At 41.9% G+C, this 143,313-nt stretch overlaps 5 protein-coding genes and 2 long non-coding RNA genes across 17 annotated transcripts; 3 read left to right on the forward strand and 4 right to left on the reverse strand.

The window, feature by feature from the left end:
* Positions 1-14,310: 14,310 nt before the first annotated feature.
* Positions 14,311-30,162, reverse strand: RRAGC (Ras related GTP binding C). The gene is made up of 7 exons (XM_082687009.1): positions 29,806-30,162; positions 27,870-28,073; positions 26,699-26,898; positions 24,070-24,184; positions 22,891-23,033; positions 20,207-20,355; positions 14,311-15,856 (listed from the first exon to the last, which is right to left on the reverse strand). The coding sequence occupies exons 1-7, from the start codon at positions 30,040-30,042 to the stop codon at positions 15,705-15,707; spliced, it is 1,200 nt and encodes a 399-aa protein (XP_082543135.1). The 5' UTR covers positions 30,043-30,162; the 3' UTR covers positions 14,311-15,704.
* Positions 30,163-30,280: 118 nt separating this feature from the next.
* LOC309842602 lies at positions 30,281-32,745 on the forward strand. Its single transcript, XR_014299687.1, has 2 exons — positions 30,281-30,625; positions 32,335-32,745. It is a non-coding gene; the product is annotated as an uncharacterized lncRNA (long non-coding RNA).
* Positions 32,746-33,281: 536 nt separating this feature from the next.
* Positions 33,282-40,113, reverse strand: MYCBP (MYC binding protein). Of its 2 annotated transcripts, none has more exons than XM_082687020.1 (5): positions 39,972-40,113; positions 39,704-39,776; positions 36,260-36,308; positions 35,886-36,015; positions 33,282-34,521 (listed from the first exon to the last, which is right to left on the reverse strand). In XM_082687020.1, the coding sequence occupies exons 1-5, from the start codon at positions 40,053-40,055 to the stop codon at positions 34,477-34,479; spliced, it is 381 nt and encodes a 126-aa protein (XP_082543146.1). In that variant the 5' UTR covers positions 40,056-40,113; the 3' UTR covers positions 33,282-34,476. The 2 variants fall into 2 exon arrangements, with proteins under 2 accessions (XP_082543146.1, XP_082543147.1); XM_082687021.1 differs by lacking the exon at positions 33,282-34,521 and adding an exon at positions 35,063-35,187 and having other exon boundaries at positions 39,972-40,089.
* Positions 40,114-40,218: 105 nt separating this feature from the next.
* LOC309842603 lies at positions 40,219-109,332 on the forward strand. Of its 4 annotated transcripts, none has more exons than XR_014299688.1 (3): positions 40,219-40,455; positions 85,329-85,472; positions 97,303-98,213. It is a non-coding gene; the product is annotated as an uncharacterized lncRNA (long non-coding RNA). The 4 variants fall into 4 exon arrangements; XR_014299689.1 differs by lacking the exon at positions 97,303-98,213 and adding an exon at positions 109,241-109,332 and having other exon boundaries at positions 40,220-40,455; XR_014299690.1 differs by lacking the exon at positions 97,303-98,213 and adding an exon at positions 86,801-87,486 and having other exon boundaries at positions 40,220-40,455.
* On the reverse strand, positions 40,787-42,954 carry GJA9 (gap junction protein alpha 9). Its single transcript, XM_082687008.1, has one exon. The coding sequence runs from the start codon at positions 42,827-42,829 to the stop codon at positions 41,285-41,287; it is 1,545 nt and encodes a 514-aa protein (XP_082543134.1). The 5' UTR covers positions 42,830-42,954; the 3' UTR covers positions 40,787-41,284.
* RHBDL2 (rhomboid like 2) lies at positions 48,899-99,385 on the reverse strand. 7 transcript variants are annotated; one of them, XM_082687015.1, is made up of 9 exons: positions 99,119-99,248; positions 83,612-83,949; positions 76,533-76,796; positions 73,684-73,832; positions 69,929-70,041; positions 57,854-57,954; positions 54,872-54,932; positions 50,195-50,256; positions 48,899-49,286 (listed from the first exon to the last, which is right to left on the reverse strand). In XM_082687015.1, the coding sequence occupies exons 2-9, from the start codon at positions 83,657-83,659 to the stop codon at positions 49,260-49,262; spliced, it is 825 nt and encodes a 274-aa protein (XP_082543141.1). In that variant the 5' UTR covers positions 83,660-83,949; positions 99,119-99,248; the 3' UTR covers positions 48,899-49,259. The 7 variants fall into 7 exon arrangements, with proteins under 7 accessions (XP_082543141.1, XP_082543136.1, XP_082543138.1 ...); XM_082687010.1 differs by having other exon boundaries at positions 48,899-49,458; XM_082687012.1 differs by lacking the exon at positions 83,612-83,949 and having other exon boundaries at positions 48,899-49,458; positions 99,119-99,385.
* Positions 109,333-129,292: 19,960 nt separating the features above from the next.
* Positions 129,293-141,693, forward strand: AKIRIN1 (akirin 1). The gene is made up of 5 exons (XM_082687017.1): positions 129,293-129,654; positions 134,494-134,634; positions 138,076-138,210; positions 139,493-139,564; positions 140,172-141,693. Exons 1-5 carry the CDS (start codon positions 129,435-129,437, stop codon positions 140,180-140,182), a joined length of 579 nt encoding a protein of 192 aa, XP_082543143.1. The 5' UTR covers positions 129,293-129,434; the 3' UTR covers positions 140,183-141,693.
* Positions 141,694-143,313: the final 1,620 nt, after the last annotated feature.

The following is a 143,313-nucleotide window of genomic DNA, read 5'->3' on the forward strand; positions in this document are numbered from 1 at the left end:
CCATCCTACTATACCCAGCCTGGCCTTCCCCTCTGTCAGTTTCAGCTATTATGATTATGAATATTCATAAATAAATACCCACCACGGGGGGGGGGGGGTGTCATGGTGAGGTTCGAATGAAGTAATAGTAATGACAGTAATAATAATAACGGCCACCATTATTGAGTTCATTGTGTGCCGGCTATGAGCCTGAGGGTTTCACATTTTGTCTCATGCTGCCCTCACCACGACCATGGAAGTTAAAAAGCATTGATCTCCAGGGGTGCCTGGGTGGCTCAGTGGGTTAAGCCTCTGCCTTCTGCTCAGGTCATGATCCCAGAGTCCTGGGATTAAGCCCCGCATGGGGCTTTCTGCTCAGCAGGGAGTCTGCTTCCCCACCCCCCACCTGCCTCTCTGCCTACTTGTGATCTCTGTCTGTCCAATAAATAAATAAAATCTTTACAAAAAAAAAAAAAGCATTGATCTCCATTTCATACAAGAGGAAGCAGAGGTTGAGAGAAGTTAGGTAACTACCCAACCCAAGTCAACTCATAAGTGGGAGCTAGAGTTTGAGCCCAAATCTCCTCTACCCCCCGCCTCCCCCCACCCTGTTGTCCAAGCTCTTGGCCATTTTGTAAGCTCTGATGCACTGAGCACAGGATCCCCAGGCAGAAGGCCGGGGTGCTCATCCTGGCTCCCTCCGCCTCACAGCTGTGTGGCCGTGGGTTTGTTGCTTTGCCTCTCTGGGTTGCAGTTTCTCTGACTGCCTCACTGAGAGGCAGTGATGCTCTTATGGGAAGAAGGCTGAGCCTGACTGCTCTTCTTAGTGGGTTAATGGGTAAAGCCCTGCTCAGCTGAAATGAGATTCCCTCTGAAGAGCAGCGTGGCTCAGCCATAAACGGTGGAAAGTGGCTGCAGCGAAGAGGAGTGGCTTTAGAGAAACCCCAGGGAAGGATGCTCTGCGTGAGCTCAGGGGCCCGGGGCAGCCAGAGAGCAAAAGGACCATTTCCAGAGAGGAACCAAGGACCAGAGAAGATGCCGCTTGGGCCACAGGCTAAGGACAGGCTGCTGGCTCCACACTAGCCTACCTGGGGACAATCACACCATCAGAACCAGGGACCTGAGTACCGGTAAGAGGATCATCATTACCCTTCACAGCGGCTGCAGCATCTTTCATCCTGAGACATGACCGTGACCGGCTGCCGGCAGCACTCAGAACAGCTCCCACATGCCCTGTCCCGGTGAACGTGATCATGGGATGAGAGAGGAAGCTCTTCTCTACACTCACTGTCAATCCTTTTGGGAAAGAGACAGGACTCAATAAATTCAAATAATTTTTTCGACGTGAGCTTCCCAGCATCAGAAGCATCCATACGTAGCTGGCCAGTGATGTCCCAGGAGGAATTCCCACATAGAGAGGGAAGCCTTTCAGCGCTAGAACTTTGGTTCTGTAGCCGCCCTTTGTACTCATCCCTCACAAAGCCTCCTCACAGGAGACAAGGACGTGCTTGGAGAGGGGACAACACTCTGCTCTGGGAGAACGGAAGTCTTTGACTCCAGTTCAGCACTATCCGAGCTCTCGTGTCCCCAGTGATAACAGCGAATGTTTCCCGTCCCGCCTCTCACTCCCTGTGTGTCCCCCGGGGGGGCTGATGCTGTGGACCCTCGCCAAGGGGCTAGAACAGGGTAGGGTGAGAAGCCGGGACAGAGCTGGGGTTCTCTGGTGTGGGAAAGCAGAAGGCACTACTGTCGGAAGGGGGCGAAGTCAGAATGTAGTGCAAGGAGTCCAGAGCAAGGAGACAAGTCCCCCATGGCCGGCCAGGATCTAATGGGAAATCTACATAATTGCATCAAATACCAGCCAGCATTTCGAGCTCGTCTTTGCGGCCAGTGAGGACGTGACTCACGGCTTGGTTTGTCCTGTTCAAAAAATGACCTGGGGAGAGTGGGTGCTTGGAGTGATTAGGAGCAGCTCCAGCCAGCAAGCCCCCTAGACTGCCCACAGAAACCTCTGAAAATCTCAGGCACATCTCTAACTCCAGGCTAATATCACAACCTTGGAAAAGGGAACTTTTCCCTTTTCTACTTTTCCCTAATGCATTCAGGCAGAAGGGCCATTAAAATACTTAACAAAGAACGAAAAATCAAAGGAGGAAGACAATTTTTTTACTCTATTTTTTAAACATTTGGGTATGAAAAGTCAGATGTCAAAAAAAATTCCCCATTTACATCTTTTAAAATGTGAGCAATTAATATTTTCCATGGAGGTTCATGCTCCCTCTCTTCATTCTGTTTGCAGGGTATTGTTAAGCCGTGCTTTGTAATTTGTTGCATGTTTAAATATTCAGTCTGTATTTCATTTGGGCTACACATTTAATTCAGCCAACATGTTCATTTTAAGATCAATACTGTCATAACTATGTTGAAAAATTAAATTATTGTAACTTTATTTACATTTCTTAAAAGTACTGTGAAAATTATTCTTAACCAGGACCTAATCAATGTTAGAGTCTAAAAATATGCCACTCTGCATGAAGCTATAAAAAGATTAATGTACATTTTTTTACAAGAAATTAGTAGCTTAATGAAGTGGATAAAAACGCTGTCACAATTTTTATTGGATCTAAATTGCATAGTAGTGGAGGTACAGTAAGTGCCTTCCCCATAATGACATAATGAGTCATGACTGGTGCTGGAAGGCTAATTTGCCCTTAACTGACACAAAACCAGGGAATTAACATCCCAGTCGCTCTACGCCAATAGCAGATGCATTATTTCATTGCACAGCAGGGTTTTTAACTAAACTCTTAACTGTAGAAATATTGATCTATTCTTCTGTGAAATGATGAAATTGAAATTTTTTAAAAGGACGTCTTAAATTATGGCTGTTGCGGTGACATTTGCTTTCACAGTACCATGCCTGTCGACCAAGCAGATGCAACGGGAGAAATTTGGGGAGGCTCATACCTGGGTTTTAGAGTCTTTCATCGGAGCAGCGAGGAAGGGGGAATTTGGTAGGAGAGCAAGTGCTGGCATCTGGGAAACTGATAGATCATCTACAGGTGCCCAGGTTCTGGAGTGAATGCTCTAGAATATTGCCCTAGCCCCTAGGTTGGTTTACTTTAACAATGATCTAGGGCGAGCTGTTCCGAGCAACCCACTCACCAAAAACGGTGGTATTCAACTTAAGTTCCAAAGACAAATGTAGTGGTGAAAAGTAGGATAAGTAGTACTTGGAGGAGTTAGAAACCCTTAAAGAGATAAATATGAGTTTAGAGACACTATACTCTCCTGGCTTCGGTTTTGTCATTCATTCATTCAGCCATTCACTCATTCATTCATTCATTCATCTTATATTTATTGGGCACCTATCAAGCGCCAGAGATGAATAAATACAGTAACACATCCTTTGGTGGCACACTGTTGCTTCTGTCACACAGTGCAATGACGCATACTCCTTTGTTAAACTAAATGAATCAAAATTCATCTTGCTTTGAAATTTTCACAATAAACCTGGAACTAAGGGCACCTGGGTGGCTCCGTCCTTAAGCGTCTGCCTTTGGCTCCTGTCATGATCCTGGGGTCCTGGGATCGAGCCCCACATGGGGCGCCCTGCCCAGGGGGAGGGGTCTCCCTCTCCCTCTGCTGCTCCCCGTACTTGTGCTCGTTCTCTCTCTCTCTCTCTCTCCCTGTCAGATAAATAAATACAATCTTTAAAAACACACACACAATAATTTATTTAAAAAAAAAAAAAAAGGCAACCTGGAAGGAACTGCAGGTGCTTTGAGCTATAACAACCCAGGAATTGAAATTTTGAAAGAACGGTGTGCTGACTCACATAGAGATCTGACATCTTTTATGCGTCTCTGTTTGTCACCTTGAGTTACCATCCAAAAAAAAAAAAAAAAAAAAACCAAACACACACACACACAGAAGCAGCAAAATCAGAATTCTTGATGCTGGAAGGCCTGGGAAACCACACCTATTTAACTCAACTCAACAAGCCTATATTCTACCACATGACCTAGACCCAGGCACAAAGAATAACTAGACGTGCGTCACCGGATCCAGCCTACAGGCTCCTGGTTCTCAACAATACTAACATGAAATCACAGACAGCCTTAGTGAAGTGGTTGGGGATGGACCTGGTATGACTATTTTTCAAATCACTCCAGGTGGTTCTGGAGTGTAGCCAGGGCTGCGAACCACCTCGGTAAAGGCAGTCGACACAGCAAGCAGAGAAACCACACAGACCTCTCGCAGGGAACTGGAGCACTTAGTGAGGGGGCTCTGCCCAAGAGCAGGGAGGAAGGCAGCCACAGACCGGCCAGGTGAGGACGCAAGCAGATACATTGGAAACTGCCGACAATGAATTTGCTCCTCTACTCTGAAGCTAGGACCATGCTCGGCTGCATGTAAAAAACCAATAAAATCTCCTCCTCATCTTCTCTTCAATATTTATAGAATTTTTTAAAATGCATATATGTATATTGTTAATTATAGAAAAGGATACATATTCATTGTAGGGAAAAAATTGGAAAACACTCTTTGAAAGGTAGGAAGAAAAAAGAGGCTTTTCAAAATCTCTGTTATTTTAAAGAGGTAGAGGAATCCATCAGTTTGAAAACATCCTAAAATTGATCGCTAAAGCTGGAATGAAAGATCCTGTTCTTGTATCCCCATCAACACTGAGTATCATCCCTTAAAGAAATGCCCATTTGATAAAGAGAAAGGGAAGCCCATTGCTATTTTAATATGCATTTTTTCTCTTCCTTGCGAGGTTTTCTCGTTTTTCATGTTTCTGGCTTCTTTGTGTGTATGTGTCACATACTAATATCTTTTCCTCACTTTCTTTTGGAATGTGTTTCTTACTGATTTATAAAACTGTATGAAGAATGTTAACTTTGGGGGGGGTGCCTGGCTGGCTCAGTTGGAAGAGCTCACGAGTCTTATCTCAGGGTCGTGAGTTCAAGCCTCACTTTAGGTGCAGAGATTATTTAAATAAATTCATAAATAAGTAAACTGAAAAAAAAAGAATGCTAACTTTATGTATTCCTCGTCAGCCAACATTTTTTCCTAGTTCTCTTGTTTTGTGTATAGTAGTATGTTTTGACATAAAGAAGTTTTTCATTCCCATGTAAAGAAGACACAGAAGAACAATAAACAGAACTTTTCTGTAAACTGTCTCTATCTTTCATTTCTCTTTTCCCTTCCCCCCCTGCTGGGTTGACAAGCCCCTGGGACACAGAGTCAGATCAACACTCACCCCCTAGCTGTGTGATCTAAGGCACGCCCTTCACCTCTCTTAGCCTCTACTTTCCCCCATCTGCACCCTAACTTTGGTCAGGATGAAATTCATTCACCACTCTCATGGGGAGAAATTTGCTATCTTATTCACTGATATAGCCCCAGAACCTAGAACAGATCCCTGCACCCCATAGGTGCTCAATAAATATTTGTCGATCGAATGAGTAAGTATCTGGCTTGGACCCTCGCCCAGGGCAGGCAATCAGTAAATGTCGGCCACCAGCAACAATCCCAGGCTGCACTGTTCCTAAGAGGTCTTTAAGGATCAGGAATTGTATCTCCCAGTCTGGTTGTTTGTGTTTTTCCTCTGATGCCCCCTCCACAGACAAGTGCGGACAGAGTGTGTCGCGTGAGGCCAGTCCTCTCCCGAGCATCCCTGGTGAATACAAAAGAGGCCTAATGCACAGACCTGGTCCTTCTCTTGGTGATGGCTCCTGTGGGAGTTCATTGTACATATAGAATAATTAAATGAGACGATGAGATGGGCCAGGAGATTAAGAAGGGAAAAGCAGGATCAGGGAAGGTATGTTGGAGAAGGAGGTGCCCACAAGGCACTTGAAGGGCGAAGACACTTCCAAAACACAGCAGTGTTTTTCTTTCCTCGGTTTTTCTTTCCTCGGCTTTTCTTTCTGGGGGTTCAGCTGCCCAGGGTCAGCTGTAGTCGAGAAGCAGGCGATCTTCCTTTCACTGTAGACCAACGCTATGTCACAAGGCCTGTCATTCCCCCCAATTCATCTCATCACACAGGCCTTTTACCATCTCGCATCATCACGTGAAGGGAGAGTACAGGCCAGTAAGATATATAGTTTTTATTTTATTTTTTTTAAAGATTTTTAAAATGTATTTATTTGACAGAGAGCTCACGAACAGGCAGAGAGGCAGGCAGAGAGAGAGAGAGAGGAGGAAGCAGGCTCCCCACTGGGCAGGGACCCCGATGCAGGACTCGATCCCAGGACCCCGAGATCATGACCTGAGCCGAAGGCAGAGGCTTTAACCCATTGAGCCACCCAGGCGTCCCAATATATAGTTTTTAAAGATCTGTTTATTTATTTAAGAAAGAGAGAGAGAGAGAGAGAGCACATGAGTGGGGGGGCAGTGAGAGAGAGAAAAAAGCAGACTCCCCACTGAGCTCAGAGCCCCCCACTGCAGGATTCATGCTCACGACCCTGAGATCATGACCTGAGCCAAAATCGAGAGTCAGACACTTAACCCCGTGAGTGCCCCAGGAGCCCCAGGACGGTCATGTATTTTGAGATAGAGACCACATTCATATTACTTTTACTACATTATATTGTTAGAGTTGTTCTGTTCTATTACTAATCTCCTGCTGTGCCTAATTTATAAATCAAACTTGATCAGAGGTATGTATGTATAAGAAAAAACACAGTATGTGTAGGGTTGAGTATTATCTGCGATTTCAGACACCCACTGGGAGTCTTGGAGCATGTCCCCTGTGGATAAGGGGGACTGCTTGTACAGAGGAGAGAAAGCTGGTAGGCCGGATGGTAAACAGCGATCGAGGCTCACTTTTAGTCCTGTGACTATTAGCCTAATGCGCTGTTCGGCCGCAGGACAAGTACATGTTATATTCGTGACTTCCTTCACCTGGACAAGTTCACTTGCTTGTTGACACTTGTACTATCTGCTAATGTATTGGGTTTAAGAAAAGCTCTCCTTTTATAGTTTTACAATGTACAAGCGGTGTTGGGGGGGAAGGTGGAAATCCCAAGGAAAAAAATGCAAAATCCAGAACATTCAGCCAAGTTGGGTTTTTCATTTATGTTCTAAATAAGCCTCCTACACAGTTTGTGTTGAGCTTACAACTGGGGTTCTTTACTTTTTTGAGTGCATACCCCTTGGGGAATTTGGGAAAGGCCAGGTTCCCTTGGTCAAGTTGGTCTGTGTGATTTTGCACACGAATTCAGGACTCTCCAGAATTTTCCACTGATTCCCAAAGTCATATGGTGAGTTCCTTGCATTAGAAGTTTGCATGAGAGGAAGACTATCCAGCAAACCCCAGACTTGAAGTTCTGTAATCATTAGCCTCTCGTTGGCCTGAAAATCATTATTTCTTGTCATTTTGCAACTGGCCACAAAACCCAGATCTTCCTTGTTCACTTCTTCCTGAGATGACTTGCCTTCCCCCTCACTACCTGACTGCGCTCCGAGCCAAGAATCAGGACCTCCATAGTGTGTGGGTGTATTAAGTTAGGACAACACCGACTGCTCTAACAAATAAAGCTCACCATCTCAAAGACGGCCCAGCAGAGATGTTTACTCGCTGGTATGGAGGACTCCAATGCAAGTGCTTTTGGTCATCAGATGACCCTTCCAGCAGGTGATCCGGGATTCAGGTTCCTTCCACGTCAAGGCTCTGTGTTTCCAGCAGTGTCACTGTGCTCAAAGGCAGCTATCTGGTGGAAGGGGAGAGGACCGAGCATAGAGGATCACACATGAGGGGATTTTATGGCCAAGCCCGGAAGTGGCGTACATCACTTCCAACTTGGCGTTCTGTTAGCCAGAATGCAGTCACATAACCATCCCCAACCGAATTGCAAGGGAGGCTGGAAATGTTATTCCTGGGCCTGAGAGAGAAAGCTTGCTTGTGGAACAGGTACCCTGCCTCTGCCTACCTGGTGTCTACAGCTATCCTCAAAGAACTCTGGGGCAAGCTGCTCAGAGTCCCCATGTAGCCATTTTCCTTCCTCCTTTTGTAGACTCAGCTTCTAAGGCACTCTACTACTACCAAGAGGGCAGGCCTTTTCTCTGGCATCAGACAGATGGGACTTCAAGTCCAAGCTCTGCCAATACCTGGCAATAGGTTCCTGAAAGTTTCTTCGCCCCTCTGTGCCTCAGTTTACTCATCTGTAAAATGGACCACAAAAATAGCTCTAACCTCATGACATTGGATAGATTATAGGAGAAGGCATTAAGTGAAGTTTAAGCGCTCAGATATTATGTGTGCTACTGCTAATAATTACGAATTATATATTTTATATTTATATTAATATATATTGTATATAATATAATATTTTATATATAATAAATATATTAGATATATTATATCTATTAGATATTAGATTAGATATGTCTAATATAGATATATAAATGTAGATGTAGATCTATATATTAGATATTAGATTAGATATATAGCTATTATAGTATATTATTATGAATTATATATATAATTATGAATTAATATTATGAATGCTACTGCTAATAATTATTACAAAAATAGTACTACTAGGGCACCTAGGTGGCTCAGTTGGTTAAACTTCTGCCTCTGGCTCAGGTCATGATCCCAGGGTCCTGGGATTGAGTCCTGCATTGGGCACCCTATGCGGTGGGAAGCCTGCTTCTCCCTCTGCCACTCCCCCTGCTTGCTCTCTCTCTGCCTGTCTGTCAAATAAATAAAATCTAAAAACAAACAAAACAGTATTATTATTATTATAGGCTAGTCCGGTCTCTGAAAATGAAGAAAAAAATCCAAGAGACAAACTGAGATTCTTGTAAGAACTGAGATAAAATGTGGCAAGAGGCTGGCCTGGAGTAAAATTAGAAAGAATACCAGTTGAACAAGAACTTTGATAACCTTTCTCTTGAATCTGAAAGAAATCAAGAATAAATAATTTGAGGATCTAATAAATACATTGGGAGAGGACAGTCGAGGACCTACAGAAGTATAAAGTGGCCCAAATCCCCACTTCGGAGGTTTTTCAAAGTCACCAATCCCCCTCCACAAAATTAAGGTCTCTTCTTCATTCTCATCCTCCTGTCACTTGGCAGCATTTCGCACTGTGCAGTCTCCCCGGTATTTGTTTGTTTTTTAAGATTTTATCCATGCATTTAACAGACAGAGATCACAGGTAGGCAGAGAGGCAGGCAGAGAGATGGGGGGAAGCAGGCTTCCTGCTAAGCAGAGAGCCCAATGCGGGGCTCGATCCCAGGAGCCTGGGATCATGACTTGAGCCGAAGGCAGAGGCTTTAACCCACTGGGCCACCCAGGTGCCCCACTACCCAGTGTTCTTGCTGTGAGGATCGTTCTGACTTCTTTTCCAGCCATCCTCCTTCTGCTGATTGACCGAGGCCTTCCCCAAGTTCTGCCCAGGCCCGCTCAGTGTGCCGGCTCAGTCTTCATTCAACTCACCTTTCTTCCCCTCCACCCTGCTCCCAGGAACACTGCCCCTGAGATCCTGGGCCCCCTGACACCTAAATGAGCTCCTTATTGCCAAATAGCCTGCTTTTCTCAATTATCCCATTTCCATCAGGAGATGGCCCCCAGGGGTCATAGAGTGAGGAAACAGAGCCCAAAGAACCCAAAGATATCTTAGATATTGAACCAGGAGCTACAGAGCAGCAAACAATTCCATTTCCCAAGTCAAGGCAGGTGTTAGGGAAATGGCCTGTAGGACTATAAGCTTCCTTCTCAGCTCAGCTTCCAGTGCTGCAAAGCCAGTGCCATATTCTGAGAAAAAAGCCCCATCCAGAAAGTTCCAGCACTGCTTTTTCAGAATAAGATAGGCCCAGTCTGTTCAAATAAATTAACACTTGGTTCTCAGCTGCCCCATTACCTGCAACACAAAGTTCACATGCCTATTTGAATAGAGATGGGAGAGAAAACATGGAAAGAAAGGAGGAATATTTATCATTTACCAAAATGAGTATACCCAGCACCTCTCTTTAAAAGAAGGAAGAAAAGCTAATAAAAGGAGAAGAGAGGAAAGGAGAAAAGAGGATAGAAGGAAGGAAGGAAAGGAGAGAAGACATTGTCTGAGATTAATATTCCATTTTCATGGCCCAGGCTTTTGTTCTCCAGGTTATATTGTCTGACACCAAATTAATCGTCTGCCCAGTGCCTTCTGATGTTTGATCACTTTAACCCAAAAGACACTTTTTACAGTGTAAGGGTCTTCATGTGGAAGTTGTAACACTTTCACAACACATTGGGAGTAACAGGTGCTTTGAAGCAGGGGCCGGGGGGCACCAACTAGTTTCCTTCCACTCAGTTCCTCATTATAACTGTCCTTCTGCAGTGTTCTCAATTATATTTTAAACAGCTCTGAAGGTGCATTGATGTAGCTCATTCTTTTTACATTAAAATCTGTCTTTGCAGAACAGAGTCACAGCTGGGGATTGGGGAGAGTTGCTATGGCCCCAGAAGAAAGAAAAGCAAGTGCCCGTGGAAGGATAATGTATCCCAGCCTTTTCCTTTGCAGCTTTAGCTCTCAAGAGTGAAATAATTACAACAGACCTCATTTGAGGCAAAGGAAACTGATGAAAGCAGATATTTTAATTCAAAGATGTGGCTTTTCCTTCCATGGGAGTCTTTAAGAGCACACACACCCACAACAGATGGCTCAGGGAGCAAGTAGTCCTGTCTGTTATAGAACTGTGGATAGAGCTGTCTTCTTAAGGCCCCTTTGGAGCCCATAATCCATGAAGCAAATGATGTTATGACCTTTGTCCTATGCCACCCCTTGTTAAAAAGCTGATAAGATACAAAAAGTGAAAATCACAAACTGCTCCCCTTCTAAAATGTCTCCAATCAGTCTTGAATATTATTTCAGGGGAAGTAACTTCAGCAGTTCTTTGGATCTCTAAGTTGGGTATACACTTGGGTGATAAACAGGCAATTTAAACTTTAGCAGCAGGCCAAAAATGCCGGCGCCCGGAAAGCTAAAGGCTGTGTTAAAACAGTACAACACCGCCACCTAGAGGTCAAACAGCAAAGCATCGGCCACTACAGTCAAACCAGATGAAGAGGCTAGGCAGGTTGCTGCCCAGACCAGAAGGGCATCCCCTTCTTCCCATCAAAGCTGAGACGAAAGGCAATTTATTTTTTTAATAAAGATTTTATTTATTTATTTGACAGAGTGAGAGACAGCAGCGAGAGAGGGAACACAAGCAAGGGAAGTGGGAGAGGGAGATGCAGGCTACCAGCTGGGCAGGGAGCCCCGGGACTCCATCCCAGGACCCTGGGATCATGACCTGAGCCAAAGGTAGGCACTTAACTGACTGAGCCATCCAGGAGACCCATGAAAGGGAATTTAAATGAGCACTGGTTTTTCTTAACATGTGGGATACTGAGGATATGCCTCCCCCATCCCTACCAACAAGGTCAAGTGCTGAGCAAGTTACCAATAAAGCAGAGAACAGACCCACCCAGGTCCAAGGTGCAGAGGTAGGGGAGTAGATGGGGGAAACCGGAGTGGGTGGAGGGCTTTTAGAGAGGATTTGGCATTTAAGCTGAGCTTAGGATGAATAGGATGTCTATAGGGCAAAGGAAGCAGATTTCAGGCTGAAAGAACAGATCAAGCTACCAGGCTCAACTGTGAAAATACACAGTCTTTACTCTGTGACACAACCAGGTCACTGAAGGTTGAATTGAAACACTTAGAAAATGTGGGCGCCTGGATAGCTCTGTTGGTTAAGCCGCTGATGCTGGATTTCAGCTCAGGTCCTGATCTCAGGGTCCTGGGATGGAGCCCTGGATATTGGGATTGAGCCCTGAGTCAAGCCCTGTGTGGCCTCTGAGCTCAGCAGGGAGTCTGCTTGGGATTCTTTCTTCCTCTCCTTCTGCCCCTCCTGTTCACGCACTCTGTCTCCAATAAATAAAGCTTAAAAAAAAAAAAAAAAAAAGACACTTGGAAGATGGAATCGTAGTTCCAATACCACGTAAAACATTTCAGTGAAATGTCCTTCGGTGTGTTTATACACGGCTGGAATAGGCATTTCTTAGTGTCACACTGACGCTGAACATGTGATACAAACCAAGGCAAAACGGCTTCTCTACTGCGGTCTTCTCAGAACCTTTAATACTGGACTGAAAACAATAAATTTCCAAGAGACTACAGAAGGCAATTTCTAAAATTTGACTATGGAATTTTTTCTACAAAACATCTCATAAGCAAACCCCTCCTCCCTACTTAGGGAAGCAAGGTCAAGTGGTGGTTTAAGGATACAAGTTCTAGGGGCACCTGGGTGGCTCAGTGGGTTAAGACTCTGCCTTTGGCTCAGGTCATGATGCATCGGGCTCCCCGCTCAGCAGAGAGCCTGCTTCTCTCTCTCTCTCTCCCTCTCTGCCTGCCTCTCTGCCTACTGGTCATCTGTCAAATAAATAAAATCTTAACCAAAAAAAAAAAAAAAAAAGATACAAATTCTAGAATCAAGCTGCATGGTTTCCAGTTTTAACTCCACCATTCACAATTGAATCTTTATGCCTCGGTTTTCCCATCCTCAGAATAGGAATATAATCCCTACAACATAAGGTACTGTTAAGATTATGTGAGGTAATAATATAAACCACCTAAAATAATGCTAGTAGCTGCTACCAAATCACATCTCTTCTGGCTGCTCTTAGATCCACAGGCTCCCCAGCTTTGCAGGAGCAGTTCAGAGAAAATGCTGTTAATAGAAACACACTCCAGCCACACCAAACTGCCACCCACATTCCCTTTAAAGACTATGTTCCTTCAGGGCCTCTAGGGGGAAAAGGGGAGTGTTACTTTATAGCTTAGATGGAAAATAGTAACAATATTCACTAATAATCTCTTTTGGATATAATCAGAAAAGCTTTCGGCATTTGCAAACCGAAACAGGCCAAATTCACACACATTGCTTTCCCCAAAAACAAAGCTTGTAACTATCTTAATTTTATCTTTAAAATCATTTCTCTGTAAAAGCACAGAGCTCAAAATGTAGAGGTGAAATTAACTCACAAATACCTTCGGCATTCTATATTGGGACTTCACTGTGAGTGTGTTTGTGTGTATATATGTGTGTCTGTGTTGAGACTGGTATGAGTGAATGGGAGAGGAAGTGAAACGGCTGTAATTGCTCATGGCAGCAGATTATAAAGGTTTTATTTAATCGTCTGGCGCAGTGCTCTCCAAGGTAGCCTGGAACCAATGAACAGGCAAACCCCCTTAATAGTTTTATAGGATTCTTCCATTTCCGTTAATCCCAAATTGCTTCCCTCATTCACTTGCTGTACTTCACCACTTTTCAAGTTTTCTCCTACATCACCCCCTGAATTTATAATTTTCCACAGCAATAGGGGAAAGAATTCTTGGGCACCCATGTGCCATGGTTATATTCATCTTGGGACATTATCTCCATTGAAACAACAGCAGCGTGAGACTGAAGATACAGGCAGGCCTTACTGGGCAGCCACAGCCAGCGCACAGGCCCCATCCCGCACAAGCTACATCCAGGACTAGGTTGGCCAACATTGATTTACCAGGACAGCACCGGGGCTCACCGGTCGTTCTGGCATCACTATGAATGGCATCCTTTCCACTCTCAACGGTATCCTGGTGAATTTATATGGTCATCCTATCTGTAACTCTAGACAAGCTTCTCTACTTCTCCAGACTTCAGCTTCCCTAAATTTGGAAAAGGATATGGGATTAGATAGTATTTTAAGAGGTTCTATCTTTTAATCTGCTTCTGTGATTTCCATTTCAAAGTTTTAAAATTGAATTCTAAAGTAATCTGATGATGAAAAAAATTGTAAGATCTTTCAACCTCTAAATACCTTCCCTCCCTTCTATGAACTAATGCATACTTTACCCCAATCAATTTAGTTCCCACCTAACTGACATTTAAGGGTCAATAATCATTATCCCAGGAACTGGAAGAACAAACAGGCTGGCACTGGTAGAAATTTTAACATGGTGTCCTACTTAATTCATCTCCTTACCCCTTCCTGGCTTGGCTATAACACATCAGTTACACCAGGCCCTGCATATTCCTCACCACGAGACAGATCTGTTGGTATGAAACACCGCAACCAAAAAACCACTTTCACCTAGGCCTGGACCACCTACCCTAAGCAGAAATGGGCCAGGAGAGATGTCTGGACAGGGGGCATGAAATTCTGCATCGAGACAGAGCTTGAAGTCCTAACACATATAACATGTTAACCATATGAAGCAGCAAAAGAAATGGATAGAATGATAAAGTGAGACAACCCAAGGTCCCAACACCCCACCCTCCTCATACTGGAGGCAAATAAAAAACTGATTTTGGAGTAAATACATTTATTGATACCCATTTTATATAGTTCAGTGAAATAATCTATAAATATAAAAGCATTTTCTTTTGGATATCACCATGGTCCATGTAAATACTCAACAGTCAGAATCATCTGCAGGAAGCACTCCAAGTCACACTGTTAGGTTTACAGACCTGAATATACATATTTCATTAAACAGTGGCACTTATGTACTCAAGTGGTCCAGTGGCTTTGGAACATAGGACTACTGGGCATGTTGAGTAAAAATAATGGGTCACTTTAAATCAATGGATAGGGTATCAACCATCAACAAAAAGAAACAATTATGAATTAATATCCTAGGTGAAGAAAGTACCACAGTTGACACTCGGTGTCAGAATACTGGAGACAAAGTCTATTTAATGTCACATGCTGTGGTGCCATGTGCTCTCTCCAACTCCCAGTGGACAGCCCACCAGTGCCTTAGGGTCATTCATGGCCAACGAAACAGCAATCTGTAAAGAATCTAGATAGCTTAGAATAAAAGGTACATAGTGGCTGGTACCACGTCTAAAGAAAAGTGAGCTAAATATTTCAATGACATAATGAGTTTCTCCCCTAAGAGAAGATTGTGGGGAAAACAAATTTTTTTAATTCCCTTCATTACACTGATCATGATCACTTATCTAATGGAGGAGAAAGAACCCAGATATCTGGTACCCAAAACAAGGTACAAACATTTTCTTCTGTTTTAAAAAGTTTCTTCAACACTTCCGAGAGAGTTAACGCAGCAGCCACTGATGAGCCTTGCTCTTGACCTGATGCAGCATAAAACTTTCTCGTTTCTTCAGTAACAAATACAGGAATGTCCTTTGCTGCGGTCAGACCATGTGTCTTCTGAGTTAGCAAGCAAATGCATTTAAAACGTCTTAGGGTGTGCAATGTCCAAAATTGAAATCTGAGAGGCAGTGTTAGAACTTAAGCAAGGCAGGATTTTGAGAGACTACTCAAATGAAAACCTAAGTGAAGCATATAAAAATTCAGTTCTTTCTATTATTTCCAACTGGTAATTGGCAGCAACATTCTCTGGTAAGGATGGGTAAGTGGTGTTATCTCCAGGTCCAAAATATCCCAACTACTTAAAATAGGACCCTAAAGAGGAGAAAGACACACTGAGTTCTGTGGTCTCTAGAATTCTTTTTTTTTTTTTTTTTGCCATTTTTAAAAAAAAAGAAATAGTAGCTTCAGTTGCACACCACTGGTTGAAGGGGTTTTCATCCAAACGAGAAACTCTCCCCCTTGTCTCTAGTGGGACAGGCACCAGGATTCCCACAAGCGGCAGCTCCCCTGTCCTGTAGCACGTGGCATCTGACCCTGGAGTGAAGAGTAAGCTGGCACAGAGCCCCGACAGCTGGAATTCAGGCTAGATGGCATTTCGCGGCGTGCCATTGTGTGTCAGCGCTTTCAGGCTGGGGGCGCTGGTCTGGTGACCACAGCTCCTGTGAGAAGTCACACCCACCTCAAAAACCTCATGAATAGCTTTCCGGAAACAGTGGAAGTTGTAGTCTATTAAACCTGCAAGAGACAAAAAGAAGATCAGACCCCTTGAATGTCAACTGTGAAATTATCTACTAGGAAATATTTGGTGACAGAAGAAAATTGGTTATGTATTAAAAAACAAACATCCAACTGAGGAATTTTCTCTGCTAGAAACATGATAAAGCATATACCCCCAACTGTTAACACTGGTTACCACTGGGGCCTGGGAATGAGCGGAGTAAATAAATAAATCCATCAGGGAGGTAAATTTGCCAAGAAAATCTACAATAAAATCTGAAGGGAAAGTAAAATACTTTTCAAATTACCAAGCTTTTTCCTTTCGTAAGTCTTTCGGGCAGCCCGTGAAGAGCTGAAGGAACAGCAGGAGCAGGAGTTTGGCACCCCGCCCAGGGGAGTCTGGAGGTAGCAGAGAGGCCCACCAGCGAGAGCCTCAGGCAGCCTACACCTGCTCTCTCCAGGCAATGCAGCTCCTTCGATGTTTCATGAACTGGCTTCCAAATAAGATTTTGGTCAAACAGTTCTGTTTTGTGATAGAAATAGCCAGTTGCCAACCAAAAATCTACTTTTCTCCCTTCTTCTGTAGTAATGGAAACCCAATTTCTTTTTTTTTTTTTAATATTTTATTTATTTACTGGACAGAGAGAGAGAGAGATCACAAGTAGGCAGAGAGGCAGGCAGAGAGAGAGAGGAAGGGAAGGCAGAGACTTAACCACTGAGCCACCCAGGCGTCCCGGAAACCCAATTTCTGATGAGCGCAATGATACTCAGCTAAAACATTGTACTTCCCAACCTTCCTTGTAACTATGTACAGCTACAGGACCAATTCTGGCCACTGGGATAGGTGGAAGCACGTGGGACCTCTGCAAAATTTCCTTAAAAGCAAAAGGATGTATTCTTTCCCCAGCCTTGTTCCTCCTTACTGTCTGGAACACAAAGCCATTCTGGACCACGAGGTCTGCCTTAAGAACAGACACAATTAGAAGAATGGCAGATCAGAAAGATAAGCATAAATGCCCTTGAGTACTAGAACATGAAGACAACCACACACACACACAAAAAAAACCAGATCAAAACAATATGGTATCAAAATGACTAAAAATGTCACAGAAGTCTATAGGAAGGAGAGCCCAGTGCAGGGCAAAGGCAGCCTTTGGGGATATAGGCAAGGTTTAATTAGGCCAGAAAGCGAACAATATCACAAAAAAGAACAGCAGGGAGCTGGCAATGAGAACACAGCACAGGTAAAGACAGGAAAGAAACTGGAGTGACTGGAGATAGGGGCAGAGAATTCTTGCTGGGAAGTACTGGGAATCGAGTCTGACTAAGGAGATTAGAGTCAAATTCTGGAGGTCCTTCAGACTCAGGAAGAAAAAAAAGCTATAAAAGTTTTGGTAAGGGGGCACCTGGGTGGCTCAGTGGGTTATGCATCTGCTTTAGGCTCAGGTCATGATCCCAGGGTTCTGGGATCAAGCCCCATGTTGGGCTCTCTCTTCTCAGCAGGCAGCCTGCTTCTCCTTCTCCCTCACTATTCCCCCCTGCTTGTGCTCTCTGTCTCTGTCAAATAAATAAGTAAATAAAATCTTTAAAAAAAAAAAAAAACCTTTGGTAAGTTCAACTACATTAAAAATGACTTCTGTGAAAATGGTAAAATAAAATTGACCACCAGGGAAACCCAAACACTAGCCAGAGATCTGACAATATTACAAAATCATTGTTCATTTTTTTGTTTATTATTGGCATCGTTATGTTTTAAGAAAGAATGCTATCTTGTGAGACACGTGCTGAAATCTGTAGAGACAAAATTATTTGATCACATCAGAGATTTGTTGTAGAATAACCCAGCAGAGAAAGAGGTACAGAAAGAAGAAAGATTGGCTATGATTTTTATAATTATCCAATCTGGGAGATAAAAGGGGTTCATTCTGTTATCTTCTCTACTTTTTTATGTCTGACAGTAAAAAATAATAACTTTGCAGGTAGGGTAAACAGAACACGAGACTGACCATATGCTGGGAACTGCTGATGTAGGACGATGGCTATATGGGCACTCACTATGTTGCTCTACCTTTGTATACATTCGAAAACTTCTGTAACCAAAAACGGTTTTGTTTTTAACTTTTTTTATTTTTAGATTTTTATTTATTTACCTTTAAGAGAGTGAGAGAGAGAGCACAGAGGGAGCGGGAGAAGCAGACTCCCTGCTGAGCAGAGAGCCCGACAAGGGGCTCCATCCCAGGACCCTGAGATCGTGACCCAAGCCAAAGGCAGATGTTTAATGGACTGAGCCACCCCAGTGCCCGTTTTTAACTTTTAAGACTAGAATGGAGAAAAATAACTAAGAAGCACAAAAGGAATAAAAGTATATGAACAGGTAAATTACCAAAGAACAATCTTGAACTGGCATAAAAGGTACCTGCCACAAGGAAAACGCCTGTTCTAACTAGTGATTAAAGAAGTAAAAATTGGAACCAAATGAGATACCATATTACACCTACCAGACCGACAAGCATTATCAAGGACATGAAGTGACAAGAACTCCCACACAGTGCTACTGGGGCCGAAAATGGGAAAGCCAGATTGGAGAGCAATGTTTAATAAGGCTGAAGATGTATGAACACATCTCTATAAATTCCACTACTAAACATATTCTAAGAGAAACTCTGCACATGTGCGAAGGCAAACATGTTCATTTGCTGCATCTGAGTATTTGCTGCAAAGCTCTCTGTGATTTTAAAAATAACCTAAATGTCCAGCAGAAAGAAAATAAATTGTGGTATATTCGATCCACATAATATGGTGTAGAATTAAAATGAACGAACTAAAGCTACATGTTAACAACACAAATAAATCTTAAAAAAAGACCTTAAGTGAGGAGAGCAAGTTGCAGAAGACTGCTTACATTTTTACAGCGTTTACACAGAGATACACAATACAAAACTCTATATTGGTTAAGGAAGATATGAAGTAAAATACATCATACATGGGAAAATTAGATACTACATTCAACACAGCACCAAAAAAGACTTCCAGTGCGACACATACATGAATGACAACCATGTCTCTGCCGTGTTTTAGTTCTGAAGCTCAAAGGTGAATACGCACATCCTTGTTTATCCAAAAATTTTGTGTACTGGATATAGTTCATTAATATTAACATTAGTAAAATATTAAACCGTACAACATTAAATTTAAAAAAGCAGACCGCAGAGCAGGCACTTGTAGCACTGAACAACAGAGAGCTGTGTGAGATTCCTGAGTATTTAAATAATATGATGAAAGCAACTTTCTGAAAGCTAATAAAAGACAATACATACAGTAGCCCCTCAAAACATGTGCTGAGAGCGTCACCTCAAGCAGGACATTAGTGCCCAACCATGGGCCTGCAGGGATGAGGGCCTGGACTGACAGTGGGAACGAACGGAAAGGAAAGCCAAGAAACAAGATTTGGTGAAGCATCAACGTAAACAATATAGGAAAAGAATGGGAAAAGGGGAACACAGAATGCCTTCTGGGAAATGACCTGCAACGGCCCCTTCACAGTGCCACCACACAATCACCTGACTACAAGGTACCCAAGCTTGGACGCCAGGCGATGTTGTAACAGGTAACACCACCAGGGTAGCCAAGAGGATCAGGAAACAGAGGGGGAACAGTCATCAGTTCTGACACCACGTACATGATGATAATCAAATATTTAAGAGAAAATGTCTTACTATCAGCTCCAAACATGGGACTGGAATATGGGCCCAAGTCACAACTGGGGAGGTCAATTTTTCAATCAACCACAGAGAGAATATTAAGTGACCATGGCTTGGAAGAGCTGAGCAGGAGAGTAAGTGAAGAAGCAAGCATAAAGACGTGGCTCTGAAAAACACTCAGAACTGAGAAAAACAAAAGAAACTGAAGAGATCAGAGAAACAAATACATGAAATAACTTGGAGAGCTCAGCTTTAGGGAAGCAAAGGGAGAAGGAAACGTCAAGCAAAGAGAGACTGGCCGGGTCACATGCTGGGGAAGGCTGAAGAGGCTACAGAATGAGGAAAGGCCACTGCATGTAGCAAGAACGTGAGCTGGCAACATGCCCAAGAATCGTCTCTGTAAGCAGGTGTGGGTAGAAGCCCAACCGCAGGCGTTTAGACATGTATTAAAATGACTCAAAATAATAAAGTTTGGAATTAAATACCTACCTTAACATAAAAGATCAAAAGAAGGACAAAGTGTGGACTATATATGGAAAGGAAGGGACAAGAGCAGTTTGAGCTGATAAGCATTTAACACTGCAATATTAGTTTATCTGATTTTCAAGAACCTAATACATTTTTACAAAGAATTTAATATAAAAACAGCCTTTTAAAATGCCATTACCTTTTCGTTCAAAACTTTCTTCCCTAAGAATGCAGACCAGTGCCAAAAATTTAGTCACTTCCTTTAAATAAAGGACAGTCGTATTATTCAGCTTGATAATTGCCATAGATTCTTTGTCGTAAGCACTTCCACTTCCATCTTCCTTTAACCTGTTTGAAAAGAAAGTATTCATTACAGGTTTCCCAATGAGGTATTCTGTCACATTTAATTTGCACAATGACAACTCTTTCCACTCAGTTTCCAAAGTGTCTTTAAGAAAAAATAATGGGGGGACGCCTGGGTGGTTCAGTTGGTTAAGCAGCTGCCTTCGGCTCAGGTCATGATCCCAGCATCCTGGGATCGAGTCCCACATCGGGCTCCTTGCTCGGCAGGGAGCCTGCTTCTCTCTCTGCCTCTGCCTGCCTCTCTGTCTGTCTGTGCTCGCTCACTCTCTCTCCCTCTGTCCCTGACAAACAAATAAATAAAATCTTAAAAAAAAAAAAAAAATACTGGGGGCACCTGGATGGCTCAGTGGGTTAAAACCTCTGCCTTCAGCTCAGGTCATGATCTCAGGGTCCTGGAATCAAGTCCCACTTTGGGCTCTCAGCTCAGCAGGGAGCCTGCTTGCCCCCTGCCCTCTCTGCCTACTTGTGATCTCTGTCTGTCAAATAAATAAATAAATAATCTTTAGGGGGGGGGGGGACAGAAAAAATACTGGCTTAAATATATGGCAACAGAAGTTCTCATTTAAGAAATAAGGTTCCCAGGGACGCCTGGGTGGCTCAGTTGGTTGGACGACTGCCTTCTGCTCAGGTCGTGATCCCGGAGTCCCGGCATCGAGTTCTGCATCAGGCTCCCAGCTCCATGGGGAGTCTGCTTCTCTCTCTGACCTTCTCCTCGCATATGCTCCTGTCTCCTCTCAAATAAATAAATAAAATCTTTTAAAAAAAAAAAAGAAATAAGGTTCCCGGGGTGCCTGGAACTCAGTTGGTTAGGAGTGTGATGCTTGATCTAAGCTCAGGGCTTGATCTCAGAGTCATGAGTTCAAGCCCAACATTGGGCTCTACAGTGAAGCCTACTTTAAAAAAACAAAAAAAGAAAGAAATAGGGTTCCCAGACGAGGATGCAGTATTCTATACATGCACGCCTTCATCTTGTTTACCCAGGATACAGGGAACACAGGTTTCAAACCTTCCCTCACCTTAATCTGTACTGACAGAGTATACAAATAAAAAAGGACCTAATGTAAGAAAACTGCCATTAGTGAAAAAGGAGTTAAGTATATAAACTAAAATTAATACAGTCTATCAAAGATATTGTGGAATCCTGATGCTTACAAAGTGAGCCTTCAGGGTCTGAAAGCTATTGTTTTTACTAGAATTGTCAGAATTATAGGTAGTTCTCCTTCAAAAGATGTAAATCAAGAGCTGAGTAAGAAGCAAATATAATAAAATACGCCATACTGCCAGCACGGACTGTGTTACGAATGAGATAATGGATACTTTTTCTTCTCTTTTATAATGTAGCATATAACACAAAATGTATTATACAATGTACCTTACACTGAAAAAAATTTTGCAGCTAATTTTGATTTTTAAATTATAAAAAAGCAGTTATGAAATTTTGATTTCTTTTAAAGAAAAAACAAGTGTTCTATTCATACATTTTTAAAATGAGGAATGGGAACATGAAGCTGTACTGAGTAATATAACAAAAAAAAAAAAAATTAACATTTTCATTACGGAAAAAGAGCAAAGGAGAGCATGTAACCACAAAAGTGAGAAACAAATAGAAGACAGAAACAGACAGGTAAAGAACATGTGAGAGAAATGCATTCTCCTACTGAGTCAGCTGGAGAAAGACACCATCATATCAGGCTAAGAGACCAAGGTGAAGGGCAAGAACAGAGAGATGAAAGAAGAGTTCAGACCAGGTGGAAAAGGGAACAGATAAAGGACACAGAAAGCAAAGGTCATGTTAGAGCATCAGAAAGTGCCTTGGGAGTGCTGATGTTAACACACTGGGGGGATTAAGGCTATTAGAATCAACAGAGGTTGTTGGCTTTTGAAATACCAGTAATTCTCCAAAGTTTTCATTTGTCCTCTGGACTATTCCACAAAATCACACCTTTGCTGGCATTTATAAATCTCTGTATGAAGCTTGGTGAATTTACATAAAGAAAGAGTTTACATTTTAGAAATTTATTTTGGAAACTCACATATGGGTCAAATTTTTCTATGTTTAAGTCCTTCTGACACCCAAAATTCCGATTTCCTTGTCTCTTGGCTCTCTGAAAGATTAGGATCCCTCATTTCCATAAAGCCTGAAGTTAAATTAGGAACCAGTACTTACTCTGTTATTCAAAATTCATTAATCTACTTTTTTGATCTAGCAGAGTCCCTAAGGGAAAAGACATAGTGCAAGCCCCCCAAATAATGGTAGGAGAAACTTTCAGTGATAATTAAATCTGGCACTAGCAGTTTTCCGACTGCTCTTACCCATCCTCTGAAGCAGTATAACCTAGCAGTCCATCTACAGAGAAATCAAGCTCCAAGTGGAAGCACTATGGTCAGAACAATTCCACTCTATACAGTACCTGCTAGAGGCTTCAAAAATTAATCCCTCTGACAAACTGAACTGGTAGTCTTCAATATGTCTGATATCTTGCAAATACACACACACACACACACATATACATAACTTACCCATATATACAAGACACATCAATTACGACATCAATCATGTCACAACAAAGTTCATAAGATTGCATATCCACAGGAGAACTGTCTGTTGCAATGTAGATTTTGCTGACAACGTCGAAGAGGAAAGCTTTTTCAATACCTGAATTCTAGGAAAAACAAAATTGGAGAAGTATTCAGTTTCAAGAATCAAAATTTGTAATTTAAGATCCTGAAATTATGGATTAATATACAAAGACAAATTATGGATTAATACACAAAGACAATTTAATTGTATAACTCAGTACCAAAGAATCAAACAGTATGTGGTTGAGAGACACTTCTGTTATCCAAAGAATAAAAGTGGAATCATGTGTCTGCTCTGATTTACTGATTGACTTAATTGCATTAAATTTGATTTTTCTTCCTCCTCAAATTAAATGAATTACTTGGTAAGACACCATCAGAAAAGTTAACAACGAAAAAAAATTCCTCCAAAAATCAAGCCATGCTACATTTTCAATAATCCTTGTCACAATAATCAACCTCTGATTTAAATGACCTTGCCACCAGAAAGGCATTCTGTGGCAACTAGCAAAACATAAAAGAATTAGTCTGATGTCAACATCTAGCATAACCCAAAAGCCCAAAAGAAATGGGGACCCCTACACCCTGAGCTCTTGAAAGTAATGTCTAGAAAATATAATAGTTGAATGTTATATTTATTGAAGGAATATCCTCTTTTATTAAGCTGAATCCTCAAAATAAGAAAAGTGAAATATGATACTAAGATTATAGTTAGCAAGGAAAGGAAAAGATCAATTTTTCAATGTGACCTCCTATAAAGCAGAGATTAAGCAGGAGTCAAATTCCCAAAACCCAGATTTTTCCAGTTACTACTCTCCATTCAGGAAACAGATGTCATGAAGATTTTTCCTTTTTATCATGGAGGTTTTTATTAATTAAGAAAGTACGAAGAAATTTTTCACTTCATTTTAAGATCAGAAGGGTGAGCACTAAGGAAAGAACTCAGAAAATAACTCAGGCCATTTTTAAAGTATTCTTATGATTTATTTTACGTGTTAAGTGCGTCATTAGCCTTTCGGCCTGATTCAGACTAAGGCAAGACATTTTTTTGGAGAATTTGATAACACAAATATATTCAAGAAAATGAAATTAGAAACTACAGTGAATTAGCTCACTTACTGATATAAAGATATTTAATAGGTTTTCCAAGGTCGGCAGTTGTGGGATGAGTTTCTGTACCACCTTACTAAAGGCTTCAAATATTGAATGGTCATAGATACTAGTCAAATAAAAGCTGAAAAACACAACACAATTTGATTAATTTGAAACATATCTCAAGTTCAGTGACAATTATAAAATATAAAATTTTATGTTGCTTAACATTTGATTTCACTAAGTTCAAATAAAGCCTTTTTACCTCGCCTGTCATCCCCACTGTTCAAGAAAACAAATGCAGCTCCCCAACCTGGCTTGTAACCATCCATCTCTTTACAGCATTTACAAAACAGGGCAATTTCCTAGTACCCAGGAAAGCATTTTCAGATGCAGGAACCTGAATATTCACCTAAGTCTTTGCAACCTGATCCAAACAACCTGGTTTCTTAAGCCCATAACTGACAAAGACCAAGAGGGAGCATAAAGAGGGGTGACACTTATTCAGTAAGAATGTAATTCAGGTTTCTAGGAAAATGCCATCTCTTCAGAAAGCTCTTTCTTGACCTTCCTACCTAAAACAGCAGCCCTTTTCCGTAATTTCTCCTCATAACACTGATAAGTACCTAAAATTATACTATATGTTTATTTGTAAGTGCTTTTGAGCTGTCTCATTCATCAGAATATAAAATCCATGAGGACAGAGACTTCGGTGGTCTTGCTCATAGCTACAACCCCACTGACCTGAACAGTGCTCATAAATATTTGTTCAATAAACAAATGAACACAGCTGATGCTCAGAATTTATGCAAATGACATAATTAGAAGAACAGGAGCCGGGGCCCTATTAAGCATAGGAATGGAACAGGAATCTGCCTAAAAGGACATAGAGTGGAGAAACAACAGCCATAGATTTAACAAAACACATACGAAAAAGAGAGACCTTTCACATTTTAATACAATTTTACATGCTATTTTTAGCTCAGAGAGTATACTCCTCATCATGTAGTTGTTCTACTTATTTATTTGTAAGTACGTATTACAAAGTCAGAAACACAGAACTGTAGCTATGACACTTGGCAGGCAATTTAAAAACACTCTCAGGAAGCAGGCCTAGGAACCTAACCCTATACAAGATGCGGCTCGACTCTAGATGTTTGAGCAACAAAACAAGTGAGGCCAAGATGACCCCTCTCCTAAAGGCACCAGGGACAAGCACTAGGAACAACGGAGTATTTTATTGTTTCCTTTAGGCAAAAAGGTTAGCAATGTGGGAAGGTCCTTCAGACACTCTGAAGCTTGGAAGTAGATGGGGACATGGAGAACCCTACAAGACAAAGGGCATTTTAGTAAATGGGATTTCTGGAAACCAGAAATCGAACAGAGCCTAATCCACAGGCATGCTAGTAATTAATAAAAGCTCGATGCAAAGATTCTTCAGAGGTTAACAAGGCCTAGGGTCCTATAAGAAACTAGAAAAAGGAATGGCATGTACCTCTGCAGTGGGACGCCCCAAAAAGGAACAAGGAAGGGGATTAGGAGAATTCCCATATGTCTTAGGGAACACAGGACAATCATGGCCTAAAATCCATTGTTGAGTGTAGATTCCCAAAAAGTGAGACTGAGGAATTTCACAGGGAGGCACTTTCACTTTCTCTTACAAATATTGCTAAATTTTTTTTAAAGCATGAATTACAGATAAAGATTTTAAAATTTCAATCCAAAGTACAGATTAATGACACTTTTTCTACATGACTTCCCAGAATAACTGAAAGTCCCTGGCACCTGAGGCCCTAGGGAATATTAGGGGTAGGGATGTGGGGTGGCTTGAGCTTTTAAGGAAGTCACTGTAACAGACCAGGGATAAGGAAATAGCTACATGTGTGTCTCTCCCCTGCTTCCCCTTTAAGCTGGTTATATCAAGAGAACATTTTCTTGGGTACTTTTTATTACTCATATCTACCTATACCACCAAAAAAATACAAAACATAGAAAATATTCCTCACACACTTCCAGAACACAAGCACATAAATCATCAATCCTATCTAGTACTTGTTCTTTAATGATACTTTCTTCATAGTATTTAGTTATGAATCCGCAGTTCTTTAAACCTAACAGGAACCCTAAACAGATTTATAGAACAAACTCACCTAACTCAAACTTCAGAAATTATAAAAGCATAAACTGTTTTTAAAAACATACACAAGGTACATCAAAGTCCAGACTCGAACATGTGCCTCTTTAAAATGCTCTTCCTACTGAAAAAAAAAATACTGTGAAGACTCCAGCTAGAGTTCTACAACAACTGTGACAGAGTCCTTGAACTGAAGCAAAACGAAAATAAATAAATGATGAAATCAAGAGAGGGGAGTCCCAAAATAGATTTATGCCATGAGGAAAGAGGCTGATTCCAGTCTCCTGAGATGAATTTTTAAAAGCACCAATGAAAACCCTTCACATGACTTCAATCTCCAGGAAAGTAACTTCTCAAATACCATCAGGCTCCCAAAACTGAATTCAACAAAGAAGAGATCAAGAATATTACAGATTTGGGAAGGGCATACCAGTAACAGAAAGCCACGTGTTTGTAATGACAGAGATGGGAATACATTTAAACATTTTTGAGGGCTCTCATATCAAACACACATGTTGTTACCTAAGGTGGAGTTTTTCTAGCCCAGCATCTGCAAGGTCATCATTGGCCCTTTGATGAATGTCCCTCTGTGTTTCTATTTTGTGATCATCAGACAGACCATCAACTTTGTGAATAAAAACCTCAAAATTCATGTCTGGGTTAACTTTGTAGGCTTTAGAAACAGTAATGTGAAGTCTTGTTAAAGCCTCCATGTAGTCATCCTGTAAGTCAGAACAAAATATTTTTTAAAAAGAAATCTGGTAAAAGTCAGTAACGAATTAAGAAAGCCTCAAACCACCTCTTTCCCCAACCACAGAAAATATATTACACTAATTATTCACAAATACTCCAAACATTCAAATACATTAACCTCATCTCTCTAAATCTTTAATCTCTCCAGATAAAAAAATTCATTTACCAAGTTAATGCTTATAATTTTTATATTGCTAATATAAGAAAAGGAAAAAGGAAATGGACACTTCTTCCCAACAGAATTTTTTAAAAGTAATCCCAGCTCTGCCATTTATTAGATGTGTGACTTTAAGCAGGTTGCTTAAACTTGTGATCTCAGTTTACTCATCCATCAAATTGGAATTACCATACCTACCTCACAGTATTGTAAAGAATAAATTAAATTGGATCATGTATGTGAAAGCCTCCATTACAGAGCCTCCCAATCAGAAAGCACTCTTTACCAATGCTTAAGCTTCTTAAGGTCAAGGACATGTCCCATTCATCTCAGGGCTTGTCAAAAGCTAGGCCCTCAATAAACGCTTGTTGAGTCAAACTCAATTTGGACAACCAAGAAAACTATTCACTTTAATGTTTACTGACTTAGTTCTCCTATTCCTCATTAGATTATGGGCACTGAAAGGATCTTTCCAGTGAGTGACATCACTATTGTAATAGTTAATGAAGTATGGCAATATCCACTATTAACAAACAAAAGTGGAAAACTGCTCATTAACTAGAACTCAAAAGAAAATAAGCCACTATCTCCTAATCATCTCATATTCTGCACCGCACAACGGCATGCCTGCACACCTCTGCAGCTCCATCTCCCATACTGCTAGGAAACCTACCAGCAAAGAAATAAGCTGCACGAAGCACATGATAAAGAAGATAAACACCTTTCCTTTGTGTCTACATCTTTTGACAGCAGAGAAAAAGAAATAAACATTATTCCTACTACCTGTGCATCAATGACATATATCAATGCTCCTGTTCCTCTGAAGATCATCTCGTAGTCAAAAGTTGGGTCAAAAAAGTCCATTTGTCCAGGAAAATCCCATATCTGGAAATTCACAAAGGAGCTATTGGAAATGTCATCTTTATAAATCTTGTTGGTACTTTCCAAAAAGAGAGTCTCGTTGGGTGACATTTTATGAAACACCACCTGTTAAAACAAAGAAGATAATTTTATGACTATTCAACTTTGTACTTAAAGTTCAAAATTCAACCCTGAATTAACATATAAAGGATATGATCCTATAGCAAGAATTTTAAAAGAGATAAAAAGTGAATGGTGTATCATCAGTATTCACTATCCTTTTACTTCTGAGAAATGAGAAGGCACCAAATTACTTTCCAGCTGAAACTTTTCTGCTATTTTCTCTGCACATAGTAAATCCTAGTAGCAGCACTGTCTTTCATTGTCAATTCATTTTATTTTCTGTTAAACTGTATTAATTCTCCCAAAACCTACTTTAATATCGTAAAAGTTTAGAGCTAAAGTTTTAGAATTTTTGTTCACTGAAAACTTACCGAAATGCCTCTATCAGGCTCTGAAAATTACAAAGGTAACTGCCTAGAGTCTGCCTTCACTGAATTTGCAGTCTTGTGGAAGAAATAAAAGACAGTGATTATACCAAGTAGAAAATGATTGGGGGGTGGGGGAGTCAGGAGAGGAGTTGACAGGAAAATGACTGCTCCCATGAGAAAAGAAATGGTAAAAGTAACAGTTAAGAATCAGGATAATCACAATCCATACAACTCTAACATAAAGCTAATTTGTCTCTCATTCTTACTTTCTAGAAAAGGAAACTGGGTAGTTACTACCAAAGTTTAGTCAATGAGTAACAAGCGAGAAGAATTAAATTCAGTTTGCTAAAACCCTACCATGAATTTACTCAAAATTTGCTGTAGAGGTGAGAAAAAAAAAAAAAAAGCAGCAATCCAGTAAATTCAGAAGTTAATAAAACACAGTAATCCAGTTAACTTCATTAGAAGGCTACTTTTCAAAACCATCATGTTTACAAAATATCACACAGATTTATTTTAGATAGACCTCTGCAACGGAATGAAAGGGCAACAGACCAGGTATCTGGCGTCTTATTACCAGCTCACTTGTGTGTGAGGTGGGTGGCTAATGGAGGACGCCAACCTTGCCTCAGTTTCCCCCTTACTAAAAAAAGGGTCTAGCCCTCCCTTCGTTCCTGACAGACCCGAAGTGAAAGCAAATGGCCTGACAAAGATCTGCAAATATTCTCGAGGTCTCAGAAAATTTTTGCATCTGCACACATAACAGGAGGGACTATAACCAGCAATTACACTCGCCCGGCCCCAAATACTAAAACTGGTGGAGTAACAGCTCCCCAATCCCCAGCGATGTTAAATTCTCCTTCGTAGTAGGAAGCATTAAAACGGCCAGTGACTTAGTCACAGCTCTTCCTGATGCTGCTCCCTGGGGCTCACCTGGGAAGCCCCGCAAACTCAGGTCACCTGAAGTGAGAGAAATACACAAAATCGGGGCAGGGGAGGGAGTCGGACAAGTTCTCCAAGTTGGAACTACAGAGTACGTCTCAGTTTCGGAAAGGACTCTGGGGTTGGGTCCCAGGGGGCGGAGGTCCCGGGCGGTGCCACCAGCACCTGCCGCCCTCCAGCCAGTCTCGCCTTCGGGGACCCACCTGGCCTCGGCTGACTTGGGCGTGGACTCCGAGTCGGGGTCCTCCCCCGGGCCGCGCCTCTGGCCTCACTCCCCAGAGGACAGAAAAAGCGCGGTGGGACAGCCGGGCCAGCCAGCCCCGGCCGCCGCCCTCCTCTGGCCCCCCGCCTCAACGCGCCCGGCGGCCACCCAAGCCCCTAGGAGGGGGAGGAGGCGCTGGGGGATCCGGCGCGGTCGCACTCACCTTCTGGATGGAGGACTTGCCGCTGCGCCGGAGCCCCATGAGCAGAATCCTCGGCTTGGAGCTGTCAGCGCCCCCAGGGCCACAGCCTCCGCCGGCCCCCGCCCCAACCCCGCCGCCCGCTGCTGCCGCCTCCTCTTCCTCCTCCTCCACGCCGTAGCCGAAGTCCTTCGGAAAGGAATCCGCCGCGCCGTAACTGCCGGCCAGGGGCGTCTCCTCCGCCCCGTACTGCAGGGACATGGTGCTGGAGCCGCCGCCGCCCGCACCCTGACAGGCCAGGCCAGGCCAAGCCAGGCCGCCGCCTCCCCAGTCCGCCGCCGCCGCCGCCGCCCCCGGCAGCCGCCACCGCCGCGCGGCCCGCCCCCTAGAGCCAGACTCTCATAGGCTCCGCGGCGAGACCCAGCCTCTCATTGGCCGCCCGAGCTGCCACTCGGGAGCAGCAGGGTAGGTGGTGCCCGTCACGTGCCCGGAATCACCTGACTTGGAGCCGTGGAGGGGGGAGGAGGAGTCACGAGGAGGGTGCCCCGGCCGGCCGAGCCCTCTGCCCTCCGCCCTACCGAGCGCCTCGGTCCTGCCCAGCCACGCGCCTTGCTCCTCGCCGCTCTTCTGCCTGCTTGGGAGCTCTGGAGGCCGTCGCAACGAGAGATGCTCTCTGGGCATTTGGGGGAAGAACTGATTGTGCTCCTACAATGGTACTCGCCCAACCAGTATTTACTGATGCCCGCGATGTCCTGGGGGGGGACAAGGGACACAAAAACTGAAACGGACTCGGACCCTGCCTGCCCTCATGTTGCTCGGAGATTAATAGAGCTCGGATCTCTGCGTAAGTAGCTTCGGTACGAGATACGAAGCGTAAAGGTCAAAGGTACAGGTAAAAATGCTCGGGAGTTGGGAGGGTGAGAAAGTCTGTAAGGAAGTGGCGTCTGAGCAGGTCTAGATGGATGGATGTGGTTGGGATATGCAGGGATAGGGAGGAGGAGCCAGCCTGAGTGAAGGTAAAGCCTCAACCAAAGGCAGAGTCAGGGTGTGATACAGTTCGATCTAGCATGTAGCAGGAAAGTAAATGCAGCCAAGCTAGAACAGCTTATGCTCCCCCTTCAGCAAATCAGACGGTGGTTACTACTACCACTTCAAAATCAGAAGGATTGTTTCCCCTTTTTCCACACCCAGTCTACTTTGCATGTAACTTACCCTTCCCTGGCCCCATAGAACATTACATCTGCTGTGACCTTCAGCTTACAGACCAAAGGAATGAATAATGAAAGCAAACCAAAATGTTTTCACTAGATTGGTTTGAGAAAGCTAGAGGAATTTTCACTCTTGACAATCAGGCTTTAGAATTGGAAATTTGACAGAACAAGAGCCTCCTCTTAAAATGGAGGTGATGGCGGTGGCGCTGATTTTCTAAAAACTTTAACTTATAGATTATGAAAGGAAAGCATGTTCTTGCCAAATCTGGGCCTTAGTTACATCTGAATATATACGTTGAAGGTAGGACACATCCTCAGAGGTCATCTAGTCCAATCTCTCTCCTAAACAGAGTCCACTCTGTAGCACCCCAGCTGATAGATAATGCAGCGTACACTTCAGTGCTCCAAGGGAAGAGAGGTCACTATTTCAAAAGGCAGGCACATCCACTGAGGTAAAACTTTGTTTGGAATTCTTCTGTTTAGACTAAAAATCACACTCACTGGAGCTTAAAATGGAGCAATACAGGAGTAGTCTTCCATCTTTTTCATGACAGCCCTTCAAATATTAGGTTGCAGTCTTCATTACCCACTAAGTCTTCTCTGTTCATGTTAAACATACTCCGTTCCTTTGAACATCCCTTCTATGCTGATGTACAGTGGACCTTTCTGTGATGATGGAAATGTTCTACAACCATACTGTTCAGTATAGTAGCCACTGTGAATTGAGCATTTGAAATGTTGCTACTGTGACTGAGGAGCTGAATTTTTTAAACTGTAGTTCAGATGTGGCTAGTGGTTACCGTATACAAGCCACAACCTTGTATTTTTAAATGCATTCTCCCTGTTGATCATTTGCTTTTTTACATGCATTTGAGCTTCCACCAAATGTCTAGCGCCTGCAATTCAATACTAACCAATACAGCCTTAGGGATGACTGTTTGCACCTGGACAGTATTTCTATTAATGCTTCCCAGATGGAATTTTTTTTTAAATATCCAGAGTATATGTGGTTCATAATGATAATCACTGGAACTAATATTTTGTCAGCAATCGTAGTGTCTAAACTTGTATCACTGCATTTTTTAACCTAAACATAAGACTTGACATTTCAGCTTTTTAGCTTAGGCCCAGAAGTTGGGGTACTCCAGTTTATCATTTTCAAACTGGTTTCAATATAATTTACCAACCAGCCAACTTTGTGTCATTTATAGATTTGACATTACACCATGTGACCCATACGTAGTCCTTTACAATTTACAAGGTACTTTTCATCTGTTATATTTAATTTGATCCTTACAACAACCTTGTGAGGTAGGTAAGATATGAAATCTACATTTTATAGATACGCAGCTGAATGAAGCATAGCAGGATCTGAATGGATGACGTCCTTTTTCTACTCCATTGAACATCTTCTTGTACATTCTCTTCAGCCATATCATTGATAGAAATGATGAAGAGGACCTCCAGAGGCCAGGCTGACTCTGAATTCTTAAATAGCACTGACTGATACAACAGTTTAAACAGGTCAGTTTCCTCTTAAAAATGCGGTTATCCAACCCACTGGTTGCCCTTCTGTCCAAAAAGATGGTGCAGGAGACAGTAACCTGACTTATGTAAACACTAATACTAGTCCCATAGTAGAGAAGCAAATGAGGGTCAGCAGGCAGAAAAAAAATTCTGCTTGTCTGTATTCCACAAAGGGACTGTCATACCAGCTGTTTAAAGAAACCAAGTCTCCCTCTCTTCAAAAATCCCCATGGGGCCACGTTTTATTGTTCTTATGGTTCTTAGCACTTCCTATCCCACACTGTTAATTGCTGATGTACATGTCTTATACCTAACTTCAAGCCATTCATCTCTGTAACACCCAGCACTCAGCCTACTGCTGAGCATGTAGGAGGCACTCAAACTGGTAAAAGATAAACCGATTCAAGTGAATGTTCTTCCAACAGTATCTGGCCCCCCTCCAAAAACAAACTTGTGACTAGAAGAGACACAGACCATTGCCACATTCTTGCCAACATGACTGATTAAAATGCCCTTACAATTAGCTCGGTCACAGTTTCCAGCAAGTGCTGAGGCTTTTGATAGTTAAATCAGCTTTCATTGATGTGTTCTGTTTTCTACGTGTGTTTTGATCAAAGAGTAAAAACAGGTTCTCTAACAATAGGGTTAGAATACATGAGACAGGATGACTCTTAATAATGTCAAGTCAGTCAGTAAGGAATATAAGTCACCAATAAAATGAAAACATCTGACTGTAGGTCTTCCAAAAGAAAGGAATAGGACTAACAAACAAGAATACAGTGCTTTACCATTTGCAGATCTTTCACATACATTCCATTTGACCCTCACAACAACCCTGTGAGGTAGGCAGCACTGATACTATTCTTCTCATTTAACAGATGAGGAAAGTGAATCTCAGAGCAGTTAACTGAAGTGCCCAACGTTCTATAGTTAGTAGATAATTTGTATTAATATCAGTCTTTGGCCTAAAAATTCAGCACCCAACCTCGCCTCATACTTGCTGTACCTACTTCACAGGGATAATGAAGATAAAATGAATTCAAGGCTAGAAAAATACTTTGAGGGAAAAAGCACTATATAATTATACCCGCAAACTATAATTTTCCACAATATATGGCTCATTCCCCTTCTCATCCCAGCTTGTGCATGAACCCAGAATTTTATATTGCCTCAGTTCTGTGCTCAGCTGAGCAACTAAGTAAGGCAGGGAAACAGTGTGATCCTGTTTGAAGTTATATAAATTACAATCAGGATAACTGCTAGTATAGCAAATTGAAAAACAACACAGGCCAATGTGCAGCTAGGACCCACTGAAGCACAAAGCAAAGCAAGGCAACATCATCAGATAGGGCATGATTGCATAGAAGGAAACGTGGTGTCAGAGTTCCAACTGGCACACACACAGTCATCTAAGGCAAAGTGGTGGCAAAGAAGAGTTACTTGTTCCATATTATATAAACATGAGCAGAAGATTCACGGGAACCCATGCAAAAGCATCTTCTGTCACACTGATCTCTCCAGCTGCCTTCAGAGGATATAAACAACAGTGTCATCTTCATTTTAACGGATGACTGTAGCTGTGCTCATATCCTGCACTGAACCAAGGAACAGCTCCATGCTGAACTTTCTTGGCTAAAATACAAGGAGTACCATCATTGCTAGTCAGACTAATAAACAGAATGTCTTTTAAGGTAATGAATTAGATGGCTGTGTTTAGACTTTTTTTTTTTTTTCAGGATTCACTTTGGATTCTCCTGCTTTTAAGACCCAAAGAAAGTTATATTGAGTTTTTATTGGTGATTCTAAGTATATGTGTTTATAACAGTTAAAGTGTGATAGGTGAATTCAACATATTAAAAGAGTTCTAGAGCATCTGTTCAGAAAAGGTTATATACTATACAAACTATTCAAGTCATACAAAACCATTTTTTCAGTGTCTTTTCAACTGAGAAGGATCCTATTCAGCACGCTTCTCCTCCTGAGGTGGTTCATACTGAGCAAGCTATAGGGCAAAGACAGAGGAGTTTAGGTGAATTTTATTCTAAATTGGGTAAAAAAAACTTAATAGTAACAAAATGAGTAGTTAACTATTCAATTACTGAATCAGGAACTTTATATGAATATCCTATCCATTTTTAAACCATTTAAGATTTATACAATTTAAGATTTAATACAATCAAATGTAATGAAAACTCTTTTCATATAAACCTTTAAAATTACTGGGAAACCAGTGCCGAATTTCAGTTCATGACTGCACTGCTCAAATACTTAATAATGCAATAATCTGTCTCTTTCTTCCCAAAGATGCTATGGCTTCTGGTAAAGGACTTAACTCTTTAACAAAAGTTTACTGAACTTTCTCTTAAAAAGCAGGAAAAAAGAATAATGTAACATATATTAATCTAGCCAGTCAGTGAAGAGGAGCTCATGTCTTTGACTTAAATGGTGCCAAAGAGTTAACTGATAATTTGTATTGTGGAATCTTGGATTATTTAAGAGGCTGTATTTTCTGTTATGCTAAGATTTAGGTTATTCCAATTAGTTGAGAGATTTGAGAAGATGATTAGACTTCACTGTGCTTTAGTTTTCTACCTATAAATCGTTTTGTGTACCTGTTTCGCTTATCTCGCAAGGTCGTTGAGCAGATAAATCACATTATAAGAAATGCCTAGAGTAATGTAAAATGCGTTACGTGATTCAGAATGTGGAAAAACCTCAAAGACTTAAGAGTTGACTAATTTGAAGTTTATGAAAAGTCTCACAGGAGTTTCAACAGAGAAAAAACTTGAGCACAGACAAAATTAAGTGCAAACAAATTTATAGAGATAAACACATTACAGCGCCAGCACATATGACTGTGCAGGTTACACACTGCACAACTCTGAGAGGTGCCATTCGCAAAGCATTGACCTTACAATGACCTACTTAGATCAAGTGCTTAGGACTCCCAGAACACTCCATTTACTCATAAGCAGCATTAACCAATGTACTCATCCTTTTTTTTTTTTTTTTTTTTTTAAAGTAGGCGCCATGCTCTGCGTGGAGCCCAATGCAGAGCTTGAATTTAAGACCCTAACATCCCAAGACCTAGGCTGGGATCAGGAGTTGGCGGCTTAACCAGCTGAGCCACCCAGGCGCCCCCCTCATCTTTTTCTTGATGCAGGTTCCCAAGAAGCTCTTCTTGACCACACATTGCTTGTCCTATTTACAATTTGTGGTTTTCTAGATAGAGCATCAGTTCAGCCTTGCAGTTAATCAAGATTTTTTATCCTCCTTCCTCCCCTACTATCCATTTTAGTGAGGTTTTGCTCTTTTAATCATTAAGGGTGAAATTATTTTTAACATGAATTCTTTTAAAACATTTACCTTTGTTTTCAGTTTTTTATTTTCTTCTACAATAGCTTCATATTTCTCTTTCATTTCTGCCAGTTCTAGGCGAAGCAGCTCTATTTCTGGATTTTCTGGAGTAGCAGCTCCTAAGTGATGCTTTAAAAAACTAATACCAAAGTTAAGAATTTACTTGAGCTGAATGAAACTAATGAAATAGCTCAGAGCAGTATCAGTATCTCTGATCATGGTCACCCCACCTTACCACCACCATTTACCCAGAGATCATCATCGCAAAACATAAAGGAAAGTAACTTTTTCAATCGTGAAAAATACTTTAAATATTTATCTATGTGAAAAAATAAGAGTTCAAAAATAAGTCCTTTTTCTGACTTGAAAGATGAAAAGGATACTCCAAAGCACTATTAGGTTTCTCTGGTTCTTCATATAAGGCTACCAATACTGCAAATCAAAAAGCAGAAAAAAGCAACAATTAAAGTCTTAAATTTGAATGCCTGAAAATTATATAGCCCAGTAAATGTTAAATGCCTGTTATACGCCAAGCACATTGCTAGGACTGCCATACCATGGTAAACAAGGCAGCTAAGGTCCCTGCTCTCAACAACTTTACAGTCTAGTGCAAAAGCAAAGAACTAGACCAAAAAAAAAAGGCATCAAGTGGCAATACAGGATGATGGATTATGGGAGCACTTTGGAAGAACACCTAACTCACCCTAATGAACCAGGGAAGGCTCCCTAACAAAGGGAAATAAGACCTGAGACTTGGTTATGAGGGTTTCAGATAAAATGGGAAGGTGAGGGGGTGGGTAGGGCAAGAGAACAACACATTGAGGAACCGAAAATTCAAGTATGGCTAGATGGAGCCGTGAACAATGTGGCAGGAAAGGAAGCTGGCAAGGTGGTCAGGACGCAGACCAGGGAGGATCCTGCAAGTTTGGTTAGACTTTGATCCTTAGAACAGGCATATAATTAAACAGTTTTTAGCAGGAGAGTGACAGGATCACTCTTTACTGTATGGAAGATCCTGAATGGGACAAGGATGAAGGCAGGAAGAGCAGTTAAGAGGCAGGTGTGGCAATCCAGCTGAAAAAGATAGCAACCTGCACTAGAGTGAGGGGGGGTGAAAATAAAGTAGATAAATTTGAGAAAAATTTTGGAGAGAATCAACAGGGCTATGGTAATTACTGAAAGAAGCTTTGAATTCAGAATGTGCTTCAAGAATAGTTTCATATACAACATGCTAAATAACCACCAACCAAAGACTTTACCAGTTATCTGCATGCTCAAATCAACATTAAAATAGATGTTTTAGTTTGTATCCAAAAGCTCATGTGAGCACTACCTTGCTCGTCTTCTACTGAACAAATTCCTCCTGGGATTTACTACTCAGATTAAAGTCTCTAGACCAGTGGTTAAATTTTTTGTGCATGGAACCCTTTGAAAAGTGACAAAAGCCCAAAAATGTAACTACACACAAATAACGTCCATCTCTAGACTCCAAGCTAAAAACTGTTGTAAAACAACTTACACACTTCCTTTTTTAGCTTTAATAAATCATCAAAATATATAGACAGTATGAAAAAATCAAATGGAGCCGTGACTTTTTAACACCCTGCACTGAGTTCTGATAGTTACTCTTCTAAGTATACATACAACCCTATTTTTTGAGAAATTGGTAGGTTTACATCACCACCACCCTCTCTCTTCAATATGTTTTTCTTTAAATAACACACTCAAACCTGTTTCTTCTTCCATTAATTTCCACTGATCTCTGCCAACTAACATTATAAGACATGAATACTCTTACCCTTTTCTACCTCTTCTTCCCCACCCCATTTCTTTCAGCTTCTAAATTTCTGTCTGTGGTACTATGAGGTTGATAATTACAGAACATAATGTAAATGTCAAGTTTCCTGTGCTTTTCTATAGATGAAATATACTTCCTTTTAATCAGATAAGAACTCAATAGCTGGTGTTCCCTTTTTGCCTTAGCAGGAGGGATTTTTAGAGGTTGATGTACTCAAAATAACTCAAATGCTTCTTTTTCCATATGACTTATCTTTATCTTTAGCCGTCCTTTAGTGTGTTAATGTTAGAAGCAGTTTCAGATCCTCTTGGAAATATGCTGTATTAAAATTAAATATGTATAAAGTACCCATGTTTGAAACTGAAAATCAAATTTTAAATAGGTCACATCAGTAGAGACATTATGCTAAATTCTCTGATATTATTTAGGAGACCGGAAATCCACAGAGATTGAGAAGTCAGATGCCAGTAGATGTGAGCAAGGGAAAAGGAGCCTTCAGGGGTTTCCAATCTCGCGAGGGAAGATCCATGTACGGCCACAAGGCTGTTACTTCCCACCAAGGTCATTTATCTGTCTTCTAACATTCTTTTACTCTGTCCAGCCACTCTGGCCTCCTTGCCTTCCTGGAATGCTTGACATCACATATCATCCAGATCTCTGCTCAAATGTTACTTCTTGAGACCTTCCCCCATCACACCTTATAAATGGCACACCCGTTGCTCTTTATCCCCTTTGCTGTGTTTTTATTCATAGAATTTCCCACTGGCTGGCACTATGTATTATCCGTCTCCTCCAAATAGAATATAAGGTCATTTAGAGCAGGGGCTTTCCCCCATCCCACTGCTGTATCCCCAGTGCCTGGAACAGAGACCTTAATAAAATGATGAAAGTTAATTAACTTACGGAGTGTTGTTGTTTTTTTTAAAGGGGAGGGGTCAATGAAATTGAACCTTCTGTGACACTTCAGGAGAGGACAGAGCACAGCACTTTCATAGAATACTCCTATCATGTTTGCTGAAATTTAATTGCAAAGAGATAAAGAAACTGGTACCTGAACCTAAGGTTGGTAGCAATTCAGAATTCTCAGCCCATACATGGGAATTAAAAGTCCTGCTTTCTGTTAAGACCCAGAGTTAATCTCCCAGAATTTTCTCCTAACCTTTGCTTCCGGCCAAGAGCAGTTACCAAATTAATTCCCACACACTTCTCATGTGGAGCCAGTCATCATCCCTGACAGCTCTTCTGTTCTACACCCTTGAAAGTCCTAGCCAATGAGCTGAATGATACATAGCTGACATTCACATTATTGCTGAGCTAATGAAGTAAGCAGTACCCCAGCTATCTCTTGGAACTCTCCAGTTTGAAGCTCCTTATTCATCTTAGGTCTTGAATCCCCTTGGAGAAAGAGATACAGTGTAATAGCTTCCATCTTAAAAAGTGTAAACAATATAACCATTTTCATGTGCCCTCAAGCTCTTTAAACTGTAATTCTACTTATGAAATCTGCACAGAGTAGGAATTGGTATAGCCTACGAAAGTGGGGGTTGAAAAACCGCAGCCAGACTATGAATCGCCTACTTTGGGGATTGAGTTCACTTAGTTATTTTATAAGCAACTTTGAAATCAGGTAATTTTCCCACTGGCCCTTTGTTCGAGGGGAAAATGCTTCTTTACATAATTTTGACTTCGCAAAAACTGTAAGGAGAGAGGAATTGGGATCTCAAGGTCTTTAGCAAACGTGCTCGCTGCGACCGCTCGAGGCAAGGCAACGGAAGTCGGAGGGACTTTGCAACAGCTGCAAGAGTTTCACTCCGCCCGGAGAGCGGTAGTGTGAGCGAGGCTACCCCAACTCCGGTGCCGTCCGACAGCCAGACGTGCGCCAATGCCTGCTGAACCCCGAGGCCCACCTAGCTGGACCCCAGACAGATCCCACCTGTTCCCCTTCTTTCCCTACGCCTTGGCCCGTCGGGGGCTCAGCGCCAAAGAGCACGGCGTGGACACGAAGAACCCTCTCCTAGCCCATGCTCACCCTTAGTCAGCGTGTCCAGCACCCCCGACTTCTCCAAGTACCTCCGGAACTGCTCGCGCTTCGAGTCGGCGGCCTGAGGAGACACGGCGGGTCAGTGGCCAAAGCCCAGGGGCCGGAGCAGGAAGAAGGCGCTGGGAGTCCGGCAACCCCGCCTCCGCCTCGCTACCTCAGGCCCCCAAAACCTGCGCGCGCGCCCCCATTCCCACCCTCAGCCGACCAGCGGCTGGCTACCGCCCGCACGCCCCCAGCCACGCCGCGCCCCCCTCACTTTGTAATGGGCCATAGTGACAGCGGCAGCGGCGTAGCTGGCGCCCGAGACCGTGGCTGGCGGGCTCTGAGCCGCACTGCTCATGCGCGGAAGGGCGCGCGCGCCTGCGTACTTGCGGACCACGGTCCGAGATCGCAGGGGTGTGGCCTGTTTTCATGACGACCAGGACGCTGTGAGTGCCCCATAGTGGGCTAAGCCGAGGGAGGCTGCGTACGCCCGCCTCTCTGCTCCCGGAGCAGCACCTCTCCTTCCTCTTCCGGTCCTTGCCGCGATTCGGTTGCTTAGCGAGAGGCGAGGTTTTGGTAACTCCGGACTGGTGTCCAGGTGGGGCCAAAGATGGGCGTGGCTTGCGGAGGCCGGTAGCGCTGGGACTGGAGCCGGGTGGGATCTTCGGACACCCGTCTGGAGCAGACCTGTCTCAGCTGGGACCTCATTAGGTGTGGCAACCTATACAAGCCGGTTTCTTGGCTCTCATGCTGAAAAGGTGCGCACGACCGACGCCGGGCAACCCTTGGGTATGCAATGTCTGGAAAGGAGTTCTTAGACTCGTGTGTTTCTGCTCCCGCTCTTACTTTTGGAGTTCGTTTTGTGGCGGGCTTGATAGGGGCCTCTGGAGGATGGATGAGCGGTAGCGTACTAAGCTTTTGAGCGCTTAATGTGTGCCAGGCACTGTACTAAACACGTTTCTTATTTTAATTCTCATGCTATCCTTGTAAGGTGGGCAGTGTTAATAGAGTGGTGAAGTTAGAGGACCAGGGAGTGTAGAGCTACGACTCCAGTCTGGGTACTGAATCAAAATGCTATAAAGCCATCAATCTTTTTAAAATTTTATTTACTAGACAGCAATATTATCACTATACTCAGGAGACATCAGGTTGCAGTCAATAAAGAAATTAAATTAAGTCCCAGGGACAAACAATTGAACCATTGTCCAGAAATAAAAGATTAGCAAGTAGAAAGGAGAATTATGTAGAACAAGGACAGTCTCCTAAAGCTGTACTCCCTTCAGGGAAATATCTGTTTCCAAACCAGTAAGCCTCGATTCTGAACATGTGACTTTCCCAGAATCAGTTTTCATGAATTTTAAAGGAAGTCTCTGAAAAAGTAATTCTGATTTGGTAACTATGTCTTTGGGTTTAAAACTGCCCCTTCACCATTCAGAATTAATCTCTTTTTCCTTTTTGAAATGGTTTTGCAGTTGTCTGCCTTAACAACGGGTCTTTAGGGCTACCCTTGTCTTGCCTGCACTCTACCACCACTAGGGTACTTCTGTGATAGCTTAATATGCAGAATGTCTAGAAGCCAACAGCTGTTCAGATCTGAAGGTCTGTGGGAGCCCGCCTACCAATGAGGTTGTTTGTCAGCAACCCCAAATGATTTGGAGGACAAGCAGTAGGATTATTGCAGCTTCTGACCAAATCAGATTCAAAGGACAATTGTCCCAAAGAAGCAGGAGTATCTGGAATGTCAAGTGACTGGCAGTCTCCCTGGGAAGGAGGAAGGGTGCTAATTGTGCCCTCTCTGAACTGGCCCTTCAGGTTTCCTTTAGGAGGTGACACCTGATTTTCATCTTCCTTAGAGGGACCCCACGTAGCACTAGGCCACAACTGTTCCCAGGCACAGTTAGCAGGTAGAGGGAAAGCTGTTTGGGATGACTGCCCCATGTGGTTGTCCAGATCTATAGCAACACCTGGAATAGAACAGTGACCTCTAGAGCAGTGGTTCCTTTTGCTGTCTTTGCAATCAATTTCTCTCTTTTCCCTTAATGGGTTACCCATTTCTTTTCTAAATATTTTATGAGTGTCTTCATTATTACATGAGCTGAAGTGTTGAAGATGACTACAGGTAGCGCTAAGTGTGTGCATCTCATCAGAAAGTACAATTTCTTGTTTATCCAAAACACATTTCTCATCATTTCCGCTGTGATTGTCAGGATCCACCTGAAATGCAGGTGAATTTAAACTAGGGCACACTGCTGTGTGTTTTTGCTTTTCCATTAACAGGTAATAATCAGGTGCAGAAGAGCGTCTCTTCAGTGAATTTGCAGATGCGCTCTGATACTTGGCAGGATTTTGTTTTGACTTGTTCGCAAAAAATTCATTATGCTCATCCTTCCATTTATATTGTCCCCAAAGCCCTCTTTTAATCTTTTTAAAACCTAGGTGGAAAATTTCTAGAACATTTAAGAGAAGCGAAACAGTGGCTATGGCTTGCATAAATAGTAGGAATATTGTCTTTTCTGTTGGTCTTGAGACAAAACAATCAATTATATTTGGACACGGGTGGCCATGGCATTTAAATAAAGGCTCTAAATGAAATCCATATAAAAGATACTGTCCAATCATGAACCCAACCTCAACCACGGAGCGAGTGAAAATGTGTACCACGTAAGTGCAAAGCAGTGTTCCTCTGAGTGGAGCTTTATTTAGTTTCCTTTGTTCCAGCTGACAAAGTTCTTGCTCCAGTCTTCTTCGGTCCCCAGGCATTTCAAACTCCACCCCCTCCAGTGCTCCTCTCAGTTGAGCTTTCTTCCTCTGCCTCTCTTTCTCCAGAACCCTCAGTCGGTATAAAGCATGGCCCATATAGACCAGGGATGGTGAAGACACAAATATCACTTGCAAAACCCAGTATCTAACAAGGGAGATAGGAAAGGCCTGGTCATAGCACACATTTCTGCAGCCAGGTTGTTCTGTATTACAGATGAAGCCAGACTGCTCGTCATTCCAGACATCCTCAGCTGCTACACCCAGAACAAGCATTCGAAATATGAACAGGATAGTGAGCCAGATCTTTCCAATTATGGTGGAGTGGATGTGAACTTCCTCCAGGATGCCTCCAAGGAAATTCCAGTTCCCCATGTTTATTTAGTCAGCCATCTTCACTCTGAACCCCATCAAATGGGAGACAGATAAATTCTTCCATTCTGAAGGACATGCTATTTCCTAAAGCAAACCTATGGCAAAAACATGAACAAAGCATCACTCTCTTCGTGTGCGGGTTACTCTCCTCTTTCCCTAGAGAACTGTGATAATCTTAGCAAGAATTTTTTAAGCTATCAGGAATTTTAAATCACTTATGTTTAGACATCATAATGCAATGAAGAAAAAAAAAAGATAGCTGGAGGAGGCGTTGTATATATTCTCTATGAAGAATAGAACTCTAGATGGGGTGCTTGGCTGGCTCAGTCAGAAGAGCATGTGACTCTTGAACTGGGGGTTGTGAGTTCGAGCCCCATGTTGGGTGTAGAGATAACTTAAAATAAGTAAATAAAATTTAAAAAAAAAAAAAAAACAAAACTCTAGGACTCCCTATAAGAAAAGAGTCTTGTTATTGTTAGTTGAAGTTTATTGCTGTTTTACTTTGTTTAACTGAGAACTTTTGGGCAGGTTCCTAAAACTACTGATGTGATCTTACAAATCTCTCTATTAAGATTATATAAAAATTGGGACGCCTGGGTGGCTCAGTTGGTTAAGCCTCTGCCTTCAGCTCAGGTCATGATCCTGGGTCCTGGGATGGAGTCCCACATCGGGCTCCTTGCTCGGCAGGGAGCCTGCTTCCTCCTCTCTCTGCCTGCCTCTCTGCCTATTTGTGTGTACTCTCTCTCTCTGACAAATAAAATCTTAAAAAAAAAATTATAACCAAAGTCAGTGATCTTAAAATCTCATTTATACACAAAGGAAAATGAAAGTGTTTCATTTGATAATTCAGTAGGATACAGCACTTAATGAAAATCAGAGGAAACAGATCTGGCTCTTGCTATCAGAATTTAGATTTGTTTTTTAATCCATGTTTAAATGTCTAAATTCTCTTGGCTTTCTGACAGTTGTTGAGCACTTTCAGAAATCAGAAATTTCAGTAATATTTATGAATATTCATAAAATTCTTAATTAGCTATGAACAATTGTGTACATTTTTATCATCTTAAAATGAACTCCAGTTAACTAAGTAAAACTTAAATTAAAAAAACAGAACTTCAAGATAAATACAAATAAAAAAAGAACTCCAGAAATTCTAAACTATTTTTGTTCTAGCAGAATGTTTTTAAATAGTTCTTGAAATAAACAGACGGCTGTGGTGATGGTGGTATTATAGATATTTTCATTGTAACAATATTTGACCTACTTAGGACACATAGCTTGCTTTTATGGAAGGAACAGTGTAATAACAGAGCAAGTTATACTTTAGATGCTTGGATTATCAAGCAGTACATTCCATATTAAGGTAGAGATTCTAGTGTATCTAAGAGGAAATATATCCTACAGGAAATATAAAAAGACAAGTGTTTTCATAACTTTCATTTAAAATATCCATGTGTGTACTATATCCCTTATATAAAGGGAAATGTTACACAGTTAAATACAATACTGGGATACTATAGCTAAACAATATATTCATCACAAAAACCTTATAAAAACCTTATGAGGTAGGAATATTGTTTCCCCAGTTTACAGATAAGGAGACTGAGGCACACCTAAATTATCCAAGGTTGGGGCAGCTGGGTGGCTCCGTTGGCTAAACATCCAACTCTCAATATTGGCTCAGGTCATGATCTCAGGGTTGTGGGTTCAAGCCTCACATCCAGCTCTACACTGAGCACAGCATCTGCCTGGTACTCTCTCTCTCCCTCACCCTCTGCCCTCCCCCAACCAAATGAATAAAATCTTTAAATTACCCAAGGTCACACAGCTGGAACTGGCATTGAAAATCAGTGTGGCTCTAAAGTCAGGTCCTGTTCTATTTTTCCTCTTTGGGTGCACTTAAGATTTGCATGAAAGAAACATGAAGAAATCATCTGTTTTCTCTTAAAGGTTTACTTAAATTAGGTATGTCAAATAGTGATAGTTTGGACTTTTTAAATAACTGATTTTAAAGTCTTTAGTTCCTTTTCTAAAGCTTCATACGATTGAAAAGATTTACAAAAGCATCAAACTTCTAAAAATTAGTTGTACTTCTGAGATAGAGAAAATTTCTATTTAACTTTATTATGTTAATAATAACATATTCTTTGATCCAACAATCCAAAACACTTTAAAGTATAAGCAATGGTATCATTCATGTTGTTCTTAATAATTGCAAATTGAATATGTCCAAAGTAATTATCACTACAAGAAAGGCAGTGTTCTACATAATAAATAATAGTGCATCTATAGTATGGTACTATGCAACCAGTAAAAATGATAAATATATACTAATATAAAAAGACATTTGATGGCGATTCACAGACCTGTACCCCTGGGGATAAAAATATATGTTTATAAAAAATTAAAAATTTTAAAAAAAGACATTTGATATATTGTTTCAGTTTATAAAATAGAACAGTATGACCCCATAATCATATATTTGTTTATATGTAGAAATGTGTAAGAAAAAGCCTAGAAGAAAATTCATCAAGGTATTAACTATGATTTAAAAAAAAAAAACTAAAGATATTAAGTATGATAATCTCTGGGTGGTATAATTACAATTGACATTTTTTTAAAATTACATGTATTTTAATTTGTTTTTACCATGAGCACTTTTATAATCACACACAGAAAAATTGTTTTTCCTTAAGATACAAAAGCATAGTATTTCCTGAAAGGAGCAGTAAATTAGCTACTAATCTTAAGTTCTGAAGCTTTCCTAAATGACATGAATACTAGTCTACAAAGACTCAATCCCACAGAATTCAGAAGCAAAGAATAAAAACATTTCAAACAACTCTTTGTTAATTTGCTAAAACAGAGATTAACACAAACCTGTTCAGATAAATCTGAGAAGCAAATCATGTTCTCTGAAGGTGTCCCTTCCCAGGTGTTGCAGGTATAGTGCAGTTCAATTCAATCTGAGTCAGCCATCTGCTAAAATTCATTTGTGCTCATTGTTCCTGCTCCTGAAACCACTCTGTCCAATAGAACTTTTGCAACAATGCTGAAACAGACTCCCTCTGCACTGTCCAATAAGGTAGTCACAAGCTACCATAGAGCCATTGGGCACTTGCATCATGACTTGTGTAACACAGGAACTGAGGGGTTTTTATCTTATTTAATTTTAATTAAAATTTAAGAGCTGCATGTGCCTTCTGGCTACTTTATTGGATGGGATAAATAAAGAATATTTCCAGTATTTCTAATAACATAGCAGTTTAGAAGACTAAAGTTCTGAGCCCCAAATTAAGCTGAATAGATGGTTCCTCTATAATTCAGAGACATCAAATTGAAAACACCAGATGTTCGTATGCTTTTTTTTTTTGTAGTAATTTTGCCCCCTGGGGAGCCCAATTAGATATCACTGTTTTGGGTAATGTGAACCATGTTTCTAGTACTGAAAACTCTTTCTGACTAAAAACAGTTTCTTTTTTATTTATTTGAGAGAGAGAGCATGATGGGGGGAGGGTCAGAGGGTGAAGCAAACTCCCTGCTGAGCAGGGAACCTGATGTGGGATTTGATCCCGGGACTCCAGGATCATGACTGGAGCTGAAGGCAGTCACTTAACCAACTGAGCCACCCAGGCACCCCTAAAAAAGTTTTCATAGTTAGATGAATTCTGTTTCTCTGTCTAGTTTTCTGTTAGGAACAATTAAATTTCCATTTAGGTCATTAAAGTTCTCTCTTCAGAGCTAGTGACCTGATGGGTTGGCCATGACCGATGACTATTTCTTCTCTGAGCTTTTGTTTTTTCCCCTTAAGATTTTTTATTTTTAAGTAATCTCTACTCCCCAACATGAGGCTTGAACTCAGAACTCTGAGATCAAGAATGGCAGGCTCTTCAGCCGGAGCCAGCCAGACACCCCTTCTCTGGGCTCTTTGCCAATTAACAGATACTTTTCAGATTAAATGCAACTATTTTACAGGGAAAAATTATACATTTATATTCATATATTTGTATATTATATGTTACATAGGTGTAATATATACATTATACATAAACTATTAATAAACTTGAAAAACACTAAGCCTCATTAGTAGTTAGATAAATACAAATTTAAAGGAAGTATTATTTTTTCACTATCAAAATGCAGATTTTTTTCAAAGATTTACAGTATCTGCTTTTGGTAAAAGTATAAGGAAACTTACTATCACCTGCTGTCAGTAAGAATGTAAGTGGATGCAGCTACTTAAAAGGCAGTTTAAATCTATCAAAATTAACAGCATTTCTGCTTCTGGATGCTTAAAATATTCATTGAGCAAACATACTCAAAGGTATCCTGCACCTAGGAAGTGCACATAACACTGTTGATAATAACACAAAATCAGCAACAGTGTCCAGTAGAGGGGTGGTTAAATAACCACAGTACATCTTTATCATCCCGCAACTCAGAGAATGGAAGTCTCTAACATCACATTGTAGAGCAAGTTACAGAGCCGCACCCCTAGTATAATCTCATTTATGCTGTTAAAATTTAACAGTTCATATGTATGAACTGTATACATATGTATGAACATATACATAATATGTATATTTAATTAGAACAGAGATTAACCCAGATCTTTCTAAGTCGGGGTAAATCATTCTTATAAGTTATACCAGTCACCTTCAACTTGTTCTCTGAACTTGTCCTTTGGGGATGCAGAGCAGGTTCAGTGCCATTTAGTACAGTGAGGGAGCCAGGCATCAACTCAAATCCATTTTCCTTTCTGCGCCTCGTGGGTAGAAAAAGATCTTCGAGAACATACCCCCAGCTGTTGACAGCAGTCATCACCAGGGAAAGGAGCAGGTTTGGGGTGGGAAGGTAAAAGAGACTCTTTCATTTAAGTTCTTGTTCAAATATTTGTTTAACCAAAAACATATGCATATTCTCATACTCAAAAAACTTTTTTTTTAACAAATCTCAGATCAGTTTTTCTCAAAATGCTGACATAATACTTGGCATATATCTAAGTAAGTATGTATGCTCCTTTCAGAAAACAGCAACATATAGGTGTTCAAAAATAAAACATGTCAATGATGAAAGAAAAACATTGTATTTCCTGTGTTCAGATAGCCCAAAACTACTATTTTGGATAAAGGGTGACCAAGGCACCTGGGTAGCTCCTTGGTTAAATGTCTGAGTCCATCATAGCTCAGGTCTTGATCTTAGGGTTGTTGAGTTCAAGCCCCATGTTGGGCTCCATGCTGCATGGAGCCTACTTTTTTTTTTTTCTTTTTTGAAAGGGGGAGAGAGAGAGTGCAAGGGGGGAGGAGGAGCAGAGGGACAGGGAGAGGGAGAATCCGGAGCAGGCTTCATGCTGAGCTCAGAGCCCGCTGCAGGGAGGGGGGAGGGGGAAGGGGGAGGGCACAATCCTGTGACCCTGAGATCATGACCTGAGCTAAAATCAAGAGTGAGCCACCCAGGTGCCCAGACATGGAGCCTACATTTAAAAAAAAAAAAAAAAAAAAAAGGCTAACAGTCTGGGTTCTATAATAAGAAAGGAGACAGGCTTCTCAGCTTTCAGATTTGACATTTTACCTTTTGTAAATAAATCCTACCCACTCCCAGGAGAGCCACTAGCCATGTAAAGGATGAGAATCCAGAGTCCGGGATTGCACCAGAAAGCTAGTTCTAGGTTCCTCAGGATCCTAGACACACTTCTTGAATCTTAAACTGGCAGTCCGGAAAATTTTCAGTCTCCTTTTATAAGATATTTCTAGCATCTATGATGCACTCACAGAAATGTTTGTTCTGTCCTCCTATGATACTCTCAGCTTTCAGTATTTGGGGAACATAGCCTCATTAGAGGAGGAGAGAGTGGGCTTTCGAGTCATTACCAACCTTTAAATCAGTGCCCTCTTAGACAAGTTACTTGATTTTTTTTTTTTTAATGATTTTCCATGTGGTCCTCTCTAGATAGAGTAATAGCCACCTCGCTGGGTTGCTGAAAAGATGAGCAATAATGTATATCAAGCACCTCAAACAGTGATCTGTCCACCCCCAACAGTGACAGAAAGTGATTATCAATAGTCTGGCACAGGTATGAAAAGTTTTTATTATCAGCACAGTACAGTATTTGTGAATTCTATCAAACAGTCTCTACAACATACCCTCTAAGGAGAGCAAGTCTCATTTAGATACATATGATGCACACCATGAGTCTGGAAAGAGCCAATCCCTGCTTTTTCTATCCCTTCCCTTTTCTCTCTTCCTTTTCCCTCCTCTGCGTTCAGAAGCCCCTTCCCTAAACCCTAACCCCTTTTGTAAACAGTCTTTGCAACTGAGGACATCGGTGGTGTTCTGACCTCTTTAAAAAAAATTGTTAGTATTTGCAAGGACTTCTTGGTCTCTTCATAGACTTCAGTTTTTTTCCAGATGGCTCTTTGCATTCCTTGGTTTATATATCATGAGGCAGTTCAGTTTGCTGGGGATAGGAAAATGTTGAAGAACACGGCAAATAAGACACAAGCGAAATAAGCTGCAATTGCTATCCAGAACCTTGGGTCCTTCAGCAGAGCCTTATCAAAGCAGCTAAACACAGTGTAACCTATGGACATTCCAGCGAATCCACCTGCAACATGGGCTGCAAAAGACACCTTGGGAGGAAAAGGGGAGACATGAAAATAAGCGAAGAAAATGCTAATTGCATATTTCAGTTGCGTCCCTCTTCCTAAAAGACACATACCATCAGAGTCAACAAGAGTCTTAAAAGCCTGAAGGACACGGAGGTACGCGAAAAAGAGACCCAGAACTCCCATGTGCACAGAGAGGAGATGTTCTGAAACCATGCTGAGCTTAAAAAATGTCATTTCATCCACACTCCGAATGCACAGGACCGAGACATTCTTTCTCACTCATTCTCTGTCACCATCACATTCAGGATGGTGCTGTATAATGTCAAGAGGAGGTGTTCCATGACCACGGGGGATCTCTGTAGGAGCCGCATCCAACCCCACAGAAATGGAATGTCAGAATGAAAACACGGATGACGGAGACGCACGTATGCCCGCAGAAACTACCCAATTCAAAGACTAATAAGAAAACTGGAAATCTCTGTCTTTTTGTTTTTGTTTTATCTTGCAAAATCATCTGGACCAAATTTTCATTGCTGTTTTCCAGGTGCAGAGAAGTAGAGTCAGCAATCAGGGCTCTGAGAGAGTTAAGTGAAAAGGATAATCCAAAAATCTGATTTCTTCAGGAATCTGTTCACCTTCCACTGAAAAGCGTGGCTGCCCTAAATCACAGAATTGTTGCCCCTATTTGATGACCCTTTTTGGCTACTGATATGATAGCTGAACAAGTTCTTATTAAAAAATAATAAATGAAACTCACCGGTGACCCATCCGCAGGGACAAAGAACCTTCTGTAGAGAGCAAATCCCATATCTGACCCAACTAGAAAGAAAAACAAACTGATGAAGACCCAGGACCACCAGAGCAATACACCAGATGTTTTGGGTTCTCTTCTAGTAATGGTAGCAGCTAACATTTATGGAGACTCACTCTGCCAGGTGCTATTATAAGAGCTTTAAGAGTATCAATTTGTGGGGATGCCTGGGTGGCTCAGTCCATTGGGCGGCTGCCTTCGGCTCGGGTCATGATCTCAGGGTCCTGAGATCGAGTGCCGCATCGGGGGGGGGGGTCCTTGCTCCGCAGGGGGCCTGCTTCTCCCTCTGCCTCTGCCTGCCATTCTGCCTGCCTGTACTCTATCTATCTGACAAATAAATAAAATCTAAAAAAACAAAAAGTATCAATTTGCTAATCCTCATAAGGACTCTATGAAATGAGTATACCATTATCCCATGTGACAAATTGATTCATCCCACCTGTATTTGGTGGTTATCCACTATGTGCCAGGCACTATTCTAGGGGGCAGAGATACTGCAGTGAACAGATGAGACAGCCCTGCCTCTGCCTCCTGGAGCTGATGGTCTAGTTCCGGGAGGCACACAAATTATTAAAACATAAAACGTGCAGTACACGGGCGCCTGGGTGGCTCAGTGGGTTGAGCCGCTGCCTTCGGCTCAGGTCATGATCTCAGAGTCCTGGGATCGAGTCCCGCATCAGGCTCTCTGCTCAGCGGAGAGCCTGCTTCCCTCTCTCTCTGCCTGCCTCTCCATCTACTTGTGATTTCTCTCTGTCAAATAAATAAATAAAATCTTTAAAAAAAAAAAACGTGCAGTACAGCAAATGGCACTGAGTGCTCCATCAAATGGGCAAAATGCAGAGAGGAAGGAGGATAAGGAATGCTGGGAGTAGGGTGTGGTTTTTTAATAGAGTCAAGGACAATCTCACTGAGAATATGACATGTGACAGAGATAAGAGAGCAAGCGATGCTGTCCTCTGAAGTAAGAGTCTTCCAGGCAGTGGGAAGAGCAAGTGCAAAGTCCCTGTGGCAGGAATGTGCCCGATGTGCTGGAGGAAGACCAGAGCAGCTGAGCTGGCTGAGTAGTTGGTTTTCAAAGTGTGGTTTCCTGCCCCTCCAAGAGCAGCAGCAAACATTCACCTGGAACTTATTATAAATTAAACTTCTCAGGCTCACCCTAGAATTATTGAAGCAGAAACCCTGAAGATGAGGCTCAGGAGTCTGTGTTTTAACAAGACCTCAGGTGATTATGGACTGCAGTTGGGGATAAAATGTTAGGCGAGGAGCAGGGGACAAATCACATAGGGGCTTTATGGGCCAGTGTAAAGACTTTGGCTCCAAGTGGTAGGAAACCTTTGAAAACTTTGGAGCACACGAGTGATATGATTCAACTTATGTTTTGGTGGTGGTGGTTGTTGTTGCTTTAAGATTTTATTTATTTGCTAGAGAAAGAGAGAGAGGACAAGCAGGGGGAGCAGCAGGCAGAGGGAGAAGCAGGGTCCCCCACTGAGCAAGGAGCCTGATGTGGGCCCTGGGACCCTGGACCCTGGGATCACAACCTGAGCCGAAGGCAGCCGCCTTAACAGACTGAGCCACCCAGGTGTGTACCTCGACATCTGTCTTTGAAAGATCATTCTGGCTGCTATACAGGAAGGAGAGTAAGAGACCAAGGACGAGAGCAGGAGACCAGCTAGATCACAGGTATGGTATCCATCCAAGTGAGGAATGATGGCAGCATCTTATCCATAAGGAAAACAAAACACAGGAGGTAAGTACTTGTCCAAGGCCACCCAGCTCAGAGGCAGGGACAGGATTTGAACCTTAAGAAGTCTGACCATGGAGGCTCCCCTCTCACCTACCACACTAACTGCCTCTAAGTACCACCAGAGCACTGATGACAGGCCAAGAAAAGAGATGAGTCCATACTTTCCAATGGAACATCAAGAGCCAGAACTCAGCCTTCTTCAAATAAGGCAGATCCATGATGCCAAAGGAGTTTCCAGGACTTCTTGGCCTAGAAGAACTCCACCTTCCATGTGGCCTGTACTTGGAAACATCTCGTGCAGCTGTCACATTCCACACCCATCCCTCAACTCCCTGTGCTCCACTTAGTGGAGCCTCCGTGTCCTCGGAGATGGAAAGACCTAGTCCTTGCCTTTGGGGAAACAGCATCAGGGCCATGTGCTGTGGCTGGTTTCCCTTTCAATACTGTATTGATTGATGTTCAAGTGACTAGACGGGAATTGAGGTCGAGGAAGTACTCAATTTAATTGTGAATGACTATTACACAACATGCTGGATAAATGCGCCTGAGTTGTATCTGCAGCCATCATTTGGATTTCCTAGTCCTGTGTAAATACACAACAGAGGTAGAACTAGGAAAGTTCTTACTGGAAAAAGTTATTCTGGCCTCGTCCACAGAACAAGGCCTCCTTTCAAAAAGTTCTTGTAACCCTTAGCACATCCATTCCTCCAACATCTTGCTCTCTTGTCATGCCCTTTCTATATCTCTCTGCCCGACTCCTCCTGCTTCCTGGGAGAGTTTGCTTCTCCATCTGCTGCAGTGTCTACACTGGGACATGTCTTCCCACCCAAAAAGAAGCTTCTTTTCCAATAAACCAAGTTATTGTCTTGCTAAAAATTTGACACTGACTTTTAAGAGAGTTGACTTTATAAGGTTTTTTTTTTTTTGGAAGGGTGAAAATGTGATTTCATCTTTCAAAAACTCAGCTGCTTTTTCAGTAGATGCATGGAACAATAATGCTTAGGAAGGAAGGTTCATCAGGCCAATTGTCCTTCACAGTTAAGAAGAATATTTTACCTGTTTAACCAGTTAAAAAAAAAAAAACTATACACTTTCCCAAGGAAATGTGTTTAAAATAAAAATATACTGTATTTTGTTAATGTGGCATGTGTTGTAATTTGCCTTTTCTTCAATAATAGGTAAACCACAAAGCCGAAGAACGTTTAGAAATGGTCCATGCCAGGGAGTGGGAAAGGTTAACATTAACAGGTCTTAGCTGCTCTGTAAAAATAAAGTGACTTTATTACTTACCTCGGGAATGACATAATGTTACATAAACTATTTTTGGAGACTCCCTGTGCATAAGGAAAGGGTTTTTACTCCAACACTGAAGAGTATTAAAACCATTTTCCCATCAAGGGTTTGAGACTCATTTTACAAAGTCATTCATAATTACCCTAAAAGAAACAGACTGAAAACCAAGAAACGTGTGTGTGGCAACATGTTTTGGTCACAGGATTTGTCCCTTGGTCCCAGTGTGACACTTAACAGCCCAGGTGGCAGCTCTGCTCCACAGTGACTCTCACAACAGACATTTGCTGTCCTTTCTGTGCTCACAACTTTTGCCTCACATTTTCAATTTCTTACGGACAAAAATATTACATTGAGTATGTGTAACGTATAAACAAGTCACTTACCTTCTCTCAAGATGAAACAGTGTTTTTACAGCTGAACTGTCCATAAACAGGATTTAGTCTCCTCAGAGGTAGTTGGCCCTATTCCCAGCAATGTGGATAACTGAACTCTGGATACCAATTAGCAGAACCATTTCTTCTTACCATGTGGATAGCCAAAATCTTAGGTTTTATCAAGCATTGCCTCCATCATGGCCTTCAAGAGGGACCCTACTGTCTCACCCCAGGGTCTGCCTTCTCCCCACACCCTCTATGTGGCTCCAGCTTCTGCAGAAGCAGATCAAAAAACACGAGTTACTAGCCCTGCCGTGGCTCTTTTTCTTCTACCCAGTGTGGCCTGCCACCACCCAAAATCTACCATGACGTTCAGACTCGGCTAAAGTTTCGCCTCCTCTCCAGACTAGGCATTCTTCCTAAACTCCTTCAGCATGTAATTCTCTGCTATCATTCTTGGAGATTTCAAAAGCCACACTGGCCATCCTCCAAGTTCCTTGACCTCTCCGTTCCCTCACCCTCCGCTCCTGTCTTCAAGCCTCAGCCACTGCTCCATGCTTAGATCCTAGATCAGATTTTTTTCCCTTCATCTGAAAATGTATAAAGTGAGGAAGAGAACAGATCATGTTTTTCAAGCTTTCCTGTTTCAGACAATATCACATACAGAGTCCAATGTATGAGAAAAATCCAGTATATAAAACATAAATGAAGCTGTTGTGGTTAAAGTAGACAGACTACCTAAAGCTCTATCCTCTTGACTTCCCCCACTACAGAAAGAAACAAAAAGCAGAAACTCATTACTAAGGCACCTCTAAACCCCCCCCCCCACAGGGGTGTGAAAACTCCTCCATTGACCTTTCTGCTTAGGGTTATGGAGCCAAAATTCTTTGTCACTCCCTGCCAGTATTTAGGAAAAGTGAGGCCCTCTGGAAGTCAAACTGATAAAGTTACAGGTGCAACTGATAAAGTTACAGGTGCGAAGTGTTCACAAAACAAATTGACTTATAATGGAACACCTGGGTGGCTCAGTGGCTCAGTGGGTTAAAGCCTCTACCTTCGGCTCGGGTCATTATCTCAGGGTCCTGGGATCGAGCCCCACATTGGGCCCTCTGCTCAGCAGGGAGCTTGCTTCCCCCTCTCTCTCTGCCTACCTGTGATCTCTGTCAGTCAAATAAATAAATAAAATCTTTAAAAACAAACAAACAAACTTACTTATAAGGATGATGATCAGTAGTCTGACAATTCCGAGGGCAGGAATCATTTCTCGAAAATTCTTGCAAAGAGATAAATAAAAATAATGTAAGCCATCTATTGGCAAATGAAACCTCCACTGTACTCTCTCTTCACCTGCTTTTTCATTTAAAGTTTGAGTGTCAAGGGGCGCCTGGGTGGCTCAGTGGGTTAAGCCGCTGCCTTCGGCTCAGGTCATGATCTCAGGGTCCTGGGATCGAGTCCCGCATCGGGCTCTCTGCTCAGCAGGGAGCCTGCTTCTGTCTCTCTCTCTCTGCCTGCCTCTCCAACTACTTGTGATTTCTCTCTGTCAAATAAATAAATAAAATCTTTAAAAAAAAAATAAATAAATAAATAAAGTTTGAGTGTCAAGTATTTACAAAATAAAGCAATGCTCTCGAAGCACAGCTTTCAAATGTATTTGGGAAGTATAATGCTGGTGTACTTGAGAGCAAAAGAAATAGTTAATTCCTTTTAATTCCTAGTTAACTAGACAGGACTGTATTAGCAGGAAAAAAATCAAAATATAGGTAATGTGGAAATCAATACTTAACATGTCATGGGTAGAGATATGATAAGATAAGATAGATAGATGCTGTCAAATGAAGTCTGATGAAATATTTCTAAGGATTTTTTGGTTAATATTCATTCAATACTTTATCCTCTTCCTTCCAAATAGGAGTTAGTTAAAATTTGAATATTATCTCAATTCTTTTAAAGAATTTCAAAAAAATTTAAAATATTGGGTAAAAAAAAAATAAAGTTTCATGTTAGCTTTGAAAAATCTCGGTCCAGGGGCACCTGGATGGCTCAGTCAGTTGAGTGTCCAACTCTTGCTTTCAGCTGAGGCCATGCATGATCTCGAGGTCATGAGATCAAGTTCCATGTGGGGCTCTGTGCTCAGCAGAGGAGTCTGCTTAAGATTCTCTCTCCTGCCCCTCTCTGTTCTCTCTCTCTCTCTCTCTCTCTCTCCAAAATAAATAAATAAATAAATCTTTTAAAAAGAAAATCTCAGTCCAGTTTACAGTATCCTCCCGTGTTACTAAAGAATTACTGAGTCAGGGGCACCTGGGTGGCTCAGTCGGTTAAGTGTCTGCCTTCAGTTCAGATCATGATCTTGGGATCCTGTGATCAAGCCCTCCATTGGGCTCCCTACTCAGTGAGGTGTCTGCTTCTTCCTCTCCCTCTCCCCCTCCCCTGGCTCATGCTCTCTCTCTCTCAAATAAATAAATTAAATCTTAAAAAAAAAAACTGAGTCAGACAGACATCTCTACTTTAATTTATTGAGTTACTTCTCCCTCCCCTTTCAATTTATTAATTCTCTTCCCAAAGAGTAAAGACACTGAAATATCCATGTTTACTTTAAATCAATTATTTTTAAACTGTTGGGGTCACAACCTATAATAAGAAACAATTTACATAAAAATCCAGTACACACATAAATCAAACAGTTTTACACGTAATACATACTGAATTTTTTTTTTAATTTTTAATTTTTAAAAAAAATTTTATTAGTTTAAGTCAGCTCCATGCCCAATATGGGGCTTGAACTCAAGACCCCAAGATTAAAAGTCACATGCTCTGCCTACTTAGCCTGCCAGGTGCCCCTCTTTTTGTTTAATTTTTTGTCACAATTCCTTAAACTGTGTTCACAACCCACTAATGGGCTGCAATCCAAAGCCTGAAAAACATTTTTCTAAATAACTTCTATTTTTAGAATAGTTTTATAATTGCTTCCTATTTTCCTCCTAGGGTATTTTTTTTTTTTTTTTAAGATTTGACTTATTTATTTGACAGAAAGAGACATAGCAAGAGAGAGAACACAAGTAGGGGGGATGGAGGAGGGAGAGGCAGGCTTCCCACTGAACAGGGAGCCCTATGCAGAAGGTTAATCCCAGGAGCCTGGGATCATGACATGAGCCAAAGGCAGACTCTTAATGACTAAGCCACCCAGGCAACCCCCCTCCTAGACTATTTATAAGTATACCATCGTGGGTCAAAGGGTTTCAGAGCTAGCCAGGATTTAACACTATAGTCTCTTTTAAAAAGTGGTTGACATTCTTATATACTAGACATTGACATATAAAATGGTATTTTGCATTTATCTATGAAAATTTAAAGCCTTGACCCAGTAAATCCACTTCTAGGAATTTATCCTACCAACATACACACACAAACACACACACACGCGCGCAAAAAGATAAATGTAAGAGAACAACATCCTTACAGTAAGAGAACAACATCCTTACAGCATTATCTACAAGTGTGAATAGGTAGAGTCACCCCACTTTTTTTCCATTGAAGGATTAAATCAGGATGCAGCTCTACAGTGTGCTGTGGGGCACTTGAAGAGACTGAAGTGGATTTCTTTTTTTTTTTTTTTTTTTATTTATTTATTTGACAGAGAGAAATCACAAGTAGATGGAGAGGCAGACAGAGAGAGAGGGAAGCAGGCTCCCTGCTGAGCAGAGAGCCCGATGCGGGACTTGATCCCAGGACCCTGAGATCATGACCTGAGCCGAAGGCAGCGGCTTAACCCACTGAGCCACCCAGGCGCCCCCTGAAGTGGATTTCTGTGTACTGATATGGGTAAGTGGAGTCAAGATAACTCTATGTTAAGACGAAGAACAGTATCTTTAAGAGCGGGTCCATTTTTGTAGTCAATTTTGGCAGGATTTCGAATACATCTAGAAAAAGATCTGAAAGGATGTATATCAAACTGTTAACAGATACTCTATTTGAGATTTTGACTATTATTCAGCTTAAAAAATTTTTTTAGTATTCATCACTTTTGAGATCAGAAAAAAAAAATAAAGATAAAATATGAAAGGAAAATCCTGGTTCCTAAAAGGAAGATGAATGCTCAGTAAATATGATGAAGATTCCCTGATCCAAATACCAGTTATTCTTTAAAAGGAAAAAAAAAAAAAAAAGATCTGTAGATTCCATTCCCAAAGTTCTTACCACCAGAACATTCATAAAATAGCCTCCCATCAGAGCATAGACTCCTCCTGAAGCACCCACAAGATATTTGAGTGGGTCGAAAATGGAGCTGGCAAGGGAACCTAAAGAAATAAAACACAAAGCATCGCACATAAGAATCATGAAAAGATAAATCTTTCTAACCTAAGGCAGAAGTTGGGAAGATTGGGCCATTATCATATTAATAAGCAGCAAGTTTATTTTGTTTGTCCCTTCTGTACTATAAAAGTATAGCTATGTCACATCAATTTTTCTGAAATTAATTAAATGTTCAATATGAGGACAGTATAACAGGGACAAAGAGCATAAACTTTAGAGCCAAAATTACCAGGTGTGTGACTTGAGCAAGTTTCTTAACCTCTCTATGCCCTAGTTTCCCTACGTAAAGAGAATATTAATAGAACTTACCTCAGTGCATTGTCAGAGGGAGTGAATGAGTGAATGAGTTGATATGTCCATCATGCTTAGAATGCTGCCTAACATGTATTATGTACTTAACTAACTATTGTTTCAAAATATTGCACATGTTTAGCCAAAACTATCAAAATACCTGAAACATTCCAACATCTTATGATCTAATGGCTGGCTTTCTCATGAAGTGAAGATGTGACCTCAAAACCCTTCTCAACATAGTATTCAATCAGATTCAAACAAGAGGAAATCTATTTGCCAACCCAATCTTAGATTGTCTGAACCAAAACAAGCCTTTAAAACCACCTTCTGCAAACTCTAAGATGATATCTCTGTACTGCTTTGTTCTACTACTTAGTTTTTTGCTTTTAAGGCTCTCCTTCATTCCTTAGGATACAATGTAATACCTGCTTTGTGCCAGAAAGACAAAGTGGCCTTAGGAATTTTATAAACAAATGAGTAAACAAGTATACGAAGCAGAATAAAACAACTACTATGATTTCTTAAATGTTATGAATTTGCTATGGAAGCACTTAGGAAGGAATTATTTTTTTCCCCCAGCAGAGAGGTGGAGGCCTTGCTCCACTGAGAAGGAGGATACAGCATTTTGATTAAACTCTAAAATATCTTTAAGATTTGGAAGGGAAGCAAAGGAGGAGAAAGTATTCAGGACTTAGGTAACTGGAAAAGTAAAGACACAGAGACAAGGTATATGGGTGACTAAATATCAGTGAGTAGTCCAACAGATTGAGGGGATGGTCCTCAAATGTCAACTTTCTGACTAGGGCTCAAGTGGCTGCATCTTAATCATATGAGTAATGTATTTTTAAAACACATATGTACATGTCCACTTCTAGCCATGATGGAGTAACAAGGATAAGATTTTCTCTCCTGCTTGAAACAGCTAAAACCACTGGACAAAATATATGAAACAGTGATTCCAAGATACTGGACATAAGATAACAAAGGACAGTGAAACCTGATGGACAAGAAAGAAATGAAGTGAGCTATCTGATTGCGCAGCTTACTGCCTTGAAAGAAATTACAGGGTTCCCCCCAGGTAGCTCTCAGTTAACTTTAAGTTGATGAGATAGAGTTTCAAGTCCAGATAGTCCTAGGCAGCTAGAGGTTGCAAGACAGTGCACCAGAGAGAAAGGAGCAACAGACAGAACTCCAGAGAGGAGCACATGAGGAAATTACCTAAGCTAAAGAAAAAAACACCAGAAATGAGTAGAGGGGAGAGCAAGTAGCTTTGCTCACCCAGCACAGATAGGCCAAGTAACTTTCCAAACCAGAAAACTTCATAATTCATGGGGCATTGCATGAAGTAAACAGAAGGGTCCTACCCAAGCAGTGGGTATTAGCACTAAACATGACTCAAAAACACAGTTTCACCTAGAAAATCTTACCAGAAATTTTCAAACTACTTCCAAATAACTGTGTTTCAGAAAAAATTTAAGGAATATTTATAGGAATACAGTAATAACCACCATCCAAAGTTTAAATGTCTAGCATCCAAACAAAAATGGTCAGACATGCAAAGAAACAGGAAAATAGGACCGATAATAAAAAAATAAGTAAAATTTTAAAAATCAATTAAACCCCGAACTGACACAACTCTAAATTTTAGCAGATAATAGCAATAAATAATTATTACAACTATATTCTATCTGTTCAAAAATTAAGTAGAGACACACAAGATAGAAAACCCTCAAATTTCTAGATGAAAACTGCGATGTCTTAAGATGAAAAAAAATACACTGGTTGAGCTTAATGGCACATTAGTGCAGAAAAAAAGATTAGTGAACAGGAAGACATGGCAGTAAAAGTATCCACATAGAATGAAACACATAGAGAAGAATATTTTTAAAAATAAATACCTTGGGGACACCTGGGTTCCTCAGTCAGTTAAGCCTCTGCCTTTGGCTCAGGTCATGATCCCAGGGTCCTAGAATCAAGTCCTGCATTGGACTGCTTGCTCAGTGGGGAGCCTGCTTCTCCCTCTACTTCAGCTGCTCCCCCTGCTTGTGCTCTTTCTCTTTCTTTTTCTCTGACAAATTTTTAAAAATAAATAAAGACAGCAGGGCACCTGTGTGCCTCAGTCAGTTAAGCATCTGTCTTCAGTTCAGTCGTGATCCCATGTCCTGGGATTGAGCCCCACATCAGGCTCCATGCTTAGTGGGGAGGCTTCTTCAAGATTCTCTCTCTCCCTCTGCCCCCTCCCCTTGCTTGCTTACACTCTCTCTAAAACAAATAAATAAATAAATCTTTAATTTTAAAATGCTAAAGAAAATTCTCAGGGAGAAGGAAAAAATATCAGATGAGAATATGGAATTACACAAAGGAGTGGAAGGCACTGGAAGTGGTGAGAACATGGACAAACCCACAAGATTTCGCTTATTACTTAAATTCCTATAGAAGATAAATATTTAACTACTTGAAATAATAAGTAAATTATGTTGGAGGATAGAAGATCAATGTACAAAAAAATCAACTTAATGTCCATGTCATAGCAGTGAAGAATCAGAAATAGAAAATTTTTAAATAGTACCATTTACAGAATATCAAAAATATGAAATATGGAGATAAATCTGACCCACACACACAAATACGCAAGAGCTGACACTGAAAGTATGGTTCCTAAAATTTACAAAGTGATAAATTATACTTCATCAAAACTTTAATCTCTGGGTTGTGACTTCAAGCCCTGTGTTGAATGTAGAAATTACTCAAAAATAAAATACTTTTTTAAAAGATTTTATTTATTTATTTGATAGAGAGACTGTGAAAGAGGGAACATAAGCAGGGGGAGTGGGAGAGGGGAAAGCAGGCTTCCCACAGAGCAGGGAGTCCATTGCCGGGCTCTATCTCAGGACCTTGGGATTGATTGTGACCCAAGCCAAAGGCAGATGCTTAATGACTGAGCTACCCAGAAGCCCCTAAAATACTTATTTTTAATTTTTTAAATTTTTAAAGTAGGCTCCACACCCAGCATGGGTCCCAACATGGGACTTGAGCTCACAATCCTGAGATCAAGACCTGAGCTGAGATCAAGAGTCAGCTGCTTAACCAACTGAGGCACCAAGGTGCCCCCAAAATAAAAATTTTTAAATATAAATAAACAAACAAACAAACCCAGTGAGATATCATCATACTGATGATAGCAAGTGTGGAGAATGTGGAGGAGCTGGAACTCCTGGTGAAGGTGTAAAATGGTACCACAGTTGACCCTTGAACAAATGGGTTTGAATTGCTCAGGGCCACCCTTATGCATATTTTTTCCCACTGAATACAGTACAATACTATAAACGTATTTTATCTTCCCTGTGATTTTCCTTAAAGTTTTATTTATTTTTTTAGTAATCTCCATACCCAACATGGGGCTCAAACTCATGACCCTGAGATCAAGAGTCACAGGCTCTTCTGACTGAGCCAGACAGAATGCCCCCTTTGGTTTTCTTAATAATTTTTTGCTCTAGCTTACTTTACTGTAAGAACACAGTACATAATAATGTATACAAAATATGTGTTCATCCACTGTGTTATCAGTAAGGCTTTAGGTCAATAGTGGGCTATTAATAATTAAGTTTTGGGAGAATCACACATTATATGTGGATTTTCAACTGTGTGAAGGATATCAGTGCCCCTAATCCCCACATTGTTCAAGGGTGAAGTGTATTTTGTACCGTATAACCTAACAATCCCATTTTCAGATATACATCCGAGAGATGAACACAAAAACATACACAAATATTCATAGCAACATTATTCATAATAGCCAAAAAGTGAAAGCAACCTAAATGTACATCAGCTGATGAATATGCAGAGGAAACGTGTAAAGCCACATAATGGAATATTGTCTAGCTATACAAAGGAATGATGCACTGACATAACAAACATTGATGAACAATGAAAACATTACATTTAAGTGAAAAATGCCAATCACGAAAGACCTTATATTGTATGATTCCACTTGTATAAAATGTCCAGAATGGGCAAATCTAAAGAGACAGAAAGTAGATTAGTGGTTGCTAAGTCTGGGGAAGGGAGAATGGGGTGGAGTGGGGAGGGATACAGGGTTTCTTTGGGAGACAAAAATGTCAAATTCAATTGTAATGATGGGCATATAACCCTGTGACTTAAGTAAAAAAAAAAAAAAAAAAAAACACAATTAGGAGCGCCTGAGTGGCTCAGTGGGTTACGCCCTGCCTTTGGCCCAGTTCAAGATCTCAGGGTCCTGGGGTAAAGCCCCATATAGGGCTCTCTGCTCAGCAGAGAGCCTGCTTCCCCCCTCCTGCCCCCCTCTCTGCCTGCCTCTCTGCCTACTTGTGATGTTTCTCTCTGTCAAATAAATAAAATAAAAATCTTTTTAAAAAACTGAATTAAATACTTAAATAAGTGAATTGTATGATATATGACTTAGCTCTCAGTAATCTTACTTTAAAATGTTGGTAGTTTCTTAAAAGTTAAACATACCCTCTGAAAGGATCCGGTCATTCCATTCCTAGGTATTTACCCAAGAAAACTGAAAACATCTGATTACACAAATACTTACACACAAATGTTCATAGACGCTTCATTTGCAATAACCCCAAACTGGAAACAACCCCTAATGTCCATCAACAAGGAGAATGGACAATTTGTCTATTCCCACAATGAAATACAACTTGGCAATAAAAAGGAGTCAACTATCGACACACACAGTAACATGGATAAATCTCAAAATAATTATGCTGACTGGCAGAAGCCAGACAAAAATAAGAATACATACTCCAAGATCCCACTTATATAAAATTCCAGAAATACAAATTAATCTATAATGATCAGTAGTTGCCAGGGAAAGGACAGGGAGGGGCAGTAGAGAGCAATTCTCAAGGGTCACAGAGAAACTTTCTGGGGAGTGATGGATACATTTCTTATCTTGATTGTGGTGATAGTTTGTTTCATGATTGTATACATGTATCAAAATTGTCATACACTTTAAATATGTGCAGCTTATTATATGTCAGTTATACCTCACCAAACAGAAAACAAAACAAAAACAGATGCGAGGGCATATCCTCTGAGCTTCTGAGTCAGTAGATCTGGGTGGGATCTAGATGGGTTTAGCTATGACAAACTCTCCACGTGACTGTGATGATCAGTCCCACTGGGGACACTGGGTAGGACTGCACACCAGCACTTCGATCTTTAATGTGCATACAAATCAATTTTGGATTTGTTCAAATGCAGATTCTGATTAGTGGGTCTGGTTGGGGCCCAATATTCTGCATTTTTAATGAGCTCCCAAGTGATACACATAAAACTAATCCATGGATCACACTTTGCCAGGAGCAAAGATGGGGAAACTAAAGTTATTTGACATATTAAGGAATCTAGAAAAAAAAAGCAAGAAAGACAGTGGACAAGAGGAAGCTTTTAGAAGTGATGGACATGTTTATGACATAGATTATAGTGAAGATTTCACAGATGTATACTTATCTCCAAAGTCATTAAGTCATATACATTAGATATATACAGATATTGGTATGCCCATCATAACTCGAGTTATTTAAAAAAACATTTTACATCAAGTTCCCCTTAAATTCTTTATGTATATATAATTTCTTTTTTTGAACATTAGTAAAGATTATGGTTCCAAGGAAAGAAAAGAAAGGCAATGGGGCCACGTAGTGGAGGTAATGAGCAATCTTGGATGTTTTGACTTTCTTCTGGACGTTGTCAGTTTTTTAGGAAGGATATAATATGATCTAATCTGTGCTTGAGGAAGGTGACCCAGGCAGCAGTGTGAAGACCAGAATAGCAAAAAGACACACACCTGCCAAGAAACTATTGCAAAAATAGCCAGACGATGTGAACAGGTTAATCACGTTCTCTCCTCTCTCTCCCCTGAAACTGGGGCAGGGCTGATTCCACAGGTCGAAATCAAGCTGCGGGGGGGCGGGGGGGGGAGACCCATGCAGATGCTAGAGCCCTGAGGGCCTCACCAGCACAAAGGCTTTCAGGGGCAGGAAAAACAGGCGTGTGCAGGACCAGAAGTAGAAAGTGGAAAAACAGATTCCACAAAAGCAGGATGGAAGCCCCTGGGGAGCTATGTCACTGAGCATTGCCAAGTCTGTCTCATGAAGGTTTCCTGCTCTCTGGCTCCACTGCTCTAGGAGGCTAGTATCAGTGAAAAAATTTCAAGCCCTGCAAAAGGTTGGCTTATGTCCCCTCTAAAAAGATGTGTTCACATTCTAATGCCCAGCACCTCACAATGTGCTATTGTGTGGGAAAAGGATTATTGCAGATATGATTAATTAAGATGAGGTCATGTTGGATAGAGTGATATGACTGTGTCCTTATTAGAGGAGACAGGCACATGTGAATGGTGAACTCCATGTGACAATGGAGGCAGAGCACGAAGGGCTACAGCTGCAAGTCAAGGAATGCCAAGGACTGATGGTCACCACCAGAAGCTAGGGAGAAGGGAGGAAGGAAGCATTCTTTCACACAGGATCAGAGGACAGAGCATGGTCCTATTGACACCTTGATTTCAGACCTCAAGCCTAACTGTGAGATAGTACAGTTCTGTTGTTCAAACTACCCAGTCTGTGGTTCTTTGTTAGAGGAGCCCTAGGAAACTGATACAACCAGCCACTTCAATATAAGTATATTAACTTATTTGTAGGTTGCATATAAAAGTACTACTAATGTGAGTGTTTTGATGGCAGGTACATTGTATTGGTTTTCTTTCATATACTAATATGTATTTTTAATATAAAATAGATTTTTTTTTAAGATTTTATTTATTTGGCAGAAAAAGAGGCAGAACAAGCAGGGAGAGCAGCAGAGGGAGAGGGAGAAGCTCTGCTGAGCAGGTTGCCGGAGGCAAGGCTCGATCCCAGGACCCTGAGATCAAGACCTGAGCCAAAGGCAGATTAGCTTAAACTACTAAGCCACCCGGGTGCCCCTAGAAATAGAATTTTTAAAGGATGAAACATTGATTACACAATATTTTTAAATCATTTTTACTTTATTATTGGTACAAAAACATGGTTTTTTTAAAGATTTATTTTAGAGAGAGAGCACACGCAGGGAGAAGAGCAGAGGGAGAGGGAGAATCCTCAAGCATTTTCCCCACTGAGCCTAACACAGGGCTTGATCTCACAAACCTGGTATCATGACCTGAGCAGAAATCAAGAGACAGCGGCTTAACTGAGCCACTCAGGCACCCCTGGTACAAAAAGTGTTTACCAAACCATGAAAAGACAAAAAAGAAATTTAAATGCATGTTTCTAAGTGAAAGAAGCCAATCGGAAAAGGCTATGTGCTATGTGATCCCAACTATATGACATTCTGGAAAAGCTAAAACTGTGGAGGCAGCGAAAGGATCAGTGGTTGCCAGGGGGTTGGGGTCAGAATGGGGGTAGGGATGAATAGGCAGAACACAGAGAATTTGGGGGACAGTGAAAATACTCCATATGATACTCTTAATGATGGATACAGGTCATTACACATTTGTCCCAAACCACAGAATGTACAATGCCAAGGATGAACTTCTTTATGGGCTTTGGGTCATTATGATGTGCCAGTGGAGAATCCGTCAGTTGTAACGAATACCCATCTGTAGGGGAATGTCAATAAAGGGGTGGGGGGAGGGGATTATGCATGTGTGGGGGCAGGGTTATGGGGAATCTCTGTGCCTTCCTCTCTATTTCTCTGTGAACCTAAAACTTCTCTAAAAAAACAAAGTCTTTAATTTAAAAAAAAATCAATGAGCAGATTTATAAAAATAAGCTTCATTATTTGTTTGAAAATCCTCATTAAATATCATAATTCTGAAGTACAATATATACTCCTAGATTGTTATTTTCTATAGAAATTTCCTCTTACTCATAGCCAAAATGTAAAATTTTAAAATGACATGTAGTTTCAAATGGGAGAATTATATCATTGACTTTGCTTACTCCAATTATGAAAAAAAAAAAGTGTTGTAATTTACCTGTTAATCTCCACCTTTCCCAGCATCAGTCCTCTGTTCATGCAACTCATCAGAAGGTGTTATAAAATAGGTTTAAAACCCACTAAAACTCTTAACTGAGAACTCTTGAAACTGATGAGAAAATTGTTTCCTGTGTTTTAAGTGTGAATTTCTAAGACTTGTTGCATCGTTCCCAGCAGCAAAGTCACCCAATGAGAGAACGATTTCCAATTATTAGTTTTTAAAATGCCCTTTCAGAGCATAAGTATTTTTGGAAAAGCAATTATGTTCTTTCTCCTTGTTTGAAAAATGCTATTATGTCATCAATGGAACATATTTTGCATTTGCTTTTTCAACACCTGTTCAGTAGCATCCTACTGAAAACCTTTTGTTAACACAGGGCAAAAAAAGTCAGCAAATTAGACACTCATCTTTTTGTACAAGAAAAATGCATAGTCTTTAAAATGAGCCAAAGAGGAGAGGACTCTCACTGATTTCAAGACTTACAGTGTGTACAGTAGTACGGACGACATGGTATCGGTGGAGGGTACCACATAGGTCAATGAAACAAACAGGAGAACTCAGAAACAATGCCCTACAAATACAGCCAACTGATTTTTGACAAAGGTGTAAAAAGAATTCAATGAAGGTAATAGAATTTTTAATAGATTGTTGTGAAAATATGAAGTCATTTCCAAAAATCCCCAGAAGAACCTCACTCTAAACCTCACAGCTTCCTCACTCAAAACAGAGGCCATATTCCAATGTAAAGCATAAAACTGTAACATAAAGGGTAGTGTAAGAGAAAATTTTCAGGACCTAGAGCTCAGTGAAGAGTTCTTAGACATCACCATGAAGACGATTCATAAAGGAAAAAATGGTAAATCAGATTTCATAAAAATTAAGAACTTTTGCTCCATGACTCTATTAAAACAGTGCAAAGGCAACTACACATTGAGAAAAATATACCAGTCAACTACTTATTCAATAAAAGACTAGGATCTAGAATATGTCAAGAACTCTTAGAACTCAATGGTCTAGAAAAACCTAATTAGGGGGAAAAAAAAAGGAAAGGAATACAATTAGGAAATGGGCAAAAGACATGAGCAGGCATCTCACTAAAGAGGTTAGGCACATCAACAAGTGTTCAGCATCATTAGCCATCGGATGGCAAATTAAGGACTAAGGCCATGATGAGATATGGCCTTAGTATCACATGCTTCTGAGCACAGCTGAAGTAAGAAATGGCAACAACACGAACACTGGTGAGGATGTGGACAACAGAATCCCCTCTACACTATTGGGGGGAATGTAAAATGGAGCAGCCATTCCAGAAAACATTTTGGCTGGTTCTTACAACAACTCAACAGGCACTACCATACAACTTCAGAACTGAGCGCTTGGACATTTATCCCAGAGAAACGAAAACTTCTGTTCACAAAACTTGGTACTTCTGTTCACAAAAACCTGTACACAAACAGCTTTTTTTTTTTTATTAACAGCTTTTTTTGTAATAGCCCCAAACTGGAAACAACCCAGATAGGCTCCAGGGAGTGAAGGGTTAAAAAAATGGTGGTCCATCCGCACCATGGAATACTACTCAGAGATAAAAATGAATGAAGTATTGATACATACAGCAGCCTACATGGGTCTCCCAGAGAATGATGCTGTGTGAAGACAGCCAACCCCAAAGGCAATATACTGTATCATTACGTTTATAGAACATGCTTGAATTGAATTACAGAAACAGAGAACAGATTAGTGGCTGTCAGGGGTGAAGGAGGGGTGGGGGATGGGGAAGAAGAGGCGATGGCTGTGAAAATACAATGTGAGGAATCTCTGTTTTGCACCTTGACAGTATCAAGGTGGATGTCCTGGTTTGGAAACTGTACTAGAATTTTGCAAGCTGTTACCATTGGGGGTAACTGGTGAAAGAATACTTGCAACTTCAATGTAAAAAAAAGTTTAATTTAAAAAAAATGTTTCCAGGGCCCTGGATGGCTCAGTGGGTTGAGCCGCTGCCTTGGGCTCAGGTCATGATCTTGGGGTCCTGCGATCAAGTCCCGCATCGGGCTCTCTGCTCAGCAGGGAGCCTGCTTCCTCCTCTCTCTCTCTCTCTCTCTCTCTCTCTGCCTGCCTCTCTGCTTACTTGTGGACAACAGAATCACCTCTCTGTCAAATGATTTCTCTCTGTCAAATAAATAAATAAAATCTTTAAAAAAAATAAAAAATATGTTTCCAATAGAAAGTTGAAGTAGGCTCAGGGGATTTGCTTAAAACCATAATTATATTGCTTTGATATTCATGTAACTCAGAAACTTTCTTTGACTTTGGAGTTTGAAAAAGTAATGGTTAACTTGAATCTTGAAGAAGGGAAAAGATGTTAAAATCTTGAGTCTGAAGAAACAGAAGGCAGTTCATGAGAAGAGAGGTGTTTCATCCCCATTATGCAGGTTAGAAACGGAAGCTCAGAAATGTCAGCAACATTCCCATGTTCACACAGCTAATAAACGATAAAGGTAGAATTCAGGATAAGGTTCTTCAAAAGACCATATTCATTTTAATATAGTACACTAGCTGCTAGAAATAAAAAGATTGTAGCTTTAGGGGTGCTTTATGGTTTTTTTTTTTTTTTTTTTCAGTGAGTTAAAGCCTCTGCCTTCAGCTCAGGTCATGATCTCAGGGTCCTGGGATCAACCCGGAATTGGGCTCTGCTCAGCGGGGAGCTTCCCTCTCTCACTCTCTCTGCCTGCTTGTGATCTCTGTCAAATAAATAAATAAATAAATAATCTTAAAAAAATGTTTCCAATAAATAAATGGATAGATGGGAATTCTCATACTTTCTCCTCCGACCAAAGTGGATCCTCTTAAGACACACCCCCTTTCAGAGATCACTGCGTATTTTGCCAGTTCCCTCTGAGCCCTGGGCCCCTGTAGCTCTTCTCTATGTTCCCTTCAAGCCATCTTTCTTAAATGCACATTGGCTCGTGTGACTTCCCAAGATCGCTAGTCTGACATGCTGGGCCTTCATGATCTGGCTTTTAAGTCTCTACCCAATATATATGCACCTGGGCACCAACATATACATAACTTCCAAATGTACAAAAGCCAGTCTGATTCTGAGATACCTAAGGACAGGCACAATGACCTATCTCTGTGTGCTTCTCTCAAATATTTTAACTGTTGTGGGGTTTTTTGGTTTTTTTATGGGTTTTTTTTTTTTCAGTTTACTTATTTATTAATTTATTTAAGTAATCTCTACACCCAATGTCAGGCTCAAACTCACCATCCTAACATCGTGAGTAGCATGGTCTTCTGACTGGTCCTCTAACTTTTCTTTCTTTCTTTTTTCCTTTCTCTTTCCTTTTTCCTTTCTTTTCCTTCCTTCCTTCCTTTCTGTACTTTCTCTCTCTCTCTCTCTCTCTCTTTTTTTTTTTTTAGCTTTATTTAAGTAATCTCTGCACCCAACGTGGGGCTTGAACTCATGACCCCAAGATCAAGAGTCCCAAGCTTTTCTGACAGAGCCAGCCAGCTGCCGCTGATTAACTGATTTCCAGTGCTTATCAGGTTCCCCAGCATGTATTAAGAATACAGGAAATCTTGACTTAAATGATTACTTTTGCCTTGTGCATTGTGCCCTCAGAGTGCAGAGGCATTGATTCTGTTACCCTCAGGATACTCACCTGCAATCACTCCTGCCAGGTACACCAGCCCTACTCGCAGGCCTTTGTGGACCATTTCCAAGGGAATACCCAAAGCGAGCTGCATAATGAGATTCCCCACGATGTGCTGAACTCTGCAGAGACAAACACAGTAGTCCCATATTACGACTAACCCATACTGTTGTTTCTTTGGGACATGAACAGGCATTGGTGTATTGTTTCTAGTTCAAATTCCATTTTCTAATTTTTTTAGGTGACTTTTTTTTCTTTAATAAAAATCTCAACACAGTGCCTCAATATGTAAAACCGATAAAAGGACATTTTGGAAGTATCATTTATTTTGTAAGTTCTGTCTTGAAACAGTGACTGACAACATCAAACGATCAGTGATAAGGATGGCTTAAGGAACATAAACTTGAAGTTAGGCTCAGATGACTATTGCCATGTTAGGTCAGCCCCCCGCATCTGATCCTGTTTCCGTAGCATGGTAATGAAAAAATCCTAATTCACACGTATCGAGTTTTAAGTTTCAATAGCTTTGTTGTTGTTGTTTTTCTTCTTTAAGGGAGGCTCCATACCCAACGTGGGGCTGGAACTCTCAACCCCGAGATCAAGAGTTGCATGTGCTACTGACTGAGCCAGCTGGGCACCCCAAATTTCAACCGTTTTTTAAACAACTGGTCTTGCAATCTTAGGATATACTTTTTTTTTTTTTTAAGATTTTATTGATTTATCTTACAGAAAGAGTGAGAGACAGAGACCGCGCATGAGCAGGGAGGAGGAGCCAGAGGGAGAGAGAGAAGCAGACTCCTAGCTGAGTAGGGAGCCCAATGTGGGGCTCAATCCCCGGACCCTGGAATCGTGACCTGAGCCAAAGGCAGATGTGTAACTGACTGAGCCACCCAGGCACCCCAGGGTATTTTTTTATAAAACAGAGATGGCGGGGCGCCTGGGTGGCTCAGTGGGTTAGGCCGCTGCCTTCGGCTCGGGTCATGATCTCAGGGTCCTGGGATCGAGTCCCGCGTCGGGTTCTCTGCTCAGCGGGGAGCCTGCTTCCTCCTCTCTCTCTCTGCCTGCCTCTCTGCCTACTTGTGATCTCTCTCTGTCAAATAAATAAATAAAATCTTTAAAAAAAAAAAAAACAGAGATGGCAAGAGAAACCGCATCCCCAGTTCTGTTTTAAAAAGTCCAGGGGTGAGCTGCTGAGCAAGGAGCCTGCTTCTCCCTCTCCTTCTGCCTGCTGCTCCCCCTGTTGTGCGCACTCGCACTCCCTCTCATTCTGCCAAATAAATAATTAAAATCTTAAAAAATAATAAAGTTGAAAAAACAGTTCCCCAGAACAAAAAAGAAAGTTTACACTAGCTGAAGTTAGTATCTCCCATGTACTACAGTTTGGCATATAACATATTTGAGTGCAGGTGGTTTTTATTTCAGTTCTGAAAGAGGTAAAAATATTTTTAAATAAAATTCATATTTTGCTTGTCAAAACCCACAGGCATCTCTGAAGAATCTCTGAATGTACCTTGGTACATTCCCACATTCTAGTCATCCTTAGTTTAGTTACTATGTAACACAAGAGTTTTTTTTTTTTTTTTAAGAGATTTCAGCTTAGGGGCGCCTGGGTCACTCAGTGGGTTGAGCCTCTGCCTTTGGCTCGGGTCATAATCTCAGGGTTCTGGGACTGAGCTCCACATCAGGCTCTCTGCTCAGCAGGGAGCCTGCTTCCCCCTCTCTCTCTGCCTGCCTCTCTGCCTACTTGTGATCCTTCTCTCTCTGTCAAATAAATAAATAAAATCTTTAAAAAAAAATAAGAAGACTATACAGTGAGAGGAGAAAAGGCATAAGGATGAGATCCCCCATCGTGGACCCGGAATAGAAATGCTGACTTTTTTCATCAAATTTTATCTACCCTTCCAGGTCTAGCTTGAATCCATGACATCTGGGAAACCACCCCCTCTCGGATCTTTCTGTCTTTCTGTTTCTGTTACAGTGACTAATCCCACATCCATCTCCTTACCACCTGTCTGCTTCCTTTAGTGAGGCTGGAAGAGCTCATGTTGACTTTGCCAGCCTCTCATAGTGAGGGGCAGCTGTGTCCATGGGTCTGGCCATTGAAATGCAGGACAGAGCAGCACCCGTGGGAGACTAGGAAGAGAGCTACTTTCTTCGCGAAAGGGATGAATATCCCCAGCACCTGGTCTACCCTTCCCCTTCCTGCTTTTAATGCCCAGCTATGCTGCCAACTTGCAACCATAAGAGAAAGGTCAAAGGAGAAGCAGATATGCCAGCACAGAACCAAGAGTCTTGGCCTTGTTAAACTGAGGAACTAAGCACATACCTCAGGGCTTCTTACATGACAAAGAATTAACCTCCATTTGTTTAGGGCCCATTAGATTTTTTTTTTTTTTTTTGTTACCTACAGCCAGAAGCATTCTGAACTCCTATACCCCACTATGTGACCTGTCCTACACAGCCTTGAGAATTCTTTTTGAGGGCCTTACTATGTGTCAAGCATTGCAAAAATTACATTATAACCACAGCCTCATTTAATCACAGCAACCTTATAAAATAGGTGCTGCTACCCCATTTTATAGATGTGGAAACTGAGGCACAAAGAAGTTAAATAACTACTGTATACTATAATACTATATGGCCTCCCATTACTATTTAACTGACCTGACCATTTGCCCTTATAATTTTCAAGTCCTTGAGTACAGGAACCACATTTGCTCAGAACATGTTAAATGAAAAAGCAAACAAAGTATCCACAGAAACTGGGCAATGAGCAATTTTGTCCTTATTTTTCAAGTCTCTGAGCCCTCTGTCCTGTCATGGATGCCTATTTAGCCACTGGCCACAGTCATCCTTCAAGATCCAAGGCTGGGTAGGTCATACAGACGAAGCTGGCCTCATCTGAACCCCCAGGCGAAGCGTCTACTGGAGAGGGGGGGCCACAGCAAGCTGCTCATGGTCTGCGGTGGGCATAGTGAATCTTGGGTTCTGAGCAAGGTCACAAAATACTATTAGCATATAAGATACTATAACTAGGGACTCTTGGGTGGCTCAGTCAGTTGGGCATCTGCCTTTGGCTCAGGTCATGATGTCAGGATCCTGGAATTGAGTCCTGCATCGGAATCCTTCCTCCTCAGGGAGTCTGCTTCTCCCTCTGCCTACCACTTCCCCTGCTGGTGCTCTGTTCCTCTCTTTCTCTTTCTGATAAATAAATAAAATCTATTTTTTTAAAAAAAAAGAAGCTGTAACTAAAAAGCACTGCATTGCCCATTGCTCATATCAGTCCAGATGGACCACAGTATTATACACTCCACAAAGCACTCGCAAATTAATTCTCCTTAAGTGTATGGCAGGGCAGGGACGGAGGGATTCCCCTAAAGGGAATATTTTCACAACATCAAACAACTAGGGGAACATACATGTGCTTTAGTAACGATGGGGTCTCTTCTCACTAATCTCCCCATATAAATGCCAGGATCAGGCAGTTACAATGCAATACAAAGTCCACTGGACTTGGAGTTAGCACGGATAGGTTGAGGTTCTAGCGCTGCAACTTAGCCAAGTGACACAGAGCAAGTAACCACATGCCTGAAGCCTCAGACACAAAGCGGCAGGAGTAATCCTTGCCTCCCGGGGCTGCTGAGGATCAAACAAGATTATGGACGTCTAAGTGCCTTATCAGTAATGAAGCACTGACCCGATGCTGGGAGCTACAAGTACTCGGCCGTCACCTTCGACATCAGTGACTTACGGTGGTGTCTTACCCAGCGTGGACCAGCATATAGGAGACAAACCTCCAGGCTTGTTCCCGCTTCTCGGGATTGTAGGTAAAGGGACTCTCCAGGATGCCTGTGTCCAGGGTGATCCACTGTTTCTGAGGCTTCCACACGGCATAGTAAATAAACACCGCCAGCTGCCAGGGAGGGGCAGACAAGAATGTTAACCACCTTCAGCAGAGGGTGGCCCCGGAAGAACCCACGGGCACTACTACTTTGCTCTCAAACACTCAGCTCTCAAGTGGGCCCCTCTGTTGCATGTGCTCAGGAGATGACAGGAATTGGGGCACCTGGGTGGCTCGGTGGGTTAAAGCCTCTGCCTTCAGCTCAGGCTATGATCCCAGGGTCCTGGGATTGAGCCCCTCACTGGGCTCTCTGCTCAGCGGGGAGCCTGCTTCCCCCTCTCTCTCTCTGCCTGCCTCTCTGCCTACTTGTGATCTCTCTCTGTCAAATAAATAAATAAAGTTTAAAAGAAAAAAAAAAAAAAGACAGGAATTCAATGTCCTCGCCGTATATCTGACCATGTCACTGGTCATATCCCACTTCTCCAGTGATGAGAAGCAGCCCTAGGCCAAATATAAAGGCTCTTTCCAAACCCCTCTACCCCTTACGTATCCTCCACCCCTATCTTCCCACACCCAACATTTTGTCTTTCACTTCCAAGTTATTATGAAATTAAGTCGCTGCTGGCCTCCAAGGAACAGAATAGGGAAAGGGAATGATAATGACTCTATAGCACAGAAGCCCAGCAAACACGACCTTAACGGAGTGAGGGAGGTTCAGGTTGCCAGGGATGTCATGGGGATGTCCCATACTCCCCAATGTGACATGAGGACAAAGGCACTTCGCTTCTGTATGTTCCTCCCCAAAACCTGTTAATTCCAATCTAATCAGAAGGAAAACCTCAGACAAGCCCAGACTGGGCAATTGTCTACAGAAATCTGGCCCGTACTCCTCAAGACTATCAAAGTCATGAAAAACAAAGACAGACTGAGACAACTGTCACAGATGAGAGGGCACTGGGGAGCCACAGGAACATACTACAAGGTGATACTCTGGGTTGGAGGGTACAGAAGGGACAGAAAAAAGACATTAATGGAAAAGCATATTAAAAACTCCAAAGGAAGCCTGCAGTTTAGTTAATAGTAGTATACACATGTCAGTCTCTTCATTTTGACAAATGTGCTATGGAAATGTAAGGTATTAACAGTGGGAGAAAGGAAGTGAGACCTACACAGGAACTCTCTGCACTATCTTTGTAACTTTTCTATAAAGCTAACATTAATCCAAAATAAAAAGTTTATCCCAAAAACTTTTATTTGAAAAACAGATCTTTCTGTGAGAGAACAGGCATCCCAGCACCCGCCCCACAACCCTTCTATAGAGAACTGCCCTCTCCACAGCACAGACCCCAGTGGTCATGTTCGGTATCATGTGACCTTATCCTATTCCCCAATTCCCACACTCACCAAGCACTCCCACACCTGACTGGACCATGGGTAGGCCCGCCAACCCATAGGCTGGCAGGATAACATGACAGAGTGTGCCAGAAATGTTGATACATTGGGCTTTTCTTTAACTGAGCCATAAGAGGCTAGGTCCCTATGCTGGTTAATGTTATGTGTCAACTTGGCGAGACCATGACACCCAGAGAGATTTGATCAAACATCATTCTGGATGTTTCTGTAAAGGTATTTTTTAGATGAGATCAACATTTAAATCAATAGCCTTTGAGTAAAGCAGATTACCCCCCATAACGTGGGGTCACATCAGTTGAAAGCCTCAGACTGACCTCGTCTGAGGGAAAGGGAATTCTGCCAGTATGACTACCTCTGAACTCCAATGGCAACTCTTGTTCCTAGGTCTCCATTCTGCTGGCCTACCCTAGATTTTTAACTTGCCAAGCTTCCATAATGGCACAAGCCAATTCCTTCAAATGAACCAATCTCCCTCTCAATATACATGTGTAGATAGGTAGATGGATGGATGGATAGATAGATATAGATGACAGATGATAGATAGATAGATAGATAATATGTGTGTGTTTGTGAATGTACACACCCTATTGGTTATGTTTTTCTTTAGAACCCTAATATAGTCCTTGATAAAGAAATTGAGACATTGGTGGGAATTAAGAGGATTACATTACATATGGACTTCCTAATGTCCCTGAAGTCACACCCACACATATCTATCCCCCACCCATTCTTTTATGAGACATCATGGTAGGTGCCATGAGGCTCAGAAGAAGCCCAGTCCCAGCCCAGTCACTAAATGTGACCTTGGGCAAGTCATTCCAGCTCTCTGGGCCTTGTACTCTTTTTCTGGACAACAAAAGGGCTGATGAGATCAGAGTCTGAAAACACACTACTTGCTGCCCACAGTAGGGGATCCCATTTTTTTTTTTTCCCTACTGAAACTGGAGGCAGCCCTAGAGCTCTTCTGGTTAGGTGTCTCTGTTGGCTCCACAAAAAGACCTTAACCAATCAATCTGAGTTGGTTCATAAAACCAAACCAATTTGTGACCCCAAGATTATTTGGTTTCTAAAGCCCCAGCAACTAAAATGAAATGAAGCCACTGAAAACTATAGTCACTGCTGGGCAGTGAAAAGTAAAACTCAACTCTTGGCTGAAAGCGACTGCAATCATAGGAAAGACCCAAGGGGGCTCCAGAGAGGGTGAGGTTGAGTTCCGTGTGTGCTGGACTTGCCACCACTAAGCTCTCTTCCTTCCAGTCTCTCCTCTTTCCTCCTGGTCTTGTTGCAATTCCCCCCTTTCCCCTAGTCTTGTTGCAATTCCCCAGTGGTACTTGCTCTAGTGCCCACCGCCCAACATACCTCAGCAAGGCTGACGGAGATGATAAACACAGGGGGTGGGAGGCAGTTAGCTCTCTCCAAGTATGTTCTTCGGACCTTTTCAGGAAGCATCCATTTTGAGACAACCCTATGGACCTTTTTACTCTTGAAGGCTTCACGTCCACCGTCCTCTCTCATTTCCTGCTCTTCTTCCAGCTCTCCTTCCATGTCTCTATCCATATTCAGATTCATATCCTCCATCTCCAAATCATGATCAGCAGCCATTGTCCTGGGTCCTCCCTCCACCTGAAAGGGCCATGGAAGTCAAGGAAAAATAGATAACCTGATAGTCCTTGGGACATGCTCTGTCCTGAGCTCTCTGGTATAACCATTGATGGTTTCTAAGGCCTTTCCTATATACTGATAGAAGGCAACTTAAGATCTGGAGCCCAGATACTTATACTATCCATTCCCTCATCATCTGGTTCAATTGTGGCAAAGTACTAGGGTCTCCCCAAATGAGGGAGAAGACCCCCAGGGATCATTTCTGGTATCATCTATTGCTACCACCTGAAGGATGGACTAGAGCCTTGGAATAGAAACTCTACCTTGTATACCCTTTCCTTCCCCTCTGCCACTGACTGTCAAGTCAGCCATCAGCATAAGAGATGCCTTTGTCATAATGTGATACATCTCAGAGCTTACACCATACACACTGCATAACTGAACCCAATCTTGTCCACCTGGAGTAAATGGTCTCCTTTCCATTTTTAGGTCTCCTTTCCCTTCTTAGTTTCATCTTGCTTCTACTCAAAGGCCAGACATAGGTCTCTGGTTCCTGATTCAGAATCAAAAACAATTTACTGAGCAACTACTGTATATCAGGAACTAAGCTGGGGCTTTCCCATCTATTGACTCATTGGACTTCCACAATAACCCCAGAAGGTAGGGTTTTGCAGTCCCATTTATAGTTTAAAAAAAAAAAAAAACTGAGCAGCTCAACCTGCACCCCTAAGAAAGATTCAAGCCTACACCTTTCTAAAATACCCACACTGCCCATTCTTTAGCACACTTGAGGAAGGAAAGCCATTCCTTACTGGTTCTCCAGGCACAAGGTCAATACCCTTGCTGAAACACATCTTCCCAACAACTCTCTGACATCTGGAGCTCTAATTTCCACATCCGGTATCCCCTTGAACTCAATCCTCAGCATTCAATTATTCAAGCATTTATTCAGTAAATATCTACAAACACCTACTATGTATCAGGCCATCATCTACCCCAAAGTGTTTATAATGTAATGGAGGAGACGGAGGTCGATAAAAATCATACAGATAACTGTATCATTACACCGTGATAGAGGACACCAAGCAGGTGGATAAGACACCAAGGGACACCTCACTGTAACAGTGAGGACAGATCCATATACTCTGTGCTTTCCCGGTGCCATGTTCTATCCATTTCCTGTTGGTCTGGTTCTGCTATTTTTTTTTACTCCTGGTTAAACTACTTAAATCACTCAAATGTTTCTGTGGTCAAGGGGGGTGGTGCTCAAAAATGAAGGGGAAAAAATAATAAAAATAATGTTGCAAAATAGTACATAGAGTACAATCCAATTTTTGTAAAAAGTAGTGTACTGATACACATACAGGAAAAAATCCAGAGAATGAACCATGCTTTTATCTGCATGGTGGGATTTCACTACATTTTTGCCCTCCATGGAGGAATGGATCCAGATTTTGTGGATCCTGAAGTGTAAACAATTTGGGGGGTTTTCTTTGGAAAAATAATATAAAATGAAAATTCCAAAATATAAAAATTACAAAAGTGGATACACGGCCTTTGAAGGAGCCCAAGCCAAGTGAGAGATCTGAAGGTTAAGCTTTATTAGCTTCAGAGAAAATCCACCTCTGTTTATATTTGCTTTTTTTTTTTATTTTATTTTTAAGTGATCTCTACATCTGATATGAATTTTGAAGTTACAACCCCAAGATCAAGAGTGACACATTCTACTGACTGAGCCAGCCAGGCACTCCTATTTTATTTTTTAAAGTATATATTACTATTTTAATTAAAAAATAATAATAAAGCCATATCTATGACACCTTTACCTGATCCTAACATCTCAACTACTGTACTGTTTCTCCCCTCCCCTTTGTGGCCCAATGTCTTGAAGAAAGAATCTATACCCTAACCAGCTGGTCATCTGCATGCCCCACTGAAACTGATCTCCTGAGTTACGCCCACCAAACAAATCCACTTCCGGAGCGATGTGAGTCCCAACCGTGAATGCAGAGTACTCTTGGCACTTCAGAATATATCCCCACTGCAAAATCTCACGTATTCCTCAGAATTACCTTAAGTAAAAAGAAGGCAATGATTATGTTCCCAATTCTTCTCATCTTCAACCTCCCTAACAGACTTTCCTGTTGAAATCTCTTCCTCCATCTTTCATCTCAATCATAATTCATTCACTGATTTCATTCTCCTGCTCCCCAGACACAGGCATTCCCTCTGCATGCTTCAATAACACTCTTTTCTTTTTAAGATTTTATTTATTTATTTGACAGGCAGAGATCAAAAGTAGGCAGAGAGGTGGTCAGAGAGAGAAAGGAAGGGAAGCAGGCTCCCTACTGAGCAGAGAGCCCTATGTGGGGCTCAATCCCAGGACCCTGGAATTGTGACCTGAGCCGAAGGCAGAGGCTTTAACCCACTGAGCCACCCAGGTGCCCCAACTCTCTTTTCTTGCAACTGGATTTCTCTAACTCGGTGAAGAGGAGTGAACTAGTGGCAAGGTCACTAGACGACAGAACATGGGTTTTGCACTACTCAGACCCTGGGGAATGGCCTTGTCTTGTTTTTCTTTGCAACCCTAGGCAATGACCCTGGGACTGGTACCATGAACAGTAGAACAGTGGTTTCTAGGGGTGGGGAAAGGGGGAAATGGGGAGTTGTGGGTTTAATGACTACAAAGATTCAGTTTAGGAAGACAAAAAAGTTCTGGAGATGGATGGTAGTGAGAGTTTCACAACAAGGTAATGTAGTTAATGCCACTGAACTGTACACTTAAAAATGATTAAAATGGTAAATTTTAAGTTATGTACATCACACACACCCACACACACACACACACAAACTAAATAATGCGAAACTTTCAAAGTCATTGTGAAGATCAGATCTAGTGTTTGTGTCACCAATATGGGCTTCACCAATGATATCTTATAATACTGATATTTTCAGTTTAGGTTAATGTAACTAATTTTCCTAAATGACCCCAAATAAAGTTTTTCACTATATATTTTTTTTTAAAAAACATAATGGAGCCAGATGTCTGGGATTAGAACACAGCTCTACTCCACACCAACTGTACATGTAGGTAAGTCACTTCAGTGTTCTGAGCCTCAAATTACATTTTTTAAAGATTTTATTTATTTATTTGACAGAGAGAAATCACAAGCAGGCAGAGAGGCAGGCAGAGAAGCAGGCAGAGAGAGAGAGGAGGAGGAAGGCTCCCTGCCAAGCAGAGAGCCCGATGCGGGACTCGATCCCAGGACCCTGAGCGATCATGACCTGAGCCGAAGGCAGAGGCTTAACCCACTTAGCCACCCAGATGCCCTCAAATTACATTTTTTTAAAATGTGGTAAAATACACATAACATAAAATTTACTACTTTAACCACTTTAAAGTGTACAATTCAGTGGCATTAAGTACATTTACAGTGTTCTGCACTCATCACCTCCATCTCATTCAGAAACTTTTTTTTTTTTTGGAAAGATCTCTTTTTCACTTTATTTTGTCAGAGAGAGAGCACAAGCAGAGGGAGAAGCAAACAGAGGGAGAAGCAGGCAGAGGGAGTAGCAGGCTCCCCCTGAGCAAAGAGCCCAACATGGGGCTCAATCCCAGGATCCTGGGACCATAACCTGAGCTGAAGGCAGACACCTAACTGACGGAGCCACTCAGGCATCCCTTGTTCAGGAACTTTTTCATTGCCCCAGGCAAAAACCCCGTACTCATTAAGCAATCTCTCTATAGCCACCTCGCTCCAGTCCATGGCAACCCCTAATCTACTTTCTGTCTCTATGGATTTACTTACTCTGGATATTTCATGGAAATGGAATCATACCATGTGAGGTCTTTCGAGTATGGCTTCTCTCTGTAGTAGTAATAAGTTTTCAAGGTTTATCTGGGTTTTGGCCTAGGTTAGTACTTCATTCCTTTTTTTTTTTTTTTTTTTTTTTTTTTTAAAGTAAGTGCCACATCCAGTGTGCAGCTTGAACTCACAACCCTGAGATCAAGAGTCTTGGGAAGGGGCACCTGGGTGGCTCAGTGGGTTAAAGCCGCTGCCTTCGGCTCAGGTCATGGTCTCAGGGTCCTGGGATCGAGTCCCACATCGGGCTCTCTGCTCAGCAGGGAGCCTGCTTCCCTCTCTCTCTCTCTCTGCCTGCCTCTCTGCCTGCCTCTCTGCCTGCTTGTGATTTCTCTCTGTCAAATAAATAAATAAAATCTTTACAAAAAAAAAAAAGAGTCTTGGGAAGGGACTTGTAGTCATGGGTGAAACAGGTGATGGGGATTAAGGAGGGCACTTGTGATGAGCAGCATCCGGTGTCCTACGTAAGTGATGAATCACTAAATTCTACACCTGAAACTAATATTACACTGTATGTTAACCAACTGGAATTTCATTAAAAACTTGAAAAACAAAAAAGAAAAAAAAAGAGTCACATGCTCCACTGACTGAGCCAGCCAGGCACCCTGTACTTCATTCTTTTTTATGGCTGAATAATTTTGCGTTGAATAGATATATAAACACATCTTTTAAAACATTTAATATATTCACTTTATAGATATAAGAGAGAAAGCGAGAGAGAGAGAGAGAGTAGCAGCAGGGCGGAGAGCAGAGGGCCAGGGACAAGCAGACTCCATGCTGAGCACAGAGCCCCACATGGGGCTCGATCCCAGAACCCTGAGATCAAGACCTGAGCCGAAACCAAGAGTCAAACGTTCAACCAACTGTGCCACCCAGGGGCCCCTACAAACACATTTTGTCTATCCATGTGTCTGTTGCAGGACATTTAGATCTTTGATGACTATGAATGGAGCTGCTATGAACATTCCTGTGCATTGTTTGAATCCCTGTTTTCAGTTATTTGGGGTATGTACCTAGGAGTGGAACTGCTGAGCTATATAGTAATTCTATATTTAATTTACTGGGAAACTCTCAGATTCCATTTTAAAGTGGGGATAATTCAAAAAAATAGAAATAAAGTGGGGATAATGATAGAACTTACCTTGTAGTATTGTTGGAAAGACTGTTCGAGGCAATGCATGTAAAGCACTTAGAATAGTATCCGGCACACAGTAAACACTCCATAATTGTTAGTTATTATTCGCTAAGAATGGTTGCGTGGGTGTGTGGATGGTTGAGATGGACGGAAAGACGAATGGGGCTGAGTCTAGGGCCTATTTTCACACTGCAAGTTACTGGGAATCAACTCTTACCGATTTTATTTTTTAAAATAGTTCATTAGGCAGTTTCCACATTACAATAGATTATATTCAGTAAATTTAGGGAAGAAGAGAAATCCCCTTTTATGCTACTTTTCCCCAGCAACTTTTCTGAGAATAAAGTTCCCTCCCCTACATCATCCACCTCCCACTCACCCAACCTCCCAGGGTCAGACACTAAGGCTGTAGACCTAACTATTTCATTAACTTTCCCTGAATGTTGTTGATTATTTCTAGATTTACAACTTCTCATAATTGGCAAAAAAAAAAAAAAAACAGTGTGGATTTAAGATCTGTAGCTTTTAACAGCAAATATTAAAGCATTTAAAAAATAAGTTCAGGGGCAGGGGCACCTGGGTGGCTCAGTGGGTTGAAGCCTCTTCCTTCAGCTCAGGTCATGGTCTCGGAGTCCTGAGATCGAGCCCTGAGTCAGGCTCTTTGCTCAGCGGGGAACCTGCTTCCTCCTCTCTCTCTGCCTGCCTCTCTGCCTACTTGTAATCTCTGCCTATCCAATAAATAAACAAAATCTTTAAAAAAAAGTTCAGGGGCACCTGGGTGGCTCAGTGGGTTAAGCATGAGACTCTTGGTTTAGACTCAACTCATGATCTCAGTATTATGGGATCAAGCCCCATGTCAGGCTCTGCACTTAGGGAGGAATCTGCTTGTCCTTCTCCCTCTGCTCCTCCCTCCCATCCCTCCACCTCCCCCACCTCCACTCACACTTTCTCTCCTCTAAAACAAATTTCAAAATCTTTAAAAATTAATAATAGTAAGTTCAAGGGCACCTGGTTAGCTCAGACAGTAGAGCGTGCAATTCTTAATGTCAAGGTTTTAAGTTTGAGCCCAGCATTGGGTGTAGAGATTACTTTAAAAAAAAGTAAAATAAAGGGCACCTGGGTGGCTCAGTGCACTAAGCCTCTGCCTTTGGCTCAGGTCATGATCTCAGGGTCCTGGGATGAGTCCCTCATCCAGCTCTCTGCTCTGCAGGGAGCCAGCTTCCTCCTCTCTCTCTCTCTCTGCCTGCCTGTCTGCCTACTTGTCATCTCTGTCTGCCAAATAAATGAATAAAATCTTTAAAAAAAAAAAAAAAGTAAAATAAAACCTTTAAATCAGCGAATAAAAGTAAGTGCAGTTAGGGATTTTAACGTTGTATTAATAAGCTCTATGTAAATTAAATTCCCATACACGATCATTTTATGAGGAAATAAAATTCTACACTGTTAATACAACCATATAGCTAAAAAGGAGCTTAAAAAACAAAAAAAACTAATGGGCACCTGGGTGGCTCAGTGGGTTAAAGCTGCTGCCTTCGGCTCAGGTCATGATCTCAGGGTCCTGGGATGGAGTCCCGAATCGGGCTCTCTGCTCAGCGGGGAGCCTGCTTCCTCCTCTCTCTCTGCCTGCCTCTCTGCCTGCTTGTGATCTCTGTCTGTCAAATAAATAAATAAAAATCTTTATTAAAAAAAAAAAACTAAGGATTACATTTCCTCAAAATTTTCTGTCCTCTAGATTTCAAATTTTCTAGAAATTTTTCAGCATCAAGCCCAGTATTTTAGAGAAATGTATTTCCTGTGCTACAAAGATACCTAACCCATTCAGCTCTGCCAAGACTCACCATGGGTCTGTTTTCTTCCTCGGCACATACAGCAAAGGGATCAGACATGTAGTAGTTCAGCCACTTCAGCAGCTAGCAACAGATGAAAATGTTGGTCGCACCTGCAGCATGTTGGTTTTCCCTCTCTTCTCAGCAATGGTCACACTCTGACTTCAAGCCCTGTCTGTGTGCCCTGTTCTTCGGAAACCAGGAGCACCTCCTTGATTAAGCATCTCTGACATCTTCAGGGCTCACAGGTGTGCTTTCAGACTGTGGCATTCCCTGGCCCTCCCACTCCTGTTTATCTTCTGCTCCCACACCTGAATTCCTGAGCACAGTTCACCACCTTGGAAACATTCCTGATCAAACAATGAAAAGATGATCCAAAAAAAAGAGAAAGAAAGTGAAGGATTATCCATACTCATAAAGCTGTGGGAAATGGGTGCAGCATAATTTTGGAAGGCAACTGGGCAGAACCTAGATGCTATGAAAAGCATATACTTTCCAACAGAAACACCGTACTCCTAGAAATCTATCCTGCAAATGTATTTGAGCCAGTACACAAAGCTATATACCAAAGATGTTCAGTGTGGAACTACTTATAGTAGTGAAAACTTACAGAGAACCAGAATATACTTCAATTGGGTTGTTGTATTTTCTGATAATTCTTAGAATGAGCCCCTATGGTCTCCTCTTCCTTATACTGTGCTGAAATGTGCCCACTAGTACCTCTGCTTCTGGGTCCAAGGTTTTCCTCCCTAGGCTAATCTAAGGCTCTGCCATTAATTTTGTCCTTGCATGGGTGTGGTCCAGATAATCCACAGGCTCTACAGGTCAGAGTTGGGACAGAGTTTCTGGAAGCATGCTTTTTTTTTTTTAAGATTTTATTTATTTATTTATTTGACAGAGAGAGAGAGAGAGAGAGATCACAAGTAGGCAGAGGCAGGCAGAGAAAGAGGGGGAGGCAGGCAGAGAGAGAGGGGGAAGCAGGCTCCCCACTGAGCAGAGAGCCCGATGTGGGGCTCGATCCCAGGACTCTGAGACCATGACCTGAGCAGAAGGCAGAGGCTTAACCCACTGAACCACCTAGATGCCCCTGGAAGCATGCTTTAGATTACCAGAATTTTTGATGGTCCAATCACATAAAGCAGGAGTCTCAAAACAACTCGGCAATGATTACAACACATCATAGTCCAACAGAGACATAAAAGCCTCGCATCTATCAAATTATTCACTTGGTCACTTTCAACACGATGTTACATGTGGAATGGAATTATTTACTGCACTGACTGGGCTTTCTTACTCATTAAGCAAAGATCATCCAAGTTTCTTGAGCTTCCTTTAATGTTGGCTTGATGTTATGCTTCACCTCCTACCTTTTATCTTTAGCAGGTGGCTGTCAACTCTGTTGAAATCAATCTTTCTCTGTCTCTCAGTCTCTCTCTCTCTCTGACTCTCTCTCCCTCTCTTTCACACACACACATACACACATGTGCACAGACACACATGCACACACACACACATACAGATCAAAACCGGGTGGCACTGTTATGAAAAGTTCTCATCCTGCCAGTATGGAACAATGAGGGGGAGATTGTTAAAAAGAATGCTGGAAGAGTAGAAAAGACTCATAGCCATTAAACTAAAAATATGTTCTCCCTGTGCACCAAAAGCTAAAGACCTTCCCTTCATGCTTGGCAAGTTTCCCTTTTCTTTTTCTTTTTTTTTTTTTAAGTAGGTGCCACACCCAACATGGTGCTCGAATTCACAACCCTGAGATCAAGAGTCACATGCTCTACCCACTGAGCCAGCCAGACTTGCCGGCAAGTATTCTTAAGAGGAAAAGTGGAAAGAAGTTTCCTGCATCCTGACTGTATCTGGGGTAAGTATTGTTCATGTTATGAATCATAAAGCCATTGTGTTGGCCAAGGATTGGGAAGGGTGGGGCCATGCTCATTTACCCAGAGCACTCTTCTGCTTAACCAAAAAAAAAAAAAAAAAAAAGGTAAAAAAAGATTTCCACAAGGAGATTTACACAGGAGATCCTTGACAATAGCAAGGGATTTTTCCAAAGACTTTCCAGGAGCCTTAATATAACCTATAGTGTCTCCCAAAATTATGTTATAAATTATAGCTGGAAAATTTTTAAGTGATTGCATTTCAGACCCTAAATAATTCTATAATTAGAGATGTAAGGTTATGTATAAAGTTTGTTATGTGAGGAGTGTTAATTAACCACATTCAACACTTTGCACCTAAGGTCCCAAAGAAGAAAAGAGAATAGAACCTCAGTTAGTGAATTGTGCCTCTTCATCTTTAAGTAAAATTTACCCTCTCTCTCAAAAAGCAGTTCCTGCACTGGTTGAAGCACTCATTAAAACAACTTCCCAAGGCACTATTTCTTGTATCTATCTGACATATATGGTAGATCGCTTGGTATCAAAGATCCTAGGCACTGCTGAACTTGACATTCCATGCCAAGTTGGCACCACTGAACTTGACATTCCATGCCAAGTTTATCCATAATTTCTATTTGTGGCCACACAAAAAAGAAAAGAAAAGATAAAGAAAAAAATCACTTTCTCAAGCTTCACTTTTTTCTCATTTCTATTTCTGGCACTATCAAGTGATTTATTTTTAGGAGTCTTTTCTACTCCTCCAATAAAAAACAGATTTTAGTCACTGCATGCATGGTTACCTAGAGGCTGGAAACTCGTACAGAAGAGCAAAATCACGTGAGACATCGAAGTGGCATGGCAGGCTTGGCTCACTCACTAGCAAAGGACTGGTTCCAGCAAAGTCATTCAATTCACATCCCTTTACAATGGCCTTTTGGGGGCAGCTAATAAATTGCAAAAACTGTTAAGTGCTGAAGCTGCAAATGTCAAGGGCTCCCAGTGTCTTCTTTGGTAACATTTATATAATGGCCCTTTGTCAGGGCTCTTGGGGAATTCTTCATCTCACGAATCCTGGCGGGCAGCTAGGACCACTTCCCGCTACCGAAGGTAAAAATCCCCACTCCTTTCAGTTCCAGGTTTCCAGAAAGCTAAGGTTCAGGTCCTGGCTTAGTCTTCACCAATCAGCAGCACTTGCTTTGGATTTTGGTGGCTGGAGCTTGACACCTGGCTAAGTTCTTTATAGCAGTGCACTATAGAGAGTAGCATACCTAAGTGTCCATGCCCCCTGGTGCCAGCTGTATCTTCTATGCAGGTGGCAGCAATGAGCACACAGGAGCAGCATCCAGAGCAAGGGGACCATCTGCACCTACTTGGCCCTGGGATGTGATTTTAGTGTAGTTCTAGGTGCCTGGTCTTCTTTTGTCTTGGCTTATTTTCCCATCCTTGTTTCAGCAGCATTCCAATGATGTTGTAACCTACCCATGACCCTGTGATATACTAAGATATATATATTTGGTCTTCATCTCCAGTTCCCCTGCACAGAGCTCCTAAAACCCTTGGAATTTCCTGACAGGGTTGGGAGGGACCAGCTTCTGTTATTCACAATAAGTCCTTTTCAACCAGACCTGAGTTTAGGCTAAGGAAGTGACTCTTGGAGGATGGGAGCTGACTGCCTGAGGAAATAACCATGTGATGAGAGTGGTGGAACTTTCAGCCCCATCTCTGGGAAGGGAAGAAGGGCTAGAGATTTGAGTTTAATCAGTAATGGTCAATGACCAATCACACCCATGTCATGGATACTCCATGAAAACCCCAAACAGAAGATTCAGAGAGCTTCCAGCCTGGTCAACACAGGAAACACCCAGAAAGCGTGTGAAAGCTCTGTATCCTTTCCCATCCACCTGGCCCCACGCATCTCTTCCATGTGGCTGTTCTTGAGTTGTATCCTTTATATAAAAACCAGTAATAATCAATAAAGTCCTCTCCTAAGTTCTGTGAGCTGTTCTAGAAAATTCTTTTTGGTTTGTTTGTTTCAAATTTATTTATTTATTTGTAATTATTTTTTATTATGTTCTGTTAGTCACCATACAGTACATCATTAGTTTTTGATGTAGTGTTCCAAGATTCATTGTTTACAATAACACCCAATGCTCCATGCAATATGTGCCCTCCTTAATACCCAACACCAGGCCAACCCATCACCATGCTAACCCATCCCCCCACCTACCTCCCCTCTAAAACCCTCAGTTTATTTCTCAAAGTCCAGAGTCTCTCATGGTTCATCTCCCCCTCCGATTCCCTCCCTTCATTTTTCCTTTCCTTCTCCCAATGTCCTCCATGCTATTCCTTATGTTCCACAAGTAATGTTTCAGCAAATTATTAAGCCCAAGGAGGGGGTCACCCCAATTTCTAGCCAGTTGATCAGAAGCCCAAACCCACAATGGGCATCTGAAGTGGAGAGCAGTCATAGGGCACTGAACCCTTAATCAGGGGGGTAGTTGGTGTCAGAATTCCTTGGCATGAAAAACCCACATATTTGGTGTCGGAAGTGTGAGTAGGAGTTGAGATATTGTTTTTCTTTTCTTTTTTTTTTTTTTAAGATTTTATTTATCTATTTGACAGACAGAGATCACAAGCAGGCAGAGAGGCAGGCAGAGAGAGGCAGGAAGCAGGCTCTCTGCTGAGCAGGGAGCCCAATGCAGGGCTGGATCCCAGGACCCTGAGATCATGACCTGAGCCAAAGGCAGAGACCTAACCCACTGAGCCACCCAGGCACCCCGAGATACTGCTTTTTTTTTTCCTACCCAACGTGATTTCAATAAAATTAATTTACTGGAGTCATCAGCAAAAATTAGTTTCTGTCCCCTGCAGCCAAGAACCTAACTAACACCTAAATACCCAAGAAACTCTTCTAAACTCTACCTGGGGTCTTCCTGTCACAAGTTAAACTCATTTCTTGTTCTGCATTAGGGAGACACAGCGTGGGAGGGCACAGAACCAGGAGACTTGCTTTCTGGTCTAGACTCTGCCACTTCCTGGCTGTGTGAACTGGAGCCAGTCCCTCTCTCACCTGTGCCAGGAAATGGACAGTCTGTACCAGACCAAAGTTCCCCAAACTAGTTCTGCCTTCAAATCCCCTCTAGCATTTCTTCTTCTTTCTTTTTTTTAAGATTTTATCTATTTATTTGTCAGAGAGAGAGCGTGAGAGTGGGAGCACAAGCAGGGGAAACAGCAGGCAGAGGGAGAAGCCCTGAGCCACCCAGGTCTCCCAAGTAACTGTTTTTCAGCATTTGTTTCTATACAGCTTCCTGGCTCCTCTCCTGAAAAAAACTAATTTGATAGCTGTAGCAGATCTCTGACAGGTGACATGGAGGCAGCAGCACCTTTGAGACCCACAAACTAAGGACTCCAGGTTCCATTCCTACCACAAACTCTGTATTCTTCCAGTGGAAAGCAAAGTCAGTTTTACTGCTGTATTCCTTGTGCCCCGAAAGTTCCTGGCACACAGGAGGTGTTCAGAAAATACTAGCATCTGCGTAAGGGTAAACAAACTCTCTGCAACTTTTCTGTAACTCTAAAATTATTCCAAAATAAAAAGTTTATGTAAAGAATACTGGAAGGAAGAAATCTGTCCAGACCACATTAACCAAGAGTCTTGTATCATTTTATGTTGAAAAGTGCCTTCTACCACCCTTTTCCTCTGCACCCCACCCCACCCCACTCCCACATCATTCTGCCATCACTGAACCATCAGAGGAGACCAGCAAAGCCCCCATCTTGTAAAGGCTACCAAAGGGCTTGTCACCTGTCTTTGTGCTTGGCACTGTGAAGACCCGAGTTCTGCTCCCAGCATACCCCTTAATTTCACTGTGCCAGTTTCCTCGGCTATAAAATACACCCCCTTTCTCCCCTCAGTATCTTACAGAATTATTGTAAGAAGCAAATGAAATAGGAAGAGTTGCCATAATAGTGAGCACTTACTAGGGGTGTCTGGGTGGCTCAGTGGGAAGTGTCTGCCTTTGGCTCAGGTCATGATCCCAGGGTTCTGGGATCTAGCCCCAGGTCAGGCTCCTTGCTGAGCCAGGAGCCTGCTTCTACCTCTGCCCTTCCTCCTGCTCCTTCTCTCTTTCTCTTGCTCAGTCTCTCTCTCTCTCTCAAACAAATAAATAAATACATCTTTAAAAAAAAAATAGTGAACACTTACAGACTTTTTAAAATATTTTATTTATTTATTTTTCAGAGAGAGAGAGATAGAGAGAGAGCACAAGCAGGCAGAGCAGCAGGCAGAGGCAGAGAGAGAAGCAGGCTCCCCACTGAGCAAGGAGCACAATGTAGGACTCTATCCCAGGACCCTGGAATCATGACCTGAGCCAAAGACACCGGCTTAATCAACTGAACCACCCAGGTGTCCTGCACTTACAGATTCTATGCTAAACACCTGATGAGCCTTCTCTTCATTAATTTTCACAAGAACCTTATAAAGCAGGATAATAACAAAAAACAAAAGTTAAAAAAAAAATAAGATCATAACACCCCCATTGTATAGATAAGGAAACTCGGGCTTCCAAAGGAACTTGATCAAGATAACCCAGCCAGTGAGGGGAGGGCTCAGAGAACAGCCCTGGGTGTCTCACTTCACAGACCTTGTGTGTTCCTCTGTCCTGCGATTTCTGAGCACCAAGTGTTAAAGAAGTGGACATCTTTATTTAGCTTATTTTCATCCCATCCTTCCCTCTACCCTCATCTCCCTCTTCTTCCTCCAGCTCCCCAAACAGACCTGGACTAGAGCCCAGGAGTTTCCAAATAGGAGCCATGGAAGTGGCAGGTCCTCAGCCTAGAGTCTGGGGCTCCCACTGCTGCCCCAAGGAGTCAGGATAGACACAGGCACCCAGGAAGGGAAAAGCATCTGCCTCTCCAAGAACCCAAATGTCTAAGTCAGGCTCCCCCTCCCTCCTTCACCTCACCCAGGAGAGCACAGGCGAGGCCACCCACCTTAGGACAACTCGTCTTTGGCAGAAGAGACTTTGGATCATGAGTTTGTGCTGTTTCCTAGTTGCATTCACACGAGTAGGTTTTAAATATCTGAATTGTTTCTTTAAAGAGCTGGCCCCACCCACTGATTGGTACCAGGCGGGCCCCAGCCAAGGCTGAGTCCAGCCTTGCTGTGGCCTGGGAGCCCAGGAGGCTGAGCGGCAGTCTGTGCTGGGTGTACCCAATTTTCGCCCAGCTGGGCCTGGTGGGGAGGCTTTTGGCGGTGTTGCTAGGCAACCTGGGTAATTGGAGAGGCCACGGATTGGGCTTCTAGGCCACAGAGATTAACAGTCTCCTTCATCACGCTGCAAACCATCATTATGGCCCGTTCCAGAGGCCTGCAGCAGTCTCTGTGGTTATAGCCTGAAAGAGCACTTTTTTAGCTACAGAAATAAAGAACCAGCTTTTCAATATTATGGGTTTGTGGCTGTGGTTGTTTTCTTCTTGCTACATCTCTGAGGATACACTCAGAATAAATAAGCGGATGATTTAAAAACAAACAAACAAACAAACAGACGCCTTCAAAAACCTTTTCCAAAAGTTTTTCTTACTCCTAAAGCAAAGCAAACTTGCACTCACTGTGAGGGCAACTAAGGTAGAGACACCCTGCTTCCTGAGGTCCGTGTGCGCCCACGACGCGGTAAAAGCTGCTTCCTTGGAATCCCACGCAGCTGGGGCTGTGGTTCAGGGTGGGGGAACCATGGCCTTGGTCCCAAACAAGGCCTCTCAGCAGAATAATCTCTGTCTTTCCCACTCAACAACAATCACAATACCCCCCTTCCCAGGCTCCAGCCACTTTCACTTACACTATTTCAATGGTCCCTCCTTGCTGCTCTGTGAGGATGACGTCATACTCCTCCCATTTTACAGATGAACCACTAAAGCAAAAGAGTCATTCCTGATCATATAGCAACCTAGTCACACCAAAGCTGAGACACAAACCCATTTTTCTGAGGCTAGAGGGGCTCTCCCCCATCCTCACTGTTTCCCCCAGCACTACCTAGGGGGTAGGACATACAACTTTGTACCTGATCACAGTATAAGTGATAGTAGTAACAATACTCACTGGCATAGAGACACAAGAACTATCATATCATATCTATCATATCATATACATATTATACTATTCTCCACACATCACCCTTGCTGATTGTGGCCAGTCTTCCAAAGCTGCCTCCCGTACACTAAGGAATACAGCCTGGAAGAATGCCCAGAGCTGGACACCCTATTTAAGTAGCTTAACCCAGTCTACCAGAGGACAGGGCTAAAGAGAAACACTGATCCTGAGCCATCTCCGCCTTCATTTGGGGAGTTGACTCTGTTGGACGGCATTCTGATACTATTCCGTCAGTCCTGTGAGTAAAGAGGCAGAATCATGGCTCTCATTAGGTATTTGTAGTTACTCTTCAAAAGGGCTCTCACTGCCTTATCTACCATGTTCCTGGTCCATCGATAGTGACCAGCTGTGCGAGACTGCAGAGGACTAGGGATTTCCTGGGATGTGGGGCTTGGGATGCTAAAATCAGGACAGTCCTGGGCAAACTGAAGACAGTCACTTCTCATAGATCACCTCCATCAGAATCATCTAGGGACGTCAGGGGAAGATAGCTGGTTCTCTCATCCTGGCAGTGGTTCCTAACCTTGGCTACACATCAGAATGATCTGAGAAGATTGTAAAAAAAATGTTGACATCGGGCTCATGAGCCCAGCTCGTCCACCAATAGTATCAGAGCTTCCAGGACTAGGGCCCAAGTGCTGGTATATTTTAGCGTTCAGTCCAAACTAAAAACCCCTACCCTAGAGATTTGGATTCAGAGGGTCTGAGCTGGGGCCTTGCCCAGGAATCTCCATACCTTTTGACAGCTCCTCAAGGGATGCTTATGTATACTGTGGTTTGAGAAGCTGTGGTTTGAGAAGCTGTGGTTTGAGAAGCAGTGAATTCTTATGTGATGTGTGCATTCACTGGATAAGCACTCCCTGAATGTCTTATGTACGTTGGGCTCTGGAAACATAAGAAAAAAAACAACCCACCTCCTATTCCCAGGTCCTCCCTATCCAGGGAGGAATAAAGATCTGTAAATTGTCCCAACACAGTATACTGTGGCTTATAAGTGACTCAGCCCCATCAGGGTGATTATGGTTAATCAGTTCCCAGAAGCCTAGGGTGATAGATTACAGATGGCATCTATTATTTGCCATTCCTCCCACTAAGAGGTGGGGTTTATCTCTCCTGCCCTTGAATCTGGGCCAGCGCTGAGACAGGTTTAGGCCAGTAATATGGGGCAGAAGTAGCACATCCCAAGGCCAGGCCCTAAGAGATCTGTAGCCCCACTCTTGTTCTTTGTGGAAGCCTAAGACCATAAGAAGGTTGACTACTGGGGCACGTGGCTAGCTCAGTTAGTAGAGCATGCAACTCTTTTTTTTTTTCTTAAGATTTTATTTATTTATTTGACAGACAGAGATCACAAGTAGGCAGAGAGGCAGGCAGAGAAAGAGGAGGAAGTAGGCTCCCTGCCAAGCAGAGAGCCTGATGCAGGGTTGGATCCCAGGACCCTGGGATCATGACCTGAGCCCAAGGCAGAGGCTTTAACCCACTGAGCCACCCAGACGCCCCGAGCACGCAACTCTTGCTCTTGATCTCTCGGTGTCATGAGTTCAAGCCCCACATGGGGTGTAGAGCTTACTATGAAAAAATATAAATAAGTAATTCAAAAAGAAAGTTGAGCACTGTGTATGATATGAGACTGAAAAATCATTGACCTCTACCTCTGAAACGTATAATGCATTTTATGTTAGTTAACTGAATTTAAATAAAAAAATAAAATTCTTGGGGGCATCTGGGTGGCTCAGTGGCTTAAGCCTCTGCCTTTGGCTCAGATCATGATCTCAGGGTCCTGGGATCAAGCCTTGCATCGTGCTCTCTGCTCAGAAGGGAGCCTGCTTCCCCCTCTCTCTCTCTGCCTGCTGCTCTGCCTACTTGTGATGTGTCTGTGTGTGTGTGTGTGTGTGTGTGTGAAATAAATAAATAAAATCTTTAAAAATAAATAAAGTTCTTGTGAAAGTAAGAAAGAAAAGTAAATCCCTAGAAATAATCAATTAATTAGTTCATTAATTCATTAAAAATTTAGAAAAGAAGCTTGATTACCCCGAAGCCACCATCCTATGATGAAGCCCAATTATTCATATGGAGACAGAGAGGCCATGCGGAAGGGCACCGAGATGCCAGACCTATGTATAAGTGAAGGCTTTTTTTTTTTAAGATTTATTTATTTCAGAGAGAGAATGCCTGTGTGTGGGAGTAGGGGGAGGGGCAGAGGAAGAGGTAAAGAATCTCCAAGCAGACTCCCTGCTGAGAGGAGGGGGTGGGGCTCACTCTCAGGACCCTGACTGAGATCATGTTCTGAGCGGAAACCAAGAGTCTGATGTTCAACTGACTGAGCCACCTGGGTGCTCCTAAGTGAAGTCTTCCTAGACCCTACAGCCCAGCCCATCCACCAACTAAAGACAGCCAAGTCAGTGACCCCGGCTGACACCACACACAGCAGAACTACTCAGCAGGACTCTGCCCAAATTCCAGACCCACAGAATCAGGGCAAAATAAAATGATTATTGTTTTAAGCTGCCACGCTTTAGAGTGATTTGTTAACACAGCAATAGTTACCAACATACTCATCAGAATGAGAAGACAGAATGGCATCCCATACCATTCTGTCTTCCCATTGACATTGTTCAACTTGGTAACCCTCCACAGAGTAGACTGCTGGTGTCCTACCTGAAATATTCTCCATCTCAGCTTCCACTCCTGGCCCCCTCCAAAGCAAACCAATACAACCATAAATCAGACTACAGCAACTCTGCTTAAAACCTCTCAACGGTTCCTTGCTGTCTCTGAGACAAATACAGGATCCTTACCAAGACTGGTAAGGTCCTGCATGACCTCACATTGTTTTGCACACAAATCTGCATTAGATTTTGAAAAAGCTATGACCCTCACACACATTTTACAATAATGTCTAAAATTCTTTTTTACAAGTTAAAATAGGTACTAAGACAGAATTTGCTGGTGTAGTCTTATTAGAAACATGCTTTAGGTATATTTCCATCTAAACCTTGGAGTTACACATTTAGTTCAGTTTTTGGAAAACATCTGTCATCTAATCCAATTGTCAGAGCCAATGTTCACTGTCCAACCAATTAGTCAAAGCAGAATAATTTTCTGTCTGTAAGAAAACCCACCTTCATTTTTAAACATTTCTATCAGTGAGTATATCTGCAGTGATATACAGTGAGTATATCCGAAGACAACCAATTCAGGTCCCAATTAATTCTACAATACACAGTTAATGAGCTAAGGCACTTCAATTTAAAGCAGAGTGGCATAATAGAGCACAAATTCTAGAGGGGAGGTTCTAGAGTTGAAGTCCTGATTCTGCCACATAATAGCTCTGTGACCTTGAGTAGCCTGTTAAACTTCTGGTTGCTGGGGCACCTGGCTGGCTCAGTCAGAAGAGTCCAGCTCTCAGTCTCAGGGTCATGAGTTTAAGCCCCACACTGAGTGTAGAGCTCACTTAAAAAATAATAATAAAATAAAATGAAAAGTAAATTTTAAGAGTCTGCAGTAAGGTACCACCCCTTCAGTTTATCTTATCTGATCCCTCAGGAACAAAGCACCCTCTACTTGTCCTTCTGGTTTTTATAGCCCTGGGCAATGCACCACTGAAAGTTTCAGGACAAATCTAGCTAAGCCAGAGAAAGGAAATAATGAAAGCAGAACTAGGGTCTCCTGCCTGGTTCCGCAGTAGAGCAAGGCAACCCTGAGCCTCAGGGTCTTGAGTTCAAGCTGCATGTTGGGCATGAAGCCCACAAAGAAAGAAAGGAAGAGAGAGAGAGAGGAAGGAAGGAAGGAAGGGAGAGAAAGAAGGAGGGAAGAAGGGAGGGAGGAGGAAGGAATGAGTTCACAAGAAGAACTTCAAAGAATCCAGTCAGGAGTGCTTGGGTGGCCCAGTGAGTTAGGTGTCCAACTCTTGATTTTATCTCAGGTCTTGATCTCGGGGTCATGAGTTCAAGTGCCACACTGGGCTGCATGCTGGCTGCGGGAACCTACTTAAAAATAAAAATAATAAAATCTAAAAAAAGAAAAAAAAAAATCGAGTCAAGCAGATTGCTTTCAGGAGGGAATACCTGTGGAATCTGAGGGCCCGGAAACGGATTCTCTGAAACCTATCCACATCCAGTTCCATGTTCAACACAAACTCTCACGCCACATAACAGAGCCCAACACAATTCACAATTCCTGGTGCCCCCCTGCAACTCCATCTCTCTCCTTTACGTAACAAAGCACAAATCAGCAAGCTGTATACCCCAGAATTTGCTCCAGATACAAATGTAAATCACTTGTAAATTTCAGTATTTCTATTAGAAAGAATAGATTAGCGGTAACCCAGCATACAGCCAAAGATGAAGCACAGTAGATCAGAACACAAGGCAAGTTTGGAGGCCCTTCATGAACCATTAGGAAGTCCTGAAAAGGAAGTCCTAAAGAGGAAGGCTCATTTCTTCAGACAGAGAGGAACCCTATCAGGCCTAGAGGTCTTGGTGCCATTTCCCTGACCCCTCCCCATGCCTCAGCCACACTTCTGAAATACAAGTCAGATGGTGTCCTCCTTTTGCTAAATCCCTTCAATGGTTACCCAATACCCTTGGTGTAAAATCTATTTTCCTTAAACAAGGCTCATAGCCTGAGTCCTACCCATTTATCCTTCATTCCTCCATTGACACTACCCTTCGGCCATACTAAGCTCCTAGAAATTCCAGCTCCCACCCTCCACTAGGCTTTTGCATGAGCATCTCTCTCTGCTAGAGTATCTTCCTTCCCCAATTTGTTCTCCTGGTGAACTTCTTTTTTTTTTCTTTGTTTCAGATTGTATTTATTTGAGAGAGAGAAAGAGAGAGAGCAAGCAGGGGAGGGGTAGAGGGAGAGGGACAAAGAGAGAATCTCCAGCAGACTCCGTGCTGAGTGAGCATGGAGCCCAACTCAAGGCTCAATCCCACAACCTTCAGATCATGACCTTCAGCAGAAACCAAGAGTTGAGCACTTAACCAGACTGAGCTACCCAGGTGCCCCTCTCCTTCTAACACCCCCTTCTAACATTTCTAACTTCTAACTTTGAACACCCCCTTCAAGACTCTGTCCTAAACACCTCCTCTGCAAAGCCTTACAGGCATCTGCCATGAGCCTGCCATTGGCTAGGCCCTGTATCCAGTAGAGAACAAGGCAGACATGGTGGAACTAAATGACGCTCATCGTTCCCTCTGCAGCCTCTGTTCCTGTCTAGGGTACCATGCCTTCTTTGTATTATCACCATCTCCTCTATGTGAGTCTTGAGGTTAGGACTTCTGTTTCATTCATCTATAAATCCCTATGAGGGAGCCCACAGAATACATCAAAAAATGTTTGTTGGACCCATTTACAAAAGGATTCATCAAACATTCCTGTATTAGGGACACCCAAGGTGCTGGTTACACAACTGTGAACACACAGACATGGTCCCTGCCCTCTTGTGCCCAACAGAGCACTTGAATGAATAAATGATGGGTGAATGAATAAATGAATAAATTAAATGAATAAATGAATAAGTAAATGAATTAATGAATCAGGAAGGAATGTGCCCCTCCCCATGGGGATGAAGCAACCCAGGGCAGGAGATGTACAGGAAGTGAGAAGTTGGTGTCTTTAAGAAGTTGGGAGAATAATCATGTCCTTTTGTTCTCTCTGATACACAGGAACTGGAAAGACAGCAAGGAGTTGGACAAAGAGCATGGATAGAGTCTGATCTAGACTTGAACTCTGGATCCATTGTTTATCAGCCATGTGACCTTAGGCAATCCCTTAGGCTTAGCCTGTTGTATCTCCCAGTGTCTCCATTTCCTTATCCGTAAAATGGGAATAGTAATATCGTAACAGGGATAAGACAATGCATTTAAAAGCCCTTAGCCTGAGGCCAGGCAGAGTTGGTTTTAGGAACTGGTAGTTTCCATCACTTGCTCAGTGTGTCTGCAAATTCAGAAACACCGCAGGGGAGCCTGCCCCGGAGCTTCATCTCCCTTCCCTGGAGTCCCAGCCCTGGTTCGGGGTTCTTACCTCAGACCCGAGGGAGGCCCCTTCCCCATCCCGCCGCATCCCCACCCCTTCTGAGCCTCCCTCTCCCTTCTTCACCTCCCCCTTCTCTACCCATTCTGAGTGTACGCGTCTGCCTACGTGCTTTCAAGATCAGGGGTTGTCTTAGACATCTTTACAGACCTATGGAGAGGGGGAGGTGGCGGTGGGAGGTTCGGGGCAGGAACGCGCGAGGGGAAGGGGGAGCGGTGTGCTAAAGGAGAAAGGAAGAGCACTGGTGTTTATTAAGGACCCACTGCCTGCCGGGCACCTGCTTGGTGCCTGACCAGCTCCCTGTCATGCCATCCTCAGGACAATACCACTCTGCAGGGGCTCCTGGGTAGCTCAGCCGTGGAGCGTCTGCCTTGGGCTCAGGTCACAATCCCCAGATCCTGGGATTGAGCCCAGCACGAGCTCCCGGATCCCGGGGAAGCCCGCTTCTCCCTCTCCCGTTTCCTCTGCTGGTGTTCCCTCTCTCACTGTGCCTCCCTCTGTCAAATAAATTAATTAAATCTTTAAAATAAATAAATAAATAAAACACTCTACAGATGAGGGAATGGGGGCTCAGAAAGTGAACAGGAAAGATGGGATAGGAATCCAAGTGTCTGGTCAACTTCAAAATAATGTTACCTATGCCACAGGGCGCACCAGCTTATCATTATTAAATGTGTATGAAATAAAGGGCAGTTTCCCCAGTCCCATGAAGAGCAGAGACTGTGTGCCTAAACCTCCCCCGTAATGCAGGTTTAGGCTCAAACAGTGATGAATAAACAAGTGAATAATAACACATGAATGAGCGAAATCCCTCAGACACCCACACCAGGAAGGAGGAAACAAGCCCGGGGGAGGCGCCTAGCAGGAAGAAGTCCTCCCTGGCAGCTGTCTCCAGTGCGGGGCACGCGGGAGGTCGGCCAGCCCAGGAGGGCTAGGAACTGGCTCAGCTGGAAGGGACTGGGGCCAATGTTGAGGGACAAAGGTGTGGAAGGGGGGTTGGTTATGGTGAAAAATGGGGTGAAGGAAGAGAGGGCCAGTGACTGACCAGGGCTGGGAAGGAGAATGCCATTACCTGGTCCCCCGCCATGTCCCTGGGGGAGAAGCCAGAGTCAGCCCCCCACTCCTAACTCAACATGGTACGTTTATTTTATTTCATTTTTTAAAGTAATCTCTACACAACTCACGACCCCCGAAATCAAGAGTCCCATGCTCCTTGGACTGAGCCAGCCAGACGCCCCCTCGACATCCTACTTTCAAAATGAAAGTTGCAGGATCCCAAGCGGCCATCCTGAAGACTAGTCCAGAAGGGAGGTTGCCAAGAGCGTCCCACCGCCGACTCCTTCCCGCTCAGACCCGGGACCCCGGCTTTTCTACCCCGGAGCGCCTTCTGCCCCGCCCCCTTCTCCGCCCGGAGGGCCTCGTTCCGCAGGTCCCAGACCCCGCGCTTACCTCGGGAGGCCCACGTCGTCCCAGCCAGGACAGGCTGCCCACCGCCTGCCAGGATGCCTGGGCCGAGGGGCTGCCTCTGCGGCCCTGACGTTCCCGCCCTGCCAGCGGTCCCTCCGTCCCTCCCCAAACTAAAATCGTTCCAACAGGTTCCCAGCCGCCCGGCCCACGGGGAGGGAACCTGATGAAATCCCCTCCCCGCCTTGACACCCAGTCTGGGCCGGGCTAGGCGGCTCTGCAGTCTCACTCCTGGGTTGGCCCTGGATGAATGAGTCCTCCCCTCCGCGGGCCTGGGTCTGAGCCAGGGAGCCAGCGACAGTTTCCGATCTTTCTCTGTGGCCCCGGTACTGGACTCCATTCTGTCTCCAAGTCCCGCTTTCATGACTACATCTGAGCCCTTCCCCACTGTGCCCTCCTAGGGAAAAACCTCAGCAGGGTGGTCTCTGCCGCTCTGCCTTTGGTGGTGGTGTGTTGGGAAGCCAGATCTGGCACTGGACACCGGAGTGGTGTGACTTGGAGACCTTCGGCAGAGATTTAATCACAAGCCCCCTGGGCTCTGTCTACCAAACTGGTTCTACCTTGACCCCTGGTAAAATAGGTTTACTAGTTTCTCATTATTCATTCAGTGCATTTTAATAATTCCCATCTCACTAGGCCCTGGGGATGGTTGATATGCCCTTAAGTAATTTTTGTAAATTAATAAATTCTCATTTAGGATTTGAACATCGGTTTCTTCTGAACCTTGTTAATATGAATCAGTGCCTATAAAATCTCAGTTCTGAGATTTTTATTTATTTATTTATTTATTTATTTATTTATTTAAAGATTTTATTTATTTGAGAGAGAGAGACTGCAGGGGACGGGGGTATGGAAGGGGCAGAGGGGGAAGCAGACTCCCTGCTGAGCACAGAGCCCAACTCTGGACCCTGGGATCATGACCTGAGCAAAGGCAGATGCCTAACCAACTGAGCCACCCAGATGCCCCCTCCCCCCTGATCAAATCAATCTTTGCAATGCTTAACCCCCACCCCACCACCATCACAGTGCCTAGGGGACCTTTTCCCAATTGGATGTTCCATTTGGAATTTCTACAAATGTTTGTGTGGCTTTTTTTTTTTCCAGCAGCTCTTAGCTGCTCAGGCAGAGAAGATGGCAGGATTGAATCAGGTTTAAGTGCTACAAAGAGACCAGAGCCAAGTATCCTGCTGGCTCAGTACAGCACCATTTCTCTGAGAACTGCTCCTTCTCATACCACCCCTTGGGATTTTGGCTGTCATGTATATATTCTGTGGCCAACATTGGTCACAGTGATTGGACCAGAGAAGGACATTTGACTGGGGACGGGATGGGGGGGACATACAAATTTCCGTTTTCCTAAAAATTTGCACTGGGGGCAGAAAGACTTCACTCTGTCTCTGTCTGTAGCTGAAATGAAAAACGGTAAATCTGGAAGCTACTGAGTGTTCCACATGTGGAGCAGCAGAGTAAACTAACTTCCCTGCCTCTGAGCTTACCGCATCATTGGGGGTGGGGGTGGGGGGGGTGTCTTTCCCTCCTGTGTGTCTCCTTTATTACTCACATACAACACTTCCCCTCGGACAGTTCCGGTTACCAAATGCACGGAGGTTTTCCCCCACCAAGCAGTTTGAGATACCAGCTGGGGGTCCGACAGTTTAACTCAATTCTGACACTGCCGACCCGGAGATAGCAGCTGATCCCACAGATTAAGGGCTCGGTCCCACAAGACTGTCCCCCACATCAGATGCCCATTGCCAGTAGCAGGTACCTGGGTCACCCACACCACCTCTCTGATGTGGCTACAAATCAGAAGTTCCCATACTCCTATTCTCTGGTTTGGTTAATTTACTAGAGTGGCTCACTTGGGGAAATACTTACCGTTACCAGTTTATTAAAGGGTATGATAAAGGACACAAGTGAATGGCCAGATGAAGATGTGCATTGGGTAAGGTCTGGGAGAGTCTCAAGCACAAGAGCTCTGTCCCCTTGGAAACAGAAGGGCTGCGTACCCTCCCCATTCCTGGATGGTTCATGGACCCGCACTCTCTCTGAACCCCATACTACTGGGATTTTATAGAGGCTTCCTCACATAGGCATGATCAATTATTAAGTCCATTTCTAACCCCCTCCCCTCTCTGTAGAAATGGGAGGGGAAGAGCTGAAAATTCCAAGCTTCAAATCAGGGCTTGGTCTTTCTGAGGACCAGCCCCTTCCAGGAGCCATCCAGGAGCCCACCCAGAGCCACCTCTACAGAACAAAAGTGGCTTCTAGTGCTCTTATCACTCAGGAATTTACAAGGGAGCTCTGTGCCAGGAACATGGGAGAGACCAGCATATATTTTTTATTATCTCACACACATCCTAACAGCTACCAAAAAGTATTTAAATTATCTGGGTGTGTGTCTTTCTCTTTCCCTGCTAAAGAGTATGCCCTGAGATTATGAATTCTTCGAGAGCAGTAACCCACTCTGTTTCATCTTTGTATCCACGCAATGATGCCAAAGTTTGACACAAAAGTGTGAAACAATAATTGTTTGTCAAACTTTTGAACTCAAAAGCAACAGTTCCCACCTTTAGCAGATGAAGCCTCCCTCAGCCACCAGCAGGTGTCAGGACGTATCTCTGTAGCTCCTGACCACCAAGCTTCTTGTCCGAATTGTGATTCCTAGCAGGCAGTAAAACTACGGAGGAGTCCCTAGAGGTGTGCAGTGTATGGGATAGCTCAAGACCCCTGAGTGTTAGGCCACTCAGCAGGAAACAATATAAAGTAAGCTGCATAAAGTTACTTATTATATTCTTCCAGACTCCATGGAGTATGTTTCCCAAATGCTGAATTCTTTCCTAAATGTCCTAGATAAACTGCAAATGTGAATATCCCAATAAGGTAGCTTTCTTTCTGGGACTGAGCATTTGTTACATGCTTAAAATATATGAATTATGCATTTTTTAAAGGTACTCTGTTTATGAAAAAAGACATATTAACCATTCACAGAAAACCCAGTACAGCTAAAAACACTAGATAAAATGTAAAAAAAAAAAAACTTTTTCAATGCGTGACTAACCTTGGCTGATATCTAAGGGATTCCTAGGAGAAAACAGGAGAAAATGAAGGCTAAATGAACAAATCTATTTAAAGAAGACACACCCCAAAATTAAGAAAGTCGGAAAGGTTGAGAGTTTTTATTATTAAAATAAAATTGACATATAACATTTTTTAAATGATTTTATTTATTTATTTAACAGAGATCACAAGTAGGCAGAGAGGCAGGCAGAGAGCCTGATGCAGGGCTGAGACCCTGAGATCATGATCTGAGGCGAAGGTAGAGGCTTAACCCACTGAGCCACCCAGCACCCCGGCATATAACATTATATAAGTTTAAAGTATATAAAGGATTTTTTAAAATTTTTAAAGTAATCTCTACACCCAACATGGGGCCCGAATTCACAACCCCAAGATCAAGAGTTGCATGCTCCACTGACTGAGCCAGCCAGGCACTCCCAAAAGTTTTTTAAAAACAGGTGAAAACATGATTAAACTAACCAAAAGAGAGTTGGTATAGTTATATTAATATCACACAAAATAGAATTTAAGTTAACAAAGTTATCAGAGATAAGGAGGGTTACTATAAGTTGAAAAGAGCTTCTGGGTGGCTGGCTGGCTCAGTACATAGGGCATGCAACTCTTAATCTTGGTGTTGTGAGTTCAGGTGTTGTGAGTTCAAGCCCCATGTTGGGTATAGAGCCTACTTAAAATATTTCTTTTAATTTTAAAAAATAAAATATATATATATATATATTTATAGATTTATTCAAATATATTTTAATGTAGATATATAATAAATATTAATAAATACACATACATAATAATATATTATTATATAAATAAATATCTAAATATATTTATTATATATTTATTTAAATATATTTATATATTTATTATATATTTATTTATATTATATATATCTATTTATTTAAAGAGTTTTGAATTTACCAGGAACCTACTACAATTATAAATATATGATTGATTGATAGATGAATACCTACATACAGAGAAACATATATAAGAAAGCTTTCTGGCGTGCCTGGGTGGCTCAGTCAGTTAATCTCACTCAGTCATCTGCCTTCGGCTTGGGTCATGAACTCAGGCAGTATCCTGGGATTAAGCCCCATATCAGGCATCTTACTCAGTGGGAGCCTGCTTCTCCCTCTCCCTCTGCCCATCTCTTTCTAGTGTTCCTGACCCCCCGGTCCAGCCTGCCGACATTGCAGAGGCTGGAAGGTTAAAACTGCACTTTTAAGACCTTCTTGGAGCTTGGTCTCTGGATGTATTTTAAATTTCCTAGTCCTCTACGTGCTAAGGGTTTGAATCTGGAATTGAGTTTTGTTTGTAGTAGGCACTGTGAGATATACTGGAACTAGTCCAGAGTTGATTTTCTTTTTTTTTTTCTTTTTTTTTTTTAAGATTTTATTTATTTATTTGTCAGAGACAGAGGGAGAGAGAGCAAGTTAGCACAGGCAGACAGAGAGGCAGGCAGAGGCAGGATGCCTGGGTGGCTCTGTTGGTTAAGCATCCGACTCTTGGTTTCAGTTCGGGTCGTGATCTCAGGGTTTTGGGTTGGAGCCCCACATCAGGCTTCACTCCCTCTCCCTCTGCCACTCCCACTTCTCATGCACTCTCTAAAATTAATTAATTAATTAATTAAAAATTCTTTCATTTATTTCTTATAAAATACTGCAAAATATTTAAATGCACAATAAAACAGTAAAAAATGAAAGTCTCCCTAAATTCCATTTCCAAAAAGTAACTAAATAGCTACCTTACCTATGTATCCATCTCATCTATCTGTCCACCAGTCTATCCCTATGTGTATATATTTGCATAGTTTCTACAGCTTTAAATTCCCTCCTCTACATTTTTCCAAGTTCTTCACTGGCCAGAGTGTTGGATCTAAATTTGCCTCACAGTTCTGTTAGCTACTAAGGCTACAACTATTGCCTTAATGAATCCCTTAAATCTTGTGTCTCTACCAAAACTCCCCAAAGTAAACAAAGAAGCCTGATCTAACTGTGTCCTTGTTGCTTCTTGATGGTAGAATCTTAAAATTCAAGCTCCTAGATTCCCTCTTGGATTTTGCCAAAATTCTTGAAGCTATGTCTGCAGTTTACTCTGCCTATATTCCCTAATGCAACAGAGGCTTGTTTTCAGACTCCCCTTAGCTCCTCTCTCCTGACCACAGACCTGTGATCTTCCTGGGATCCCTGAGTAGGGCTCTCTGCTCCGCAAGGACCCTGCTTGTTCCTCTCTCTCTCTGCCTACTTGTGATCTCTGTCAAATAAATCAATCAAATCTTTTTTTTTAAAGATTTGATTGATTTATTTGACAGAGACAGAGGGATCACAAGTAGGCAGAGAAGCAGTCAGAGAAAGAGGAGGAAGCAGGCTCCCCGCTGAGCAGAGAGACTGATGCGGGGCTCGATCCCAGGACCCTGAAATCATGACCTGAGCCGAAGACAGAGGCTTTAACCCACTGAGCCACCCAGGTGCCCCAAATCAATCAAATCTTAAAAAAAAAAAAATGACTAATTTTTAACAAGTGGTACAAATACAACTGATATCCACATGCAAAAAAAAATGAAGTTGGATCCTTAGCTCACACTATACACAAAAAATGAATTCAAAATGGATCATAGACTTAAATATATGAACTTAAATTATAAAAATCCTGCAAGAAAAATGGGAATAAAATTGTTGTGACCTTGGATTAAGCAACGATTTCCTAGATGTGACATCAAAAGTACAACTGATTAAAGAAAAATCAGGTAAGTTGGGTTACCTCAAATTTAAATGTTTGTGCTGCACACACCGCCACCAAAAAAGCAAAATGAGAGAAAATATTCTCAAAATGGGAGGACAATATTCGCAAAGTGATATGTTTGATACGATACTTGTCCAGAATACATAAGGAACTCTTAGAACTCAATAATTAAAAAGACATAAAGCTTGATCAAAAATTGAGCAAATATTTTGAATAGGTATTTCTCCAAAGAATATATACAAATGACCAATAAGCACATGAAAATACATTCAACATCATTCATCACAGGTGTTTAGAGGAATCCAAATCAAAACTACAATGACATACCCATAAGATATCAGCCTGACCTCTAGAGAGGCAAAAGAAGAAAGGGCACTGAACTCAACCAATGATTGACAGCCAACCAATGGCCCCATGATTTAACCAATCTTGCTTATATAACGAAGCTCCAGTAAAAACTCTGGACTCTGAGCTTCATGGCTGGCAAACTTTGATGTACCAGGAGGTGATATGCCCTGATTTCACAGGTAGAGGGCATGGAAGCTCAGCATTTGAGGCCCTCCCAACTTCTGTGGCTCTCCTTTGGCTGGTCCTGACTTGTATTGTTTATAATAAAACTATATTTGGAAGTATAGAACTTTCCTGAGTTATGTGAGTCGTTCTACCAAATTTTCAAGCCAGAGTGGGGAACCCTCAAATTTGTAGCCAGTTGGCATAAATGGGGTTGGCCTGGGAATGGCTAAAGTTTGGGTGGCTTCTGAAGTGAAGTTAGTTTTATTGGGGACCATGCCTTTTAATGGTGGGTTCTGTGCTAACTCCTGGTGGTTAATGCCAGAATTTTATGATAGTATGTTAGTTGATGTCAGAATATCACCTTATCTGGTAAAAGAGCTACATTATGGTTATGTGATCCACCTGGACTATCTAGCTGGGTCCTAAAATTCAATCACAGATATCCTTGTAAGAGGGAGGTGGAGGGAGATTTGCCACCAGCAGAAGAAGAAAAGGCAGTGGGACCACATAGGTAGTCAGATGATGTAACCACAAACTGAAAAATGCTGGCAGCCAGCAGAAGCAGGAAGAGGCCATGAACAGACTCTATTCTGGAGTGTTTAGATGGAGAAGAGTCTGGCCAATGCCTTGATTATTTTTCTTTTTTTAAAGTATTTTATTTATTTGGGAGAGAGAGTGAGAGAAAGCACAAGCAAGGGGAGGGGCAGAGGGAGAGGGAGAAGGAGAAACAGACTCCCTGCTGAGCAGGAAGCCTGATGAGGAGCTCAATCCCAGGACCCTGGAGATCATGACCTGAGCTGAAGGCGGACGCTTAATCAACCGAGCTACCCAGGTGTCCGTAATGTCTTGATTCTTCATTTTGGACCAATAAAACTGATTTCAGACATCTGACCTCTAGGATTATATGAGAGTAAATTCCTGTTATCTCAAGTCACCAAGTGGCAATTTGTTACAGCAGCCATAGGAAACCAATATATCTATATCTCGTTTACAGATAAAATTGAGGCCCAGAAACTTTCCCAAAGTCTGGCAACAAGGACAAATTCACATTCAGTTTCTCTGGCCCCAGAGCCTATGCTCCCAATGGCTATTCTGTCGTGCAATTAACAGAAAGCTTCTCACCGCTCACCATCTTGCTGTGGTTGCCACATTCCATTCTTCACAACTCCAGAAGTCTGCTCCTTGCAAGCCCCCTCCTCGTGTTGATATCGGCATTAACTTCATTTAGGCTAAAAGAAATAAAAGCACCCCCATCTTACCATGGGAAGTGGGAATTTGGTCCAAAGAATCACAGATAAGGGGCACCTGGGTGGTTCAGTCGGTTAGGCGTCTGCCTTCAGCTCAGGTTATGATCTCAGGATCCTGGGATCGAGTTCCACTCTGGGTTCCTCACTCAGCGGCCAATCTGCTTCTCCCTCTCCCTCTGCCACTCACCCTGCTTGTGCATGTTCTCTCTCTCTGTCAAATAAATCAATTAAATCTTTAAAGGAAAAAAAGAATCACAAATAAGCAGCACAAAAACAGGGGCCCCTGGATGGCTCAGTAGGTTAAGGGTCCAAATCGTGATATTGGTTCAGGTCTTGATCTCACAGTTGTGAGTTCAAGCCCCACACCGGGTCAGGAGCCTACCAAAAAAACAAAACAAACAAAAAAACAAAACAACAACAACAACAAAAAACCTACAAAAGCATCTTGGTTTGTATTTCTAGGCTTTGTGCCACTGAACCCTGGCCCTTGGGCATTTAGAATACAGTAACAGCTCTAGTGCCCAAAGACAATGCCAGTGGTCACTCCCCTGCCCCACCTACATCTGTTGCTCCCTACCCTCCATTCTCTGGACACAGTTCATCTCTGTCCTTGCCTCTGTTTCTTCCTGCTATTTCTACTGATGGATTCTGTCCCTGCTGTCCTATATCTTGCTAGATTTCTTCTTTCTCCTAGATGCTACGACCTTATGGCTTCTGCTTAGAGCTTTTTCCTTCTGTGTCTCAAGTACTGTTTCACTAGAAGTCAAATGCCGCAAAAAGGTGTATGGCTAGGCTGGTCAAGCACTATCTGATCTGGTGCCCTTATCGGTCAGAGGCCTTTCTAGACCACTTTAAAATGATTCAATATATTTAACATATTTATAATGATTCCCAGTTTTGGCCCAGTGAAACTGATTTCAGACATGTGATTTTTAATAGTCAATATATTCAAAAATAGTTATGTAATGGTTTTTAATTTTGAAATGTTGATATTTGCAATATGCTGGAAACCCTATCTTTTGCAGTACTGATCTTAGAATGAAAAAAATTATTTATTTTTAAAAGATTTTATAGGGGCGCCTGGGTGGCTCAGTGGTTTGGGTTGCTGCCTTCGGCTCGGGTCATGATCTCAGGGTCCTGGGATCGAGCCCCGCATCGGGGTCTCTGCTCCGCAGGAAGCCTGCTTCCCTCTCTCTCTCTCTCTCTGCCTGCCTCTCTGCCTACTTGTGATCTCTGTCTGTCAAATAAATAAATAAAATCTTTAAAAAAAAAAAGATTTTATATTCATTTATTTATTTGAGAGAGAGACAGGAGAGCACAATCAGAGGAGGGGTAGAGGGCGAGAGACAAGCAGATTCCCTGCTGAGTGCAGAGCCTTATGAGGGGCTCTATCCCAGGACCCCAAGATCACAACCTGAGCCAAAGTCAGATGCCTTCACTGACTGAACCACCCACACTCCCCAGAATGAAAAAATTTAAAATCAATTAAAACATATGCACAAGAGCACACAATTTTTCAAAAATGTTTTAGAAGATATGTAAGCAAACAGTTGGTTCAATGCCCAGCTTCTTTGTTGGAGTCCCGCAGCAAATAATGGGAAGAAAGGCTGTGGGTTAAAAAATAAAAGTAGCTGGGGGCGCCTGGGTGGCTCAGTGGGTTAAAGCCTCTGCCTTCGGCTCAGGTCATGATCCCAGCGTCCTAGGATCAAGCCCTGCATCGGGATCTCTGCTCAGCAGGGAGCCTGCTTCCCTCTCTCTCTGCCTGCCTCTCTGCCTATTTGTGATCTCTGTCTGTCAAATAAATAAATAAAATCTTCAAAATAAATAAATAAATAAAAGTAGCTGAATACAAGTGCCCCACTGAGAGATACGTTCTGACTTTATTAAGAAGAGCTGGGGTGCCTGGGTGGCTCAGTTGGTTGAGCGACTGCCTTTGGCTCAGGTCATGATCCTGGAGTCTGGGAATCGAGTCCCGCGTCGGACTCCGAGCTCCGCGGGGAGTCTGCTTCTCCCTCTGGCTTTCTCCTTACTCATTCTCTCTCACTGTCTCTCTCTCAAATAAATAAATAAAATATTTTTTAAAAAAAAGAAGAAGAAGAGCTGTGCTTGGCATTCGAGGGGCATCATCTCAGTTAACTCCGGTAATTCACCTGTGAGGTAGGTTCATTTTATAGGTGAGCAACCTGGGTTCAGAGAGCTTGTGACTGGCCTAGACTTCCACAAAGTGGTCAATATCCGAGCTGGGATTTGAGCCCACATCCGCCTGATCCCCAGATCTGTTTTTTGTTTGTTTGTTTGTTTTTTAAAGATTTTATTTGTTTATTTGACAGAGATCACAAGTTGGCAGAGAGGCAGGCAGAGAGAGGGGGGGGATGCAGGCTCCCTGCTGAGCGAAGAGCCCAAAGCGGCCTCGATCCCCAGGACCCTGGGATCACGACCTGAACCGAAGGCAGAGGCTTTAACCCACTGAGCCACCCAGGCGCCCCCCCACCCCCAAGATCTGTTTTAACCACACCATTCTGCTATTTGCCAGAGAGAAAAGAGGCCTCTGCTACATCCCATCTCTGTGAACGGCAGCCAGCTGCACTGGGAATCAGAGCCACACCAGCAGAGAGGAGACTCAGGGTAAGCTCAGAGAGGGATGGCAAGAAGATCCAAAGCATTGTGGTACTTGTGGCTCCTACAGGCTCTGTACCTCAACAAAGGAAGATGGAGTGTCTTCTGGTGGTCTAAGCAGTCACCATTCCCATGCCACATTGAGAGTTAGGAAGGGTGGCCTCTGCTGTTCTGCCCTGTCTTAGGAGATCAAGGGTAAACAGTTGCTACCAGATGGTTATTCCCCCTTTGTTCCATGCTCCTTTCACATTGGTGGTATTTTGTGGAATCTCTTATTTCCCCCCCTTTTCTTTGTCATCCTCTACTTTCTGTTTATATCCCCTCAGAAATAACACAATACAGTGGCTAAGTTTATGGACTCTGGACCCAGACTCTTTGAATGCTTACTAGTATTCCTAGTACTAATACTTAATAGTACTTTTTACTAGCTTTATGATCTTAGATAAATTACATAAATTCTCCATACCTTGGTTTCCTTTTTAAAATCCTACCATGTGGGACGCCTGGGTGGCTCAGTTGGTTAAGCAGCTGCCTTCGGCTCAGGTCATGATTCCAGCGTCCCAGGATCGAGTCCCACATCGGGCTCCTTGCTCAGCAGGGAGCCTGCTTCTCCCTCTGCCTCTGCCTGCCACTCTGTCTGCCTGTGCTCACTCTCTCTCCCTCTGATAAATAAATAAAATCTTTAAAAAATAATAAAAATAAAATCCTACCGTGTAAATTTGCATACTTCTAATCTACTCTTTATTTTTTAAGAAGTTATTTATTTATTTGACAGAGAGAGAGACACACAGTAAGAGAGGGAACAAAAACAGGAGGAGTGGGAGAGGGAGAAGCAGGCTTCCTGCTGAGCAGGGAGCCGAAGCAGGGCTTGATCCTAGAACCATGGGATCATGACATGAGCGGAAGACAGACATTTAACAGCTGAGCCACCCAGGTGCCCCTGACCTACTCTTTTTTTAATAGCTGCATCAAATGTACCATACTTTCTTCAGTCACTGCTTGAATGATGAATATTCTCTTTAATCTCAGTGTTTGGCCGCTGTGAACAACGCTGCAATAAACATCCTCGTAGATATAGTCCAGTGCTTTTCTTTTATAGGATGTCTACCCAGACATGGGATTTGTAGATGAAAGAATATGTTTTTATTTTTTAAAGGTGTTGCTGAAATGCTTTACAAAAAGTCTATACCAGTTGCACCCGGCTGGTCAAGTCAGTAGAGCATGGGACTCTTGATCTCAGGGCCATGAGTTTGAGCCCCATGGTGGGTATAGAAATAAATAACTTAATTTTTTTAAAAAAATCTATTCTACTTTATAGCAATATCTAATAATGCCTCTTGTTCAACCATCCCACCAGCAATAAATATTATCTAAATGTTTTAATTTTCACAATCTGGTAAGTATAGAGTGAAATCTTAAACTGTTATTTAATTTACATTTCCCTGGCTTTGGTGAGTCGGAACACTCTAATATGCTTCTTGTGCACCCACATTTGTTCTGTGAATTACTTCTTCATGGACTTTGTCCATTTTTCTGTTCAAGTCTTAGTCCTCTTCTTGTCCATTTGCAAGAATTCCTCTAATGTTATAAATGGTAAGTCTTGGATGGCTCAATCACTTAAGCATCAAACTCTTGATTTTTGTCTCAGGTCATGATTACAGGGCCGTGGAGTTGAGTCCCACCTGAGACTCAGGGGGGAGCAGAGTGGTGTCTGCTGGAGATTCACTCTCTCTCCCTCTGCCCCTCCCCCACTGCTTGCATGCTTGTGCTCTCTCTCTCTTTCGTAAATAAATCTTTAAAAATATATATAAATGTCAACTCTCTGTTCACTCTGTTGCATTCCCCCCAAAATTTTTTTGCTTGTTTTACGACTCATTTAAAAGGCTATACTTGGGGGCCTGGGCAGCTCAGTCAGTTGGACATCTGCCTTTGGCTTGGATCATGATCCTACAGTCCTGGGATCAAGTCCCACATCAGGCTCCCCACTCTGTGAAGAACCTGCTTCTCCCTCTGTTTCTCCCTCTGCTTCTCTCTTTCTCTATTTCTCTGTTTCTCATGAATAAATAAATAAAATCCTTTAAAAAAAAAAGAGGCTTCATTTAGTCAAGTAGTTCCTTTTTGTTTGTTTGTTTGTTAAGTAATCCCTACACCCAACAGGGGAGCTTGAACTCTTGACCAGAGATCAAGAGTTGCATGCTCTGCAGACTGAGACAACCAGGCTTCCCCTACTTTTCTTTTCTAACGGCTGAGTTTTTTGCCTTGGTCTACCTCATGCCTAGGTTGTACATATAGTCTCCTGCATCTTCTTTCTTTTTTATAAAAATATATACAGAAAAGGGATTCTTGGGTGGCTCAGTCAGTTAAGCATCCAACTCTTGATTTGGAATCCAGTCATGATCTCAGGGTTGTGAGATTGAGCCTATGTCTGGCTCCACACTGCGTATGGAGCCTGCTTAAGATTCTCTCTTTCTCCCTCTCTTTAAAAAAAAAATAATTAATTATATGCAAAATTAAAATAGTTGCTTTTTCAAAAAATGTTTTCCTCTTTAAATTATGTAACATCTAAATTTTACCAAAATGTTTTGAGCATCTGCACTTTATACAGGTACTTATGTTGTACAACAGAATTTTTAGACGTATGTAAGGTGAGGGAAGCCTCCGTGGCTTAGCTGGTTAAGCATCTGACTCTTGATTTTGGCTCAGGTCATAAGATCATAGGATTGAGCCCCAAATCAGGCTCTGCACTCAGGATGGAGGTTGGTTGAGATTCTGTCTTTCCCTTTGCCTCTAACCCTCCCCGCACTTGTGCTCTCTCTAAAAATAAATAAGTAAAATCTTTAAAAAGAAGATGAAACTGTATAACGTGACAATGTATGTATTCATTTTGAAATGATCACCACCAAGGTAAATAACACATCCATCTCCTCACAAAGTCACCATTGTGTGTGGTGAGAACATTTAAAATCTACTCTTCTAGAAAACTTCAAGTATATTAACTATAATCACCATGTTGCCATTAGATCCCTTCTTACATTTTCTAAGATTTTTATTTTTATTTTATATTTACATTTAACTGTAAGTATTTAAGCCATCTATTTAAATTGCATAAGATAGGGGTCAAATTATTTTCTTCCAGGAACACCTGGGTGGCTCAGTTGGTTAAGCCTCCAACTCTTGATTTCAACTCAGGTCATGATCTCAGGGTTATGAGATTGAGCCCCCAAGTTGGGCTCTGTGCTGGGCATGGAGCCTGCTTGGGGCTCTCTCCCTTTGCCCCTCCCCACCCCCACTCATGCTCTCTCTCTCTCTCTTAAAAAAAAATTATTTTCTTCCACATACACAACCAGTTCAACAGCAACATTTATAAAGGAACCATGTTTTCCCTCTATGACAAATGACACCATTGTTACATGCTGAACAATCTAATACAATAAGATCTCGTTTTAGATTTTCTATTATTTTCCACTGAACTAATCCTATGCCAACGTTATATTACTTTGATTACGTCAGTTTTATGAATATTCTGACATCTGTTTAAGCAAGTAGTCCCCCTTCACTACAGTTCATTTTTATGTTTTCCTTGGTTATTCTAGGGCTTCTATTCTTCCATATGGATTTAAGATTATTTTAGCAATTCAGTTCAATATATATAAAAAAACTGCCTGTCAGAATTCTAACTAGAATTGCATTAAATATAAATAATAAAAATTTTTTTTGTGTTTTTATAACATTGATACCCAAGAACAAATAACTTTTTTTTTTTATCTAGCTTCAATTTTACGTTGTTCAATAAGATTTCATCATATTCTTCCTATATGACCTGTGACTTTGTTCAGCTTATTCTTAGGTATTTTTTCCCTTTTTTGTGTGTGACAGAATACACATAACATAAAATATACCATCTTAACTAATATAATGCCATATATTAATGATACTGGAACTTTAAAAAATTAAAAATTAAAAACCAAAAATTGTCATCTTAACCATGTTTTAAGTTTATTTATTTACTTTTGAGTAATCTCTACACCCCACATAGGGCTCAAACTTATGACCCCTAGATCAAGAGTCGCACCCTCTGCTGACCGAGCCAGCCTCATCTTAATCATTTTTCAGTACATGGTTCAATATCATTAAGTACAAAATTTACATGGCTATGCAGCCATCACCACTATCCAGCTCCATAACTATTTTAATCTTCTAAAACTGAAACGCTATGGGGTGCCTGGGTGGCTCAGTGAGTTAAAGCCTCTGCCTTCAGCTCAGGTCATGATCCCAGGGTCCTGGGATAGAGCCCCACATCGGCCTCTCTGCTCAGCAGGGAGACTGCTTCCTCCTCTCTCTCTGCCTGTCTCTCTGCCTGTGATCTCTGTCTGTCAAATAAATAAATAACATCTTAAAAAAAAAAACCTGAAACGCTGTACTTATTAAACAATAACTCCCAATCTCTCCTCCCCTCCACTCCTGGCAACCACTTTTATGCGTACTGTCTTTATGACCTTGACTACTCTACATACTTCTTAAAAGTGGAATCATACAGTATTTGTCTTTATGTGACTGGTTTATTTCACTTAGCATTATGTCGTCAAAGTTCATCCATATTGTAGCATATTCCAGAATTTACTTCATTTAAAAAAAAAATTGGGGGGTGGTCACCTGGGTGGCAGTTGTTAAGTGTCTGCCTTTGGCTCAGGTCCTGAACCCAGGGTCCTGGGATAGAGCCCCACATCAGACTCCTTGCTCAGCGTGAAGCCTGCTTCTCCCTCTCCCACTCCCCAGCTTGTGTTCCCGCTCTTGCTGTGTCTCTCTCTGTCAAATACATAAACAAACTATTAAAAAATTTTTTTGGTATTTTTTGTATTTTTTACTTTTTTAGAATCTCCTTCCTTTTTAAGTCTGAAAAAATTTCATCCTTTTTTTTATACCATATTCTGCTTTTCCATTCATTGGTCAGTAAATACTTGGGTTGCTTCCAGGTTTTTGGCTATTGTGAATAATGCTGCTACAAACACGGGTGTATAAATATCTCTTCAAGACCTTGTTTTTTGGGGCACCTGGGTGGCTCAGTAGGTTAAGCCTCTGCCTTCAGCCGGGTTTATGATCTCAGAGTCCTGGGATTGAGCCTCACATTGCACCCTCTGCTCAGCGGGGAGCCTGCTTCCTCCTCTCTCTCTCTGCCTGCTTCTCTGCCTACTTGTGATGTCTCTCTGACAGAGACATCTTAACCGACTGAGCCACCCAGGTGCCCAAGATCCTGTTTTCAACTCTTGAATATACCCGTAAGTGGAATGCTGGATCATACGTAATTCCATTTTTAGCTTTGTGTGCAACCACCATAATATTTTCTTCAGTGACTGTTATTTTACATTCCCATCAACTGTGCACAAGGTTCCAATTTCTCTACATCCTTGCCAAAATTTGATATTTTCTATTTTTTTATTAGCTGCCCTACCAGGTATGAGGTGGTATCACTAGTTTTTATTTGCATTTCCCTAATGATCAATGATGTTGAGCATCTTTCCATGTGATTATTGGCCATTTGTATATCTCCTTCGAGAAATGTCTATTCTAGTCTTTTGTCCATTTTTTTAAAAAGATTTTTATTTATTTATTTGATAGACAGAAATCACAAGTAGGCAGAGAGGCAGGCAGAGAGAGAGAGAGAGAGGAGGAAGCAGGCTCCCCACTGAGCAGAGAGCCCGATGTGGGGCTCAATCCCAGGACCCTGGGATCATGACCTGAGCCGAAGGCAGAGGCTTTAACCCACTGAGCCACCCAGGTGCCCCCCTTTGCCCATTTTTGCATTAGGCTTTTTTGTTCTCATTGAGTTTTAGAAATTCTCTATATTTTCTGGATATTAATCACTTATCAGATATGGATTTCCCAATATTTTTCTCCTGTTTTGTGTATTGCTTTTTTACTCTGTGGATAGTGTTATTTGATGCACAAACTTTAAAATTTTTCATGTAATCCCTTTATTTTGTTATCAGTGCCTTTAGTGTTATATTCAAGAAGTCGTTTCCAAATCCAAGATTGTGAAGTTTTTGTCCTATGTTTTCTTCTAAGAATTTTATTATTTTGTGTTTTGCATTTAGGTCATGGATCCATGTTGAGTTTATTTTTATATATGGTATTTGGTAAAGGTCCACTCTTTGGCATGTGGATACCCAGTTTTCCCAGCATGGTGTGTTAAAAAGATTGTTCTTTCCTTGCTGAATAGCCTTGGCACCCTTTTCAAAAAATCATTTGACCATATATGTGATGGTTTATTTCTGGGCTCTCTATTCTATTCCATTGGTCTATATGTCTGTCTTTATGCCAATACCATACTGATCTGATTATTGTAACTTGGTGGGAAGGTAAGTAATATAGTAATATAAGTAGAAGTATTAGTCTTCCAGTTTATTTTTTATTTTAATTAATTTTTAAAAGATTTATTTATTTATTTGACAGAGAGAGGGAGAGAGGGAATCCAAGTGGGGGAGTGGCAGGCAGAGGGAAAGGGAGAAGCAGGCTCCTCGCTGAGCAGGGAGTCTGATGCGGGACTCAATCCCAGGACCCTGGGATCATGACCTGAGCCAAAGGCAGACACTTGACTGACTGAGCCCCCAAGAGCCCATGTTCTTTTTTTTTTTTTTTCCCCCTTAAGATTTATTTATTTATTTTCGGGAGAGAGAGAAACCCAAGCAGACTCTGCAGCATGCATGGAACCCAACAAAGGGCTCAATCTCATGACACCAAAATCACAACCCAAGCCCAAACCAAGAGTTGGATGTTCAACCAACTGCACCTCAAGCACCCCTGTTCTTATTTTTAAGATTGTTTTGTCTATTCTGGTCCCTTTAGATTACATCTGAATTCTGGGATGGGTTTTTCCATTCTCAGCAAAAAAATGTCTTTGGGATTTTGATAGAATTGCATTTAAAATGTAGATTGCTGGGACGCCTGGGTGGCTCAGTTGGTTAAGCAGCTGCCTTTGGCTCAGGTCATGATCCCAGCGTCCTGGGATCGAGTCCCACATCGGGCTCCTTGCTCAGCAGGGAGCCTGCTTCTCCCTCTACCTCTGCCTGCCATTCTGTCTGCCTGTGCTTGCTCTCTCCCCTTCTCTCTCTGATAAATAAATAAAATCTTTAAAAAAAATAAAAAAAAATGTAGATTGCTTTCAGTAGTATTGACATTTTAACAATATTAAACCTTCCAATCTATGAACATGGAACTGTTTCCATTTATTTATGTCTTCCTTAATTTCTTTCAGCAATGTTTTGTGTCATTTGCATTGTACAAGTCTTTCACCTCTTTGGATAAGTTAATCCCTATTTTTTAAAGACTTTATTTTTAGAGATTTATTTGTTTGAGAGAGAGCATGCATGGGGGGAGGGGAAGATGGAGAGAAAGAGAAAGGATCTCAAGCAGACTCCAGACTGAATGCCCAGCTCAATGTGGGGCTTGATCTCATGACCCTGAGATCATGACCTGAGCCAAAATCAAGAATTGAATGCTTAGCTGAGAGCCACCCAGGCACCCCAATCCCAAATTATTTTGTTGGGTTTTTTTTTTTTTGTTCTATGTAAATGAACTTGTTTTCATAATTTTCTCTTCAGAATCCTCACTGTTCACGTATAGTAAATGATTTTTGTGTTGTTGACTTCATATTCTACTACTTAGCTAAATTCATTTATTAGTTCTAATAGCTTTTTTTGTGGGATCTTTAGAGTTTTCTACATATAAGATCATATCATCACCAAACAGAAATAATTTTATCTCTTCCTTTTGATTTTGAATACTTTTGATTTTTCTTACCTAATTGTGCTGGCTAGAACTTGCAGCACTATGTTGAACAGAAGTATCTTTGTTTTTGCCTGGTGCTCGATCTTAGAGGAAAAGTTTTATTCTTCCACCCTTGGGTATGATGTTTGGTGTGGGTTTGTCATATGTACTCTTTATTATACTGAGGTAATTTCCTTCTAATATTGTTGAGAGCTGTTATCAGGAAAGGATGCTGAATTTCATCAATGTTTTTCCTGCATCAATTGAGATGGTCATTTGGGTGGTTTTTTTGTTTGTTTGTTTGTTTTTCATTTTGTTGCTGTGGTGTATTACACTGATCAATTTTCTTATGTTGAACCATCCTTGCATTCCAGGAATAAAGCCCACTTGCTCATGGGTCCTTTTAATATGCTGCTGAATTCTGTTTGCTAGTATTCAGTTCAGAATTTTTGCATCAATGTTTATAAGAGATTTGGTCTGTTCCTAGATATTTTATAATGTTGTTAAGAATACAATTTTGGGGGGCACCTGGGTGGTTCAATGGGTTAAGCCTCTGCCTTCAGCTCAGGTCATGATCCCAGGGTCCTGGGATCAAACCCGGAATCAGGCTCTCTTCTCGGCAGGGAGCCTGCTTCCCCCACTCTCTCTGCCTACTTGTGATCTCTCTCTCTCTGTCAAATAAATAAATAAAATCTTTAAAAAAATTAAAATTTAAAAATATATTTACCTTGTAGCCACCTACCTAATCAAATTCTCTTATTAATTCTAGTAGTTTTTTTTTGTCATTGTTTATACCAGCACAATTAGTACCTTTTCTTTTCCAATGTTTATACAATGTCTTACCTTGTTTTAATCCCTATGATAGTAACTCCAAGGTAATACTTAATAACAATGGTGATTGTGGTCATCCCTGTCTAGTTTTAATCAAAATAGTTTGAGAATTTCACCATTTAGAATGTTACTGTCTGTTGGTTGAGGTAAAGTCATTTTTTTTTTTTAAAGATTCTCTTTACTTATTTGTCAGAGAAAGAGAGAAAGAGCAGCAGGCAGAGCAAGAAGCAGACTCCCTGCTGAACAGGGATCCATGATCCCAGGACTCCGGGATCATGGCCTGAGCTGAAAGCAGACGCTCAAACAACTGAGCCACCTAGGCATCCCGAGGTAAAGTCTTTTTCATCTTCTAGCAATTTATCCCCATTTCTTAATGTTAAACATCTTTTCTTTTATTTATTTATTCTCATAATGTGGTTCTCATATATTTTAGAGAACTTGAATTTTCCTGTGCCCTTAAATGATAGGGAAAGCTTGCTTTTGGCATGTGATTAGAACAAATTATACATGCTTATTAAGAATAGCTATTGAATTTTATTAAGACCTTTTCAGCATCTACTGATATGATCTTTTTTTTTTTTAAGATTTTGTTTATTTATTTGACACAGAGAGAGAGAGAGAGATCACAAGTAGTCAGAGAAGCAGGTAGAGAGAGAAGGGGAAGCAGGCTCCCAGCTGAGCAGAGAACCTGATGTGGGGCTTGATTCCAGGACCTGAGATCATGACCTGACCTAAAGGTAGAGGCTTAACCCACTGGGTCAACCAGGTTCCCCTACTGATATGATCTTAAGGCTTTTCTTTGATTCATGAAGTTTATGAATTATATTTCCTTATAGTCTAATCACCCTCACATGTTTGAAATAACCCAGTTAGGTCACAGTGTGTTACTTTTGTGTATTGAATTTTATTGGCAAATATTTTATTTGGAATTTGTGCCTCTATTCATTAATAAAGACGAGCAATAGTTCTCTTTTGGAATTATCTTTATCAGACTTTGGTTTTAAAATTTATGTCAGCTTCATAAAATGAATTGAGGAGTTTCCTAAATTTTGGTTGGACTAGTAGATGAAATACCAGTGGAATTACATGTTACTTAAAGGTTGGATGAAACTGAGTTGGAAAACTATCAGGTTCTGAGCCTTTTATTTTTTTGTATTTTTTATTTTTTTAAATAATCTTTCCACGCAGTGTGGAGCTCAAACTCACTGCCTCGAGATCAAGAGTTGCATGCTCTGCTGACTAAACTAGCCGGGGCCCCCAGATCCTTTTATTAAATGGTAGATCTTTAATTACCTTTCACATCTCTTTCGTGATGAATGCTATATTATAGTTTTCCTATTTTGAAGTTAATTTGTATAATTTATAATCTAACTGGAAATTAACTATCTCTGTTAACTTTTCAAATGTTTAGCCATCAGGTTGCAAGTAATATTCTGGTTTTCTCATCTCTTCTGTATGTATGATTGTCCCCTTTCTCATTCCTAATATTTTGTCTTTCTTTTCCTTAGTAAAATTTTTAAGTTTACCGATTTTATTATCCTTTAAACAAAAAAGCTTTCACTATATTCATCCTTCTTACTATTTTCATTTTATGTTATAACTTTAGCTTTCTTATCCATGATTTCTTCCTACTTTCTTTTAATTTATTTGTTTTTTTATTTGTTTTTCAGAGGGAGAAGCAGACTCCCTGCTAAGCAAGGAGTCCGACATGGGGCTCTGTCCCAGAACCTGGAGGTCATGACCCAAGCAGAAGGCACATGCTCAACCCTCTGAGCTACCCAGGTGCCCCATGTTTTTCTAATTTCTTAAGATGAATTGTAAGTTCATGTATTTTTTAGTATTTCCTGACTGCAGAAGGAGCTGTTTGCTGTGCATAGGTTTTAATCTGAAATGTCCTCTTTTTTTTTATTGCTTTCTAGTTTACAATTTCAATTTTTTTTAGCACATCTTTTTTTTTTTTTTTAAGATTTTATTTATTTATTTGACAGAGAGAGATCACAAGTAGCTCAGAGAGGCAGGCAGAGAGAGAGAGAGGAGGAAGCAGGCTCCCTGCTGAGTAGAGAGCCCGATACGGGACTGGATCCCAGGACCCTGATATCATGACCCGAGCCGAAGGCAGCGGCTTAACCCACTGAGCCACCCAGGCGCCCCCTACAATTTCAATTTTTATTTCCTCTTTAATTTCAATGATATCTAGGAATATGCTTATTAATTTCCAGGCATTTAAAGATTTTCTTATCTCCTTCTTAAAAAATTAATTTTTTTTTTTTTTAGTAATTGCTACACCCAGCGTAATGCTCGCACTCATGACTCCAAGATTGAGACTTGCATGTTCTATTGACTAAGCTAGCCAGGTGCCCCTTTACCTTTTTATTATGTATTTCTAATTTTATTGGATTATATTAAAGTATACTCTATAAACTTGCTTTTGAAAAAAACACATTTATGTTTTCTTTATGACACAAGTATATGGTCTAATTTTATACATGATTCATGTGCATATAAAAAAAAAAAAAAGGAGGGATGCCTGGGAGGCTCAGTCATTAAGCCTCTGCCTTCAGCTCAGGCTGAATTGAGCCCCACACCAGGCTCTCTGCTCAGTGGGAGGTCTGCTTCTCCCTCTTCCTCTCCCCCTGCTTCTGTTCCCTCTCTTGCTGTGCCTCTCTCTGTCAAATAAATAAATAATTTTTTTTTAAAAAGGATATTCTCCATTCAATGGATGTTAGGATCCATAAATGACTATTTTTTTTAAAAGATTTTATTTATTTATTTATTTATTTATTTATTTGACAGACAGAGATCACAAGTAGGCAGAGAGACAGGCAGAGAGAGAGAGGAAGGGAAGCAGGCTCCCCACTGAGCAGAGAGCCCGATGCGGGGCTCAATCCCAGGACCCTGAGATCACAACCTGAGCCGAAGGCAGAGGCTTAACCCACTCTGCCACCCAGGCGCCCCCATAAATGACTATTAAACCAAATTTGTTTAGGGGCACCTGGGAGGCTCAGTCAGTTAAGCATGAGACTTCAGCTCAGGTCTTTATCTCAGGTTCCTGGGATCAAGTTCCATGTTGGGCTCCCTGCTCAGTGGGGAGTCTGCCTGTCCCTCTGACCCTCCCCTGTTTTGTGTTCTCACTCTCCCTCAAATAAATAGCCTTTAAAAAAAATAATAATCAAGGGACGCCTGGATGGCTCAGTTGGTTAAGCATCTGCCTTTGTTAGGGTCATGATCCCACCCTCCTGGAATTCAGTCCACAGTCTGGCTCCTTGCTCGGCAGGTTCTCCCTCTGCCTGCTGGTTCCCCTGCTTGTGCTCTCTCTCTCTGACAAATAAATAAATAAAATATCTTAATTTTTTTTAGAAGATTTTCTTTTTTTATTTATCAGGATCCTAGGACCCTGAGATCATGACCTAAGCTGAAGGCAGAGGCTTAACCCACTGAGCCACCCACATGACCATATGATGGTATTTCTATCAAATTCTCTTTGGCTTCCTAATTTTTAAAAAATTTTTATTATTTGTTTTTTAAGTTGGCTCTACACCCAATGTGGGCTTTGAACTCATGACTCAGAGATCAAGACTGAGCCAGCCAGGAGCCTGTTAGTAGTTTTTGCTTTGTATGTTTAGCTGTCATGTTGTTTAGTTTATAATTATTAGCTCTCAGATTATGCTATTATTGTATCATATTACCCCACAGAGTTCTTTTTCTTTAGAGTCCTCCTGGTGCTAACATTGCCACTTCCACCTTCCTTTTACTTAGGATTTGTTGAATTTGCCTTGCCCACTCCTTATTTTCAACTTTTCTTTATCACTGCATTTATCTTTTAAGATTTATTTATTTATTTTATCTCTCTTGCTCTCATTCTCTCTCTAATGGATGAATAAAATCTTTTTTAAAAGGGGGGTCCAGGGGCGCCTGGGTGGCTCAGTGGTTTAAGCCGCTGCCTTCGGCTCAGGTCATGATCTCAGGGTCCTGGGATCAAGTCCCGTATTGGGCTCTCTGCTCAGCGGGGAGCCTGCTTCCCTTCCTCTCTCTCTCTGCCTATTTGTGATCTCTGTCTGTCAAATAAATAAATAAATAAATCTTAAAAAATAATAATAAAAAAATAAAAATAAAAGGGGGGTCCACTGGGTGGCTCAATTTGTTAAGCATCTGTTTTCATCTCATGTCATGATCTCAGGGTCATGGCATCAAGCCCCACATCAGGCTCTCTGCTCAGCGGCAAGTCTGCTTCTCCCTCTCCCTCTGCCTCTGTGATCTCTCTCACTCTCACACTCTCTCAAATAAATAAATAGAATATAAGATTTATTTGAGAAAGAAAGAGAGAGAGAGACTGTGGGGGAAATAGGGGAGGGCGGGGGAATCAAGGAGCAGAGGATGAGGGAGAAAGAATATCAAGCAGACTCCCCACTGATCGCTGAGCCCTATGTGGGGCTCCATCTCAGAACCCTGAGATCACGACCTGAACTGAAACCAAGAGTCCATCGCTTAACCAACTAGGCCAACTAGGTACCCCTTTATCACTGCATTTTTAAATCTGTTTTTTATATATAATACATAATTGGGTTCATTTTTTTAAAAGATTTTATTCATCCATTTGAGAGAGAGAGAGAACAAGTAGGAGGGGAGGCAGAGGGAGAGGGAGAAGCAGACTCCCTGCTAACTAGTTCATCCCACTCAGAGCTTGGTCCCAGGACCCTGGGATCAAGACCTGCGCTGAAAGCAGATGCTTAACTGACTGAGCTACCCAGGCACCCCTAGTTAGGTTCATTTTTAGCTCAGTCTGACGATCTGTGTTTCAATAGGATAGTTCTGTTTCTTTACATTTAATGGCAATTGATAGCACTCAGTTCTGTCAATTGATACTATATTTATTATTTATTTTACTTTGCTGAGTGCTCTGATTTTATCAAATTGCCATTTGTTCTCCCTTTTTCTTTTTCTTGTTGATTTTAATTTTTGAGTTCTACCATACTTTTCCATATTATTTGATTTCTTCTCCTTTCCCTATACTTATTATTACACACATATTTTTCTACTGTCATATTAAAATATGCTGACTATTTGATTAATAGACATGCTTTCTTCCTCCACTTCTTCCTTCCCTTCCCCCAAGAAGATTTGGTCTTCTTTTTTGTTTATTTACTTTTTAATGTATTATTTATTTATTTACTTTTAATTTATTTTAATTTATTTTTTGTTTTTATTTATTTACTTTTTAAAAAGATTTTGTTTATTTATTTGTCAAAGAGAGAGCACAAGCAGGGAGAACAGGAGGCAGAGCAGGCAGAGGGAGAAGCAAGCTCCCCACTGAGCAAGGAGCCCAATACAGGACTTGATCCCAGCACCCTGGGATCATGACCTGAGCAAAAGGCAGATGCTTAACTAACTAAGCCACCCACGTGTCCCAAGATAGGATCTTTTAGAATGTTTTTATTTCTCCATCCTCCACTCAACATGAAACTTCTGGATAGATTTTACCATTCTCTCCTGACTCACCCCCAATTCCTAGGTCTTTGCTCATATAATTTCATACCCTTTGTTTCAGGCTGCTATTATAATTTCCTAGGGCACCAGGCTGGCTCAGTTGGTATAGCAAGCTACTCTTTATTTATTTATTTTTTAAAATATTTTATTTATTTATTTATTTAGCAGACAGAGATCACAAGTAGGCAGAGAGCAGGCAGAGAGAGAGGGAGAAGCAGGTTCCCCACTGAGCAGAGAGCCCGATGCGGGGCTCGAACCCAGGACACTGGGATCATGACCTGAGCCAAAGGCAGAGGCTTAACCCACTGAGCCACCCAGGTGCCCCAACAAGTGACTCTTGATCTTGGGGTTGTGAGTTTGAGCCCCATGTTGGGTGTAGAGACTGCTTAAAAATAAAGAAGATTAGGGGCGCCTGGGTGGCTCAGTGGGTTAAGCCTCTGCCTTCGGCCCAGGTCATGATCCCAGAGTCCTGGGATCGAGCCCCGCACCAGGCTCTCTGCTCAGCAGAGAGCCTGCCTCCCCCTCCCTCTCTGCCTGCCTCTCTGCCTACTTGTGATCTCTGTCTGTCAGATAAATAAATTTAAAAAAAAAAAAATAAAAAAAAAATAAAGAAGATTATAGGCACCTGGGTGGCTCAGTAGGTTAAGCAACTACCTTAGGCTCAGGTCATAATCCTGGAGGCCAGGATCAAATCTGCCATTGGGCTCCTTGCTCAGCAGGAAGTCTTCTTCTCCTCTGAGCCTCCCCTCTCTCTCAAATAAATAAATAAATAAATAAATAAAATAAAAATAAATGAGCAAAATTTTAAAAAAGAGAATTCCCTTTACAGTATGTTTCTTTATCTCAAGAATTTTTTGTCTTTATATTACACAATTTCTTATAGTTAATTACTATCCAATGGATAAATATTACATATTTATATTTATGTATATATATCAGATATTGATAGACTATATGAAAATTAAAACATTTTTAAAAATGGCTAAGAATTCTACCCTAGACAATCCCAGCTTCCCCATAACTTCAATTACCATTTCTACATTATTAACTCTAGTTTTTTCTCCAACCCAGACTTCTGAATTCCAGACCCATAGATTTATACACACGCTCCCCACTTGAGAATCCCATATGATGCTTTAAAGGGACCTCTAATGCAACATGTACAAAACTATGTATATCATCCTCCTGAGTCTGGTCCTTGCCTGATAAAAACTTTCTTGGAATATGGCACAGAGAAAGAGTCGTATCTGAATCCTTCATCTCTCTTACCCTCCATACCTAATCCTTACCAAGTTCTGTTCATTTTATCTTGTTTGCTTTTTTAAATTTGGGTTGTTGTTTTTTTTTTTTTTTTTTTTTAAGATTTTATTTATTTGACAGAGAGAGGGAACACAAGCAGGGGGAGAGGGAGAGGGAGAAGCAGGTTTCCCACAGAGCAGGTAGCCCAATGCGGGCCTCAATCCCAGGACCCTGGGATCATGACCTGAGCCAAAGGCAGATGCTTAATGACTGATCCACCCAGGCACCCAAATTTTATTATTTTCTTTTCTTTTTTTAATTTATTTATTTGACAGACAGAGATCACAAGCAGACAGAGAGGCAGGCAGAGAGGGGGGAGGGGGAAGCAGGCTCTCTGCGGAGCAGAGAGCCCGATGCGGAGCTCCATCCCAGGACCCTGGAATCATGACCCAAGCCGAAGGCAGAGGCTTTAACCCACTGAGCCACCCAGGTGCCCCTGTTATTTTCTAATGTTAGTACCTTTCTTGGTAACCTCTACACCCAGGATGGGACTTGAACTCACATCCCTAGGATCAAGAGTCACATGCTCTTCCAAATGAGCCAGTTAATCACCAGTGTTCACTTTATCCTCTAAACTTTGCTTGCATCGGTCTACTTCTCTCCATACCTTGGAGATCATGTGTTTTAGTGGAATGGAGGGGCAGAAATTAGACTGATGTGAGTTGACACTTGGTGGGTAGGAAGCATTTAGAAGGAGACAGCAAATACAGACAATTTCTTTGAAAACTTTAGGCAAAGAATCCTGGAAAATTTTAGAAGATGGTATCCTTTCCTTACACTCCCATCCCCTGCTTTAGCCCAACTATGCCCCTGGGTTAGGGAACCATTGGCACCAGTAAACAGAGCCTGAGAGACCTACTATGGAGCTTTCCCAGGAAGAACTGGCATAGGAACATCCGCAAGTGGGGATATGAAAGAATTCGTGTGTGCGGGGGAGGTGGGAGGTTCCTTGTAATATTATAAAACTAATACTACAAGGCATGCATCTGAACACATATAATAACCTCTACTGATTTCCATCCACCCCTGCTCTCCTCCAACCAGTTCTCAATATAGCAGATAGGAATCTTTTCAAATGTAAATCTAATCTTACTTAAGCTCTTTTGTTCCCACCTTACCCCCCACCCCAAGTGGCTTCCCACTGCTCCAAAGATAAAGGTAGGGGTGACTGGGTGGTTCAGTTGGTTGAGCATCCGACTTTTTCTTTTTCTTTTTTTAAGATTTTATTTGTTTATTTGACAGGGAGAGAGTAAGAGAGCACAAGCAGGGGAAGCAGCAGAGGGAGAGGGAGAAGCAGGGTCAATCCCAAGACCCTGGGATCATGACCTGAGCCAAAGGCAGTTGCTTAACTAACTGAGCCATCCAGGTGCCCCAGCATCAGACTATTGATTTCAGCTCAAGTCATGGTCTTGGGGTCTTGACATCAAGTCCTGGGTCAGGCTCTGTACTGGGGGTGGAGCCTGCTTAGGATTCTCCCACTGCCCTGCTTCTGCACCTTCTCTCTCTCTAAAAAAATTAAAATTAAAAAAACAAACATTCTCTTGAAGAAGAAGAAGAAGAAGCAGTAGCAGCAGCAGGGGGGAGAGGGAGAGGGAGGGAAGGAAGAAGAAGAAAATAAAGGTAAAAAATCTCAGCTGCCAATGAGGCATTACATGATCAGGCTCCTGCCTTCCTCATCAGTTTTTTCTCCCCAGCTCTCTGCATTCCTGCTTTGTACCACAGCCACTTGAGACTTCCTTTGATTCTTCAAACATGTTATGGTCTTCTTTATAACAAGATACTGGACATGCTGTCCCCTGTGACTGAGATGTTCTCAACCTGTCTTTGCTTAGTTAATTCCTAGCTCAAATGTCACTATTTCAGGGAAGTCTCCATTACTCTCCAAGATCGGTTAAGATCTTGGTCTTGGTCTGTTGTATTGTCTCATAATATTCTGTCCTTTCCCTTCATAGTCCCTGTCACAGTTGGTTATTATATATTTGTCCTTGTGATGTTTTGATTGTCTGCCATCTCGAACAGGCTGGAAGCTCTAGGAGGACAGGAACCATGTCTCTTTTCATGCCACAGTAGTCTCAAGCATAATCGCATGGTGCCTGGTAATTAGTAATGTGTGTGTATGTGTGTGCATGTGAATGACTGGTCAAGTGTCTGGATATGCAGAGCAAAGTAGACCTGTACTGCTGTGACCCCAGAAGGAGACCCCACATTGAGCGGCCATCAGAGCAGCCCATCTGCTTCCCTCAAGGATATCTCTCTGGTTGGGCCACTGTCAACTGCAGCTTATAATAGGCTATACCACCTACTTGTTTGGTTTCTGAATCATCTGAATCCACCCTTATTCAGCAATGTGGACTATCAACTTTCAGGGACACAGAGAACAACCTCAAAATAATTACCATTTATGCATTGGACCAATATTTATTCTATGCCAACCCCCACTGTATTCAAGCACTGTGCTGGGATGGGGAAACACAGATGAATGAGGCTTGGCTATTATTCTCAAGGAATTTATAGTTTTGATGTACAGTCAAATATGTAAACAAATTATAACTTCCTGTTTTAAAACACTAATATTACAAGACACACTCAAAGTTTTAAAGGATCATAGGGAAGAAACTGATTATCAAAGTACTTAGCAAAACCTTAGCTGGAAAAAGTGCTGATAATGATGACATTTTTCAAACATTGTAAGCTCTGACTTTGGACCACTTTAGACCACAGAAAACAATTTACACATTAGACAAGCCCCTTAAAAAATAGTCATCACTAGGTTGCTTTTATGTCCTTGGCTTTTATTGAGAATAACAAGAAATATCTATATGAATTTTGCTTTTGCACTTGTTATTCAAATCTTCTTGCTTTGTTATATCATTCACTGCTTCCTAAAAAAGTCACATGAACAACTATCTTTAGAATTCACATTTTTAGCTATTGAAGAAATGTAAGGTCTGACTCCTCTGAGGCACTAATTCCTTTTAGATACCATCTGCTATTTAAAAAAAAAAAAAAAAAAAAAAAAAAAGATGCCATATACTATGTTTTCATTTTTACCCTGGCAGCCAGGAAGCTCAGAACTGTCTCAAATTCAGTCACAGGTATATTTAACTTTAGGATAATTGTGATCTCTTTTTAGTTTGGCCCTAATATTCTGTTTCTAGCTTTCTAGTCTACTGTAAACCTTCCCTAGGTCCTTATGAAAAAGGGATAAAATAAATTTGGTATCTTTAGAATTATTTCTGCTAATTGTCAAAGATAAATACAGGGGTGCCTGCCTGGGGCGCTCAGTCAGTTAAGCAGCTGCCTTCAGCTGGGCTCCTGGTCCTGGGAGTCCTGGGATCCAGCCCATGTTAGGCTCCCTGCTCTATGTGGAGACTGCTTGTCTCTCTCCCTCTAGCTTTCCTGCATTCTTTCTCTCTCCAATAAAGAAATAAAATAAACTTAAAAAAAAAAAAAAAGTTGACCTGTGCTTGGATCATTGTAAAATCTTGAGAAACTGGGGAAATACAGAAAAAAGCAATAGAAAAGGGAAGAAAAGAATAGGATTAAGGTAGTATGACCATACTTTCCAACTCAACTGTTGGGGCACATCGATCTGGCAAATGGCCTATTAGAAAAGAGTATCTGAAACTTGCACTGTACTGGAAACCTCCAGAGCTTTGCCGAAGCAGTCAGATCCCAGGAGGAATGGCCATTATTCAACATACATGCATAATTATAGAAAGGTTTTGACTTTTTTGGATCACAGATGCTTGGGTGATCAGTTGAAAGCATTTACCTGCTTCCCAGTAATTCATAAGCACATACAATTTCTGAAAGTGGAACCCTCCTGTAATGTGTATCTTCCCAGAATTTTTCAAAAGTATTTTACCGCTGTCACTGCTGTAAAGAATTCTCACAGATCCAAGGAAGCACTGAGCTGCTAGTCAGATGTGGGGACTGCCAAACCAGCTTAAGTACTTAACACTCTGACCATTCCAGGATGATTTAAGCCAGTGGGTTTTGTTTTTAACGACCGTTGAGTAGCAGACCGCTTTGATGAGCTTCTGAAGATATGGGTCATCTATCCTAAGATACATACACACAATTTCATGGGGTTGGTGAACTTCCTAAAGCCCATACTCAGATCTAAGATTATGCTTAAGTGAAGACTTCCCTGGACTCGGGAGTGCCCTTGAAGACCTTTCAGAATGCCCCTCTCTTCCATCCAGGGAACTACAGCGGCCTAGATGGAAGGAGGTTTGCCGGACGGGAGACACGCGACCCCCGCGCCCTCTCGACCAGCCTCTCTGAGCTCACCCCTCCCCCACGCCCCTGCCGCGCAGGTGCGAAAACCTAAGGGGCCAGCCCGGCGCGACGGCTCGAAAAACTGGGGGACAGGGGTGGGGTGGGGGGAGGGGGATAATGGGACCCCGGGAGGGGAGGAGCGGGGGTGGGGGCCTTCCCGAGGTTGCCTGGCGACCGAGCTCTCCGCCCAGACCGTGCCATTTCCTCAGTGGGGGGCGCGGCGGGCCAGAGTGTAGCAGACGGGCCTCCCAGAACGGCCTTCTTCCGGCTTCTCCCCCTCTGCCGGGCGGTGGCCAGGGCCCGTGACGTCACAGGAGGCGGGGCCAGCGTCGCTGCCGGGTGCTGGAGGCGCCATTGGAGCCGGCTTGGCTTGCGAGCTCCGCTGAGGAGCCGGAGGTTGGGCCGCAGTTACCTCCGCGTCCGCTCCTGGTTCCTGGCCCGTCAGCGGCATGGCGTGCGGGGCGACGTTGAAGCGGCCCATGGAGTTCGAGGCGGCGCTGCTGAGCCCTGGTTCCCCGAAGCGGCGGCGCTGCGCCCCTCTGCCTGGCCCCACTCCGGGCCTCAGGCCCCCGGACGCTGAGCCGCCGCCGCTTCTCCAGACGCAGACCCCACCGCCGACTCTGCAGCAGCCCGCCCCACCCGGCAGCGAGCGGCGCCTTCCAACACCGGGTAACCTATGCTGCGGGCTTGGCAGGAAGCCAGGCCCAGGCATTTTGGGGGGTGGGGGTGGGGCGGCTATGGGCGCTAGGCTGATTCACCCACAGACCCCTTCTTTGCCCTGAGAAACGGGAACTGGGGTGCCGCTGGGCCGTGTCGCTTCCGGGGATGGGAGACATCCGGGAGGGATGGTGGGGCTCCAGTGTCGGTTTTCGATTTTCCTGGAGCTGGAGAGACCGGAGGGGTGGGCAGCAAGAGGAAGATGGGAATATCCCTGGCCGCTCGGGGCCCTTTCCGTGCGTGAAGCCCCTCCTGCCTCCGCTGCCCGGGCCTGCACAGAGCCGCCCAGCAGATCCAGTGGGCCATGGAAAATGGGATTCTACTCACGAACCCGGCCTTGAGGGTGGGGGTTGGGGGCGGGTTCTTGGGAAGGGACCTGAGTGCGTGCTGTTCTCTGTACTGTAGCTTGCAGGGGGACCTGCTTTTCAGAAGTCTTTAGGGACCAGAGGCCGTCGCAGAAGTCATAGAATCCGATTTCAGCCTATTTCTAAGGGACTGGCCATGTTCTTTTATTGATACTGAATCTTAATATGGCTATTGTCTTGTACCATATATGGCTCGATATCGGTAGCTCGTTAGCTAGAATTTATTTGAGAATCCTTAAACATACAGAGGTTCCGGAAGCAGGACTTCAACTATCCGTAAGAGTCTTTCAGTAAGGATTACATGCTGGTCAAGGAAAGGGGAGAGCTCGTGTGACTGTAAAGTTAGGACACCCCCCCCCCCCAACCATTGTGCAGGAATTGAAGGGAGAGGGCATCAGAATTAGTATGTAGCAGTTTTAAAGGGCTCCTGGAGATGGGGGAGGGTCCTCAAAACTGGACTTCGTCAAGTTATTTCTTTGTGTGCGTTTTCCTCTTGCTCAAGTGTAAGTGAAACCTTAGGACTGCCTTAAAATGATTCTTTTCCTCATCCCTTTTCAGTTACCAGTGTCTTTGGGCTTTATTTCCTCTTTCCTCCGCATATCCATAATGCAAATTGCAGGTCCTCGTACTCACACCAAAATTCCTGCAGTTGCCAGCCAAGCCCTCACAGACACTCTTTCTCCTGTTCACCTCTATTCATTCTTTTAGTAGAAGGATTTATCAGCTGTAACCCTATGACTTACTTAGCCTTTTACACATTTTTTTCCCCCAAACAATGCTTTTGCTGCTCTTTCCCCAAACCCACCCGGGTGTGCCTATTATCCTTGCTTTCCACCATGATGTTTCCCCCCTTGTATTTGCTAATCCAAAAACAATCATTTTTGCAAATCTCCCATCCATTACGTGACTAACCCTACCCCATAAGGAACTCTGTTCTACTTTAAATTCCCTGACCACTTAATGTTGCAAAGCCTTATGTACTGAATGAGATAATGTTTGCAAAAATTTTTTGTAAAGAGCCCTTCAAAAGCAGGGGACAGCGCCTGGATGGCCCAGTCAGTTAAGTATCAGGGTCTTGATCCCAAGGTCCTGAGTTCAAGTTGTACGTTGAGCTCCATATTGGGCATGGAGCCTACTTAGAAAAGAAAAGCAGGGGACAAAATGCCTACTTGAAGTGATATTTTTTCTTTTGCTGTTCCTACAGATAGCAAGGATAGTCATTTAATCTTTCTGGATCTCTGTTATGCAAAATAGAATTAATACTTGACTTCTCCATCTTGATGGATTTTATGCACGTTTTATTTCTTCCAGTATACCCTGTAGACTAATTCTGTTATAGTTCACATTACAGCACATGTTTAATAAATGAGTGTTGAATGTATTTGGAAGCCTCAATATTGCGGAGTGCAATAATGGGAGTCACTATTTTTTTATTTTAAATTTTAATTTTCTTTTCTTTTTTTTTTTTAAGATTTTATTTATTTATTTGACAGAGATTATAAGTAGGCAGAGAGAGAGAGGAGGAAGCAGGCTCCCTGCTGAGCCGAGAGCCCGATGCGGGACTCGATCCCAGGACCCTGAGATCATGACCTGAGCCAAAGGCAGCGGCTTAACCCACTGAACCACCCAGGCGCCCTTAAATTTTAATTTTCTCATAGATCATGCAAACTACCTTCTTGGTCGTTTATATTAAAATATTTTATTTAAAATACTCATTTGTAAAGACTGATCAGTTAACCTCCTTAATGCTTGTTGGAATATGGTTCTGTAAGAAAGAAACAAAGTATGAATGATTGATTATAAGATGCTTTGGCTTAAGTGAAAAATGTCTTCTTGATTAAAAAGGAAGAATGGAAGAGGAAATGTTAGTTGCTTTACAAATAGAAAGAATAAAGCTAACTAACAGAAAAGTGAATTTAAAAATCTGTGACTTCATTTTATAACAATTGTTATCTCAAAGGTCATAAAGGTTTCTCAGAAATGGCCAAGAAACTGTTTTTACTTTAAAAAAAAGATATGTGTCATAGCACTTTTGTGGGGAAAGGCATATAAAATTAAGCCTTTTATTTATTTTTTAAAAAGATTTTTTTAATTTAATTGACACACAGAAATCACAAGTATGCGGGGGGGGGGCAGGCTTCCCACCAAGCAGAGAGCCAGACATGGGGCTCAATCCCAGGACCCTGAGATCATGACCTGAGCTGAAGGCAGAGGCTTAACCCACTGAGCCACCCAGGTGCCCCCAAATTAAGCCTTTTATTGCTTAAATGAGCTAAGTTGATACTAGGCACAAGAGGGTGTTGCTGACTGAGGGAGATGTTTGTAAACGTGTGTGAGTCCAGGTGCAAAGCAATTAATTGATCATGACTTGAGGCTTGAGGATTAACATCCATACTGAGGTAGCATTTTAGCTAGCTCTTGAATGCCGGCGAAGGAATAAAGACAGCCACATTTCAAGCGAAGGAAAACTGTATGCGCAAAGCAATGAAAATGCACAAATAAAGGATAATGTAGCTGGGCTATAAGGGGAGATGGAACTGGAAACAATTTGGGCCAAGCCTTGGAAGGCATGGGATGCCATGTGGAAGAGTTTAAATTTTTTAAAGATTTTATTTATTTATTTGAGAGAGCACAAGCCCAGGAGAGAGGAGAGGGAGAAGCAGACTCCCTGCTGAGCATGCAGCCCAATGCTGGGCGGGAGTGGGGGGCAGTCCCAGGACCCTGGAATCATGACCTGAGCAGAAGGCAGACGCTTAACTGAGTCACTGAGTCACCGAGGCACCCAGGCTCCCCAAAGAGTTTGAATTTTGGAAGAAAAGAAAATGTGAATTTTGTTCTGTAACAGCTAGGAACCATAGAATTTTGAGGACAGGCTTAGTCAGATATAACCCAGAAGCACAGTGTCAAATAATAATGAGATGCAAAGACTAAAGTTATTATCCACTGTTAAAAAGAAATGTACATTTTTGTTTTGTTTTATTTTGTTTTTTAAGTGGCCTTCTTGGAGAGAGGATCACATCTACTTCCTTATTTTTCTACTGTGCATGCCATATTTAGATTCTTGGACTTGCTTGTCCTTTAACCAGCCTAAAAGTTGTATCTTTCCATTTGTTCACTTTGCCATACAGGAGGCAGAGGTTTATCAAAGACCTTCTGTTCTCATGAGCGTTGTCCTCATACTTGTCCTTTCTTGTTTAAAATCTTTGCAGTTCTGTACATCCTTGTATTGAATCTGGCAAGTATGTGCTTGGAGAATAATACTTTTTAAAGATGAAGTGAAGCCTTCATAAGTTTCAGGGATCTTAAAATATGAACTTCATAGCATTTTTAAGGGAAAGCTTTGCTAATCCTACATCATTTATGTATTTGGGCTGAGTGTTAGAAAATTTAGTTATGTGTGGAGATACTGTGAGTTTATCATTTCCTAGGCTCTCCTGTCACTTGTTTTCAAAGCTTCATTGGGTAGGCAGTTAACATTTATATTGAAGAAGTAGGCTGAAGATCCTGAATGACTTTCTAAGGTCATAGTCACACAGCTAGGAAGAAGCAGAATGGCATTATTAACACTCAACCCCATAAAAAATTACAATTATAGCACAGTATACATTAGAATAATGTGAGTGGGGTCGTGATATGGTTTTCTGGGTTTTATTTTTGATAAGGAGGCTTTATCATCTGGAAAGTGGATGCATATTCTCCCACAAAAATAAAAAACTTGAAAACCACATCCTTTCAGACAGCGTTGGCTCTAGGAATGTACTTCAAAGTGAATTTGTGTGTCCTGGACTCCCTTCAATAGCGTTAGTAAATTTGGTTTATGACTACTTTGACTCAGAATAGTAATCCGAGTCCTATCAAGTAGTGCCTCTCGGTAGGATTAGAAAGTTCTTTTCTAAGCCCTGATCATTGGGTCCAAGCAATAAATCTCAGGTTTTCCCATGGTACATGTCTAGGAGACAACCATATTGTGGTTTTCTACTGTCTTCTCCCCCAAAGATCTTGAGTCCCAAATGGGGGACACGAGCTTCATTTTTAGAAGGCCTTGGGTGGTAGGAGAATCACCCCAATATACTAGTTTGCAGAATTGTGCAGCTTAACACAAATCAAAAATAGCTCTTGATTAGGTGAAAGATGGGTTTTTTGTTTTGCTGTAAATTGTACTCATTAATCCTAAAACAGACTGCAGATCGGGTCTTCATTGTCACAGGAAAACAAGCAAAGGGAACTGTCTGAAGGGCTTATGCTAGAACAGCTGTTCTTCCATGTATTGTTGAAATAGCACTAAGAGAGAACACTTTGGAGTTATAGGAGGAGTGCTTTATTCAGTGTAAATACTTTTCTTGCTAATATTAATAATGTGGGGGAAGGGACAGGAAGTTTGAAGAACAATAAAATGAATGCTCAAATGTGTTTCTTTTTTTATTAGAACAAATTTTTCAGAACATAAAACAAGAATATAGTCGTTATCAGAGGTGGAGACATTTAGAAGTAGTTCTTAACCAGAGTGAAGCTTGTACTTCGGAAAGTCAGCCTCATTCCTCAGCACTCACGGCACCTAGTTCTCCAGGTAAGCAAACATTAGTGTGGACAGACCGCCCATTTAAAGTGTGTAAATGGTACACTTGTTGTGATGAACCTTGGCTGTTATATGTAAGTGATTAATCACTAAATTCTACACCTGAAACTAATATTAAAGTGTATGTTAACTAGAATTTAGATAAAAAAATTGAAGAAGGAAAAAAGTTTGTAAATGGTTCTTAAAATGATAGTTTCCTAATCCAGAACTGATTTCATCTAAAATGATAAAATTGGTAAAATGTGTGCATTGTATTACTACTTATACTTTTTTTTTTTAAGATTTTTTGTCTGACAGATCACAAGTAGGCAGAGAGGCAGGCAGAGAGAGGGGGAGGGAAGCAGGCTCCCTGCTGAGCAGAGATTCCCTATGCAGGGCTTGATCCCAGGACGCTGAGACCATGACCTAGCCAAAGGCAGAGGCCTAACCCACTGAGCCACCCAGACGCCCCTTATAAATACATTTGAAACCACAGAGTCATGGGGGGGGGGGGTTGTTTAAGATTTTATTTATTTGACACAGAGAGAGCACAAGTAGGCAGAGTAGGAGGGGAAGCAGGCTCCCTGTTGAGCAGAGAACCTAATGCAGGGCTTGATCCCAGGATCCTGGGATCATGACCTGAGCGGAAGGCAGAGGCTTAATGCACTGAGCCACCTAGACCCCTCAGAAAAAAAACCTTAGATTCATTTGATTTGGCTTCCATCCACCCAGTGCAGAAGTACCCTCTGTAACTGCAGTGTCTAATATCTTAGCCATTAGATTAGCTATATGTAGCTATTAAAGTTAATTAAAATTTAATGAAAAAAATTTTTTAAAGATTTTATTTATTTATTTGACAGATAAAGATCACAAGCAGGCAGAGAGGCAGGCAGAGAGAGAGGAGGAAGCAGAGAGCCCGATGCGGGGCTCGATCCCAGGACCCTGAGACCATGACCCGAGCTGAAGGCAGAGGCTTTAACCACTGAGCCACCCAGGCGCCCCAAGATTTAATGAAATTTTAACATTTTGTTTCTTGAATGCAGTAGCCACATTTCAAGTGCTTCGTAGTCACATGTAGTTCTATTAACTATAGGACATTTCCATCATTGCATACATTTGTGTGACAGCAGCTCTATAACATTGACAGGTGGTCAGAGAGGATGTGCTCAAAAATAGAATCTCAGGGTTGGAGGGAATCTTCATGGCCACATAGTTTAGCCACCAGTCTTGCTTGCGATATCCCTGCAAATAGTCAAGAGTGCAAGTGCGAAAGAGTCAAGTGTACAAACATCTCCTTTGGTGGTGAACTCTGTCGTTTAACAGTAGTTTATTTCCTTACAAACTATTCTACTTTTTAATAGTTCTGAGAGTTAAAAATTACCTTGATTAAAAACTGTCTCCTTGGGGCGCCTGGGTGACTCAGTGGGTTAAAGCCTCTGCATTCAGCTCAGGTCATGATTCCAGGGTCCTGGGATCAAGCCTCGCATCGGGATCTCTGCTCAGCGGGGAGCCTGCTTCCCTTCCTCTCTCTCTGCCTGCCTCTCTGACTACTTGTGATCTCTCTCTCTGTCAAATAAATAAATAAAATCTTTAAAAATAAATAAATAAAATGATGCATTTTATGTGAATTTCACCATGATTTTTTTTTTTAAAGATTTTATTTATTTGACAGAGATCACAAGTAGGCAGAGAGAGAGGGGGAAGCAGGCTCCCCGCTGAGCAGAGAGCCCGATTCGGGGCTCGATCCCAGGACCCTGGGATCATGACCTGAGCCAAAGGCAGAGGCTTTAACCCACTGAGCCACCCAGGCGCCCCCAAATGATTTTTTTTAAGATTTTATTTATTTACTTGAGAAAGTGAGTGAGAAAAAGCACAAGCTGGTCTTTCCTTAATATTCTTTTGAGATTCTAGTATTAGAATTTTGAAGAATATGTAATGGATGCAGAGAAACAATACAGTGATTACTGGGTAGAACTTTTGGTTAGGTTTCATTGTAAAGAAGAAATCTAGGTTTAAGTTAAGAATTACTTGTTTCAGAGTGCTAAATGGTTTACTGATTAATCGGGCTGAAGAAACGGAATCTAGGCTGAGCTTTGATCAACACACTCAGCTTTGAGAAACAACTGGGCTACCAAAGGAGCTGCTGCTATTTTTCTCATGATCAGGAAGCAGATTTCCATGTTTTCTGGCATTCCATTGAGTATTTTGGTTTCTAACTACTATTTTAAAAACATTTTACTCTTCTTTTCCTAGATTTGAAAGGGACCAAGGATGAGATATGTAGGGGCATCTGGGTGGCTTAGTCCTTAAGCATCTGCTTTTGGCTCAGGTCATGGTCCTGGGGTGCTGGGATCAAGCCCCGCATTGAGCTCCCTGCTCTGCGGGAGGCCTGCTTTTCTCTCTCCCACTCCCCCTGTTTAAATCTCCTCTCTCTGTGTCAAATAAATAAATAAACAAAATCTTAAAAAAAAAAAGAGGATGAGGTATGTAGGGCCTAATTGTCTCCTTCATTCATACTTCAGTGACATTGCTAATAGTTTGTTATATAGGGCGAGTTACTTGGTCTCCTAAGCATCAGACTTCTAAGCATTTCTTATCAGAATCACCTGTGGAAGTTAAAAGATGGCCAGTCCCTAACCTAGAATTAAATCAGAATGTGTGTCATGTTTTGTGACTTCTACTTCTACCGATAATTATGATGCACCTCAGCTAAACATAGGTATAGATAATCACAATCACAAAGGATTTGGGTAGCTCTGAATTACTTTCTCTAATCCAGACTAGAGGCTTTATATCAACTTACTTTTTGTTCTTGTTCTTTACCAAATGAGCATTGAGTATGGACTCACATTGTTATGGCATCAGAACTGTTTTTCTGTATGCGGATCAGCTAGCACACCTGGATAAACATTTTTCCTCCTACTTCTCAATTTACCTTTGGCCTGACTTTGTAAAACTAGCGGCAGAAGCTCAGCAATTTTGTGAAAAACACCATGTAGAGTTGTGAAGAATACCATTTTTCTGAACAGTTTTTGTATCCTAGGACTGTTAACATAAAGTTATTAATTCTGAACCTTAGAACTATAATGTATTATTTAAACTGTGTTTGTTGGGGTGCCTGGGTGGCTCAGTGGGTTAAATAAAGCCTCTGCCTTCGGCTCAGGTCATGATCCCAGGGTCCTGGGATCGAGCCCCACATCGGACTCTCTGCTCGGCGGGGAGCCTGCTTCCTCCTCTCTCTCACTCTCTGCCTGCCTCTCTGCCTACTTGTGATCTCTGTCTGTCAAATAAATAAAATCTTTAAACTGGGTTTGTTTTGGAGTTCCTGGCTAGCTCATCAGGTAGAAACATGTGACTTTTAATCTTGGGGCTGTGAGTTTGAGCCTCACATGGGATGTAGAGATAACTTAAAATCTTTTAACAAAAACAAAATTAGATTTGTTTTTTGACTAGGTTCCTCCTGGATGAAGAAGGACCAGCCCACCTTTACCCTCCGACAAGTTGGAATAATATGTGAGCGTCTCTTAAAAGACTATGAAGATAAAATTCGGGAGGAGTATGAGCAAATCCTCAATACCAAACTAGCAGGTAGGCTGAGGCAGTGGTTGTACCATTGTTTGTTCATAAGGTTCGGTAAATAATAAGGTTCAGTCAGATGGTAACTTAGAAAAAGCAAGACTTCATGCAGGAAACGTTTAATGAGTTGTGAATAGTCAAGTTACTTTGTGATTTATATAGGGAAGGAAATTTCATATACATTTCTGAAACAAGATAAACCAGGCTTTTCTTTTGACCTTTTTCCATATGAATAAAGGCAGTGAGTGGTTTATTTGGGCTAACCTCCCAGCCCCTGGTTGGGAGTGGGGTATAGTCAACATGATCAGACTTCCTGGTGGCAGTCACTTTGTAGATGTGGGAAATCTGGCACTCTGTGATTTGGAGGTACATTAGTTTGGAAAGCACAGTTCAGGTTCGAACAAAGGGAGTTGACAGTGATGTCAACAAGTAGAGCCTTTTGTGAAAGGAAGAGATCTGAATCAGGAATAGAAAGTAGTACCCATTTAGTGAAAGGGGACCGTGTTGGGATCAGAAAGGTTTTAGATAACAACTTCTTCCCATAACAGTATTATTTCCTAATCTGGTGACCCATACCACATGGCTCTGCAGAATGTTGGAAAGTCTGCTTTAAATTGAGAACTTTTTGTTTCGTAGTAGTTACACGCATTTCTTTATAGTCGAACTTCTTTGATCCTTTAATATACTTAATAATGTGTATTAAAACAAGAAGCTCCTGTATATCATTTCCCCTCTCCTAACTCCATTCCCAGAATTGTTCAGTTAGCTCTAAGTCATGCCTCTGTTCATGAATGTCAGACTACCTTCTTTTTTACAGAGTTTCCCTGTGGAAGGTAATTCTCTGGGACTGTTTGCAATTAGGTAGTATGAAATTTCCTCTTCTTTCTAGCTATCCCACTTCTTTCTTTCAACGTGTTGAGATTTATAGCAAGGACAGAATGCAGAAAAGAGCTTCAAGCTTCATGTCTTACAGAGTTCCTAAAGTTTGTTGACTTTGTAGTACTGAGCCAGTCTGTCTGTCTTGAGAATCCTGTCTTGAGAATCATTTTATAGGAGTTATAGCAGGGGCAGAATTAGGAAAATGTGATGTTATAGAGGATCAGTGACCAAATCTAGGAGCTAGGGATTTGGCTCTAGGATCTAAAAGGAAGTAACAGATCTCAGAGCAGCTGTTAACAAGGAGGGTCTGAGAGCGGATAATTCAAACAGGGGAGCTAGAGGTGATCCTGACTTGATTCTTGAAAAACTGAGGGAGAGTTCTAGGGATGGTATATACTGTCTTTACCCCTTACAGAACAATATGAATCTTTTGTGAAATTCACACATGATCAGATTATGCGACGATATGGGACAAGGCCAACAAGCTGTAAGTATTGCCAAGTTTTTTTTAATTTTCCAACTTCCAAGAGCAAGGTATTGACACTGAACACCTTGTATCCTGAGAGCAAAAAACCCCTGTGAAGTAAAATAATAGCTAACATTTTTTTTAAAAAGCATGCCCAGCATTGTGCTAAGCCCATTAAATCCTCGTGAAATTTATTTAATCTACAGTAACCCTGTGAGGGAGGAACTGTTATTAGCCCCATTTTATAGGTAAGGATGGTACTTAAAGAAGTTATATAATTTGTCCAAGCTCCTAAAGCTAGGAGTTCAGTAGGACTGAAACCTAGGTAGTCTGACTGCAATACCAATTTGTTTGTTACCTGGCTTTTCCTCCAGAAAGGTAGTTTCAATTATTAATTTATGAAAGCTGCTTTCTTAAGCTAGCTTATCAAGTGTGTGGTCAGAATTTCTTAATTCTGGACATCTTAGAACTACTACTACTCAAAACATAGAGTAATAACTAGCTGTATATCTAAACTGAAACTAAAAACTTAAGTGTTGACTTACATTCTCTGTGTTGTTTTTCACATATCCCATTGGTTAATATTTTTAGTATTCTTAAACTCTTTTTTTCCCCCCCTAATTTATAGATGTGTCCTGAAGCTTTCTTGCATATCTGGTACCAGGTTTGACCTCAAGAGATGGCTGCTGTACACTTTTTGCAACTGGTTTGATATCACATTTCAGCTCCAACTTTGCATCCTGAGAACACTTAAATGTTTCTGCAGGTCCATTTTATACAACTTGAAAGACCTTAAAACTTTCTGGTTGCCACAAGCATATCTTTCTTTTCTGCTCATCCAATAAACAGCTGTGCCCTACTGTGATAGATTTTCCAAACAAAAGTACCTGGAGCAGCAGTTTAGCAAAATATGCCCTCAGTGGCACTCAACAAATGGAGTTTCCCCAAGCACAGTTCTGTAAGAAGTGTGTGTGAGAGTGTGTGTATATGTATGTGTGTGTGTTTTAAGTTATTATTTGTATTGTGCAAATTTTTTTGATCTTGGGGATTCTGGCTGTGAATTTGATGCACGACAATTATGGTTAAAAACATTTGCTTGGTCTACAGAAGATCATTAATGTTTTGTGACCATATAAGTTGTAACGGTGGATTGTTTTATGTTGTAGGTATTATTGTTAAATACAGGGACTGTTTCCAGGCACAGAATATGAATCATAAGTTAGGATGGACATTAGATGTGATTATGACAATATAGCAAAGGTCTGTGGTCCTAGGTCTACAAATGCTTGGTGAGGAATTAGGACAAACTGGAGACGGGCCGTTTGACACATGGACTCTGCCTAGCCGTGTTGAAAAATACTTTGACTCCAAGCCTTAAAATACCCACGTGGAGTCTGTGCTCACCTCATTCACACAGAGAGCTCCCAGGACACTGAACCTCTAGAAAGAAAAGGTCTCCCTGGAGCAGGAGCATCAGGGTTTGCTTGGGAGCACAACACAGGTGAGCGTGGGGCTGGGCCAGCCCCTGGTGGCACTGCTACTTGGGAGGAGCCACTTCGCCTTTTATCGGTTATTAAAAGCAGAATTTGGATCCTTTGGTCAGGCTCCCCCAAATTCTTTTTAAGAAGTGACCATGTTCAACTGCTTGAGCTTTGTTTTGGCAACCCCCTGCCCAAAGTTGCTTACAGACTGTTCTTCACCTTGTTCCAAGGTTGTGGAACAGAAAGTAGCCTCTGTTTTGAGGAGGTGGAAGTTAAGTATACATTTATTTTTTACTGTGACTTGTTCAGGACCACATTTTACAAAATGCCTTGTTTCCTTTATTATTGTTTCTGGAAAGAAAAGTTCTATTAAAATTGTTTTAGTTTGAATATAGAATAGTTTTATTAATTAGGGCTTATTTTGAAAAATTCTGAGTTTAATTCAAGTGTATGCCAGTACCTTCCAAAGTAAGGTAATATTCAGAGACAGTTGTTCTGATCAGATGGTTTAGAGAAATTCTGGAATATTCATATTCGAAGATTCCTTATTAATGAATGTCTTTGACTTAAATCTAACCAAAAACTGCAACATTATTCTTTGTACATTTTCATTATATAGTGTTAACAAGCTTAGTTGCAAACAAATAAAATACTTAAGCTATTTGTTTACCTTGCCTTCTTAATACTGTGATAATGTTTATTAATTCAAATAATATATGTGAGGCTGCTATAACCATTTCCCCGGTAAAACATTACATTTAAGATTTATAGACTTTTTAAAAAGCCCATCAGTGATCTTTAAATATTAAAGAATTATTTCACTTCATATTTGAAGGGTAGTTTGTTTCATCTCTTCCTTCTCCAGAGTAGTCACTTGTTCCTGTAAGAGGATCTAGCCGTGGATGTCATGGGAGTGGCCTTACAATGGGATAGTCACACCAAAACAAGGAAGGACTGCTGTGGGGGCTATCAGAAGTCCTGAAGGAGGGATCAGGAATGGGGACTGCTGCTGCACTGATGTCTTGTTATAGAATCAGTGTGACGTGGGGCAGATGTCAGCCCCATTCCTACTAAATGGCTTCTGGCTGGGAGGTAGAGTAGGTTTCTGTAAGGGAAATGATAGACACTCTGTTACTGTACCTGGTGTTGTTAGGCTGTTATGATATAGTTGCCCTTTGGGGCCATAGGGTAAATAAGACCACACACACACCACCACGGCTGGGTTTTGGAATCTTCCTCAAAAGGTACTAGACATGTTTGTTTAGTGTTTTATCTGGAGAAGAGACAGTTCGTAGGACAGAAAATGGGGACCTATAATGTAGGTCTTAGACTACAAAAGGAGTTTTCCCTTGATTTCTAGAGCTCAAACTTAGGGGCATTCCCAGGTTGGGAATTGTCTTTGTTCCATGGAGGTAGGTCAAAACCCAGAGAAGTAGTCAACCTGCAGAAACCCATAAGGATAGGCCAGGACCTGTGGTCTTAGAACAGCTATATCTACCATCTCAGTTTTAATTTTTTGTTTAAGTAATATTATCCTCTTTTGGTAAAATCTTAAGGGGAGTGAAAGGAGTTAGGTATTCATGCTTAGGTCAGAGGAGTATAGGGGAAATCAAAGTTTCTGAGGCAGATAATTGTTAAGAGCTCCACAAGAACAACATCAAGAAATATAAGAATTTGGCCAGCCTCTTACACATGGTCAATCTTCTCTGCCCGCCAGGGAGGATGGGTTGGCTGTGTAGTAGTTAAAGGAATGGCCTTTGGATGTGTGTAGTCCCAGAGTTTAATTGCTACGTGAGCCTTGCCCAGATACTGAAATTTGTGAGCCATAATTTTCTTGTCTGTAAAATGAGGGTTAACTGTATGTACATCATTGGGTTTTGTTTTCAAGTGCAAGATTAGCCCACATAAAGTAGCACAGCCTGAGACATAAAGTACACATTTGACACTGTTCTATAGCAGGTTTTTTCACAGTGGTCTTCATTAGATCTGAAGACCAAAGCGTTCCTTTCTGCAGCAGCAGCATTTCTCAATGTTCCAGTATGAATACCCCTTTGTTAACATCAAAATCTCACGTTCTCTAATTAGAATTTACTTTTAAGTGTTCGACTAAGAAAATAATAAAAGATGAATAACCAATGAATTCAGTAATGCCTTTCAGTGAACCTGTATTTTGTTATTCACTATAGCGGGAGTCAGCAAATTAAGGCCTGGTTTTGTAAATAAAGTTCTGTTGAAACACTGCCACAGCTATTTGTTTGCGTCTGTGGCTGCTTCACAGTTGGCAACTCC

This window comes from Mustela nivalis (genome assembly GCF_964662115.1).
Source record: "Mustela nivalis genome assembly, chromosome: 10".
Lineage (NCBI taxonomy): Eukaryota > Metazoa > Chordata > Mammalia > Carnivora > Mustelidae > Mustela > Mustela nivalis.

Bases quoted from the DNA above. Each gene is read 5' to 3' on its own strand.
- AKIRIN1 (XM_082687017.1), top strand. From the start codon at position 129,435: ATGGCGTGCGGGGCGACGTTGAAGCGGCCCATGGAGTTCGAGGCGGCG. The intron at 134,635-138,075 runs GTAAGCAAACAT...TTTTTTGACTAG, and splicing joins CACGGCACCTAGTTCTCCAG to GTTCCTCCTGGATGAAGAAG. The intron at 138,211-139,492 runs GTAGGCTGAGGC...TACCCCTTACAG, and splicing joins CCTCAATACCAAACTAGCAG to AACAATATGAATCTTTTGTG.
- MYCBP (XM_082687020.1), bottom strand. From the start codon at position 40,055: ATGAGCAGTGCGGCTCAGAGCCCGCCAGCCACGGTCTCGGGCGCCAGC. The intron at 39,777-39,971 runs GTGAGGGGGGCG...GTGTCTCCTCAG, and splicing joins TCACTATGGCCCATTACAAA to GCCGCCGACTCGAAGCGCGA. The intron at 36,309-39,703 runs GTGAGCATGGGC...TTTGATTTGCAG, and splicing joins GCTGGACACGCTGACTAAGG to TATTGGTAGCCTTATATGAA.
- RHBDL2 (XM_082687010.1), bottom strand. From the start codon at position 83,659: ATGTCTGATCCCTTTGCTGTATGTGCCGAGGAAGAAAACAGACCCATG. The intron at 73,833-76,532 runs GTATGTTGGGCG...CCTCCCTGGCAG, and splicing joins TCTCCGTCAGCCTTGCTGAG to CTGGCGGTGTTTATTTACTA. The intron at 49,459-50,194 runs GTGAGTTTCATT...TTTCCTCCCAAG, and splicing joins TCCCTGCGGATGGGTCACCG to GTGTCTTTTGCAGCCCATGT.
- RRAGC (XM_082687009.1), bottom strand. From the start codon at position 30,042: ATGTCCCTGCAGTACGGGGCGGAGGAGACGCCCCTGGCCGGCAGTTAC. The intron at 24,185-26,698 runs GTAACAACATGT...TGTGTTTTTCAG, and splicing joins CTAGAAAAACTCCACCTTAG to CTTTTATTTGACTAGTATCT. The intron at 20,356-22,890 runs GTAAGTTATGTA...CTTTTCAAACAG, and splicing joins GATGTGTCTTGTATATATGG to GTTAAAGGAAGATGGAAGTG.
- GJA9 (XM_082687008.1), bottom strand. From the start codon at position 42,829: ATGGGGAACTGGAATTTCCTTGGAGGCATCCTGGAGGAAGTTCACATC.